The sequence below is a fragment of the Amblyomma mixtum genome, chromosome 4, assembly GCF_055824585.1.
Source record: "Amblyomma mixtum isolate Tamu chromosome 4, ASM5582458v1, whole genome shotgun sequence".
Lineage (NCBI taxonomy): Eukaryota > Metazoa > Arthropoda > Arachnida > Ixodida > Ixodidae > Amblyomma > Amblyomma mixtum.
In genome coordinates, this window is record NC_143015.1 from 135,684,648 (window position 1) to 135,828,525 (window position 143,878).

Below are 143,878 nucleotides of genomic sequence, written 5' to 3' on the forward strand. Positions count from 1 at the left end.
ATCTCTCATGTGAAATTTCGCACCTGAAAGCGGCGTAGTTTTTCCGCAAAGGAATTTTGAAGACAAGCGCTCCTCGACGTGAGCTGATGCGAGCGGCAACCATCGATCAAGCAACTTCTACAGACCACCCTGTACTGTGACGTCACTGGCGTGTCGGGGTGTCCATCTGGTCGGGCGCGCGCTGGCGCTGGCAGCGCAGGGGAAAACTGAAAATTAGTTTTAGGAAAGTAAATTACGCAGTCACGGACACCTGAACTGCGACGTAAGAGAGGAGTGATAGAAGGAAGGAGTGAAAGAAGAAAGGAACAAAGAGGTGCCGTAGTGGAGGTCTCCGGGATTATTCGACCACCTGTGCAATTTCGCGCCATCTCAACGTGCCTGATGTGATGTGTACGCCAGAGTGATGGGTCACGGCAACTTCTGTTGTGCTCTGGGGTGCACAAATTCTTCATCTGTGACAAAGGGCGTGATCTACCATAGGTTTCCTAGCGATAAGAACCTTCGCGACAAGTTGGTGAGAGCTGTCCGCCGTGTCAACTGGTCTCCGAGGATGCATTCCCGCTTGTGTTCGGAACATTTCGCGCCAGTCCTCAGAGAGAGCTTTGGACTCGCTAAGGCTTCGTTCAACCAGCGCTTGAAGGCAGATTCTGTGCCGTCGTTATTCGAGTAGAGCCGCCCATCGCAGCGGCCAGCTCAACGAAGCACGGCCGTCAAGATGAAGCGCACCACGGCAAGCGTGCGCAAAGTATGTTGGATTGTATAAGTGTGGCTGGCGTGAATTCATTTCCAAAAGCTCGCCATCGAGACAAAGCTTCGCAAAGAGGGGACTGTTGGTGATGCATGCCCCTGTAAGGGCGTTGTGCACCGCGGCAACGTTCCGGCAGCAGATTCTTTCATCAGGCTGGGTCGGCCGGCAGTCGTCACACGAACAACTGTCAGCGGGTGCATCATATTAACTTTTGTTCTGACGATTGTGTCATAAATTCATGCACGAGAATTGACTCAAGCAGTTACTTCTCCGAGTTCAGACCGTCTCCATGCTGCAGGTGACGCGCGGCCTGTGGTGTCACTCGGCTGGCTCGCACGGCGGTAAATAATACCTGAAAGGCGTCTCGTCCAGTCCAAAATCGTCGAATGTGTCGTCTTCTAAAGACTCGCTGGTCTCGGAAAATCTGTTCTTCGCGCTTTCAGTCATGTCTACAGCGCGGCTCATTGTAGTTGCGATATCTTCGGGGACTTCACAGCGCGGTGAACACGGCAGTGACGTCACAGTCAATACCGCACGAAGGCACCTCCCTCGTTTCGGTTTTGCGGTTTCAAGTTTTGCGTTTTTTGCTGTTTAAAAATCATTTGAGGGTTGCTTTTGAAAACCTTGTATCGTACACATTACAGGAGGTTCTTAGGAACACAAAACAGCCATTAACTTTAAAGGGCTGAAAAATCGCCGGAGTTGGATACTGAAGCAAAATCTTAAAATTGAGCAAAAACTCTGAAAATAGATTATCGGAATGTGATTACACCGAAATCTAGTCGTCACTGCGCATATTTTTCAGCGGATGGTTTTATTTTCGATGTTTCACGAGCGCGTACCAAGCCCTCCCGGCCGGCGCGAGGCGAAGAGCGTGATGTCATGGCATCCCCATTGCATTCCCGCTGCGACGAATATGGCGCCGCCCTTCGTTTCATGAAGCCTCGCTTCGGACTGGATTCTTCGTTCTAACTGCCTTCTTCAGCGTTTTTAGGGGCCATAAATGGGCCATTGGTCTTTCGCTTCGTCTCCTGTCGCTGATAAGAAAACGTACGAGTAATAAATTTGCTTTATTTTTTATTTAGATTGACGATTCTGCCCCCTTTAGGCTTGAGGGGCGTCGGTTTGTTGACAACAATGGTTCTCCTCCTTACCACCAGATGGCAACACCAGTCTAAACATCGTCGCGCCTCTGTTTTAAAAGTGAGAATGTTAGAAATGGCGTAAGGCCCGGAAAAAATAGCTGCATTTAGCGTACGTAAGCATGCATACGGTTATGGCATGTAGACAGCTTCGATTAACGTCTTGACATCTGTGTACGCCGTGAGCAGACGACAGAGAGACGACGAGCGGCCGACGCGATGGCAGTCGTGCTTCTTCGGGAACGGTCAGCGCGCGGGTGTAATGACGTCTAGTCGCAGCGTCCACAGGCGGCCGCCAGGTGCAACGATACAGCAATAAATCGCGAAAAAAAACGTGTTATCTGCCTTTTTCGCCAAAATGCTTGGCGGATTTATCAATTTTAGCAGTCAAGCTCTTGTTTACATATAAAAAAGCAGGTCCAAAAGTTTGGTTCAGTATCCCTTTAAAGTCGTTCGCGGTGCACGCCGCATCCGCGTGCTTTAGAAGCAGATAGAATTTGATGATGCTAAAGCCGAAGCTCTCTCATATTTTAACTGCACTCTCTAGAACCTTTAATACAAAAAACTGCCAGTTCATTATGCGCTAATTTTTTGGGGTCACTTTAACAAAAAAAAACATAACACAGCTAGGTCTTATTACAAATAGTAAGAGGGCTGCAGTGTAGTTATAAAAAGTTTTCTGCGTGTTTATATGTGCGCTTTAAGCGGACACAGCCAGTATGTACCATGCAGTGTCCTTGACGCATCACTGACATTCTCGTTAAGACATAAGAATGTGACGTTCAAAAAAGAAGAGGTAAGTGACAGGCACCAGTCGGCCACTGGTCCACTGGCAAGAGCAGGGCGAGCAAGCAAACCAAACGAAATTGTTGTTTTTGTTAGGACAGGTGGTTCCATCTAGCGGCGATGGAGAAAACTACCTGCGAGGGTACCTTGGGTGCGCAGGAGCTGTCTTGGTTACACGACACGGAGGAACGTATCCATGAATTAACGCATGCTGCCTTTTGTGAGATGTTCAGCGCGAAACGAGCCCGCAGCTGTCGCACAACGCCTCATTAGCAATAACCCAGCTTCATTGCGGCTAAATAACCATGGGAAGTGCCTGGGCCATTCACCGCAGTCGTGGCCTAGTGGTCTGGGCGTCCGCTTCGGCTGCGGGAGGTGGTTGGTTCGAAACCCACCGCCGGACACCCACCGGTAAAAAATGGGTACAAGCCACCCCCGGCCCGGCGCCCGGTTTCTTCAGGGGTGTGCATTGGAGGAGGTTCCGCTAACCCCGCTGCGCCCTTTCGGGGGCAAAACAAGTTTCGAACACAAAGGGGAGAGTTGACGGGGTCAACGGAGTGTCGAGAGCTCGACGAAGTGAGTTCGCTCTAACGTGAGTTCAGTGGCACAGCAAAAGCAGCGCACGCAACATTGAAAAAAAAAAAACCTGGGTGTGGCCGCGACAGTGGCGGGGGTTGCGGTCAATGTCGCCCGCGGGCTTCTTTTTGTTTGTCTTATTTTTTTTTAAATTTTGTTTTGTTGGAGCACTTTCTTTTATTATGTGATTCTTTGGCACTGCAACCCGCATTGTTGATCGCTGAAAATAGCTTATAGCTGCCATTCACTACTACAGAGAGAGAATTAATATGTGTTTCGGGAGGGAAAGGATACTTTCTTGGCGAATGCTGTTTACTCTGTGTGTTTACTGTGGGATTAAAAGCAGAGAAGCGAACGAAATCACTTGAATGGATTTCAACACCTTCTCAGGGAAGAGGCTCGTAGCATGCAGCATGATGCAGTGACTTTGGACCTACAGCGACGTCCGCCGTACCGTTAATGAGGACCACCTGGGTATGTTGGACGACACTTCGATTTAAAAACAAAACGAGGAGGAGGTAAACTTTCTTAAAGAACAGGTCTTATGCGCGGATGGGGGTGACGTTCCCTCCCCGCGGTGGGCTCCTCTTCTAGGCCGGGCGCCAGGTGGCCGACCGACGATGTCGTTCGGCGACCTTTTCGGCTCGCTCTGTGACTCGAAGTTGAACCTCCGGGTCCGAGCTGAGCAGCGCGGCCTCCCACTGAGATTGGGTAGAGAGCTGCAGACTGTGCGATGGCTTGTCTTGAGTACATGAGTATAAGGTGTGCGGTGTGTCTGCCTTTTGGTGCCCACAGAGAGAACAGATGGGGCTGTACTGCTCCGGGAACCGTGTGGAGTACATTTACGGATTGAAGAAAGTGTCTGTTTGGAGCTGCCTCCAACTGACTTGTTCTGTTTTACTCAGAGATTTATGTGGTTCTGGGAAGATATCTGACTTTCTTTCTTGAAGTGGGTAGTAATTTCTTTGTAGGTTGTCACTCGCTCCTTGGCCGATCTGAGCTCGGGGTAGCGCACCTCCCGGTTAACCACGAATCCTCGGGCAAATTGGTGCGCCGCCTCCGGAAACAGGGCGGAACTGGATTTTGAATGAAGCCGCGGCGAATAGACCGAGCGCTGCTTGAAATTTCGATCTCCACTGTGCTCTATACAGCATATAGTACTTCTAGTAGCGTGGCCGTAGTAGAGCGAAACATTCCCTAACTTTTTGTGGGTGTAGAATCAATGTTGAGTTTTCTGTAACAGCATGCCAGAAAGTCCAAAATTCACGCAGCGTGTGTGCATGTTTTAGTGTCCATCTTTACCTGGAAAACCTAAAAATTTTCCCGTCTCAACTGCTGTCTCGTTTGCAGTAAAACTGCTCGCAGAGCTTCGGAATTGTAACTTCTGTCTCCTAGTAAAGTTTGACAACGGTACTTCTTTGGTTGAGCTGCGCATGATGCAACCCGAGACCGGATGCGCCGAGATTCAGAAACCAGAAGCCGACGGAATTTTGCCAAGGGGACTAGTGGCGCCATCTGTTGCCTGCAGCGTTAAGCGCCACGACACCAAGGAGAGCGTTGCAAGGTGCGCGCGTCCTTCGAAGGCGCTACCGCTGCCCATCGGCGGCAACCTGGCGCCGGTGGCTTTCAGTTCGCTTATCCCGGCGCAGACGATTATGGGTTTCCATAATGCGCAGCTAAATCATGAAAGTACCGTTGTTAGACTTAAAAAAAAAAAAACGTTACCCAATGCCTGAACTCTAGGCTCATTCTTATTGCAAATTAGCCAGCGGTCGAGGCAGCAAAAAAAATTTAAGTCTTCATGAAAGATATGCAGAATAGTGCACTGCACGGACTCGGGCCGGGACATGATTTGTTTTGCCGGGCCTGGGCCGGGCCCGGGCCTGAAGTTGCGGGTCCGGGCTCGGGCTTAAAGCTGCGGACCCCAGCCGCGCTTGGGTCCATACAGAAACGGCTGGTGTCTGACTATTCATTCACTATTGCAGAGTGAAGTACACAACTGCGGCATTGGAGCAGCGACACGGATGAGCTATGGGTTATAGTACGCGCTGAGAAAAAAACTAAGCTTTATTCATTGACTAATATATTTCCTTATTTCCATGCCGCGGTGGCTTAGTGGTCAAGGCGCTTGATTACTGAGCCGGGGAACCAAGGTTTGCTCTTAGCCTCGGCGGCCGCATTTCTCTTAGGCGGCAAGCATGGCAGCCATGTAGTACTTTGTAGTATAATTGCTCGGTGAAGAAGCCCAGGTGGTAGAAATGATCCGGTGCCCTCTGCTTCGGTGTCTCTCAGAGCCTGACTCCCATTGGGCTCTTAAACCCCCAAAACATAGCTTTTATTTTATAGCTTTATTTTTCTCGTGGAAAAATTCACAAACTAAAGCGCGTTTGGTTTTCTTTTTGAACAGCTGACCGGAACGTCTCGTAAATGAAATAGCCACAATAGCTCGCGAGTGTTTGTAAATCTCATCTCATAACCACATCTATCTCTCCTCGCTTCTTCAGCCTGGTTGTCATGACAAGTGTTTTGCCATGTAGTAGCAAAGTATGTTACTGCAACGTTAACAACATTGCCAATGTTCTACTATGTTGCGCTAACATTCTTCAACATTATATAATGTTGCTGCAATGTTACCAAGCAACATGCTGATAACGTTGCTCTGAAGTGGTATTTTCACATTGCAGCAATATTGTCAAATGATGAATAAATGTTGAACCACATACGATGGCACTGCCGTAACATTCATGCTATAGGCTAATTGTCTGCCCTCTCAGGCTATTTCTGAAGCCCAAATAGAAAAGCCGGTACCAGATCACTTCTCCTCACCATGACAGTATTTATTTATTTATTTATTAATTACTTCCAGTGCAAGTTTGCATGTGGTGTGTATGCAAATGGTGAGCAGTGCAAGTTTGCTTGCGCTCTGTAACACTAAGGTAGAAAGATATATTTGTATCTAAAACATTTTAAAACAGTTGGAATTATTTTGTTTTTCAATAAAACACGCAGACAAAACTAAAACTGCCGAAGAAATTTAGTTCTGGTTTCATTGACGCCCCGCAGTCTAATGGCCATGGAGATCACTACCACAAATCCAAATCCAAACTATAGTGCCTAGAATACTGGCTAGTGTCTCGAGCGGAGGGGTCTCCGCATGGGAGGAGGTGGCAGCGCCAGCGCTGCCTTCCAATTTTCGCCGCCAGAGGGCGCTTCCTGTCGTAAAGGTGCTGGATTGCTGCAGTTGCCCAGCCAAGCCTTGTGTTGTGCACTGTGTTTAGCTTGCGTCTGCGCGTTTCTTTGGTTTTGTTTGCGCTGTGATTTGAGCAAATGAAGTGAAAGTTGCAGCGACTAATCGTGCTTGAGTTGCTTCAGTTCAGTGGCCTTGCAAAAACTTGGTTGCCCCGAACACGAGGCAGCAACCAGGCTGTGGATTGTTGTTTTATGTTTTGCTAAGAATAACGTTTTATGTTAAAGGGCTAAACAAAGACAGAGAGGCACAAAGGCAACGAAAAAAATTGTTGAAGTTCAGACACTGCAACTAGTTTGCTAATATCAATACAGTGTTTTCCTTTCTGTATATGTAAAGTGCCTTGCTTAAATGGTATGGCTGTGTGCTGTTTCTAGGCACTTCTCTTTATAACTATTGATGAACGGTCTCTCCAGCGACCAACTTCAGATATTTTGTTCAGTTAATAAATAATTCAGTGCCTTGCTTACTTTGTACAAACTTTTAGCAGTGACCAGTTATTTTTACCTGTTTATTATGGCTGTAGCTTTACAGTTTGCAGTATATTGTAGCCCTTTGTAGAAGAGAATCACTGATAGGATCACTTTTTTGTTTTCGTTCTTGCCTTTTCTTCCCTTAAAAGATGGAACGAAAATTCGCAGACACCTGCATAAAAACTACTTCTGCATAAAGCGAGTTCTAACTTCCAAATGAAATGCAACGAGCCCTCTTCAGGCTGCATGTGTTCATTACATACGATCATCGCAAACAGATGCAATGTTGGGAAAGAGCCCCAGTGATTTTTTTTTGCACATACACGACGCTATTAAATATTGTCTGACTGATATATCAAAATTCCAGTACGCGCGGTTGAACTGCAAAAAAACATCGGCATAACATGTCCAGAAGTGTAGCACTGGACTGTAGAACTGAAACCCCTTGGGTCATAACCTTTGCAAAAGCTATGGATGCTATTTCCTAATACCAGTGTCACACGGGCGCTTCCGATCGCTATCGATCCGTTTGGGGTGAAAATTTTTTTATCGCGATTTAAGCATGGTCGCCGCTGCGAGGTCCAGCCACCTGGATACTGCTGGTTGAGCATGACAGCATGACAGTACGCGCAACAGCCTACGGTCGCGGTTGAGATGCGCGGATCGCAGTCAACTGAATTCGGATCGAGTAAAATCGTGATCGAAAGTTCCCATGTATCAGCAACGAATCCGGATTGGAGAGTTTTCGGGGATACTTTCGGGTCAGCCTTCGGTGTTTGTTTCAAGTTGGTAAGCGGGGCCTCTCGCTCGATATTCGGCATTTAATTTACCTTTCTTTTTCACTTCAGGGACCGGGTTCTGTACAGTGACGCTGTACAGTGTACAGCGTGTTCAGTGTACGGTGAAAAGAATAAAACTTTTACGGATTGGATCTGGTAGTAAATCGGTACAACCACAGTACTTGTACAACGCATCGTCGGTCTCGCGGCGCTATCTCGGTTGATGATTTTCTACGGACAGTGTTAGGCCGTTGAGTTTATCTTCCGTCGAGAAAGGTTTTGAACAAAAGTGCTCTCAAAGCACGGAGAAAGATGGGCTGCGTAGCGAAAAGCGCACCGCATGGTTAGTTTCCAACGCCGGGCCAATGCCGCGAACGCTGCGCGGTGGCACCTTAGCGACTGGCAGCGCCACCCTACGGTGGCTTCGGGAAGGCATCACCGCGGCGGCCACGCGAGCGCGCGCCCTCGGCACACTAGCCAGTATATTCTAGGCACTATATCCAAACTATCCAAAAGAGGCTACTCGCAGCCGCGCCGAGAGCCAATCCTGCGACGCGCGCTCATCCGAGCACCCGCGTTCAGCGTGTCAGCGGCAGTTGCGGCAAGTTTTTTTGCGGTTGCCGTGCCCGCGCTGCTGTGTTTCGTTGTGGTTTCACTGGAATTCAGCTGAAACAACAAAGGCTTGCCCAGAGGATGACCTCAATGGTGAGTGATTTCGAGACTTCAATGTTCCATTGTTGTGCTGCTTGTTGGCACAAAGCCAGTAGTGTACCCATGCCCTTCGTGATAGTTTGATAAAGTGCTACATTCGTTGTATCATGAAGAGAATGAAGTGCTAAGCGAAGTGTCCTTTCGGCAACGACGCCGAAGAACAGCTGAGGCTGTTCACGACGAACTAGAAAACTGTTTGGCAGTTGTCAGTCTTGATAATGGTCATGGTAGCAGATTATGCACAACAGGAGAAGAACAGTATCAAGATGCCTTTTCATCGCATAATGTTGTTTTATCCTCTTTATCAGCGCCAACCGAGGACGCAGTTGAAAGCCGCAGTTCTCACTTGTCGGATTTTAGCTCCGCTAACAGCATCTCTGACATAGAAAGTGCAACGTAAGAGGTGTCGCGGAATTCTGACATAGAGGAGTTGGTGATTTATGGGCAATTTCCTCGCTGGCGTCCCAGAACCCTCCTCGCAGCGCCGCCCCTCTTCCTCCTGTTTTTCTCCCTTCTCCTCTTTCTTTCTTTCACTGCTGTTGCGCTCTTCGGTCTATCCGCCTCGTGCGCTGGTGTTTCAAGCGTACACGTAGCGCCCTCTGTGGGGAGCAGCCGAAAAAGGCGTCTGTTCCCGTCTTCTGCCCGCCGCGTCGTCAGCCGGTCTCCGCCATGGCGCAGCGTGGTACTGCTCTGAGTGCAAATCGAAAAAAGGTCACTTCGATATACTGTTGCGTGTACGGATGCCACAACAGTTACGCCAATACTGCCAGGAAGATTCCAAGTGTGGAGTTTTATCGATTCCCGTGGAGATCATATGAGGACGAGCGGAGAGAACGCTGGATCAGAGCGGTGCGGCGTGCAAGGTAAACAACGCCTTCGTTTGTTTCTGAGGGTTGCGATTCTTCGCGTTTGCGGTAAAAATTGCCAAGTAGTCTCATTTTTTTTTGTTATTGACAGCCCCGATGGAGAATTGTGGCAACCGGTGCGGGGCCGAACACGCATCTGCAGCGCCCATTTCGTGGGAAATCGCAAAAGCACCATCGCCAATCACCCTGCTTACGTGCCAAGCATATTTCCGTCGTGCTACGGAAGGGGTGACGGCGCCTTACCAGAATCGAAACTGGAGAGATTCGACAGGTGAGCACTGCAGAAGGGCTAGTAATGAGCCGTCAGAGTTTTCATGCGGGACAAAGAGCTCTGTTATCTTCTCCGTTCTTGCACAACACTCGAGCGCATGTGTCGTTCTTGCTCCCACTCTTGATTGTTTCTTTATATTCCTTCGCAATCGCTCTGAATAAACAGTTGGTAGTTGCGCCTGTCCCGTGTCGCTTTCTGTGTGTTGTCCTTTTTGGCGCTACAACTTTTTTTATTGAGCTCTGTGTTTGTTGCCTTACGCTGCTAACTTTGTTCAGCCTACGTTGCAAAGTTTTTCTTTTTTGGCTGGGTTGCGCACGGCTCACGAAGTTTAGGTTGTGTTGAGCACTAACGTGCTTGCTCACTCGAATTTTCTAGAGCTCAGCGACGAAGCCAGTCACTTCCAGCGGCGGCTGCCCAAGCTGCAGGAGGCAGTGGAAAGCAATTTTCACCCGCGGGCTCTCCGCGCAGTTGTGGAGATGAACCTCAGGCACCAATGGCATCCTCTAGTGCATCTGCGGTGAGCCAAATTTTATTACAACTCATTGTAGTGTTTTTATCACTGTAACTAGTTTTACATGTTATTCATTAGGAATGCAAGGGAATGGTGTATTTTACTGTATCCAGAGACAGAGCAAAAATAAACTTTTATATTGCTCTGTAATTTTGGTCGCACATTGCTTCAGACTTGCTGGGCAGCGCTGCCTCCCATTGCTCTGATTTAGCACCGTGTATTTTGGAAGGTAGCGTTATGTTTTAGTATGATATAAGGTTGGTTTGTCCCCGCACCAGGGCATTCTCTGTCATAATGCGTGGGATGAATTTTGTTTTAAATGTGGACGGCTTGTTTTGCTTACCTCTGGTGTGTTTTCATTGGTGCCTATTAGTCAAAACCCATTCTTAATTTATCATGCCACTAACGGTGGCCTTCTACATCTTTCTTTCCAGGCGACTCAGACTGATGAAGACTTTTTTGGAGGCCCCTGCACTCTGTGTCTGTCTGTGACGTCACAGGGGTCAGCTTCAACACAGGTCGCCCATAGTGACACCGTCGACTGTGGTATACAAGTTGACTCCTGCAAAAAGTCTTCCTCCACTGGGCCAGACGAGCGAACATGCACATTTCTTGGCTACCACTCCCTTGTCGAAAGGCAGGATGCCTTCAGAGAATTGTGCGGAGTGAACACCAGTGTATTTGCTCTTTTAATGTCGGTGCTCTCGCCTATTGTTGTGAGAGAAGTTGATGTGCCAGTTTCGCAGAAGCTGGCAATTTTCTTAATGAAAATGAAACTTGGAGTGTCTTTTGCCAGTATTGCAGTGCTTTTTGGGCTTCATCGTACTACAGTAAGCCGGATATTTTTTTTTGAAATTATCTGGAGCCCTGCACTGCGGCACCCCTTATAGCCCTAGTCGCTTTGGGATGCTAAACCCAATAGACCAAGCCAAACCTTCGAAAACCAGCGGTTGGTAATAATGGGCCATGATCCATATCTGGTCCTGCATTACTACACTGACCAACCGCAGCAGCAAACTAATTCAACCAAGCAGAAGGGATAAAATTTCTTGAACTTAAAAGTTTGACTTGAGGTATGGTTGTTGTTTAAATGACAAAAGCTTCTTCAGCTGTCTACATTTTTGTCGGGGAGGAATTCTCTGCGGCAGTTGTGATTGTAAGTTGAGCTTCACTATGGATTTATGTTGTATCCAGCCACAGAAACGACGGATAAAATTTCTTGAACTTAAAAGTTTGACTTGAGGTATGGTTGTTGTTTAAATGACAAAAGCTTCTTCAGCTGTCTACATTTTTGTCGGGGAGGAATTCTCTGCGGCAGTTGTGATTGTAAGTTGAGCTTCACTATGGATTTATGTTGTATCCAGCCACAGAAACGACAGTTATTCATACTAACACTATGTACAGTACACCACTAATGATGTGAAAATTGGCATACAAAAACTTATCCTTGTTTGGCTAGCCGTTTGAGCAAGTAAGAGAAATAAAAGTTTTCAAGCTTTGGAATGAACTCAGCCAAGAAGGCATCATCCCTTTCAACCATTATGGTGACACTGCGTGTGCTGGAATATACAAAGAGAAGGGCGTCTTTCACCCCCAAAATGTATAACATGACCATTATTTGGGTGTAATATTGGTGTGTTTTCTTTACAGCCAGCTTGCCGTTAACATATTGCACATATGGAATGTAGCTGATCTCGTTCTCATGATCAATAAATACATCATTCCTCAAAGAAAACGGACACTTGATTTCTACAAGGTGAATGGCATCGTCGAATGCAATCACGCCATCCGGGCTGCAGCAGAGCCATTGCTGCTCAGGATGAATGACGAGTCCCACCTGCCAGAAAAAAAAAATATGAGCACCTGAACCGACAATGCGGATGGAACCGGTGATAAATGTACCAAATTCTTAAGTACCTCATGAATAGTAGCTTGCAGCAATTCTGACAAGTGCTCCCGTGCCTTGGGTTCCATCTGTTTGCCTGCGCAGAGTAAAAATTAATGGCACTTGTTTGATCCAGGTATACATTGTAGCATGAAAGTATGTGACACAATTTCTGGCTGAACTTTGGGTAACTGTGTCTCGATTGCATAAGGCAATGCCTACTTTTCACATATATTCTGAAAGGAAGCATCCATTTTATGCATACACAGCATATTTCCTCTTTTGTACAACTAATGGCTACACTAGCACAAGTAGGGTGCCACGTAAGTTGCCGCGATCCCTTGCGCACTGCTGTTTACCATATGAGGTAGCTGCAGATGAAAACTTCCTCCTCCCTACAAGGCTGTCCGCAAGGGCTTCGAATGCGCTTGTCCTCGTTTTAATGCGATTTGCTGTGGAGCTTGTTATTCGTAGGTGCCTTTCTAGATGCCACCTGTAATAAATCACACATAATATTAGCACAGGGACACTAAGAAGTCGCATGTAAAGTGTAAAACGTTAACAAACCTGTTCACAGCTGCTTGACCTTTGGTAATTAAAGCAATCTCGACTATTTCATCAAGATTTTTGCGCACACACTTCTCATAAAGCGTTTTTTCTCTGGTGGATACTGCTGACAGCATGTCACACCTTTTCAACTTTAGAGGTGACACAGATATTACCTCAAACGCACTGAACCGCTGTCGCTCGTTTTTTAAGATCCTCCTGATCAGGTGAGCGTTTGAGGGGTCTGTTGTGTCAACAGTATCTGAAGGTGGCGTTCCTTGCTCATTGATCTGGACAGTTTCATGATCAAGAACATGCCTTATTGTGCAGCTGAGGTCTGGAAACTGCGCGTGAACGATGGCCGGGTCGAGTGGCTGCAGTACCGGCGTTGGCAGAGGCCGTTCTAGGTGACAGTTATAGAAAACGCGTTAATTTGATTACTGTGGTGGGAAAAATCAATCACTCTTACTTGAAAAGAGGTCCTTGACCAGTTTCTTCTCGTCGAGTGTCGGGCGGGCTGCCGGCTTGTTCCACGCACATGGCAGGTCCGTGCACGACGTATGGTGGTGGTTGTTCACGTAAACAGCCACCGCCGCAGCGTGCTTGCACCAGCCCTCACGACCCGCCTTGCAGGTGCAGGTGGCTTTCACGATGCTCCGATCGCCTCCCGAAAGCTAAGAAACCATATTAAGAGCTCAGGCACGTGCGCACATGTTAGCTAAAAGCTAGGTGCTTACCTCAAGCCGCACGTCGTAATCGACGCTCTTCATTTCCGCCACGCATTTTCCTAGGATGTCTGACGGCCCCGTGACGCTTGACAGCTCTTCTCGGACGCCGTAAACATGCTGCGCGTTAAACAATTGTTGGCCAAGCGTCACGCTGCTGCCTTTAAAAAACTCATCCACATCTGCAATACGCCTGAAGCCGCAAAAGAGCACGCAGCTACGGCTTGGCGCTGCCATTCTTGAAACGGCGGAACAGACGGCTACCGACCGGTTCGGCCGCAGGTGGCGCTTCATGTTTCGGAGCGGTGGCGCCCTCATACCAGCGCACGAGGCGGATAGGGAACCCAAGCTCAAGTTTGGGAGCGCGACGCCAGCGCCGCAGCGGCGAGCAGCGGAAACTCGGGGCGGCGCCGTAGCAGACGCCCTGCTAGCTTTGTATGCACGTGCGACGGGAGAGTCGCGCGAGGCGCAATCTTCGCGCTGACAGACGCGGTCTCGGCGAAGCAAAAAGGAGGTAGTACGAAGGCCGTAATGTAAAAACCAAAGCGTATGTACACGGTGATCCACTCTTACCGCGAACACGCGAGTATGCGGCCGCGCTCTTCGGAGAGCCAGTGAGTCTGTCCCTACCATGCACGAAAAAAGTGACAGACGACGCGCAGGCAAGTCGCTCGCTGCTCGATTTTCCAGCCTTGCGACTGGGAGTCACAAGCCGCTGTACTTATCGGCGAGACAGTAGAGCTTTCGGCAACGACGTCGCCCGCGGCCACGCCGGGCGACGAGCTGCGCTGCTCCCTCGCTGCCGTAGTCGTCGCTAAGCCTAATCATTTCGCACCGATGCTGTAGCTGAGGGCACTTCGGAACTGGCCAGCGCTGTAATAAAGGTGCTACTCGCGTCACCGTTTTACTATGTTCACCGTCACATAATAAAACAAAGACGTGACCGATTTCCGTGATGCCTTTAACTGCGGAGCCAGGTGACAACAGGCGAGCAGCACTGGGCATCAGCAAAGCGGCTTTGGAAAAGAAATATGCTTGTATCGCAGTTATCGCTTCTACCAGCAGCTCGGTATTGGCCAACGATCCTCAAAAATGATTCATTTTTGACGTTACTCTACTCCAGGGTTTGGTATGAACGCGAACAAACAATATTAGCGTATTTTTCTGACAGCGGCGGCAGGCAAACAGGTCGGCAGGCCGGCCCTAAAAAGCGCGCCGCTGTCGCTGTCATCATGACGCTTATACGACTGCGGTGCACATCAATACCGTCACGACATCCTCCTGGTCACCGTAGTGCATTGAGAATCGCACCGAGCGCGAGTGCAGGAGACGCAGTCAAAGCAGACGAAGTTCTCGAAAGCGCGCAAGCAATGTTATTCCGGAGAGTTTTCGCTTCAAGCAAGAAGGCGACCCGCAGGTCACACTTGCAAGTGTGAACAATGGTGGTCAAATGTTTAGGGGGTTCCCACAAGGTGGAGTAGAATGTTGACGAACTGTTGCCTGGTCGCATGTCGTTTCGACTCGCACGTAAGTGGATCGCCCTGCGCATCGCATGCAACAACTGACAACTACGATCAACAAGTGTCTCGCTTTATTTCTCACAGCTGATAGTACTTCGCATATTTCGAGCATATAATTATACCGTGAACTTACCTCTAGTTACATGTCATACAGTACGACGTTAATACTCACTCGAGAAACGCATTTTACAGTCAAATGGGCCTCCTCATCGTCGACCGTCTGCTCCACACAGTAGAGGCGACTAATCAGTTTCCCCCCTTTAATTAAGTTTGCATTGCAGTACTGCGCGTCAGTCTGAACGATCTTATTGTGGCTCATGCAGGCGACACATCGCGACAGCGCGGGCGCGCGCACGTGCAAGGAAGCGCGCGTGCAAAGAAGCGTGGTGAAAGCAGCGCGAGTAGCGAGCAGCGCCCCAGTTTTTACTTTTCTCCCATAGATGGCGCTGCACATCAGGCGCAGCAGCGCCACCCGGCGATGCTTTGGGAGCCTATAGGGAAGCGCACCTGAAGTTTGCTCCCACTGCACCAGCGCCACTTCTCCCCTGCCGGTCATTTTGGCGTTTCCGTCCGGGCACGTCGCGGGCGGAGCGCATTGAGCCAGCAGCCTGTCGACTGGTACGTGCGTGCTGCTCGCGCAGCTGCCACTCTCTCTTTCATTGTGAGCACGTGCCGTCCTGCTCGCGGGCGCTCAAAAGTGTTGTTGCCGCTCGCTGTGAATTCCGCGACGTTCTAAGAGTGGAGAAACTTGTTGTGTCTAGGGCTGTCACAATAGTTCTTTGAACATCGACGGCCAAGGACTGCCCGTGGAATTCTACAGATTTCCTGGAGATGTCCTACATTCTTGGGGGGAAAAAAAATTTAATATTGGAAAATTGTAACATACAGTAACGGAAATATTGAAGGTAATAGTCCACCTTTCTATATGCAGCAAAATCTTAAATATTTTCATCGCTCGTATCGAGCAGTTGACGATAGGAAAAACGTTAATACGAAAAAAAAATGCAAGCCTATCGATGGGAGATTGCTATAGTGAAATCTTCCAGTATATGAAAAAAATGCGTTCATACACTTTTTCTTATTAAAAAATGTTTTTGTCCGGAATTGTTGGGTATGAAATGGATGAGAACGAGAAACGGCAGGCCTCGATAACTGCTATGGGCAAGGTGAAGTAAGCTTTTTCCTGTTGCTAAACACGTTTGGCATGTTGCACGCGTAATATTATTTCTGAGCAGTTTTTGCTGTAATTCACTAAGCATGCAGTGTTTAGTAAAGCTCGCGCTAACGAAACTCATTTCTGTTGCCATTTTTTATTTTGGGGACTGACAACAGCTAGCGGCATTATGCAGACGCGTGTGAGGCGAGGTCAGTGATCGCCTCAATGTTCTGACTTGTGACGCCTGGCTCAATTTTCGAAGTTCCTTTACATGTAAAAAATTTCTAAAAACAAAAATAATCACAATGTTTGCTTGCACATGAATGAGCGTTTGCATATGAGCGATGGCTCTGCAAATAAATTGTTTTGGGGATGCGCGTGCGCTGTAATCGGCATTAAAATAAATATACCAACCGCTTATCTCCGTTGTAGCGGTTGACCAAACTAGAGCATTTTTTCTCTTTGCCGTATATAGCAAGAAGCTGGTAGGCGCATTTCGTGAGAGTTTTCGTTTTTCTCCTCAGCCTCGCGTGTCGCCTTAAGGCCACTTTATTTTAAGTTAAAATAAAAATTACTTCCATTATTTTTCAGCGAAACACGTAACAAAATCCTTATTATTTGGCCAACAAACCTGCATGCACCTAACTGCTCAGCCACCCAACGAAATTAAGCATCTTGCGAAGATGGCCGCGCCAGAAAAAATGGTATTTACCTCGAATTCCACGTCTTAAATGACCTCGTCATTTACTTGCGATACACATTTCGCCGTTACGGTACCGGCTTTTTCGTCAACAATCTGCTTCACGTAGTGGGCCTGATCCACTAGCAGTTCATTTTTCAAGTTTGCGCAGCGGAAAAAAAAAAATTCACTGTCCACTATTTCTTTTAACCGACATCTCAGAGCGTACTGCCACGACAGAAAGAAATGCGAACAGCGCAGTGCCTAGGCGCTCTGCTGTTGGAATTTATTTTCGTCACGCTTATACTTGGCTCGCAACACAAATACGCTAAAGACATCCGTGATACAATAATGATATATCTAGCGGCCGTGGTACCACTCTAGCGTCTTTTTGTTACTACCGAGATGAAAACGCATTGAAGATAAATTCCGACTGCGCAGCGCGTGGGCGCCGTGCTGTCCGCATTTTTTTCTAGCGCCCCTGTACATTTTGCTAATCCTCTGAAGCTCGTCAGCGTTCAAGCACGAGGGAGAAAGCTCGCGACTGCACAAAGAGATTTGCAGGCCAGCCAACACGTGCAAAGTACGTGCAGAACTGGCTTTTTTTCAAGAGAAAGCGCGCTGCTCGCGCAGCTACTCAATGGGAGGGAGACCGGTTTGCCCGGACAAAAGTGCGGAGTTGGCCGGAGAGGGCGCTTTTCAGTGGCGTCCGCAGCGCCCCCCTGCGAAGCTGCGGTCCCCTATTCCTCCGGCGAGTCTGCCTCCGCGAATCTGCGCGTCTTCTGGACCGCGCCCTGGTCAGCGCGCCTCTCAATGTGCTGACGCATGAGCACGTAGGTGGTGGTGGAAACGTTTATTGCCAATGATGTAAATCGTAGGGGCGCCTGGTTTGCCGCAAAAGTTTGCATGATGACGAGAATTGGTCTGGGTATCGGGCATGCAGCAGTATTGGGTATTGAGCAGTCCGGGCTTGTAGTTGTCGCCAATGTGCAGCCTGCGCTATGGTGAGGGACGGAGCAGGGGGCGCGTATTCCCTTCGTTTGTCTCGGTAATACGAGAGAATATCACGGAAGGAGACCAGGTAGTGCGCGGGCCGCGGGCGAACGGACCGTCGTGTGAATCGCCCTTTAACGCCATTTTAAGTACGTGCGCAGTCGCCTTCTTTGCGCGAGGAACGTGCCGGCCACACAAATAGCTCGAAGGGCAACGCGAAAATCGCGAGCCGGCCGTCCTAGAAGCTCGCCAGGAGCAGAACAGCTGTGAAAGAAAACACGAGCAGAATCGCTTTATTAAGGCGAGATCCTTTAATGCCTCATACTGTCGTGAGCAGGGAATGCTAGCAAGTGTGTTCGAGTTCCGGCAAAGAAAAAAAAAACTTTATTGAGACTGGGAATCCAACCAGGGCGTTTGGCACTTCAAGGGTAGTCGCTGCCATTCCGTCACGAACACGGTTTGAGCAAGAATAAAGGCAGATCTAGTGAACGCACGGGTTTCGTGAGTGAAATAAAACAAATAAAAAAATGCAAATATGAAAAGAAACAAAATAATAAAGAAATTAAACTATAAAGCATGAAAAATATTAAAAAACACAGACAGCGCGGTCCAGAAGACGCGCAGATTCGCGGTGTGCGGAGGCAGACTCGCCGGAGGAATAGACCGTAGAGCGCAACAGCTGTGAAAAAAAAAAAGAGGACGAGGAGGATAGAGGAGGAGGAGGGGCGGCGCTGCGAGGAGGGTTCTGGGACGCCAGCGAGGAAATTGCCGATTTATGAAGATAGGATGACACTTGAGTCTGGTGCCGCTACTCAATGTCTAGAGCACGACTTGCGCGTGTGAGCAATTAATAGCCTGCTTCTCACCTGCATTCCCTGCTTAAAGTTCAGAAGCCATACCATCCAGAGTTACCCACGGATGCTAGAAAATTACTAAAGACGCAGAGGCATGCTAACCCAGCAGTGATGACCGATGGTCATTACCACTACTTTGGAATTTTGCGTTCTCTGGAAGAACGTGTGCATGTTCCTTAACGTCTGCACTTTGTGCGAGGGCATTACACCAGTTCTCATGCATTCTACTGGAAGATAGCATGAATCCAGCGGCATTTTAAGCAAGGAGCCAGAATTTATTCTTTCACACGAAACTGACACTGCTGCATCATGCCAGTAGTTTAGTTTTTGCCCTCTCATTCCCAATCAGATGTATACTCTTATAACCAACATTTATGGGACTGTGCAGCGATTTGCGCCAAGGGTACGAAAAGTGAAATATTCATTGGTATTCAATCACCCTTCATCACCATGAGCCAGACTATGCCCACTGCAGGGCGACAGCCTCTCCCATATTCCCCAAATTAGCCCTTTCCTGTGCTAGCTGCATCCACTTGACCCCTGCACCCATCATCAGTTTGTGATCTAGCTTATGCAGCCCCGCAAGAATCGGCCGTTAGCAACTTTGCCTTTCAAATTGTGCACAGCAGTGAGGCTGAAAAAGACTATAGGCTGGGCCTGCCCTCTTCGCTCGGTTTACTTTGTCGGCCACCTGCCATGGCACAATTGAGGGAAGACAAAGGGAGTGATGTGCAACCACCTCCAGCCGCGCCTTCTTCTACAAACGCCCTTGTGGTTTTAAGCAATTGAATGGCCGTCCCCATGGCTGGCACCAGTAGGTCCGCTTGTAAGGCAGGATTCAAGCGAGACAGCAGCACTGGCCATTGCTGTGAGGTGCGGGAATGGGAATTTTTGTTTGTATATTATTTGCTTGCTTTTGAGGAATTTTAGGTGGCATGAATAGTCGATGTCTTTTTTGTAATGAATGCATTTTTTAGCCACTTTCAGAACAATTTGTTGCTCAGGCTGTTAAAATATGCTCACGGTGCCAGGGAGGGGCAGTTTTTTTTCTTCACTATTTTGGTTTGAGCCAAGTGACTGGACATAAGTTCTTTGTACAGAGCTGTCCAATGTCTGTGTTCTTTGAGGAGTGTAAAAGATTTGTTATTAGACGTGTGCCCACCAAGATGCTTATATTAGGAAATTTTTGGTTCCTTTTTGTTTTTGCAGGGATGTAGCTTCGCTTGTGACATCATGAATTTGAAGAGACCATCATCGTGAGCAGCTGGAGGCTACCAGAAGACAAGCATATTTTAGACGTGCTAAATTGGTCAGGCAAACTTTTACAGTACTTTAAATTTGTAGTTTTCCAGTGCAACGGTGCATGACCAAATAACGATACTTGAAGAAAACAGCGCAGCAACAGGGACAAGAGAGAAGATGAGACAGGTGCTGACTAGCAACTGAAGGTTTATTGAAAAGGAACGCATAAAATATACTCTCTTCGCAACCAAGAGTGCACATGAGCTGCGTGAACAACACTGATAACCTGTCAACTTCAGTCATGGTGGTCAGGATACAATAGTTCACAATCATGAACAAGGACAGACGGTTGTTCAGGACTGTGAACTGTTGAATCTTGACCACCATGACTGAAGTTGATAGCTTATCAGTGCTGTTCGTGCAGCTAATGTGAGCTCTTGGTTGTAAAGTGAGTATATTTTGTGTGTTCCTTTTCAATAAACCTTCAGTTGCTAGTCAGGACCTGTCCAATCTTCTCTCTTGTGCCTGTTGCTGCACTGTTTTCTTTAAGTATGTACCAACTTGCCACTTTACTGAAGTTGGGAAGAAGGATAAAATGCAGCACTCACTGACAACTGGTTATTTAACGGTGCAGACACTGCTTAAATGCCCTCAGACCAGGGCAGCAGGAAAAAAACAAACTTATTACACTTTTATCATAAAAACTATGAAAGAAACATCATTTGTGCATTATATGATACAATTGAAGTATTGCTCGCACATTGTGAACCAGCTTTTTTAATGTGATGCGTCTCTGTCGCTTCACATGTGGTTTGTGGTCTGCTTCTCCTATCGATCTTCACACTTAAAAATCTCTGTACAACCACTGCAGTGCTCGACAAGTTTGGAACCTGTCCTCATTCTTTAGATCTCTATCGTGCAGATTGCATTTATGGGCCTCTAGCATTTTGCCTGCATCGAAATGCAACCACCGCGGCCAGGATAGAACCCACATCTTAACAGGCCAGCAGCCGAGCACCATAACCACTTAACCACAGCGGCGGCTCATGTATCTGTGTGTGCGTTCCGTAGGGCTGGAAAACTATGAACTTAAATCAGTAATGTTAACCAGCCCAACAACTAACTCTGCTGTTCATAATACCTCTGCTCCTTGTTTCTGAATGACCAACTAGGTTGCACTGCTACTTTTTTTATTTGTTGCAATTTTGTGCACAAAATGAATGTCTTATATTTGGGAAATACAAAGTCCAGGTGGTGCATGTTTTCAAGGTGTGCTATTGTTGTGTAAGTAGTTTACTTGAAGTGTTTTGTATTTATAACATGGCAGTTGAGTGGTGTGAGCGCATTTTCATGCTATGGTAATGTACCTAGTAACTGTTTAAAACATTAGCTCTGGTTCTTGTTCCTGAGTAGCTCACATGTGTGCTGTTTTTCTAGATTTGTTGCTAGTTTCTTTATGAAGTAATTAAATAAATCATATCTGTGAAAGTGTAAGCCCACGTGGTGCATTTTCCAAGCTATGCCAATATGTTTGTGTAAATGTTGAGTGCATTATAAGTCTGCTTCCTTTTTCTAAATTATATTTCTGTCTATTTAAAAAAAATCAGACTAATTGTCAGAATAACCATGTTATGGAATCTTGTTGCATCTAAACGATAGGAGCACTGGTAGAGAGCTGATGAATGTTACATTTAAGGATTTATTTAGAGTAAGTGGTCTGAAAAGTATGGAAAAACAATGTGTTGTGCAGTGCAGTCTTGTAAGTATTTGTATGCTATAGCAAGCACCGCAGCAAGGAGTAATGCTCAAATGCTCATTCTTGTGACCTTAAGCTGCTGTAACCATTCTGGTATGACGATGCCATTGTACACAGTTTAGCCTTTCAAGAGATCGCCTTATTGAGCAGCAGCCATTGGTAGCTGAAATATTTCAGTAATTTAGAATGCTGTCTGAAAGTTTCTGAAACATTATGACAGCATTGCACCAATATTGCAGAAACATTGTCGTGGGAATGTTGCATGTGTGCAAATAAAAAGTTGTGTCAACATTAAGAAAATGTTGTAGCAATGTTGCATTAATATTGTCTCCAGAAGTTGCTTTAACATTGACTGAAAGTTGATTTAACATTGTCTCAACATTGTCTTATGTACGTTGCGTTAACGTGGCAAAAAGAGGACGCTAGCCACGTTAAGGCAATGTTAGAAGCTAACGTTGTGGCCACACTGAGGCAACAAAGCGTTCGCGCATTATCTTCTGCTCCACAAGTAAGAGTAAAATTCAACCGGTCTTAATTGGCCATTGATCGTTCGTCATCCCAAAACATACCTAAACACTATTAGAAATGCATTTGGGAAGAGCATATTAGTTTAGGACGCTCATAGTCTTCAAACACACACCGTGAAATACTCAAGCCTTTTAGCTTTTAGTTTCTGCAAAAAGGCGACCAGTTCGGCTATGGGGTTCAACCTGTGAGATCACGTTCACTAAAAAATGTCATCTCACTGCTTACTAGGCAGCTTTAATGTTCATATTTCGCAGGCGGCAAAATATAACTGATTAAAATGATGGGGGAATGCAAAGTAGCCTATTACACGCTTATGCAGCCCTTTTTATTTGGCTCTCGGAACTTCCGAGTTCATCTTTGCGTACCTACACGAGATCACTGTCCAAAAGACAGTAAAGTCCCTGCCCCTGGCTTTAGGAGACAGTAGAGACAGGATTTTTTTTTTCCTCCATGCAGTAAGGCTTAAAGGAATTGTGAGAGAACCGGCTCGAGCTCTGGTTCTTCTAGCGGACGCTCGCCGATTAAATGAGAAGGGAAATAATTTTCTTTCAGCAGTGCTTGTTTCAGCGCAGTCACACATTTAACGAGAGCAGTGAATTCGGCAGAGCCATAAACGAAACGTTTAATGAACGTTATCTAAAGGGGTCCTGCGTCAGAATTTCACTGCTCCGTGTTTCAGTGAAAGATAGCGCCCTAAAATCTGCTGCAACAACATGGATTTCGCTCAGTTTTTTTTTTCGTCGAAACAGTGCACCTGGCGGTGGCGCCTGCAGTGACTGCGCGTCTGCCCTGACTGCCCCGTTGACAGCCGTGACGTCAAACGTCTCGTCGCCGCCGCAGCTCACATGTCTCGGGCCCTCGACCGACCGCGGAGTGGACGAGTCGATGGTATCGTCGCTTCGGCGCATTGAGTTTCTTGCGTTCGAGTTCTTTGCTCGATCAACGAAGCAAGATGCCGAGGCACTGCTGGGCTCAAGGCTGCATGAAAGGCGGGTTCGGCGGAGACACACCATGCCACTCCTTTCCAAAGGATGCCAAACTACGACGGATATGGATACGTGCGGCTCAGCCATCACAACCAACGTGGGTACCTGCCAAGCGCGATTTTCTTTGCTCGGACCATTTCGTCGATAGCGACTATGAAACAAGTCTCGCTCTGCTGCGGACCCTCGGCATGTCTCTCAAACGGCGGTGCCTGAAGCCTGACGCTGTGCCATCCGTGTTCCCTAGAAACCGCAAGGGAGAAAGGATCACCGCTGCTTTTGAAAAGAGGAGACGGAAAGAGGCGCGTACGTGTTTAGCTTCATAGTAATTGAAAAGCGAAAGAACTGTGCCGTGTAAAAAGACAGACCGATCACACTTCTCTTGAGCGCTTGAACAGTGCTTCGGAGCAAATCAAGTGAAAGCTCATTGCAGCTGCTTTGCTATGGGCTGTGCATGAGCGCAAATATTGGCCTTGAAAGTCAGTACCTGCCCTAGAAACGATTTATTTCCTCCACACAGCACCACTCGAATGCTCTAGACAAGTGTTATCGGGTCTGCACAGCTACTATTAGAGAGTTTTAGCACCTACGTACCTCTGGTATGGCCGACGGCGTCACGCTTTGCCGTAGCCACCATTGCTGTGCATGCTTTGCCGAGCTCAATTTGCCGCACGGTTGTATTTACTGTAGTTAGCATACATATTTACCGTACGCCAGTGCTAAAACTTTGGTCAGTGTAGGTAGAGCTCAAAGGGGCCAAATCGTAACTGCTGTCACTTGTGATGTACTATCGCGTACGGTAGGACTTGCATCAAGCATCAGGTGTTGTGAGCTCACATTGTGAAACCATGCGAGTCGGGCACTGCTGCCAAGTCTGTACATAGCTGCCCAGCAGTGCGCCCGCATACTTGATGCTGTGCAGCATCATTTGCTGTTAAGCGGAAACCAGGATAAGGTGGCCGCCAGAATGTTGCTAGTCATACAGAGTGTGACTGTGCATTTATTTTACTGTCTGTATACCTTTTCAACACGGGAAGCGCCATCTTCCAGTCAAAAGCCTCAGACCAAGCGGCAAGAGGCCAAGAGTAACTTGCTGGCGGCGAGAGTAACGCACCGCTCAATGATGCCCATTCTGTCTGAACTGCATGGGAAGCTGGCATGTCGCTACAAGCCATGGCTATGAGTGCATGTATGGCGAGTGTGTGTGACTATTTTCCGCTTGACTGTCAATTTAAGTGTTGCTTCTGTCGCAGATAAAAACTGAAAGAGGAGTCCTTTCCTATTCTGCATTTGTGAGGCCACAGTGGTTAGGATGGTCGACTACTGTGTTTCAACAAGGTAGATGACTGGGCAAGTTGGTACTGATTCATTCATTTTCATCATCATCGTCATCATCATCAGCCTGACTACACCCACTGCAGGGCAAAGGCCTCTCCCATGTCTCTCCAATTAACCCTGTCCTTTGTCAGTTGCCGCCACTGTATCCCCGCAAACTTCTTAATCTCATCTGCCCACCTAACTTTCTGCCACCCCCTGCTACGTTTGGTTTCTCTTGGAATCCACTCCGTTACTGTAAGGAGATAGCGCCACCCAGCGTCGCTTGTGAGGAGAAGAAGAAAAAGCACGAGGAGCGCGTGCGGAGGGGAACGCCGGGACAGGTAGAAGAGGATTACGTTGCAGAGAAGAGAAGAGCGCGGTGGGCGATGGACGTGGAAGAGTTCTGCTGGCTCCCCGAGTTCCGGGCTTGGGCCTCAGCCGCAGACGTCCGGGCCACCAGACCTGGACATCCATCGTCGAGAGCCTCAACCACCAGGCCCAGGCGCCACTCTTCTCCGTCCATCCGTCAGCTGCTCCAAACAGGCCGCCTCTGGCGCCTACGTGGCCTTTCCGGGATACCAGACCTGGGAACCGTGCTGGGAGCCCACAGACGCTGACGCTGCGGTAGCGCTGAAGGCCAACGGAGAAACGCCGGCAACAGTTGCATCGACACTGGAACGCCCAGAGACTCCCTGACTGCCCGACATCCAGCCAGTCCTCCCCGCTCGATGCTCGTATGAGAGACAAGTAGTGTGACTTTCCTTTTTGACTTTCCCTGTATTTTTCGCAAGGATTCTGTTCTGTTCCCCCCGTGTGTTTTTTCCGTGTGTTGTTGCGTTGCTCTCTTGTTTCTTTCCTTTTTTCCAAGCCCATACTGAAATTGGTTTCCTTTCCTATAAAAGCCGCCTCGTTTATTGTTTGTACCTTTGTGTTTGTGTAAATTACAACCTGCAATCTCCCACAATCCTCACAGTTACCCTTAAGGACCAGCGGTTATCTTGCCTTCGCATTACATGCCCTGCCCAAGCCCATTTTTTTCCTCTTGATTTCAACTAAGATGTCATTAACCCGCATTTGTTCCCTCACCCATTCCGCCCTCTTCCGATCTCTTAATGTTACACCTATCACTTTCCTTTCCATAGCTCGCTGCGCTGTTCTTAACTTAAGCTGAACCCTCTTTGTTAGCCTCCACGTTTCTGCCCCATAGGTGAGTACCGGTAGGGTACAGCTGTTGTATACTTTTCTCTTCAGGGATATTGGTAAGCTACCATTCATGATCTGAGAGAACCTGCCATATGCGCTCCACCCCATTCTTATTCTTCTAGTTATTTCTCTCTCATGATCAGGATCTGCGGTCACTACCTGCCCTAAGTAGACATATTCTCTTACTACTTCCAGCACCTCGCTACCAATTGCGAACTGCTGTTCCCTTGCTAGGCTGTTGAACATTACTTTGGTTTTCTGCATGTTAATTCTTAGCCCCACCGTTCTGCTCTGCCTGTCTAACTGATTGATCATGCTTTGCAGTTCTTGTCCTGAGTGGCTTAGCAAGGCAATGTCATCAGCGAATCGCAAATTACTCAGGTATTCTCCATTAACTCTTATCCCCAACTGTTCCCATTCCAGTCCCCGGAATACCTCCTATAAGCAGGCAGTGAAGAGCATTGGCGAGATTGTGTCTCCCTGCCTGACACCTTTCTGTATTGGAATTTTATTGCTGACTTTATGGAGAACTATAGTAGCTGTGCAATCGTTATAAATATTTTCCAATATTTTCACATAACACTCTTCTACACCCTGATTCCGTAATGCCTGCATGACAGCTGAGGTTTCCACTGAGTCAAATGCTTTCTCGTAATCAATGAAGGCTATATACACCATTTTACGAGGAGCGGGCAGGAGAGGGAGAAAAACTCTCAAACACGTGCGCTGCGCGGCACCCCACTGATGCCGTCCTCCCATGGGCTGATAATCCGGCGCGCGGAGCAACGTCCGCGGCTGCTTAGCTACCGGTCAAGCGCGTATTTGTGTCTGTACAACAAAAACAGCAATGTTGTACGAAACACCAACGTCTCCTAGACATCATTGTTTTATTGTCGGTTGCGGAAATAGTCGACGAAAGTAGAAAAAACAAACGCCGCCAGTATGTACGCGCACCATGTTATGTGAAGGTCTCAGCACGTCTGCGGTGTCCATTTCTTCACCGCTTTTCCGCCGGTCCCGAGTTACATTGGCAGTGGGCGTAGTTGTGGAACAAAAAATACAAGGTGTACAGGCATACTGTTTTTAAATGCCGCGGGCTTCCTCACCAGTCACATTGTGCTCTGACGTCCACTGAAACATCTGACGAGGAAGTTGGTGGGAGACAGAGGAGTGACGCTACCTACAGGCAGAAGGACCGAAGTTCAGTCTTGAGCCAACTACAGTGGCTCATGAGCTCCTGGCTCTGAACAGGCGAGTGGCTGGGAAGGCACCGCCGGAGGATCGTGAGCGATGCCTGCTGGAAGGAGTGGACGCGCTGGCTAGGACGGCTCCCAGGAGAGCCGGCGGATATAGGTCTACGGTCAACAAAGTAGTGAATTACTTAAAAGAGAACGACATTCGTTTGGTGCAAGCCGACAAGGAAGGTGGTTTTGTGGTGGTGCAAAAGGGGGTTTATAATGAAAAAGCCTGTTGTGCCGTTGAGAAGAACTTTAAACCGTCAAAACTCAAGCCCGTGAAGGCCAAGTCAAGAGCCGTCGCCCTCTGCAGTGAATTGGAACTGCAAAGGTTAGCAAAGTCTGTAAGTGACTGCGAGGGCAAAAGTTTTCGCATGTTTTTTACAGCTAAGACCCACAAAGAGGATGTACCATTCCGTTCCATTGTAAGCGAACGAGGATCTTGGCAACGCCTTGTGAGTCAGTTCCTCTTGAAGCATCTTAACCAGATTGGGGTCACTGATCCTTTCGCAACAAAAAACTCTTTGGATATCATTGAACTTCTTAAAGAGAAGCAACAAATAGGGTATTTCTTTTCTGTTGATGCGAAAGATCTTTTCTGTTCCATTCCTCATAAGGAATTGTTTAAAGCCGTACAATCATGCATTGAGGAAAGTGGGGTTACGTCCTTTCAAAACACAGCTGCTGTGTCACTAGATAGTTTTATGACTTGTTAGAATTTTACCTTAATGCTCCAGTGGTAGAGTTCGAGAGTGGTTTGTTTATACAGAAGAAAGGGATTTGTATTGGTTCCTGTGTTGCGCCGGTTCTGAGCAATATTTTCCTTTCAATGATTGATCAAAGTGTGAATCAGCAGTTAGATAAAGATAAGGTATTGAAGGTTTTCAGGTACGTTGGCTGATTTTTAATCCTTGTAAGTAAACAGGACACACAGCCCTACTTAGGCACAGTTAACGGGATTTTAAGAATTTTTAGTAAGAACGGAGAAGGATTGGAATTTACACACTAGCAACCGAAAAGTGATAAATTACAGTTTTTAGACCTGGAACTTTCCATAACCAATGAGAGGATGTGCTGGATGTACCACCCTCGTGCCCAGAAGGGATTCTTGTCTTATAAATCGGCGCACTGTAAGACTGTGAAGCGAGCCATTGCCATGTCAGGTTTGAAGGCTGCCATTGCGAAGTCCTGTTGCCATACCATGGAAACGAGCTTCCAGTTTCGGATGGTAAGGCTTCAGGATGCAGGCTTCCCACAGTCTGTCCTGACAAGTGTGGTGGAGTCCCTTCTTCATAGCATAAAAGGCGTGGAACGAAAGCAGCCTAAGCTTGTTGAGGAAAGAATTAAGCCAGAAGTGGTTCCCTACTCTCACCGCGTTGCCCATAATCTAAAAAAAGTTGCATCTAAATTTAAGGTTCCAGTCATATTCTCCGCTCCCTGTAAGCTAGCCTCGTTGTGTCCTCGTGTCAATTCGGAAAAATGAGGAGAAAAATCCTGTGGAACCAGACATGCCCGTAGGTACGTGGAATGCAGTGAAAGGGTTGTATATCAGATCCCACTCACACGCGGAAAAGTGTATGTTGGACAAACGGGGCGTTGCCTAAAAGAAAGGTTGAGGGAGCATGAACGTTCGATGGGGACAGGAACAGGTTTGAATCTGCCTCTTCATTGCAAGGACTGTGAACAAAACTGCTGCCGGCCCATTCTGAAAAAAACGTTGTTTTTGGTAGAAGCCATGATCGAGTGTCCCGTGAATTAAAGGAAGCTTTTTTGATCAGAGAAAAGGGCACAAATGCTGTTAGCGATGCATCTATTTTCTTGTACAAAACTGAAGAATAGTTTTTAGAAAGGTTTTCCTGAGTACGAGCATGTGTACAGGTGTTTTTTCCCCTCAATGTAATCTGAAGTGTTCAGCACAGGCCTTTTTCTCAGGGTTTTCTTGCGTCACGTGGTTTTTTTACTGCATTTGTTATGTTTTTTATCCAGTATCGTATTCTTATCATCCTATTGGATTCCTTTCAGTAATGCTTCTTTGGCCCTATACACCACGTGTCATGCTTTTAATGTTCTTTCGCCACTTTTTATTGTTTTTAACTACGTCGTGTTTTTAGTCTCTGTGTCTTTTATCGCTTTTATGACCCTTTACATCATTCTGACGTTTGCTGCATCTGATAGGTGGTGTGACGGTGTGCCTATATATTACGTGTTTCTTTCCAATAAAGAATCAGTTGTCAGTAGCGCGTTGTCCTGTCCACCTTTCTTGTGAGTGTCCTGTGTTTTGCGCTAACTTTTGTACGAAGAATAATGCACTGACTAGCCCAGCAACAAGTGTTACTTGAGTCTTTACAGTCTTTCGAATTACAGCAGCCTAAGGTATAGCCAAATAGAGATAATGTCGTACAGCACTGACATAACTTACTGTTTCAGAGATGTCTGTATTGACGAACCTCTGCCCCTTCAGGAAGAAAGAAAGTTCATGTTTGCATCTGCTCCAGGCGAGCTTTTCTTGAAGTGCCCATGCTGAAAATGCACTTATGTCGACAAAGGCGTAAGTGGCACTTACTTCACGTCGAACGCATTTGTCGCAACAGCCATGCTTATAGTCGGGCAAATCAGTTTATGAACCAAAGAAAAGCAGCTGGAAACTTACTGCTGCCAGCAGCAGCACTTTTTTCTGGCTGCAACATTGCTCTGTTCCTTAGAGCATTGAAAAACATCAGTATAATATGTGGCAGCTACCCCCCATACTTTCCTGTTTATAAACGCTGTCTCATGCCAGAAATCACGAAGGTACGTGGAATGATACTCAGCTTTTTTATGCTAGTTGAAGTCTGAGTTGTATTGGGCAGTATGTTATTTTTCGGATGCAGGTGTGGACGAAGCATCGAAGTGACTTGCAGCCGCAGGTTCTGCATAAAACTGAAAGCCATCATTCTGAACAAGGTCCTCCTAAAAGAGATCTTGAAGCTGTCTGCCTCTGAGCAGACCTTGGCTGCCAAGTGCTTTCACAGCACTATTATTTGGTTCGCCCCAATACATATTTTCCACTACTCAAGCATGGCTGCTGGGTAATGAAGTGTACATTATACAATTTTCTGTCACTTTTTGGGCATTTACTTGCTAAATGATTTTCTTTTTTTTTAACTGCTCTGCACTGCAATGAGAATGGCTCACTAAGCCAAGCAGCTACCAAGGATGGGCCCAAAAGATGGATCGTTGGTCAGATACCCAAAAGCGAAAAAAGCAGCCATTGTTGCAGCATTCAAGACAAAGTGCACATATGGTACTTGTCATCTTGCATAAATATGCAGCGTCGCTTAGTTATAGTAGTTAATTCTCCATCCTTGGCAGGCTACATTGATGAACCCCTGGAAAATGCTGCCAACCTTTCTGAAAACAGCAGCTCTTACAAGCGAGCGATGCAAACAAGCCGGTGTGGAAGTGTCACCTCATCTGAGTGCCATGTTCGAGTATGTTGACAAAGTCTCCTGTGTGGTTGCACACACAAGCCGTTTCAGTGTTTACACAAACTATGTCGATCTGCTGGGGTGATTTATCGCGCGCTTGCTAAATGTATCATGTACAGTGCATACATATCTTTAGTTTGAGGTTGATTTATGAAATAATGTTCAAGGACTCTGATTAAGGACTGGTTTTATTAACAATGCAATATGACCACGTCCCAAAGTAAGAAACTCTTGCAGACCTCCTATTACTAAGCAATGAAAAAACATGAGACAACAAATGTCTGGCAATAATAAAAAGAAATATGCATAAATAAATACACTACAAAAGGAAGACAATTAACGGTAAACAACAAGTTAAAATGGCTACACAAAGCCTAAAACAATGTAAACAAATTTGCTATGTCACGGAATAAACAACTAATGTGGTCTCAATTTACATCAGGTAATGAGTAGCTCAAGTGCACCAAATGGAAAAAACATAAGTGCTGCAAACAAATGTTGTTTTACTGTAGTTTTAAATGATGGTGGGTAGTGCTGAAACAACAAATTTCAAGTTTATATTTTTGAGAATAATACCATCTGCTTGCTGTAGTTAGTTGTCACTTCAGGTAAAAATATATAATTCTCTGAAATGTGCATTTTTAATAAGCTATGCAGGCCACAGCGGGGTCTGCCTCATTTGTTTACACAAGAGACTATATTCCTAAGGGAGAAAGTTAATTTGTTTGCCTTTTTATCGGTGTTTTGTTTGTTTTTCAAAATAGCCTCTGCGATTCTCTGTTGCTGGTGGAAAGCATGTCTAAAGCAGTGCACAACGCAGCTTAGAAGCATGACCCTGTTGACCCTGTTCCCTCTTCCAAGCCTGCAGTGTATCCACCGTGTGAACTTGACTGCCTGTGGAGAGTTTACCTTTATTGCCTGGAAAATAAAGCTGCAATTTGTGTAATCATCTATTCCTGGTGGCATGGCCTATAATAAATAGCAGTGTTTGCAGCATTCGTGGTTCCCTTGGCTGCATCATTGGTACTTACTCATGCAGTTCCCACTGACCAAGGCTGAATGGGCAATAGCATTCCTATTTCAGGTACTCGAGGTGGAGTACGCCGTGACTGAGACAGTACAGCTGTAACAATGGATGTTTCTTGATGCATGCAGAGTTCTCAGCGATGGTTTGTACGTGTGGCTGCTCTTTAGAGAATTTTTCTTTTTTTGTTTGCTCTTTCTTTATTTTATTCGTTATTTGCGAGTAAAGAATGTGCACATATGTATGCAAAAGGTCAGAATGAATTGTGTGGAACCTATCAATTTGCAAATTTTAATGCTCAAATAAACATTATGGTGCCTGCAGTGAATTAGAAATTTATTTATTAATCCGGTGAGCAACGCAGTTCTGTTCAGTGCAGACCCGCCGTGGTGGCTCAGTGGTTACGGTGCTCGGCTGCTGGCCCAAAGGACATGGGTTTGATCCTGGCTGCGGCGGCTGAATTTCGATGGAGGCGAAATTCTAGATGCCCATGTACTGCGCGATGTCAGTGCATGTTAAAGAACCCCAGGTGGTCAAAATTTCCGAAGCCCTTCACTATGGCGTCCCTCATAGCCTGAATCACTTTGGGACGTTAAACCTTAATAAGCCAATAAGCCAAGCCTTTTCAGTCCAGTAGGGCATCAAATAGTAGAGGGCAGGCCAGGTTTCAAATTGAATGAGCTTTGAGTATGTGCGAGCGCAGGAATGGGTGGATATCTGGTGGAGTTTGGGCTGGGGAGTCTTCTTTGGCGTGGATCACACAGTCGCCATTCACTCTAACCGATCTTGTTCAGCACTGAAAAATTGCTTACACCTGCTGTTCACTACAGAGAGAGAATGTGGTTCTGGAGGGAACGGAAATATGCTTGGCGCATGCTGTTTGCAGTGCGAAGTGGCATCATCACAACTACGCGAGGCATTGGCCAAGCTGGGAGGTAGGAGAGGGGGATTAAAAGAAGATTAGGGTAAACACATGGATGCCTTTGAGAGGAAGATGCGGGAGAGTGCAGAGCATGCAGCATATTTTGGACGTGACTTCAGCCATGCGCCTATAGACCTAGCCATGGACCATGGACGTTGTACTGGGTAGGTCGGGCATTCCTTTGGACTCTGATTTAAAAAAGACACAAACTATGTGGAGCTGATTTCTGGATGCAGCCGCGGGTGATTTATTTTGGACGAAGTCTGAATTGTTCGAAATTTCCCCGCTCTAACGGCATACGAGTACTTTTAGCACTGCGGCCATGGCCATTGTCACGAAAAACATGGAAAGATCTTCTGTATAAGTGTGTTTTCACGAATAAATTCAGTTGTTAGTTAGCACTTGTCCCGTTTTCTTTCTAGTCTGCTGTGTTTCGCGCTGCTTCTGCATAATAGTAGCGAAAAACTTTCCTCAATTTTTTGTTGGTGATCAATAACTACATTTTGTGTTGCAGCATGCCAGAATTCAGCGCATACAGTGCATATGCTATATGTGGAAAACTTCGCAGCGTCAATGCAACAGCATCATCTTTGCAGCATCAATGCAACATTAATACTGTACACAAACGCACATGGCAGGTTACTTATCATCATTGTGTTCGTTAGACGAGGTATTCAGTGAAAAGTGAGACGTGAGCATGGTATTAGGCAGTTCATCCTCACAAGAACTTGGCAGAGAAGCTGAAAATTGAGGTAATTGATTCAGATATCGAAGCAGCTCATTGTCTTCCGCAGAAAAAAGGAAAAAAAACAATTTTGCTGGTGAGATTCACTTCTGTCGCTGCAAAAGAAAAATGGATGAGTCATCGAAGCCAGATCACGCCCCTAGTGCAAAAGGGAGAGCTATCTGAAATGTACTTTAACGACAACCTCGCCACATCAAACAGGAAACTGCTCTGGGAGGCTAAGCAGAAAGGCAAGGCAAGTAATTTTAAATTTGTTTGGGTCAAACATGGAAAAATCTTTGCTAGGAAGACCGAAGTCTCTTCTATTTTTCGAATCCGTGATTCTACTGATTTAGATAAACTAGTTTGAATCATGAACTGTACCTTTTCACTTTGCGCCAATATTGGTGAATTTTGTAACTTAGTCTCGCCAAAGGTGGACGCATTCAGTGTAGTTCATGTAAACATACGCAGCTTACGAAAACATTGGAATGAATTTTTGGCTGTTGTTGACAACACTAAGAATACCATAGATGCATTCATACTTACAGAAATTAACATCCCTTCCACACTTCTCTCCTCTTTTTCGTTACCCAATTATTCTAGTTTCTCTTTCACACGCTCAAATCGGATAGGCGGCGGAATTCTTGTTTTCGTTCACAGCAAATGGAATGCTTACCCTTTAGAGTCAACATTTTGCTTTGCTGAGTGTGTTGCATTGCAGATATCACTTTTAAGTTCGGAGGTTACACTTCTAGGAGTTTACAGGCGTCCTTCCCAAAATGTGAAAGAATTTCTTTCTGAGCTCGACAATTTTTTGGGCTCCCTATTGCCAAATCATGCTATATGCCTCATTGGAGACTTCAATATTGACACCTTGTCACCAGCACGTTCATCTGTTTGCGAGTACCTCAACACTTTGGCAAAACATGGTATTGAACCAACGATAAAAGACTATACAAGAGAAGAGTACCTGGGAAAACATTTCGTAGCTTCTTGTATCGATCACATCAATATAAGAGCTCCGTTTGCCCAGAATTTCTCTTCTGTGATTAGATACAAACTTTCAGATCATTACTTTGTAGGTTCTCATATCCTTTTTCCTTCTTCAAATAAATCATGCCTTAATAAGGAGCAAATTTCATATACAGACACTGCCACATTCGATAAACTTATAGCCGACTTTAACTGGGCCTCTTTCCTCGAGGAAGCGAATTCTTTTAACGTATATGATAGATTTGTGCAGGTTGTCAGTTCCATAACAGCCTCATCACAAAAGGTCAAAGTGATCAAAAAACGTAACCCAAACCTTCCTTGGTTAACAAGGGACATTCTAAAGGCCATTGCAGAAAAAGACGCCCTTTGGACACGTTGCAAGCGTTCTCCCAACAACACATGCCTCAAAGATAATTTCAGGTTATTTAGAAACAAAGTTACTGCCATGATTCGAGCCTCGAAACGTAACTACTTCAATTCGGCTTTCCGTAACAACCAACACTCTTCGCGTAAAACTTGGTCAACTATCAATTGCCTTTTTGGACGAAACCCTAAACAATCCATTAGCGATGCATTTGCCAAATCCTTCAAAGACCTTCCCTCTGCTGCCTCTGAGTTTAATGCATTTTTCTCTCAGGTTTCCAGGAAGTTTCCATTATCCCACTATGAGGTTCCTCGGTCTTTATATTGCACAGCTTCTTCAGCTTTTCTCCCCTCTATTACACCCCAGGACCTTCACAGCATAATCTTTAGCTTCAATTCGAAGAAAGCCGCAGGTATTGACAATATCAGGATGAGTGACCTCCAACGGAACTTCACGAAACTGCAGTCGGTACTTCTTTTTATGTTGAATGGTTTTATCACTGAATGCTTCATTCCACACAATTTAAAAGTTGCCATAGTTAAACCGTTACATAAAAGTGGCTCTTTAAAAGCTATTGAAAATTACAGGCCTATTTCAATTCTACCTGCGATTGCACAGATTCTTGAAAAGCACCTATTCCGAGTTATGTACAGTTTTGTTTTCACGAATAATATCTTATCAGAGGCACAGTTTGGTTTTATTGAAGGTAAAGGAACTGTTCTGTTATTAGAAACCTTTACTGATATCATTTACTCATGCTTTGATAATAACAAATTCGCATGTGGTCTGTTTTTGGACGCTAGCAAAGCTTTTGATTGTGTCCGGCATGACCTACTGCTAGAAAAACTTGATGTCATGGGCTTTAGGGGTCCTTTTAAAGATTTGCTGAAAGAATATTTTTCTAATCGGGCTCAGGTTGTTGAAATAAGCGGGCATCGAAGTTCTGAATCATTTTTGTCGGCAGGTGTTCCACAGGGCTCTGTTTTATCGCCTTTGCTTTTCAATTTATTTGTAAATGATTTATCGAATGCTGTCGCAAAATGTTACATCTTTCAATACGCCGATGACACGTTATTGTTGTCAACAAATACTTCGTTGCCTCTGGCCATGGATGCTCTTAGAACAGATGTGGTGCATGTTATGAACTGGTTCTTAAATAATTCTATTGCAATTAATCAACAGAAAACTACTCATTTGTTTTTGTAATCCTCATAAAAAGCTTTCTTTTGTTGAACCATTGTTTTTACATTCTTCGCATTGTCTTAATTGTTCTTGCATTCCAATTAATTTTTCAAATAGTGTCAAGTACCTTGGTATACTTTTTGACAGTGATATGTCTCGGAATAGTCATCTCACCCTAGTATGCAACAAGCTTCGTGGTTTATCATGTGTACTATACAATGTTCGTTATTTATTACCTTTTCAGACTCGCAAGCTTATTGCACATGCTCTCATTTATGGGATTCTCAGATATGGAGTCACTGTTTATTATCATTGCTCAAAGACTTGGCGAATGAAATTAAATGCGATACTAAAGAACATCCTTCGATCCGTGGCATACAACACAAATGCTTCACCTGATTGCAATTTGTTTTCTCTTTTACAGCTGCCCTCTTTTGATGCCCTCTTCCATCATGTAGTCATTCGTGCTCACTTTTGGGAGAGTACATTTTTGGTGCCTTTCATTCCTGTTCGTCCTTTTCGACATCATCCCCGTTTTACGGTACCTCGCTGCTACACTCACTATGGCCACTTCACTCGTAATTATTACATACCAAAAATGTTTAATTCTCTGCCTGATTCAATCTTTTCAGTTTCTTCGTTGTCTCTATTAAAGAACTTCTTAAAAACATATATGTCGGTAACCTAAACTGTTTTTTTGTTCTTGTTTGCCTTAGGTATTGCGGTTTATCATTGTTTGCTTGCTTTGTAACACCTATTGTTTAATATATCTGTCTTTCATCGATTGCCGAGTACTGCCCTACAAGCCTTTATGGCTTGGGCAGACTTGTCTTAAAGATTGTATTCTGTTCTCTGAAAATAAAGGTGTTTATTATTATTATTATATAAGTACCACAACGCAAGAAGCACACGCGAGGCCTCTGGACTTCCGCTGCTTGGACTCATCCTCTAACAGAATTCAAGATTCTAGGGCCTTGGACAAAACCATCACAAGGGAAGTGATGAGAGCGGTCCTGAGGTTCTTAAAGGACTCGGGGTTGTGTTCCAATCTATAGACTTTAAGCTTTAAGTGTGTGCCCTCTGTCCCCTTGTCATATTGGTCGATGGACACTTGAAAAACTCATTTCATTGCCGGTCTTTTTCCTTTTTTTCCCCTTTTGTTCCCCTCCCCACATGTAGGGTAGTTACTGGCATCGCCTGGTTATCCTCCATGCCTTTCCGTCCTTGTTTCTCTCTTATGTCTGTGCCTGCAGATGAATATATATAGTCTTCTATACCTGAGGGACAGGTTTTTGTCACTTGATTTCACCTCCGCACTGCTCTCTGCGCATGCGCAACGTTGCTACAGCGACGGATACGCGGTTATAGGTGCGTCGCCTGCTTCGCATACGTCTCGGCCCCGGAGCCGTTCGCGGCGCTAGCATGCGTCGCTGCACGTTTAAGTCACCTTCTGGAGCATTCTACTTGAGCAGCGCTGGTGAGAACGCTAAGAAAGTGGAGTCATCTGCTTCCACGACGGCGTTAAATGAATACGCACGTGAGGGTTGCCGGATCGCATGACATACGACTTTGCAACATAACAGTGACGAACGTCTACTCAAATTCATATTCCCCGCTTCTCGCGCACGCATTTTGCTTTTCATTTGCATTTCTTTACGGAGGGCAAGCACTCCCTTCTAGCACGGCGCGATGCATAGCAGAAGCTTTGGAAAATAAATAATCGGTACTGTCTGTGGACTTGGCGCTTTTATAAGAGTAGTGCGAATGGCTCTGTCGCACACGTTTATCTGTAGCGGCCACGTTTTGACCCTGGCGAAAAGTAAAATGCACCCGTGTGTTAGCTGCTGATTCGCATTGGATTTCGATATGCCTTGGTTGTCGCTAAGCTGATCGGCTAAGCGACGCGCTAACATTCGGACTGGCGGTTCGAGGCTGACTGTGCTGCAAGCCACGCGCTCCGTGCTGGAATTTGATACCTTCAAAGACGTTTGCGATGCATGCCCTATCGACTGACTCGACGACGCAACTACTATACGTCATGAGAAATGCAGCCGCGGAAATTCGCATGCACAACTATTTTAACTATTAGTGCTCCTGTCTAGAACAGTGTAGCCATATGAGGCCGCATCGAAGCAGACGACGCGCCTCTCTCCGAACGATGCGCATGCGCAGAGAGCAGTGGGAGGGAGAGGGTGATCAAAATGCCGCCACCCCAACATGTAGATTCCCAGTACAACTGGTTTCAGTCCGTTTGAAACTGCGAAATAATAGTAGAAGAATCTCGCACAGTGTTTTGGTTTTACGCAACGCAATCAGTGCCACGTGTTCTGTCGGGCGGAAACGTAGCTACAAAAGGAACATGGAGGCGAATTGGTCTTTACCGCAGCCGTGGCCATCCGTTTGAGCGCTCGCCTCGGCTTCGGGAGGTCGGGGGTTCGATTCCCGCGCCCGCCGGTCTACCCAGCCGGTCAAACCAATGGGAACAGGCGGTCCCCCGGCCATAGCGCTCGGCCTTCCAGGGGTGCACCGCTTGGGAAAGGTGTAGCCTGTGCCTCAAAATCCCGTCGAACGTGTGGGCAAGGAACGACTGAAGTGGTGGAACCCCACAGTCGGAGCACAACTCAACTTGCAGACAGCCTCAGCTGCAGGAAGACTCCAGGACTCGAGTAATAATGCGATGTGTTCGCAGACAAACCTGGGAGAGGTTGTACAGATGTGCCGTAGCACGTACACTCCTGGAGGCCCCTTCCGAGGAGGAAGTAGACAGTTTTAGCAGAGCGTAATTGCGCCTCCGCTCCGCTCACGGTTCCCGCTCACCCTAACCGGAGCGTTGGCCATAAAATTTCTTTTTAGCTGAGCGGGAACGAGGCGAACTGCACAAAGAGCCTCTGGTGTTGAAATGTGAAACTAGGCAACAGGAAAAAATGAATAGCTTCATTTTCCGTCGCAGTATAAAGACATATTTTTGCACGTAAACATTTTATAAGATGTAGATAAGATGTAAGGTGAAATGCATATGTTGTTTTTGAGCAGTCGTTTTTTATTTCTGTTATCGAGCACAGTTGCGAGCCAACGCCAGGTCAGAAAGTAGTCGTGATGAGGCGAGCCTCTTGTTCGTTCCTCTGTCTTGTGCGTACTTGTGCGCGATACGTGCAGCGTTTGTCTTGTGCTGCTAGCTAGTGCATTGCTTACGAGCCGGCGTCATGACACAAATGAGGAGTGTGCTGCAAGACCCACTCTTGTTGAGTCAGCTCACCTGGCACGATATTGAAGACCTTTTGGTAATGGAATTGTTTTCTGTTACTCGGCGAGATCCGCTTTCGGCGTCCGGATATCTGAATATCGACGCTATGGAAAATGGACTTTTCCGATCGTACTTTCGCTTCGAAAAAGCTGACATTAGAAGATTGAAAAGTGCTCTGCTTGTCCCTGACGTCATCGCGACGCCGCAAAGAGTGATCGTCCCCGGAGATGAAGCCCTGTGCATCACTTTGCGTCGCCTGTCGTACCCGAACAGGCTCTGCGAATTAGAGCAACTTTTCGGCCGGCACTATTCAGTGATTTCGTCGGTGACCAGCACTGTGCTCTCGCACATAGAGGACAACTTCGTTCACCTCCTAAAAGACGTGAACAATCACAGCTGGCTTGATTTGCCTACAATTGAAGCGTTCTCCCAGGTAAGGAATTCATTCGAATTTCTTAAACCACCATTACAGACATTTACTTTGCAGGCTGTGCATTTCAAAGGGGCTCCCCTCCACAACTGTTGGGGGTTCATAGACGGAACCGCCCGAGCTATCAGCAGGCCATCAACTAGCCAAAAGCTTTTCTTCTCTGGGCACAAACGCATACACGCTGTGAAGTATCAGTCGATCATGTGTCCGAACGGCATCATATGCCAGCTCAGCGGGCCATTCTTCGGTAGCCGGCACGACGCTGGTGAGTTCCTTGTTCAGCTTTTTCTGGCGTGGCTTGAGCACAACTAACTTTTGTAGAGGAAGGAAACAGCGAGTTAACCCGTTTACTTATTTACATGTCTTTCAGGTATCCTGCGGAAAAGCAAGACATACGAAAAACTGGAAAAGCTTGTCCAAGGGCACAGCTACTGCTTGTATGGGGACCCGGCTTACCCATTGAGGCCACTGTTGTTAAAGCCCTATGGTGGAGGCAGAATAACAGCACGGCAGGAATCATTTAATAGGGAAATGAGCAAAGTAAGGCAAGCTGTTGAGTGGGGCTTTGGGAAGATCGCAGGGTTGTTTGCATTTCTTGATTTCAGGAAAAATCAGAAGCTCCAGCGGCAGAACTTGCCTCGCATGTACAGGGTCAGTGCACTTCTTGCAAATTGCCACACATGTGTCTATGGCTCTCAAGTATCCCAGTACTTTGGCCTCGAGCCACCAAGCTTAGAAGCATATCTCACTCAACAGCGCCATTAATGGCTGCATGGAGAGCACATAAGGTCATAGCACGAAGACCTCAAACATTCAGAACAATGCATGTAGAAAACCGTTTATTTTCAATCCAAGATTCTGGCCCCAACTCCGTCCCTTCCTCAGGAGTGACTGGAATTTTCAGCAGCAGCAGAAGCAGGGAGCTGGCCCGACGCGATGGACCGTTATATTCAAGTCGATGGAAAGATTCGTTGAGAATTACGCCAGAGTTCAAGAGACCCTCAAGAAGCTCTTGCAGACACCAGGTTCAGTGACCGAAAGCAGCAAGGCTATTTTTAGAGGTTACGATCAGCTTTTGCAGACGAACACTTCTAAATGGCGCTTATTCTACCACAACTCCGGGCATTTTAGAGATTCTACAAAAGCAATCGCAAAACATGTGCGAGTTGATGGTTCAGGTCGTGAAGTATGTTCAGCTTCTGTTTTGCATACCAGCGTCTGTTGCTTCCGGGGAACGCGCAAATAAAAACGTATTTGCGCAACCGAACGACTCAGGAGACTAAAGATCTGATTAAGAAACGCCAAAGCATGAGGGCGTCTAACTCCACAGACAGGATAGAACGAGCAGAGCTATCGAAGTTAATAAATAAGCACAAGGTAGCCCACATAAGAAAGCTTAACATGGAGAAAATCGAGCATGCTCTAAGGAACGGAGGTAGCCTAAAATCAGTGACGAGAAAACTGGGCATGGGTAGAATTAGCCGAAGAGTTCTACACAAATCTATACAGTAGCGAATCTAATCACCAAGTTACTGAGGAAGGCAGTCGAGCACAGCAATGGGACATCCCGCCAGTAACGAAGGAGGAAGTAAAGAAAGCCTTACGAGCAATGCAAAGAGGGAAAGCAGCTGGTGAGCATCAGGTAACAGCAGATTTGTTGAAGGACGGAGGCAAGATTGTGCTACAAAAACTAGCCACCCTGTATACGCAATGCCTTATGACCTCGAGAGTACCAGAAGCTTGGAAGAACGCTAACATTATCTTAATTATAAGAAAGGAGACGTCACGGACTTGAAGAATTACAGACCGATCAGCTTATTGTCCGTTGCCTACAAGGCATTTACTAAGGCAATCGCTAACAGAGTCGGGACAACCTTGCACTTCAGTCAACCAAATGATCAAGCAGGCTTTCGTAAAGGATACTCGATAATAGACCACATTCACACTATCAATCAGGTGATAGAGAAATGCGAAGAATATAACCAACCCCTATACATAGCCTTCATCGATTACGAGAAAGCATTTGACTCAGTGGAAACCTCAGCTGTCATGCAGGCATTGCGGAATCAGGGTGTGGAAGAGTGTTATGTGAAAATATTGGAAGATATGTATAACGATTGCACAGCTACTATAGTTCTCCATAAAGTCAGCAATAAAATTCCAATACGGAAAGGTGTCAGGCAGGGAGACACGATCTCGCCAATGCTGCTCACTGCCTGCTTACAGGAGGTATTCCGGGGGCTGGAATGGGAACAGTTGGGGATAGGAGTTAATGGAGAATACCTGAGTAATTTGCGATTCGCTGCTGACATTGCCTTGCTAAGCCACTCAGGACAAGAACTGCAAAGCATGATCAATCAGTTAGACAGGCAGAGCAGAACGGTGGGGCTAAGAATTAACATGCAGAAAACCTAAGTAATGTTCAACAGCCTAGCAAGGGAACAGCAGTTCGCAATTGGTAGCGAGGTGCTGGAAGTAGTAAGAGAATATGTCTACTTAGGGCAGGTAGTGACCGCAGATCCGGATCATGAGAGGGAAATAACTAGAATAAGAATGGGGTGGAGCGCATATGGCAGGTCCTCTCAGATCATGAATGGTAGCTTACCAATATCCCTGAAGAGAAAAGTATACAACAGCTGCATCCTACCGGTACTCGCCTATGGGGCAGAAACGTGGAGGCTAACAAAGAGGGTTCAGCTTAAGTTAAGAACAACGCAGCGAGCTATGGAAAGGAAAATGATAGGTGTAACGTTAAGAGATCGGAAGAGGGCGGAGTGGGTGAGGGAACAAACGCGGGTTAATGACATCCTAGTTGAAATCAAGAGGAAGAAGTGGGCTTGGGCAGGGCATGTAATGCGAAGGCAAGATAACCGCTGGTCCTTAAGGGTAACGGAGTGGATTCCAAGAGAAAGCAAACGTAGCAGGGGACGGCAGAAAGTTAGGTGGGCGGGTGAGATTAAGAAGTTTGCGGGGATACAGTGGCGGCAACTAGCAAAGGACAGGGTTAATTGGAGAGACATGGGAGAGGCCTTTGCCCTGCAGTAGGTGTAGTCAGGCTGATGATGATGATGAAGGTAAAATGCATTCTTTACCCTTCTGGATACCAAAGCCCCAGATTTTAGGTACGCATGACAACACAGCCATTATTTCTGGCAGCACAATACATTATGCACCAACTACAATATTTCATCCTTCGTTGTCCCTGCCTGTTCTACTCCGCTCTTGCAATAAACTCTCAATGCGCTGCATCCGCTCCAACAGCTGATCATGCTGATCTTTGTAAGAATTAATTTGTAGTAGATGCTTCTCCTCCTCGATGCGTACTTTTCTTTCTTCGAGTGCTAGTTTTTTTTCGTCTAGTCGCAGCTGGCGATTTGCTAGGGCAAGGTTTTCTTTTTTTAGAAGAAATTCGTATTCTTCCCTTCGGGCCAGGAGCTCTAGGCCCATGCTCTGCAGTCCTTGTATCCCTATGAGAAAAACAAAGAAACATTTTTAGTGTCCCTTGGAGTGAAAATGGTACTAAACTATTGCACCAGTCAGTTATGTTTTAAATATACTCATGGAGCAGATGTTGCATTCAGAGCACACTACATTTGTTACGCTTCAAACTGCTGCATACGAACAGGGTAAAAATGGCTTGATTCTGTGTAAAGAAGTAAGCATGCAGCATTTGTCAATCCGGCCGACAGAGTTCACCCTAGAGCAGTATACATTTTCAGTGGTGCCTTTTGAGCAGTGAAGAAACATTTCAGAAGAACTAGAGCGTTAGGAGCAAGGGTGAGAAGCGTGCTAACCCTGCCTGGCAATAGCAGGAGCCTTGCACAGCTCAAAAGCTACCCCCTTTGATCTGGACACAGCTGACATAGGCTGTCCCCTGCATTCCCAAAGGTTTTTATTTCCGTTTGGAAGCAAGCACACATGAAACAAAGTGAAAATATATGTGGAGCTGAGTGATGGCATGTGATAACTATTGCAATGTTGTGCAAATGGCTTGTGGACCAGGTTGTCAGGTCCAGTTGTGTGAAATTGTTTGCTAGAGTAAGGTCAGAGATACGAAGCCTCATGTTGCAAGTTGTGAAGCTGTATTTGTATCGTGAAGTTGGTGCTGTTAACTGGAGTGCATCTGTGTACCATTACATGTTCAACAGTGTACAGAACTTGTTTCATGTTATTGTAACCTTGTGTATGCCATGTTCCCAGTGGGTGCAAAGGGTCCAAGGTGCAAATGACAGCTTTTTTTTAATCTCCTCTTGTACAGTGTATGCTGCGAGATAAAAATAAACCAATTTCAAGTTTGGCATTCGCCTGTCAAGGTGTGGATGTCGTACCTGAAAAAAGACCCTGTATTCCAATTACAAACCTGCTGGTCATGTAAAAGGTGTAGAGAGTTTTACATAATGGATAACACTGCTATGATGTCAGTTGAGCATTTTCTGCAAAAGCTTCCAATTTAAAAAGAAAATTGGTGCACACATGATCCATCAACTCCTTCTCCCTCACTTAAATATACCTTTAGAAAGTGCCCTAGAGTCCAAAGTTACAATTCCCCATAAGAGTGCACTTGCCACTCTCAAAACACACAAGCCACCCCGTCGTGGCAGCATAGAGACCCAAGCACTCCACTAAACGATAGTGCAAACACTGCAGTGCTTCAAAGTAAATTTTACAGAAGCATGAGTAAATTATGGATACGCAGTTAAAAATGCACCAACCAGAGAAAAGGTATGATGAACAAAGCAGTGACCTTTACTAACTGCATGCTTTTATCTACACCTCAAAATACCTACGCATTCAATAACTACATACGAGTTCATGTTGCTTTGCCGTTGTCATAATTTTCCTCTTTGTTTTATTGTGTTTGTGTAATTCACATTTCAGCAGGGAACGGTGCTATGTTCACAGGTGGGCAGCTACCTCATGAGTGCACGCATACCACTTTAATTGCACATGTGAGGAACATGAGAGAGAGAGCCCTTTTGAGTGTCATCCCTCGTCAGTACAAGTGGACGTTATATTTGGTGGTTGACGAGAAGCTGCATGCATCCTATTAGAGACTCGAGTGGAGGGCTCTAGGTTATTTAGGCCACTCAGGGTACTTTAACATCCACCGTCACATTTATTTTTACCTCCAAAATGCACTGGTCATGACCAGAACTCAGTCTGACATCCTTGAATGAATGACAAATATTCCTGACTTGAGCTAACTATCGCCATGTTTCTGTCAACATAGCCCTCTGTGCCCTGTTACTCAGACTCTGCCTACTTAAAACAAATTTAACACCAACTTGCCCAAGCCTAAAAAATTTTCAGCATGCACGCAGGCACAACGTCCGCAATCTGCCTGCAAGCCCGTCTGCTGTGATGCACAACAAAGTAACTGAATGCAATAATGTGCTCAAGCTCTACTCAGTGTTCCATGCAAAAGCACCACCCAATAAATGCTTTAGGTTGCGTGCAGTACTGTGTTAGTTTCACCTTTGGGCATATTTTGAGCTCGCTGCCTCTTTCGCCTTTGCCGAGGCTGTGCTTCTGGCTGGTGCGCCATTGCAGCAGCATCATCACTCGCCGAGTCATGGATGACTTGTTCTGTGCGGACAGAGGAGCGTGGGCTCTGTGGGGACAGCGGGGCCTCCTCCTCCTCAGGGTGGCATAGCGACATCAGTATCCGGGAGGCTGCTGACCCGCCACAGTCTGCAAAGGAAGCAGCAGTAGAGAAGTGCCACTGCTATGATTAACTTTTTCCCACACCACTTCTGAATACAAGTAAATGATGCCAATCCTCCTAGTGTGCATTTTGTTGCTGGCATGACCACATCAGTGTGGAAAAAGAAAAACAACAGTGGACTGACACAATACAAAACATCAGTTTTCTTTAACATCAGTTTTCTTTTCTACTGCATCTTGCTGTGCTCTGTGGGGCTGACAGGCCGTGTTAACTGCACTACTTGGACATCAATGTATGGTGTGGAAGAATGACATATTACTGCAAATGGCAGAAAATAGAGCAAGATTAGCAGTGTTTACAAACCCACAGACTTATCGTGCGGCGCTATTGTATAACGGAGAGCCATGGAAGTCTATGCATTTACACACCCCGCGGTAAACACTGGGCGGCTTGTTTGTGAATATTTTTTTCTCTCAGTACCCGCGGCAGAAGTATTTTTATACCTAGTTTTAGAAACGTCAACCCCGTGCTATTCGACACAGGGCAATTGCTGAGTTCAACATACACTCTGCCTTCGCGACTTGAAGGGATCTGTACTGGATTATTAGAAAGCATGATTAGAAAACTTGCCGCTCATGTCTCCATCGTCGGCCTGGTCTCCGCCCGTGTCCATCGGCAGCACAGCAACGTCCCTCATGTTCTGCGCGGCACGCACTTGAGCAGCAGCCGAAAACGGCGCCGCCAGCGTCCTTTTGCACGGTGCCGTCGCGTTCCCTTTCCTCGGCACTGTCCTCGGCGTATACCCGAATTCGTGAGCCATATCAGATACTTCTTGCAGAAGCTGATCCAGCTCGCTATATTGTTCCTCTGTTCCGGATCTGAGGAGAGCGCAGGTTCGATTGTGTGATAAGGCATGCAACGTATATGTCACAGACACAGCGCAAAACAAAATAGGTACATAAGCACTTACTTGCGTAGGTTCGCTTTGTCCTGCTGGCGAAAATACCCGAGCAACAGGTCCAGCCTGTCGCGCACCGCGCGGAGGGTGAGATCGCGCCCCGCTGCATCGGCCACGTTTCGGCGCACTTCGTCCCAAACGCGGGGGTTGTTAAAAGGATTTGCTGCGGCTACCTCGCGCAAAAGGCATAGGTCCTCGTCTATGCGAAACCTTTTTCTAGGTTTGCGGTTGCATGCGCCAATGCTTTTCGCGGAGGCCGAGGCACATTCGCTGTCAGCTGCAGAACAGGCGGCTGCCATGTTGAACGCTGCCGACTCCGCGCGCGCGAGACCAGAATGCCTTGCGTGAGCCTCGCTCGTCGCGCCGTTCCGCGCTCCGCTGGGACTGCGCGCGAGCGGAACGGAAGTGCCGGTCCGCTCACGCGCTCCCGTCTGACGGTTCGGCGCATGCGCAGTAGCGCTCCCGCTAGCCGGCTTACCGGAGCGGAGGCGCAAATACGCTCTGCTAAAACTGTCTAGTATTAAGCATTGAGCATTACGTAGCGGTATTCGCTCACTACCGCGTGCAGCTCCCGCGGCTCATAGGCGGGTGTGCATGACGGGTGGCACACCAAAAGGCACCTTTTTTTTTTCTTTTTGCGGCGCTCAAGTAGATCAGACTATGCCGAACTGTACCGCAGAAAAGAAAAAAAAATAAAAACCTCCGTAACTTCCAAGTGTATCAACGATACACGAAGGTATGAGCGTGCAGCTTAGACCCCTTTTTTGCAATGTCTTCCCACATTAAAGTGTGTGGCGTTTTATTCAAGGCAAATGGCTTCGTTGGTTTCTCTGGAAAGTAGAAGACTGACAGATAACTGCACACACACGACGTTCGCCGTTCTCCCTGACGCTGTTTTAAAGCCATGCAAAATAACTACATCACCCTCATCTAGTCTACCCTTGTGGAGAAAAAAAAACGAGTACGGTGTTGTGAATTGTTTTCCAGTCAGCTGCCGTTCAAAAGTGGACCCTGTGTGTGATTATGTGACATGTGAGAGTCGATGCGGTAGGTTTCCTCGGATGAGAAGTCTTGCTCTCAGCTGGGTACTGCTTGATGGCCACCGAGCCCCGCAGAAGCGACTTGAGGTGCTTGGCGTGGATGATGTACGCGTCCCCCTCGCAGTGCGTGGGCCAGAAATCGTCCCGGAACTGGCTCTCCGGCAAGAACAGCGAGCTGTTCATGTCCCGGTTCACCTGCACCAGCTGCACCGGCACGCAGTGGAAGTACCTGTCGTTGGTCTCGTTCAGCGCCCCGATGTACTCGTGCGCGGCCAGCAGGTCCACCAGCGTGGTGTCGTTGGTGTGGATGAAGTAGCGCAGGTTCGGCCTGCACTGCTCGTGCACCCAGCGTATGGCGTCGACGAAGATCTTCACGCTGTTCTGGACGGTGGCCTCGTACGGGGCGATGATCACGTCGCCCTTGAGGACCTCGCGCCGAAGAGCGCGGGACCTGCGCGGTGGGGGTCCCTGAGGGGGCATCGCGGTGCTTGCACGACATCGAACCTTGTACGCCCTCTGGGGCACACACACATTTGTCCCCAAGACTGCTCAGTGCGGCTGGAGGTATAGACTACTACTGCCTGCATAGAAGCGTTGGCAATGACCCTGGAAGACTAAAGAGTTTACTCAATGGATCATATCGCGGGAAGTCTAGCAAAGTGGGCAATAACTTCTGACGTTAAGCACGACGAGGCGACGGCATCGCCCAAACAAGCAGATTACAAGTAGGTCTGAGGGAGGAGGGCGCAAAGGCGGGAGTGCGGCATAGATCGAGCTGCCGAGACTACATGGTCGTTCTTGCTAGCTGTGCTCACTTGTACTTGTGCGGTAAAAATAATTGTACTGCTAAGAATAATTGGATGGAGCTGTCCCCAATGCTCCTTTGATATTCACCGCGCTTTACCGTCTACTTCTTCCTAGTCCCGTGGTCTGCGCAGTGTTTTGTATTCATGAACTTTATAAAACCGAAGTTTTGTTGTCGTACGGGCACCTTCCAAAAGCGTAGAGTTTTGTGCCCTACTGTTTCTGTAATGACAGTCTTTACTACGGCATGGGCGTGTAGCCATAAGGTGCTTTGTTGTCCACGGAAAGGGGGCGGGGTGATATGGTTTCGTTGGAATTTAATTTCACTCGGTTTTCTTTTTGCAGAGCGTTATTACCCAAATGCCCATTATGTGACTGGAATCAGTCATTGAGACGGGCGGATGGTAAGAATGTAGTAAAATCGAACGGAAATAATTGTGTGATAGCGGCTTCACATTCATTACATACCTCCCGTCCACTGTTTACAAAACAATCGGCGGAAAGTGGGACATAATTGTTTTCACTTTTCATCTCTACACACGATTAGAAATCTGCATTATTTTTCAAAGCAGCACGTGGGTAATAGAATTTATGAGCACGAAGAAACGCAACACGCTATATCAGTTAAAACAGATGAAGTTAAAAGTGCGTTTCTAGTTCTGTCATTCAGTGGTTCGTTGGACAAGAGCCTTCATCGGCGGTGTCATTGACCTCCTTTCTCCTTATGACCCTTTTTGTCTCATCAGCAGTGCTTCCTATGCCAGTACCGAGCACTGTCCTTTCCCTCTCTGACCCCCTCTGTCCCAACTGCTCTGCTTCCTGTGCCAATCACGGGTACTGTCTTTCCACTCTCTGACCCCCTCTGTCCCAACTGCTCTACTTGCTGCACCAATCACGAGTAATGTACTTTCTCCTCCTGACCCTTTCTGCTTCATCTACAGTGCTTCCTATGCCATTAGCGAGCACTGTCTTTTCTCCTGTCCCGTCGCCCTTCTTTCACCTTCATCCTGGAGTAACTGGTGCTCTCTGAACAGCTGAAAAATCAACTTGCCCTTGTAAACCAGACATAAGATATACCGAGCAACTTGATCTGCGCTCTTTAACAAACTGACACACTCTGCCTGTCTCGTTCTTACCCCTTCTAGCCAGCAGAACAGTCCTACCTGACGAGGTCTATGGAGTGTCCCATGTAGATGACGAGCTGCCAGGGCAGCACGGCGCGCACGCTCGGGTGGAACATTGTCTTGCGGATGGCCTCTCGGAGGCCGTGCTTGCTAGGCGACGACCGCACGGCCACCAACACCTCGGTGGCGCCGAGCCGGTCGCCGGCGTACCCCTTATTACACAGCGGCGTGGGGAAGTGCTGCCTGAGCAGGGTGGCCGTGAAGCGGTGAAGCAGCAGACCCAGCACCACCATGGACGCGAAGCTCACCAGCACCAGGGTGGTGGGGGAGCGGCCTTGCCGTGACACCAGCACCATCAGACTGTGGAGAGAGGGCGCCCGTGGGCATGGGTACCAGTACCTTCAGGTTTACAGACACTGATGCAGGATTGACATTGAAATCTGCCGCCTTGCCAAAATTACGGGTGGAGGAACTGTCGAGAGAAAGCTGTCGGTGGACAGCTTGACGGGTCTACAATGTAGCGCTTCGAAAAAGAGGCAACATAACGCATTCATGTATGTTTATGTATCACTATACGTATACATCAATCAGGCATACCTGGCAGCATCATTAAATCAAATGGCCGCCGTGGTGGCTCAGTGGTTAGGGCGCTCGGCTGCTGACCCGAAAGACGCGGGTTCGATCCCGGCCGCGTCGGTCGAATTTCGATGAAGGCGCAATTCTAAAGGCCCGTGTACTGTGCGATGTCAGTGCACGTTAAAGAACCCCAGGTGGTCGAAATTTCCGGAGCCCTTCACTACGGCGTCCCTCTTTACCTCAGTCGCTTTGGGACGTTAAAACCTCCATAAATCATAAACAATCATTGAATGAAATGTAGATACAATGCACATACACTGCCAAGATTTTCCATAGCAACCGCGTACATAAGCCGGAGTCTATATAGGATGACTTGAAGAGACTGGAGTGGACCGAAGTATAATAATTTACAAGTAGTGGTTGAGTGTATGGAGGCGCTGTTTCCTATAGTTGATCGTGGCGTCGATGTTAGTGCAGAGGCTTAGAAAGTTAAGGGACCGATATAAAATAGCCTGCATCAGAGAACGAACTCGCGCCATTATTAACACAATGTTATCCCACTGGAGGTCAAGCGTTGATGTTAGTGCCGAAACTTGGAAAGTTAAGGGACTGAAATAGAATAGCATGGATCAGAGAACGAACTCGCGTCACTATTAATGTTGTCCCACTGGAGATCAAGAGGAGGAAACGGGCAAAGGCGATGCTTGTCATACGGAGAGCTTAGAGCTGACGATCTGAAAGCATAACAGAGCGGATTCTAAGGAAAGCGACACCCAGTGGAGGCTACAGAAAGCCATTTGGGAATTAGAGTTCATAAAGTCTGCAGAAACGGAGTAATAATCGAAGGGTGCACAACGCCAGAGAAACGGGGCGCACACGAGAGCTACGGACACGTGACAAGCACTGTCCTGTGTCTTGTCCAAGTGGTTGTCCCAGCTGTGCTCCTCGTTATGGTGCATCATGCAACCATCGTTATGTCTCGCCATATCTAGCTCAAGCTTCTAGCTTAGTGGGATTAGTTTGGTTTGGTTTACGGGGGTTTAACATCCCAAAGCGACTCAGGTAATGAGGGATGCCGTAGTGAAGGGCTCCGGAAATTTCGACCATGTGGGATTCCTTAACGTGCACTGACAGTATACAGTAAAAGGCCTAGTGGGATTGGGTTGCCACGACCAGCGTAGGAGGAGTCTTATTGGGGGCTCACTAGAAGAGGTCATTGTCCAGCACTGGATGTAACCGGTGGGATGATTTTGATCCCGGCCGCGGCGGCTAGAATTTCTTTGGAGGAGAAATTCTAGAGGCCCGTGTACTGTTCGATGTCAGTGCACTTTAAAGAACCCCAGGTGGTCGAAATTTCCGGAGCCCTCCACTACGGCGTCTCTCATAGCCTTAGTCGCTTTGGGACGTTAAACCCCATAAACCAAACCAAACGATTTTGATGATGATGATAAAGCAAGTTCACGGCTGGACAATTACCACTTCCTAACCTCACCACCCAACGCGAGCCTCTGTCGCCCTCAAGAACGTTTCCATCCCGTCGGTGTCCACTCTTTTAGTCTATAAAAGGACTAACAGTTATCTGTCCTGCACATCACATGCCCTGCCGTGGTCCGTTTTCTTTTAAACTGAGCTAGGATATTGTATACAGTCGCCTTTGTTGTGCAATTAACGGAGCTTGCTAACTGCAATCTAGCTGCCTTTTAGCGTTATCAGTGCTTTCTTCCTGTGTACGGGTCGCTTCAGTGTGCATATTCTAATTTTTAAGTTGACCGCTAGCTTATAAATAAAACAGTTCGTAAATTGTCTTTATTTCCATAAATATACAATTTATTTGATATTTAAAGAAAAAATTGAAGGCCAGATTACACTCTTGTGTAAAACTGATGACACAGCGATGCTGTTTGAGTTTGGTTCGACTAAGTTTTCGCCTCCTGTCGGAGCGGACAAGTAATGCAATAGTTGTCGTACGCTCCGACAAGGGCGGACGACAACTGTCCTGTTAAAAACTGCTCATATCAACTATTCGAGCTTTAAACCTTGTCTGAGCAGCAGGCACAGCGCTATTAGATAAAAAAAAAACGTCTAGTTGGCTCAAACTTAGGCCACAAGACAGAAATGCAATAGAAGAAAACAAGGCAGCAAAGCTAGGAAATACAGTTTACACACGGGCAACGGAAAGCAGTAATAGAAAAATACGAAATAAACCCTCATGAAGAAAGAGGCGTGGTTATACAATTTACAGAGGCTAATATACAACGGAAAAATAATAGTGGCAGCCTGCCTCGAAAGCAGCCACAATAATACAAAGGAAAACAGATGAAGCCGCAACTTTGTCATGCTGAAATATCGCAGAAATCTTTATACATTCGCGAAACGGGACAAGAAGACATATCGATGTCATTACGCATGATGTTGTTTTGTAGGCATGATGGTCACAAATTTGAAAAGCGTAGTTAGTGCGAGTATGTGGCACATGCCAGTGTTCAAGCGATCGTGTATTGTATTCAGCTGCCGCGATGAAGTACCGCGTTTCTGCCACAACGTTGTTAGTGCCATTAGCAGAGCTAACCATCTGCATTACTGCTATTGGCACTGACAACGTTGTGGCAGAAACGCGGCACTTCATGAAGCCATACGCGTTCATTGCGTTCATTGGCGTTGGCGTTGTCAATGTTTACGCTCCGATGATTTGAAGGAAAGGAAGCGCGCATAACCGTCTCCCTGGGTCAGTGGATGCCTGAATCGCGCTTTGAGGCACGCGGGGTGGTGAGAGGGTGGTGTGGGCTGCTTGCGTTAGCGCTGACACCGTTGTGGCAGACACGCGGCATTGCAGGTATAGGCCGGAGCTTTCACTGGATGAGCAAACTCTCGCTATCAACCATTAACTGCCACTTGCAGGGTGGCAGTGTGGGTGCGCTGCCTATCCAGTGTCCGGAACGCACTCAACGTTACAAACGCCAAGCCGTGTATAGTTGCCCGATACGACATAGCTTTCGCTCTCGAACCTGGTTCAGTAGTAATTAAACCAGAGCTAATTTTTTTATAGTCTACTTATTTCCCCTGCAGTAATCCACGCACGGGGTTTATACTTTGTACACTGTTGCCTCGTATGGTGTACGACCTCTGCTACCAACGTAAATTTATTTATTTATTTATTTCATAAATACTGCCGACTGCCCTTTGGCGGTCAAGGCAGGAGTGCACAAAGAAAATAAATTACAAAGTGGTAACAACAAAATAACAGCAACAAAGGGCGATTACAGTACGAGGGAAAAAATTCAATAAGACCAACGGGAAGCAAAAAAAAAGTACAGGCAAATCAACCGACGTCAGACTAAGTGAACAGAATAAAAACAAGGAAACCGAAATACACTGTGTACTAGACACGCTACTGCGATACATGAGCCGAAACAGCAGACAAGAAAGATTCTGAAGATACCAGGTTGGTGATATCGCTTGGCAGTCGGTTACATTCGGAAATGGTGCGTGGAAAGAAGGAACAAGAATATGCTTTTGTTCGGCATCGTGGCGTCAAGATAGTCCTTTCGTGTTTGTTACGGGTGGGTCGTGTTGTGTTGTATTGCATGTAACTATGAAAATTCGCGTTATTTGTAATGAGTCATTAGATTCGCATACGCAACCCACACCTCGAATTTTGATGGAGGCAAAATTCTCGATGTCCGTGTACTGTGCGACGTCAGCGCACGTTAAAGAGCCCTAGAAACCATCTTCAGCGACTCTAAATCTGCGATTCGTAATTTCGCCAAAGGCCGGGTCTCCCCTGTCACCATCTCTCTCCTCCACTCCACCAACCTCCAACTCCGCCCGATCCAATTGATCTGGGTCCCTGCGCACTCATGCCATCCAAGGAACGAGGCGGCCCACACTTATGCCCGAGGATTCGTCGACCGGAATGTGATGTCGCCCGTCCTGCGGACGGCGAGATATCTTATGGTTGCATTTCATTACACAACCATGCACTACCGCTCAGGTCGACTTCTATATCCCCCCGCACATAGCTCTCCCACCAAACCCCAAGAGGTTGCGTGGAGGCTCCAAACGACCGGGGTCTACCCCCCTTCCTGTCAACTGTGTGGTCAACATGCCACTCTATCCCACATACTCTGGGCTTGCCCTCGGGACTTCCCCCTAGAGGCTTGCAGCTCTCGAATCCAGACCAGTGGGAGGCCGCATTGCACACTTCCCACTCGGACGGCTGCGTCTGCTCTCACCGGGCTGTTTTCTCCTCCCCGTCCGATCAGGAACCGGATTTTAATCCGGTCTATACATTCAAAGATATTACAACATATTATCAAAATTGTCATCGCCTTTACCCTAGCCCATGCAAAGGCCTTAAGAAGGCGGATGAGCGGCTCCTTCGCCTTCTCACCAATACATTGCTGTGCCCGGCAGCGCTAAAACATTTTGACCCCTCCTTTAGCGGCAGCTGCCCACACTGTAGTGCAGTGTCTTCTGACACTTATCACATGGTGTGGGCCTGCCCCTCCAACCCCGCTATTCCCCCCATCCCCAACCCAACCCGGGAGGACTGGGAGGCGACCCTGCTCGGCTGCCACGACTTACAGGCCCAACAAGCCTTAGTCGGGCGCGCCCGGGCGGCGGCAACCGCCACTGGGGTCCCATACTAGGGACCTCCACCTAGTGTTTGTAAGGATCGGTCCCTTACGGGCTGATCCAAACATACCTCCTGCTCATTCGTAATAAATGTTTTCACCACCACCACCACCACCACCCACTCGGACGGTTGTGACAAGAGCCCTAAAGTCGCCGAACGCCACGGGCTCACGGCCATTTGGTGGGGCTATAACCCCAAACCGTTTGCTACATTTGTCGGCGGAAATAAAGTTTATCCTCCCCCTCCTGTCAGTGACAACTCATGCAGCGCACAGCTGTCACTACCACCGCGTAGCTTAGTACCACTGAGGTGTCCCCTGTCCAGGGGGCAGTTACATGCCTTTCCTGTGCTTTCGAAGCCCCCGCTCTTCATAGGTTTCGTCGCTTAAAGCGTGACTGAGGTGTCCATTGCCCCAGGGGGGCCGGTAGCTACCGCTCTTCATCGGTTTCGTGGCTTAGAGTGCGGCTAAGGTGTCCACTGTACCAGGGGGCCAGTTATGCTCCTTTCCTTTGCTTTATCTGAAGGTCAAATGAATGAGAAATCCGCATGCACGGTGACCTTGGCTTTACATAGCGTAGTGAAGCTTTCGCTTCAAAATGGACAGGGTCACATTATGTTTGGCATTGCGATAGCATCACAAGCCGTGGATGCCTTTACGGGAAGTGACGTTGTTTCCTCCCAGCCGATGGCAATTATCCGCACTGGTGACGTCCCTTGCCGCTGAAATCAGTTTCCTGCCAGGGATATCGGTAATCTGCTACTCATAATAGGCTACTCATAAATTTACAGAGCCGGAGTACCTGGGTTCGAACCCGACCGCGGCGGCCGCGTTTGGGTAGGGGTGGTGGTGGTCAGAACATTTATTTGGAAGGAACATGAGGTATGTTTGGATCAGCCCGTAAGGGACCGATCCTTACAAGCACTAGGCGGACGTCCCTATAGTTTGGCACCCCAGTGGCGGTGGCCGCCGCCCGTGCGCGCCAGACTAAGGCTTGTTGGGCCTGTAAGTCGTGGCAGCCGAGCAGGGTCGCCTCCCAGTCCTCCCGGGTTGGGTTGGGGATGGGGAGAATAGCCGGATTGGAGGGGCAGGCCCACACCATGTCATAGGTGTCAGAGGACACCGCACTACAGTGCGAGCAGCTGCCGCTAAAGGAGGGGTCAAAACATGACATGTTTACGCAAAAGGCGTACTGGCGCTAAAAAAACGAAGACAACACACACAACAGGACAGGACTGGCGCCACAGGACTGGTGTTGTGTGTGTTGTCTTCGTTTTTTAGCGCCAGTACGCCTTTTGCGTAAACATGTCATGCTACAACCAACTAGCTCAAATCAAAGTATTGCAGGGGTCAAAAGGTTTTAGTGCTGCCGGGCACAGCAATGTATTGGTGAGAAGGCAGAGAAGGAGCAGCTCATCCGCCTTCTTCAGGCCTTTACATGGGCGAGGGTAAATGCGATGACTATCTTTATTGTAGGTTATAATATCTTTGAAGGTATAGATCGGATTAGGATCGGGTTCCTGATCGGGTGGGGAGGAGAAAACAGCCCGGTGAGAGAACGCGCGGGCGGCTGCGTCTGCTGCCACGTTTATTGCCAGCCCCTGATGAGCAGGGGCCCATATAAGGCAACGGTGTGTGGGGTCCGTATCCCGTATGCAATTTTGGTAGATTCGATAGGCTAGGAAGGGAATGCAGCCTTGTTCGACGTTCGGAAAGGCCCCTCGCGAGTCGGTGATTATGTATTTTGAATCGGAAAGTGAGGCCGCGAGAGCAATCGCGACAGAAACTTCGGGACCAATATCTGTGTGCAGCCCAAGACCCCCGTGGATCTGCGTACTCTTATGCAGGCAGAGAGAGCATGGAGCTGGATCAACCTTTCCAGCTCCACTATCTGCGGGCGGCTCTCGCCAAAATGAAACGGGGCACTGCGCCAGGAAGGGATAACGTCACCGTCAAGCTTTTGACGAACCGGCCCGACTTAGCATACCAGTCCCTCCTAGACTACATCAATGCAATTTGGCGTAGGGACACCCCCTTGCCAATCGACTGGAAAACGGCTCTGGTCACTTTTATTCCTAAAGCAGGAAAACCAATTGCCACAGATAACCTCCGCCCCATCTCTCTCACCTCTTGTATGGGCAAACTAAATGAGACGATGGTGCGGGATCGGTTATCTGCATATCTTGAAAACAAACATGTTTTTGCGAGCACCATGTTCGGATTCCGCCCTCACAGATCCGCACAGGATGTCCTCCGCAACTTAATCGGGAAGTCCTAGATCCGGTCGAATGCCCCCATAATGGCCCGGTAGTACTCGCCTTGGATCTTAAAGGGGCATTTGACAATGTAACACAGGAGATCATACTCACTAATTTAAGCCAGACCGACTGTGGCCTCAACACATTCCGGTACATAAGCCAATTTTTAATGGATCTTCAATCGTACATCCGAATCCAAGATAGAGAGCATGTTCCTTATCTACTCGGCACGCGGGGAACCCCCCAAGGCGCGGTACTTTCCCCGCTGCTCTTCAATCTGGCCATGATGCACCTGGCTGCCCAGCTGAGTGGTGTCGCCGGCGTGCAGCACGCCCTGTACGCTGATGACATCACTCTGTGGGCCACGCAGGGTAGCACAGGGGACATTGAAACCAGCCTGCAAACAGCGGCTACGATAGTGGACAGCTACGCCCGCCGCTGCGGTCTTCAATATTCCCCTAAAAAATCTGAATTTGTGCACCTCCGCCACTCACAAAAGTGCACAACTAAAATATCGCTTTCTCTTGAGAGCTGTCCCATACGCGAAAGTGATGAGATACGGACTCTACTCTGGGACTCTACTCGGACTCTACATCCACAAACACAGACGGCCAGACACTACATTGGCCAAACTCCGTAAGGTGGAGGACCAGGTGGGCCGCATGGTCCGCCGGGTTTCCAACAAATGCGGGGGGTTACGAAGTAAGGATGCCTCGCGGCTGGCAAACACCTTTGTAACCAGTCCAATTCTCTACTCGACTCCTTATCTCCACCTACGGAAACAAGAGGAGGATGCGCTTGAGGTCATCCGTCACAAAATTATTAAGCGTGCCCTTGCATTATTAAGCATTATTAATTATTAAGCGTGCCCGGAACCGAGGTTAAAACTGAAGTGCTAGCGCACCTAATTTGCATTTGGCTTAACTCCGCGAATCAACCGCAATTCTTTTTTTATATAAACTGGCGTTTACGTAGCTTTCCCTGAATTTCGCGATTTGCGCAAAAAATAGGAAGAGGCTCCTCGGACAGTGCACATTGCTGGTGGGAGATACGACTGGCCCCTCACTCCTCTAAAAGGCGGGAAGGAGGATGGGAGAGGGGGAACGTTTATTCCCTTTTCCACTTTTTCCCGCCAGGGCCAAAAACTGGTCCCAGCTGAGAGGATGTTGTCCCACCCTCCCGGTCCATCGCCCGGCTTCCTCAGGGCACGGCCGGTCGTGCACAGGGGTGCGCGCTTGGGGCAGGCTCTCCGAAACCTTGGGAAGCAAAACCCGTTTCGAACGACTGTGCGATGCTGCAGTTGCAGAAAAAAGCATTGCCCCTGTGGTGGTGCACCAAATGCTACCGGGATAACAAAAGGAATCCTTGGTGTGCATTTAACAGTGGTGGGGATTTACACATTTAAAGGGCAACTCTGGCGACTTTTCGATGTTCATCGATAGAAATGAAATTTTAAGTCTGTATTCTTAATGGTAGTCTGATCTCTCATGTAAAATTTCGCACCTGAAAGCGGCGTAGATTTTCCCAAAGGAATTTTGAAGACAAGCGCTCCTCTACGCGATCTGACGCGAGCGGCACCCATCGATCAAGCAACTTCTACAGGCCACCCTCTACTGTGACGTCACTGGCGTGTCGGCGTGTCAAGCTGGTCGGGCGTGCGCTGGTGCAGGCAGTGCAGGCGAAAACTGAAAATTAGTTTAGAGGAAAATAAATTACGCGTCACGGACACCTGGACCGCGACATAAGGGAGGAGTGATGGAAGGAGTGAAAGAAGAAAGGAACAAAGAGGGGCCGTAGTGGAGGTCTCCGGAATTATTTCGACCACCTGCGCAATTTCGCGCCATCTCAACGTGCCTGATGTGATGTGTACTCCAGAGTGATGGGTCACGACAACTTCTGTTGTGCTCTGGGGTGCACAAATTCTTCATCTGTGACAAAGGGCGTGATCTACCATAGGTTTCATAGCGATAAGAACCTTCGCGACAAGTTGGTGACAGCTGTCTGCCGTGTCAACTGGTCTCTGAGGATGCATTCCCGCTTGTGTTCGGAACATTTCGCTCCAGATTGCTAAGACAGCGTGTACCTCAGAGAGAGCTTTGGACTCGCTAAGGCTTTGTTTAACCGGCGCTTGAAGGCAGATTCTGTGCCATCGTTATTCGAGTAGAGCCGCCCGTCGCAGCGGCCAGCTCAACGAAGCGCGGCCGTCAAGATGAAGCGGATCACGGTAAGCGTGCTCAAAGTATGTTGGATTGTATAAGTGTGGCTGGCGTGAATTCACTTCCAAAAGCTCGCCGTCGAGACAAAGCTTCGCAAAGAGAGGACTGTTGGTGATGCATGCCCCTGTAAGAGCGTTGTGCACCGCGGCAACGTTCCGGCAGCGGATTCTTTCATCAGGCTGGGTCGGCCGGCAGTCGCCACACGAACAGCTGTCAGCGGGAGCATCACATTAACTTTTGTTCTGACGGTCGTGTCATAAATCCATGCACGAGAATTGACTCAAGCAGTTACTTCTCCGAGTTCAGACCGTCTCCATGCTGCAGGTGACGCGCGGCCTGTGGTGTGACTCGGTTGGCTGGCACGGCGGTAAATAATACCTGAAAGGCGACTCGTCCAGTCCAAAATCGTCGAATGAGTCCTCTTCTAGAGACTCGCTGGTCTCGGAAAAGCTGTTCACCGCGTTTTCAGTCATGTCGACAGCGCGGCTCATTGTAGTTGCGATATCTTCGGGGACTTCACTTCGCGGCGAACACGGGAGTGACGTCACAGTCAATACCGCACGAAGGCACCTCCCTCATTTCGGTTTGGCGTTTTTTGATGTTTAAAAATCATTTGAGGGTTGCTTTTGACAACCTTGTATCGTACACATTACAGGAGGTTCTTAGGAACACAAAACAGCCATTAACTCAAAGGGACTGTGAGGAGAGCTATATTAATATTTTTTTTTACGGCAAAATCCGATAGTTCGGCATTTCATGGTTTTGTTGCCACTTGGCCGGCAGCGAAAGATGCATTTATTTCTAAGAAATTTGGATTCGAAGTTGAAAAAAGTTTTTCCCACCGCTCTGATTCGAACTTGGGATTCTCTTATGGCGACACAGGACTAAGTGACGTGAAACATGACGTGCAGATGACGTAATGCAGACTCCGTGATTTCTGACGGCCAACAGTGCGGCCTGGCAGCAGCCGAAAAGAAAGCTACCGCCGGCCGCACGTTGAAGGCATCTATCGGCTATTGCAGCAGTCGCTAACGTCGCTTCGTTTACGTTTGCACCGGCGTTTTGATAGCGTTACGATGGATCCCGTTCTCGAAGTCGTCAGCTAAGTTCTAGCAAATAGACACTTTTAGCATACCGTGTACCTTGTTACCGTTAGCGGAATACCGGGAGCCAGCCTACCGCCGGTGATCAGGCGATGATTGGTCCCGATGCTGCAGGAGCGCGCGTAGCTGTTGGGATCGTGGCGCCATCTGGCGACGTTATGGAGATTTGCGCATGGATTGGCTGCGCCTCAGTGTTTGGTGATTTCTCGTGTTATAGTGTTGCTAGAACCATTGGTTCTAACAACACTGTTCTGTCCTACGACGTCAGCACGCTTGTAATTGCGAGTTTGGCCTGTGGCGGCGATATCTGTATTTTGGTTCTTGCTCTTTTCTACGTTACAAGACCTATGTTGTCAGTATGAGTGGCGTTTTTGTAATCAGGAGCTGGTATTCTGTCGATACAAGTTAACTTCAATTTCTCCTCAATCTCACTTTAAAATGGCTGAAAAATCGCCGGAGTTGCCCTTTAAAGTCGTTCGCGGTGCACGCCGCATCTTTATATTACGCCGCGTGCTTTAGAAGCAGATTCGACTTCGCAACCAAAGTGTCAAGAGACATGCAGACGAGATAATTCGCATGCACGAACCTTTTATACACTGTATTCGGAATGTTCATGCGGCGAGGTCCTGTTGAAGGCCCTAAAACCCCTTGCGAGATGGCGCATATCCTGTTCACACGATTCCTTGCTTCTTTGTGTACAGCGAATGTCTACTAAGAATTTCTTCTTCCGATGCCGTTGACACGACGCCTGCCACTGCGAGGCGCAGTCCGGTATACCGCACGAAACTTGCATAGCCGTACCACCGGCCGCAAATTTGGCGCGAATGGTGAAGCAAGTGAGTTGCACCTTACAGTCACGTTTAGAGCTGACGCTAGCACCGCGGTGGCTGTGGGGCCGCGGCGTCGTGGGAAGCAGACAACGAGACTATAATGACGTCTCCATCGCTGTAGCTTATGTCAATCCCGCGCATGCGCAGACAGCAGTGGGAGTGAGATCACGCAAGTACAGTGAACTGGTTCACTGTAACGCAATTGACTTTCCTTCCTCCATGTGCAGGTGACAACATCCTCTCCCTATAAAAAAAGTGGTATACAACTTAAAAAAACAGCAGTTGCTAACATTGGGCCGCGGTCCGCGGCGGCTTGTATTACTCCGCTGTCCAACCGCAACTGTAAACGAAATCAGCTTTTTAATGATTGACTATATCAAACAATCCACGTGTCAAAATCCTAGAGCTTATAATTTTTTTCTTGTGATAAGCTTCTTGTTTACTTAACAAGAAACGTTTAAGCAGCGGACTACTTTTTTGTCGCGGATTAATTCTGTGCGCGGAGGCTGCATGTGGGCGGAGCTTCACTGCAGACTTAAAGGGGCCATGCACCATAATCTGAGTGGCTTGTTTTTCTTCCTTGTTGTAATTGTTGAGTTAAGGCGACGCTATTACCACCGGTCATAACACGCATATTTCTGTATTTAATATTTTAAGTTGCTCGAGAATCAAAATCATGGCACTAACGGCGTCGGCACGCAGCGGTGGTCTTTTGCATTTTTGCAGCGGATATGACTTCAGCTGGCGGACGATTATGATTGGATGAACAACTAATAACAAGCTAATTGTGTTCGTGAGCAAAAATATGTTATGTTTTGTTGTGTCCTTTTATATTAAATTGAAAAAACTAGCATCTTTTCTGAAGCAAAATCATTTCAAAGCTTGTTAGAAAAAAAGCCCCAGCAGAGGCGCTGGCTATCACTTTGCATCAAAGAAGTTCGTGGCCTCCTGCTGCGCCGCTCTGCCGAAGCTCCGCCCACAACCGGTGTCGCACTTCGCCGCCGTGCAGCAGTGCCTATGAGCGCTGCTTGGCTTGGTATACAAATATTGCAAGGAAAGACAAGATCGCCTTGTTATCAGAAAGACTGCCAGCTATACTCGAGCAGCGACAAAGCATGCCTGCTTATGTTGCGAGCTTACGGCAACGGCACCGCTCGCGGGCGCTCCGGGCGACGAGCTCTGCTGCTGCCTGGCTGCCGTGGTCGTCGCTAGGCCTATAGCTCGTTTCGCGTCGAAGCCGCAGCGGCCGGCGCTTCGGAAGGCGCCTGCGCTATAATAAAATGCCTACTCTTCACACCGCTTTTCTGTCAACAGCATTCTCTCGCAATAAAATAATAGCGTGGTCAATATCCGCTACGCCCTCAGCAGCGGAGGTAGAGGGCGCCAGTCGAGCCGGACCGGGACGATAACAGATGGGCAGCTAAGGTATTTAAATATTTATACAGAAAGAACGTTGACTCACAGTGGCGGAAAAGAACTAGAAAACTAACCAGTAAGTATGGCGGTCATGAGGACGGAGAAAGAAAGAGCATTAAACGACAGGTTAAAAACGCGGAAGTTAAAAATTGGATGAATTCAATGGAAAAGAAACATAGTGTAGAACTATATCGATTCTGGAAAAGGCAGATCAGGAAAGAATTTTTCTATGATAACTCAAGAGGCAGTGCCCTACTTTTTGAAGCTAGATCAGGGTGTCTTAGAACGCGCAGCTACAAAAAGAAATTTAACGAAGAAGATGACACATGTGCAGTGTGTGGTAGATCTGTGGAAACAATTGAACACCTCATAATCAAATGTGATGGTATCCATCCGGATGTCGATGCAGGCACAGTCGCTCTTTCTGAGGCCCTAGGGTTTAAAGATAACAATGGTCATGTAAATAAATCTGCAGTGGAAGTCAGCAAAAAGCGATTGGAGGATTGGTGGCTGAAAAGCAGAGATGTGGCATAAGGTTAGAATAGTAGGAAACCGTAGGCAAAGGTTATGGAGAATCTTAATGAGAATTGCCAACACAGTAAACAAAAAAAATAATAAATAAAGAAAAGCTGAGCATGGTGCAATTGCCACCACCCCGTTTCAAAGGGGGCGCTCCTATCCATCCATCCAGCATTCTCTCGCAATAAAATAATAGCGTGGTCAATATCCGCTGCGCCCTCAGCAGCGGAGCTAGAGGGGGCCAGTCGAGCCGGACCCCGTCGGGTCAGAGGCAGCTGCGAGGCGGTTCTCGCAACAAATTCGCTCGTGCCACAGTTGTCCCTTTTACCAGCAACTCGGCATTGGCCAGTGACCCAGAAAAATGATATATTTCTCATTTTCCTATCCCAGGCTTTATTACTTACGTCAAGAGTACTCTTTAGCTCGTTTTTATGACGCCGGCAGACGGCATCCCGTCTGCCGGCGTCCAGGCTGGCCGGCCGGCAGGCTCAGCTTACTTCACGTTCGCACAAGAAAATACAAAAACAGCCAGGCTACCTGAAAGGATTCTTTCTAGATTCGAGCAGTGCTTGTAACTATGGAAACGACGCCGTCAGCGGAAACGTGTTACAGCGACCAGGAAACCATGAGAAGCTATCTTCCGGACGTTTTGGTGACGTGCCCGTGAACGCTGTTTCGATTGGTCTCGCCGCGTGTCGTCATTGCGTGATTGAAACGGCAAAGAGAAGACCGGGAAAATTTGAGTCGAGGGCAATCTTTTGTTTGCTTGTAGTTTGAAAATTCATTCCTTAATAACTCCTGTTCTAGTGCACCGATTCCAGTGATTCTTTTTGATTCGGTATCTGCGTGTCATGAAGAAATCATCTAAAGCATATGAAAAAACCGTTGGTGGGCCCCTTTAAGTTGTATAGCTGGTTGCGCTGGCGTGCAAAGTTAACATAAGCAGGAACAAAAAGGGCCATTTTCAATTTTATGATGCTAAAGCCGAAGCTCTCTCATATTTGATATGATTGAAACAGCGCAAGGCCGAAGGCCAAAGAAAGCGGAAGAAAGGAGGAAATGGACAACACAGCTCTGAACTAGCAACTGACATTTGTTTGGCATGCTGCGCGTATAAATACATTCAGACACCAAAATAGAAAACAACGCATAGAGCTCATTCATGCACCCGGATCCCTGCAAGCAAACACAAACTAAGATGTGCAATTCAGGAAGCGAAGTTCTTTTTGCGATAAAGACACTGATGCAGCACTTACTGCATCATATTTGAACTGTACTCTTTATAACCTTTAATACAAAACTGCCAGATCATTATGCGCTAATTTTTTGCTGTCACTTTAACAAAAAAAAAACACAGCTATAGTTCTTATTACAAATAGTAAGAGGGCTGCAGTGCAGTTATAAAAAGTTTCCTGCGTGTTTATATGTGCGCTTTTAGCGGACACAGCCAGTATGTACGGTGCAGTGTCCTTGACGCATCACTGACATTCTCGTTAAGCGATAAGAATGTGACGTTCAAAAAGAAGAGGTAAGTGACAGGCACCAGTCGGCCACTGGCAAGAGCACGGCGAGCAAGCAAACCAAACGAAATTGTAGTTTTTGTTGGGACAGGTGCTTCCATCTATCGGCGATGGGGAAAACTACCTGCGCGGGTACCTTGGGTGCGCAGGAGCTGTCTTGGTTACACGACACGAAGGAACGTATGCATGAATGAACGTATGCGGCCTTTTGTAAGATGTTCAGCGCGAAACGAGTCCGCAGCTGCCTCAGAACGCCTCATTAGCAATAACCCAGCTTCATTGCGGCTAAATAACCATGGGAAGTGCCTGGGACATTCACCGCAGTCGTGGCCTAGTGGTCTGGGCGTCCGCTTCGGCTGCGGGAGGTGGTTGGTTCGAAACCCACCGCCGGACACCCACCGGTAAAATGGGTACAAGCCACCCCCGGCCCGGCGCCCGGCTTCTTCAGGGGTGTGCATTGGAGGAGGCTCCGCTAACCCCGCTGCGCCCTTTCGGGGGCAAAACAAGTTTCGAACACACAGTGGATGGTTGACAGGTTCAACGGAGTGTCGAGAGCTCGACGAAGTGAGTTCGATCTAACGTGAGCTCAGTGGCACTGCTCCACACCAAAAGCTGCGCACTGATGATTGAAAAAAAAAAAGCCCTGGGTGTGGCCGCGACAGTGGCGGGGGTTGCGGTCAATGGCGCCCGCAGAGCTTCCTTTTGTTTGTTTTTATTTGTTAAATTTTGTTTTGTTGGAGCACTTTCTTTTATTATGTGATTCTTTGGTTGTTGATCGCTGAAAATTGCTCTAACCTGCCATTCACTACTACCGATAGAGAATTAATATGTGTTTCGGGAGGGAAAGGAAATTTTCTTGGCGAATGCTGTTTACTCTGTGTGTTTACTGTGGGATTAAAAGCAGAGCAGCGAACGAAATCACTTGAATGGATTTCAACCCCTTCTCAGGGAAGAGGCGCGTAGCATGCAGCATGATGCAGTGACTCTGGACCTACAGCGACGTCCGCCGTACCGTTAATGAGGACCACCTGGGTATGTCAGACGACACTTCGATTTAAAAACAAAACGAGGAGGAGGTAAACTTTCTTAAAGTGCAGGTCTTATGCGCGGATTGGGGTGACGTTCCCTCCCTGCGGTGGGCTCCTCTTCTAGGCCGGGCGCCAGGTGGCCGACCGACGATGTCGTTCGGCGACCTTTTCGGCTCGCTCTGTGACTCGAATTTGAACCTCCGGGTCCGAGCTGAGCAGCGCGGCCTCCCCATGGAGGAAGGAAAAAGAGAGGGGAGGCCCTTTCCACACAACACCATGGGAGAAAAATGTGGAGGAAATCACGTGGTTTTTTTCGCGATCGAGAGGCCACCTAGTCCGGGCAGCTTAGCAACGGCGTCGTAGTTGCTGCTTGCAAGCCGGGCGTTAGCAGACGACCGCGGCGTAGCAGTTGCGGTGCGGCGTACTTTTCTCAACTGCTCGAGTTTGTTTTTGATCGTGCTCACAAGCTTACGTTGGCGCCGTTCACTCATATCTCAGGCGGAATTCGCTGCAAAACTCTCGTTGTTGCGTGCATTGATTTCAACGTGCTCGACCACGATCGCACGGGCATTTCGTCAACTGCGTCACTGCTCGGAGCCGTCGGGAGACCGCCGCTGCTTACTGAGGAGCACTCGCGCTGTTCGTTTACCAGTGATTCAATACGCCGTGCGCTAGAGAGGTCGTCGGCGTATTGCGCGGACGTTTCGCGTCCTGTGCGTGCAGTGTGCGTGTGCCATTCGCGCTCCCGTTTCCATCGGCAGTGAAACCTCGTTGCTATTAGGCGTGCTCTTGCAACGCTCTAGTGATCGTCACTGGTGTTAGTGTAACTATTTTCGTTTTTCGCGATTGCGCTTGTGTGAGCAGCGGGGGCCATGACATCGGTGGAGGGCGATATTTTAAAGGAAGCCGCTGCGCTCGCTTTGCATATGCTTGCACGCCCCTGTTATACGCCGCCGGTAAAAATGAAAAGAAAGAGACCCTGCGCTTAAACAACACCTTAGAGATTTTTTTTCTTTAATAAAGGCGAAGGGTTAGTTTTGTTCACTGCAATATCTACATAAAGATACGAATGCATACAGGATGCCGAGAACTTCATTTGTAAAAAACATTTATTTTCTCACAAAAAACAACTCGCACGAAAAAACGTGGCTATTTAAAATATCTTCACATCACATACAACAACACAAAAGCTTCTGCTCTATAATAACAAAGTCATCAACTGCAAACAAATGACATTTGTCAAAACTTCAACCCCATACGCAAACCTGCGCTCGGCTGCAGGTCCTTTAAAAAAAAGCACTTTTTATTTTCGCGATACCTTCATTTGAGGAGAATAATGCAAAGGATTAAAAAGTAAACACGTAAAAAGGTCTGTTAATAACCCAACAAACACAAAACCTCCTCAAAATCTCCCAAAAATAACCCATCGGGACATTTGGAATCTCCCCAGGAGGTGCTCATTTTTCCCGAACACATCCAAAAAACGTCCCCACAACTAGCGATGTCCAAAAAGTTGTGCGTCCCATGAAAAGCCCCAAAAGGTTAATCCTCGATTTCTCGGCTCTGGTTCAATAAAATTATTCCTCCTTTTTCATGCAGCCTGCAGGCATCCAAGCGCACATATCTGCCAAATTTCAGGTGCATACTTACTTTACAGGTGATGTAATTCACCTGTCCACTTGTGTGAATGCGTGCTGGCTCGGCCGTTTCGCACTGTGAAATGTCCTAGCATTTTACACACAAACGAAATATGATTTCAAAAAGTCACCCCATCTTGCCCATATATAAGAACAAATAGCAGCACCACACAGAAGTCATTTCAGTTTACTAGCCGTACTCTTAGCACGGACTTGTAGCCTATTGTCCATACCGGCGACAGCACTATACACCACCACAATCAAAATGCAAGTCAAAGAAAAACAATACAGACGAATTGAAAGTCCGTGCTGAACAAAACTTCCGGTCAACGGCGCAAATTTGAATGAATACAAACAGCAGACGCAAACGTAGGCACCTTTTAATACACAATTTGTACATAGCACTACGGCGCCACGTAGTGCTATGATGGCCACTTTTTCTCTAGCTCTGAGAAATCTGCAAACTGAAGAAAGTAAAACAGAACATGGGCTGGAAGTTGATGCACCTTAAACAAGTATTCTAAGGGCTACAAAAGCAGATATGCACACGCAAAAGCAAACGTACGTAAAGAGCAACTTGGATGACAAAACAAAAGGCGAGATGAGCGTACGCTGCAGACACGCAGTTTCAGGTCATGAATTTTCTTCAAGTTGAAACCCCCCTCTCTCGGAACAAGCTTCAGCGACATGTTATCAAAACAGAAAAAAAAATAGTTCTACCAGGCGAAAATAAAAAAAAAGTGCGAAAAGGCCCTGCAGTATATTTAAATAAATAAATAAAATAAACCAACATACCTTGACAACTTTGCCTACGGAAACCCAGGGATGAAATAGGAGGCTGCAACAGCTGAAACCATGAATTAAACGCAGCCTTCTGTCCTGCGCCTTCTCATAGCACAGCGAACGCTCAAACATACGCGTTACACCCTCGTAACGATCCTGGGAGTTTTATTTTCTTGTGACTAAGTGTGGGGATAAGACTGCTTGAAGCTAGGCGGGAGGGGGGACGTCTCGTGGCTGGTGCAGTGGCGCGCTGCATCCATGGTGCGGCAGACCACGCATGCGGCACAGTCCGGCGTGAGAGTCGAGATCAAGGCACGATTAATCCGGTGCGGGAGAGTCAGTATAGCCACGCGAACACTGCACAAACTACACCGCTGCGACAGGATGGCTGGGCGGTGGCGAAGTAGGTAGAGCAGGCTAATCCATGGGCACTCGCAGAAAGAGAGTGGTGGGTCTCCGAAGGTCCTTCCCGCCTATGACCGTAGTTGAGGGCCACGCTTCCACCACCAACGCGCTGCAGTCGTCGGAGGCGCTGAGGAATGCAGGTGCGTATGAGGAGTCGCCTATTGCCACGAACTCCGCCCCCTCGAACAGCGGCATCAGTAGGGCCGTGAAGCTGCGCAAAGGACTTGCGATGCGCCGCCGCTGCATCAGTTCCAAAAGGAATGGTATGGGCACGCCGAGATGCGCAGGAAAACTGCCGTGAATCCGTAGCTACGAAGTCCACGACAGCCCAGTTGCCGTAGTGATAAGAGCAAGAACTGCCGCGCGCTGGGGCTTGTGCTCGAACGGCTGAGGCAGCGCGAATAACAGCGCGCAAAATGGCTTCCGTCCAGCGAGGAAGCCGAGCGAGCGACGGGAGGCCATTACTGCACTTCTGCTAGACAGCGGCGCAGGCGCCGATAGCCGGAGATGCCTGGAGGGGCCACCACACAATGTTGCAGTTGGACGGCAGCAGGGGAAACGCTAGAAGACAGGAAAGTTGGTGACCGCCGCTTACGGCGGCGCGATGAAAATGGAGACCGCGGCCACCTGCCTGCAGCGTGGAGCCGACGGCCCACGTGCAAGAAACGCATGCGCCGAGAGAGACGCGGGGCTAACTGCTTCCTTCGGCTGTTCGAATGAAGCTGCGGTTTCATCTCTCAAAACGACGCGTGCAAGAGCAAAACCTCCTCTCGCCGCAGCTTGTGGCTCAAGGGAGAGAGAAAAGAACGCGAGCAGTCGATTTTTGTTTCTTGTTGAAAATCATTGGTCCCAAAACGTTATGCCCAGTTACCTTTCTGGGACCAAAATCCATTAACTCGCTTTTGTTGCTGCTTAAAACTGCAGAAAAAACGTTTCTAGACCTTTAGTGGGAGCACTGCATTTTTGCTTGTGTTTCTATGTCTTGCCTCTATGGTCTGGAAACGTTTGAGAAACGTCGTACTGGGACTGGGACATTCCATCCTTTCTAGGCGCACATGGGGAGGTCTTGTGCTTGTTGGGAAGGAGCGGTCCGCGGCGGTTTGTATTACTCCGCTGGCCAACCGCAACTGTAAACGAAATCAGCTTTTTAATGATTGACTATATCAAACAATCCACGTGTCAAAATCCTAGAGCTTATAATTTTTTTCTTGTGATAAGCTTCTTGTTTACATAACAAGAAACGTTTAAGCAGCGGGCTACTTTTTGTCGCGGAGGAATTCTGTGCGCGGAGCTGCATGTGGGCGGAGCTTCACTGCAGACTTAAAGAGGCCATGCACCATAATCTGAGTGCATTGTTTTGCTTCCTTGTTGTAATTTTTGAGTTATGGCGACGCTATTACAACCGGTCATAACACGCATATTTCTGTATTTAATATTTTAAGTTGCTCGAGGATCAAAATCATGGCACTGACGGCGTCGGCACACAGCGGTGGTCTTTTGCATTTTTGCAGCGGATATGACTTCAGCTGGCGGACGAGTACGATTGGATGAACAACTAATAACAAGCTAATTGTGTTCGTGAGCAAAAATATGTTGTTTTGTTGTGTCCTTTTATATTAAATTGAAAAAACTAGCATCTTTCTGACGCAAAATCATTTCAAAGCTTGTTAGAAAAAAAGCCCCAGCAGGGGCGCTGGCTATCACTTTGCATCAAAGAACTTCGTGGCCTCCTGCTGCGCCGCTCTGCCCAAGCTCCGCCCACAACCGGTGTCGCACTTCGCCGCCATGCAGTAGTGCCTAGTGCCTGAGCGCTGCTTGGCTTGGCATAAATATCGCAAGGAAACACAGGATCGCCTTGTTATCAGAAAGACTGCCAGCTATACTCGAGCAGCGACAAAGCATGCCTGCTTATGTTGCGAGCTTACGGCAACGGCACCGCTCGCGGGCGCTCCGGGCGACGAGCTCTGCTGCTGCTTGGCTGCCGTGGTCGTCGCTAGGCCTATAGCTCGTTTCGCGTCGAAGCCAAAGCGGCCGGCGCTTCGGAAGGCGCCTGCGCTATAATAAAAGGCCTACTCTTCACACCGCTTTTCTGTCAACAGCATTATCTCGCAATAAAATAATAGCGTGGTCAATATCCGCTACGCCCTCAGCAGCGGAGCTAGAGGGCGCCAGTCGAGCCGGACCCCGTCGGGTCAGAGACAGCTGCGAGGCGGTTCTCGCAACAAATTCGCTCGTGCCACAGTTGTCCCTTTTACCAGCAACTCGGCATTGGCCAGTGACCCAGAAAAATTATATATTTCTCATTTTCCTATCCCAGGCTTTATTACTTACGTCAAGAACACTGTTTAGCTCGTTTTTATGACGCCGGCAGACGGCATCCCGTCTGCCGGCGTCCAGGCTGGCCGGCCGGCAGGCTCGGCTTACTTCACGTTCTCACAAGCAAATACAAAAACAGCCATGCTACCTGAAAGGATTCTTTCTAGATTCGAGCAGTGCTTTTAACTATGGAAACGACGCCGTCAGCGTCAGCGGAAACGTGTTACAGCGACCAGGAAACCATTAAGCTATCTTCCGGACGTTGTGGTGACGTGCCCGTGCGTTTCGATTGGTCTCGCCGCGTGCCGTCATTGCGTGAGTGAAACGGCAAAGAGAAGACCGGGAAAATTTGAGTCGAGGGCAATGTTTTGTTTGCTTGTATTTTGAAAATTCATTACTTAATAACTCCCGTTCTAGTGCACCGATTCCAGTGATTCTTTTTGATACGGTATCTGCGTGTCATGAAGAAATCATCTAAAGCATATGAAAAAAGCGTTGCTGGGCCCCTTTAAGTTGTATAAGCAGGAAAGTTAACATAAGCAGGAACAAAATGGGCCATTTTTAATTTTATGATGCTAAAGCCGAAGCTCTCTCATATTTGATATGATTGAAACAGCGCAAGGCCGAAGGCCAAAGAAAAGAGCGGAAGAAAGGAGGAAATGTACAACGCAGCGCTGAACTAGCGACTGACATTTATTTGGCACGCTGCGCGTATAAATACATTCAGGCACCAAAATAGAAAACAACGCATACAGCTCATTCATGCACCCGGATCCCTGCAAGCAAACACAAACTAAGATGTGCAATTCAGGAAGCGAAGTTCTTTTTGCGATAAAGACACTGATGCAGCACTTACTGCATCATATTTGAACTGTACTCTCTATAACCTTTAATACAAAAAACTGCCAGTTCATTATGCGCTAATTTTTTGCTGTCACTTTAACAAAAAAAACACAGCTATAGTTCTTATCACAAATAGTAAGAGGGTGCAGTGCAGTTATAAAAAGTATTCTGCGTGTTTATATGTGCGCTTTAAGCGGACACAGCCAGTGTGTACGGTGCAGTGTCCTTGACGCATCACTGACATTCTCGTTAAGCCATAAGAATGTGACGTTCAAAACAGAAGAGGTAAGTGACAGGCACTAGTCGGCCACTGGCAAGAGCACGGTGAGCAAGCAAACCAAACGAAATTGTTGTTTTTGTTGGAACAGGTGGTTCCATCTAGCGGCGATGGGGAAAACTACCTGCGCGGGCACCTTGGGTGCGCAGGAGCTGTCTTGGTTACACGACAGGAAGGAACGTATGCATGAATGAACGCATGCTGCCTTTTGTGAGATGTTCAGCGCGAAACGAGTCCGCAGCTGCCGCAGAACGCCTCATTAGCAATAACCCAGCTTCATTGCGACTAAATAACTATGGGAAGTGCCGGTGGCATTCACCGCAGTCGTGGCCTAGTGGTCTGGGCGTCCGCTTCGGCTGCGGGAGGTGGTTGGTTCGAAACCCACCGCCGGACACCCACCGGTAAAATGGGTACAAGCCACCCCTGGCCCGGCGCCCGGTTTCTTGAGGGGTGTGCATTGGAGGAGGTTCTGCTAACCCCGCTGCGCCCTTTCGGGGGCAAAACAAGTTTCGAACACACGGTGGAGAGTTGACAGGTTCAACCGAGGGTCGAGAGCTCGACGAAGTGAGTCCGCTCTAACGTGAGCTCAGTGGCACTGCTCCACAGCAAAAGCTGCGCTCTCAAAACCTTGAAAAAAAAAACCCTGGGTGTGGCCGCGACAGTGGCGGGGGTTGCGGTCAATGTCGCCCGCAGAGCTTCCTTTTGTTTGTTTTTATTTGTTAAATTTTGTTTTGTTGGAGCACTTTCTTTTATTATGTGATTCTTTGGCATTGCAACCGGTATTGTTGATCGCTGAAAATTGCTCTAACCTGCCATTCACTACTACCGAGAGAGAATTAATATGTGTTTCGGGAGGGAAAGGAAATTTTCTTGGCGAATGCTGTTTACTCTGTGTGTTTACTGTGGGATTAAAAGCAGAGAAGCGAACGAAATCACTTGAATGGATTTCAACCCCTTCTCAGGGAAGAGGCGCGTAGCATGCAGCATGATGCAGTGACTCTGGACCTACAGCGACGTCCGCCGTACCGTTAATGAGGACCACCTGGGTATGTCGGACGACACTTCGATTTAAAAACAAAACGAAAAGAGGAGGTAAACTTTCTTAAAGAACAGGTCTTATGCGCGGATTGGGGTGACGTTCCCTCCCTGCGGTGGGCTCCTCTTCTAGGCAGGACGCCAGGTGGCCGACCGACGGTGTCGTTCGGCGACCTTTTCGGCTCGCTCTGTGACTCGAAGTTGAACCTCCGGGTCAGAGCTGAGCAGCGCGGCCTCCCACTGAGATTGGGTAGAGAGCTGCAGACTGTGCGATGGCTTGTCTTGAGTATATGGGTATAGGATGTGCGGCGTGTCTGCCTTTTGGTGCCCACATTGAATAGGTTGGGGCACCAAAAAGGAAATAAAAATAATAGGCCCCTGCCTGCACCGCTTACACACAACAGGCTTAACCCAATTGAAAAATAAAAGAGGAGGCCCGTAGGCAAGTTGTAATTTGACCACCCGTGGACGGAAAAGTAAAATAAAAGGGAAAAGCTACTGTAGCGACCCACAGCCGAGACAGCGGGCCCGGGCAGGCTCCCCTGACCTCCCCTGGGAAGTAGCGGAAAGGGAAATGGGACGTGGGAAGGGAATGGGGACAGCGAGTTTTTTTGCTCTGATCCTTCAATTATCTCGACTCCATTACTGGCCTGCCTGGCCAGGGCAGGGAGAGCATCGAGATTGCCAAATGGTGCGGCCCCACTGACCGGATGCCCGACCACCCACCATACGCAACGGGCTCCGACCGTCGGAGACAGGAAAACCTAACACGGGGTCAGTAGCTACCTGGGGCTCCTCTTCGCTCACTAGAGGGCTTTTCCCACCTGCCGGCTACTAGCCGTCGAAGGTTTTTCGCGGTTTTTCAGACTCCGGAAGTATGTGTGATAGTCCCGGCCAGTGGAGGTCCAGAACGTCGACGGCCTCGCGGCCTCAGAACTGGTCGCTCCGGGGGGACACATCTGTGCTTCCTCCAACCATCCATGCACTTATTTCCTCTCCTAGCTTGCTCTTCTCCACTGAGGAGAGAGTGTTCAAGGCTGGGCGACCGGACCACTAACCAGGAACGTGGCTTAGGATGAGATGGCCCGGGCCTACTCCACCGGTACTCCACACATCTTCGGTTTTCGCCAGACTCTTACGAGGCAGTACTAGGCCCTCATCCCCCGGCATCCCGCAGGCGGTTAAGCCTGCGGCCGGCCGTAAGGCCGCTTCCCCGAGGCGGCGGTCCTCAGAGCCTGGCCACTATATGAACCCCCGCGCGGACCTGGTTTCTCCGAAACCAGAAACCGACGCGTCGGTAGCCAGACTTGCACGCCCCCGCGCGCAGAGGAAGGTAGCATGTATTTGAAAACCTTTTGGCGTTTTGACATGCCTTCCGGGCCGGATTTCGTGGGTCCAACCTGAGTATAAACCCAGGCCTGCCTTCGCTCAGGCATCGGACCTCACGTGCACGACAGGCCCTCACAGTCGTCTGGGAGTCGCTGCCACTCCCATTGGGGGTTTGCATCCCCAGAGGATGGGTCCCGGCCATCCCATCCCCACTGCTGGCATTGCACCGAAACAAAGCCTAGTAGCGGGGGGGGGGCACGAGCAGGCTGCACAGTCAGATTTCCCCCCCTTTTTGGTGCCCACAGAGAGAACAGATGGGGCTGTACTGCTCCGGGAACCGTATGGAGTACATGTACGGATTGAAGAAAATGTCTGTTTGGAGCTGCCGCCAAGTGACTTGTTCTGTTTTACTCAGAGATTTATGTGGTTCTGGGAAGATCTGACTTTCTTTCTTGAAGTGGGTAGTAAATTCTTTGTAGGTTGTCACTCGCTCCTTGGCCGATCTGAGCTCGGGGTAGCGCACCTCCCGGTTAACCACGAATCCTCGGGCAAATTGGTGCGCCGCCTCCGGAAACAGGGCGGAACTGGATTTTGAATGAAGCCGCGGCGAATAGACCGAGCGCTGCTTGAAATTTCGATCTCCACTGTGCTCTATACAGCATATAGTACTTCTAGTAGCGTGGCCGTAGTAGGGCGAAACATTCCCCAACTTTTTGTGGGTGTAGAATCAATGTTGAGTTTTTTGTAACAGCATGCCAGAAAGTCCAAAATTCACGCAGCGTGTGTGCATGTTGTAGTGTCCACCTTTACCTGGAAAACCTATAAATGTTCCCGTCTCAACCGCTGTCTCGTTTGCAGTGAAACTGCTCGCAGAGCTTTGGAATTGTAACTTTTGTCTTTTAGGAAGTTTGACAACGGTACTTCCTTGGTTGAGCTGCGCATGACGCAACCCGAGACCGGATGCGCCGAGATTCAGAAACCAGAAGCCGACGGAATTTTGCCAAGGGGACTAGTGGCGCCATCTGTTGCCTGCAGCGTTAAGCGCCACGACACCAAGGAGAGCGTTGCAAGCTGCGCGCGTCCTTCGAAGGCGCTACCGCTGCCCATCGGCGGCAACCTGGCGCCGGTGGCTTTCAGTTCGCTGATCCCGGCGCAGACGATTATGGGTTTTCATAATGCGCAGCTAAATCATGAAAGTACCGTTGTTAGACTTAAAAAAAACGTTACCCAATGCCTGAGCTCTAGGCTTATTTTCATTGCGAATGAGCCAGCGATCGAAGCAGCAAAAAAATTTTAAGTCTTCATGAAAGATATGCAGAATAGTGCACTGCACGGGCTCGGGCCAGTTCGAAAGCCCGGGCCGGGACATGATTTGTTTTGCCGGGCCTGGGCCGGGCCGGGGCCTGAAGTTGTGGGTCCGGGCCGGGCTCGGGCTTAAAGCTGCGGACCCGAGCCGGGCTTGGGTCCGTACAGAAACGGCTGGTGTCCGACTATTCATTCACTATTGCAGAGTGAAGTACACAACTGCGGCATTGGAGCAGCGACACGGATGAGCTATGGGTTTTATTACGCGCTGAGAAGAAAATAAGCTTTATTCATTGACTAATATATTTCCTTTTTTCCATGCCGCGGTGGTGGCGGTCCCACTCTGACGGTGAGCGGGAACCATTTTTGGTGATATTTGTGCGTGGACTGTACCTCGCTCGTTCGCTTCAAAAATATGGTTCAGATATCTGCGAAAAGCTAGTTTTCTCTGCTTTCAAAAGATGCGTTTGGTTTAACGGTAGCTGCAAATTTGTTTCAACTGTAAAAGAAAACGCAAGGATGAAAACTGGCAGTTGAGCTCAACTTGTCTCAGGAAATGCAAAATTGTGAAAAATCTCTTGCACCTAGAGAAATATCTTTCGAGATACTTTGAGATCGGATGCTAATGAGCATATTTAAGCAATTAGAAGTACCTGTATAGATTAGTTTATTAGCCACGCATGTTTGAAAAGTAAAGAAAACAGAACAATGTAATCTGCAATAACTTTTGGGATATGTATTGCACTGCGGCGACGTTTTGTACAGTTTGAGATCGTGTAATCGCTCTTCCATTCTGAAAATTTCATTCGTCTGCCTTGTTTAGTTTCAAAGTTATTCCTGATCAAATTTAGCGTTTTTTCGAAATAGTTAGAAACGGAATGCAATACTGTTCAGGTAACCAGCACGTGGCAGTTCTTAGATTTTGCGTGAAGAAAATTAATACTTCGCTCTACGCGGCTAAGCAATGCCTTTAATCTAGGGCTTTTGGGGAATGCGCAATGTCTACTTCATTTTAGCTACCTTTTTTGTTCTCCTTATGAAGGACACAAGCTCTTGAAACGTTCCGCGGCTTCTTTTTTTCTGGCAAATATACTCTTAAAATGTCGGTCTCTCATTCTTTTAATCAACTTGTAACAATTGCTAGCAACAAAGTCCACAGAATACAAACAATAATAGTAATAACGAAGCGACGTGCGATAAATGTGGATAAATGTAGTAAGTAGCGCCATCTACGCACATGCACGTGTACTAAATAGTCACAGTTCAAAAAAATAACGAGTGTGGCGCTGCTAAACATATACAATCAGGAGGTGTTCACGAGAGGGACCGATATCTCTACAATATTTGCACGTTTCCCTCGATTTTGCCTAGGGTGCCTCTATGCCAGCGCCGCCGTCCAGGGTGGTGACACGCTTTGGCATGCGCCGCGCCGCCGTCTTCCCCGCGCTCGCCATCTTGGGGCAAGTCGCTTTGCGTGCCGCTGCTGTGGAGGGTTCGAAGCTGTGTTTTGCGCTGGATTCTGAGCTGATGAACTGCTTTAATTCACGAAAAATAGCATGCCAGGGTGTTGTATTCCATTGTGTGCCGGCTCGGCGAAGAAAGGAGCGCGATGTTTTCGTTTTCCACGGGATGAGGGACGGAGAAAAATATGGGAGGCGAAAGTGAAGCGTGAGAACTGGAAGGCGAATGACAACGCGAAGATCTGCGAAGTAAGCCACAATGTCTTTTCTGTTTTTATGCATCATTAAAACTTCTTTTTTTGGCTAGTTTGTTTATATAGATAATGTAAAAAAATTTAGCGCGAACAGACACAGACCACGAGGAAGATGAGAGACACACACACACGCAAGCGCTTGTGTTTGTGTGCCGTCTTTCTCGTGGTCGTTGTCTGCGCTAAAGCTTTTAGATCTTTTTCTAAATGTCGCTCACAGTTATGTGCTTTCAGTAGGAATAACATTATACCACACGGCTTCGCCTATCCGCTTGTAAGCACTGACTTTGTGCGGTTTGAATATATGTTTTTGCCTTGTTCACCAATCTCGCACTGTGCGCAACAGGAATTTTTGTGTGCCTTCAAAGCTGCAGCTCGAAGCCTAGTTAAAAACGTGAGTACAGCACGTGTTGCATCGCATTGCCTGGCATTGGAAGTAGCGCGCTTTGTTTTTGAGGCGGAACATTTTGAATTACCAGTTATGTGAAGGCTTACAAGCTAAATATATGAATTATCGCGTCTTTTCACTTTCAGTGAGCTACACTCAACTTCCGTATCATACACGGAGTGTCTCACGATGATCTTTACTCTCTCGCGATCGCACATTGTTTTTGTTCAGAGCAGCGGTGAAAACACGTGAAGCAGGTGGAGCCCGGTATTTGTCGAAGGAATGCGCCATTGTACTCTTTCAACAGTTGCCCTTTACACTCGATCTTGAAAGCTGGTAGCAGCCGTCGAGGCTTCCGGTTCACGCAGATTAAGGAGCATTCCCCTCTCTCCTTTTCAAAAAAGAATATAATAGAGGCTGACGGTTGAACCTCCCACGTGCTACCTACCCATTTTTGTGGCCAGAGTAAGAAGTGAAAATGCAGTCTTGAACAGGGAGTTTTGGTTGCAAAAACCTGCCTACGAGTCAGCCGTCCTGGAATTTTGCAAGTGGTCTTTTCGCAAGTGCTAAATTCTGCGCAGCACAAATAATAGGCCCCTTCACCTTCCTTTTCTCAAATTATTCACGGGAATAATTAGTGCAGTTAAAAGAATATAATGATGGAGCCCGTAACCTTGTATATGTGAGCGAGCAAGTTCTTGACTTTGTTTCTTCGTGCGAAAGTCTCTTTAAAAAACTATCGGAACAAAAAGACATCTGTCGTTTGAAGAGTCCAATGAAGACCATTAAATGCCTTATCGGACAAACCGTTCCCATTCCAGCGGTTGATTGCGCGGAACACCCAAATCTTATGAACAGACTGTTAGAGCGGTTTGTGACGATGCGCCTGCGCATTTACTTGAGTTGGCTGAGCCAGCCAGAAGAATCGGATGATGGGTACGGCAGCAAAACTGTCGCTGGCATAAACCTTGAATAAACTGTTCAAGAGATGTCTCCTCCTAGGCATGCAGCCAGAGGCAGCTTCAAGCGGTTGATGATTGTTTTGAAATAAAATGATGTGTACATCATCGTGTGGCAGGAGTCAAAGTTTGGTCTACTCATCACGGATAATCTTTTTCTGCTGTGAGATCTATTTTACTGTCTACAATAGACGACTGCGATGCAAAATATTTTTGACATGCGCGGCTGACTAAAACGTCAACTAGTTGTTCATCTGCATCAACAGACGCAGTTAAAGCCTTATGCATGTCATGCACCTTATAAACTCCGTCATGTTCTGGCAGTACAAAAGGCATTGCTCTATAAAGCAGTCATTCCAGTTAAAATAACCACTTTGAGCATCTGAGACGGCCAAAAAGTGCTGTCCTAGCTGCACAGTGGTCATTTGCTCTAAAAGCTGCGCTTGTAAGCAAACGCTAACTCTTTTCTCATTTATATCACTAAGCAAAAAGTGCTCAGAACTGTGAGCATATATGCAGAAACCTTATACAGCTCAGGCTGCTAGCGAAAGCGCGTTCTAAAGAAGGATACCGGCCGACGCTCCGTAGCCCCGCATTTCAGCGCTTGCCCCAAGATGGCGCCCACGAAGGTCGTGTCTCCACCCTGTACGGCGCAGTGCTGGCATCGAGGCACCCTAATTTTGCCCATACTCGAGCGCCGCCTACCGCCGACGCCATCGTGGGCTGATAACTTGCAGCCCTTGGGCTGCAGCCGAAGCAGCGTGCGATCTCTGAAAGTGTCATTCGCCCGTTTTATTCCTGCCAAGCCTAGACATTTTGGGTGGGCGTTCGCCTCGGGTCCATCCTCGTGTGTGCTATGCCATTAGCTCCTGCAATAACCAACTGGGAGCAAGCGACCATTGCTCGATACCTGGGCGCCGCCATGTTTTTTTACTCGAGCGCCGCCTACCGCCGACGCCATCGTGGGCTGATAACTTGCAGCCCGTGGGCTGCAGATAGGCTGCAGCCGAAGTACAGATAGCCTCTGTAGCCGAAGCAGCGTGCGATCTCCGAAAGTGTCATTTGCCCGTTTTATTCCTGCCAAGCCTAGACATTTTGGGTGAGCGTTCGCCTCGGGTCCATCCTCGTGTGTGCTATGCCATTAGCTCCTGCAATAACCAACTGGGAGCAAGCGACCATTGCTCGACGCAGCGAACGATCAGCATCGGTGAGTGCCATGCTCGCAGTCCACGCGTGTAGTTTTTGTCGCCGGTTGCCTGTAAGGCAAATGCGGCACGGTGTTGCATGTTAGAAAAACGGAAGCAAAATGTGTTGAAACAAGATCGCGGAGAGCAATGAATGTCAAGTTTTTCGTGGAGCGCAGTTTTTCATGAACGTTTTCGCTGCCTGCTTGGACATGGCAAGTGTGACAGTTTAGATGCTGAGCTTGCGACAGAGTACCCCGTTTACAAACTGAACATTTTGGAAACAGCGAGTACATGACTGAAACGAATCCACTTCTGATGATTAGAATGTCTGTTTGCGGAGATACGCGCGATGAAATCAAAATTCGGCCCCTCTTGCCGCTTGCGTAGGGCTGTTCGTACTACGAGCAATACAAGCCAGTTGACTCAAAGCAATTCGCATTCTCGCCTTCTCCGCTCCCGCCAGTACTCACTGGTGCACAAATACCAGAAAATGTGCAATTATCTAATAGGTTGGTACGCTAATGGAATGCTATTACCACTTACTGATAGGCAGAATCGCCGCACCTGTGTTGAGAATTCCAATCTCAATCGGGTCGGGGCACAGCTCAAGTCGCTGCGTTTGTTGTATCTCTGGCACGGTTATGCATTGTGTGGCTTTCTTTTTACAGTGCATTCGATGCCATTTCAGTCGAATTATTTATGCCAATGCATGGCAGAGTTTACCGTCCTGTGCATGCCGTGTATTTTTTCGTCTTACGTTCCATGACTGCATTTTTCCTCACTTTGCAGTTGGGTAAAAGTTCATGTCGCCGCTTCTATATTCATGCCATGATGTGCAAATAAATTAGTATTTTTGCACTAACGACATGTTTATTTTTTCAGGTGGCGATCCCCACACCCTCCCGATATTGACGATCATGTGGGGCGGCGAAACGAAGTTGTGGCCAAATTTGTGAAGTCCTCACGTAGTGTACTGCTGACGTAGTGTACTGTAAGTATTTCGACGGCCAAGGCCGTCGAAATACTTGATCTCCTAAAATTATGCACAGAGTATAGTTTGGTAACCCACGCGCTTCGCTTCGTTCCGCGCCCGATATAGGCACAGGCAGTGGGTTTGTTTCTGTCTGCATTTCGTTCACAAAGTGCGCTAACGTTTAATCTTTTTTTTGGCGCAAGTATCTTTTGTTCACCAACTACGTCCACTGCCAATGCAACTCAGGACCGGCGGAAAAGCGGTGAAGAAATGAACACCGCAGACGTGCTGAGACCTTCGCACAACATGGTCCGCGCACAAACTGGCGGCGTTTGTTTTTTTTTTCTACTTTCGTCGACTATTTCCGCAACCCACAATAAAACAATGACGTCTATAAAATGTTGGTGTTCCGCACAACATTGCTGCTTATGTTGTACAGACGCAAACACGCGCCTGACCGGTAGCTAAGCAGACGCGGACGTTGCTCCGCGCTCAGGATTATCAGCCCAGGGGAGGACGGCAACAGTGGGGTGTCGCGCAGCGCACGTGTTTGAGAGTATTTCTCCCTCTCCTGCCCGCTCCTCGTAAAATGGTGTATATGGGCATTAGCCCATTAACGCTATACGAACAACTTACATTCGTGAACAATGTATACTCGAACACCGGAACCGAGGTTAAAGCTGAAGTGCTAGCGCACCTAATTTGCATTTGGCTTAACTGCGCGAATCGACCGCAATTCTTTTTTTATATAAACTGACGTTTACGTAGCTTTCCCTGAATTTCGCGATTTGCGCAAAAAATAGGAAGAGGCTCCTCGAAACCGACAGTGCACATTGCTGGTGGGAGATACGACTGGCCCCTCCCTCCTCTAGAAGGCGGGAAGGAAGATGGGAGAGGGGGAACGTTTGTTGCCTTTTCCACCTTTTCCCCCCGGGGACAAAAACTGGTGTTGTCCCAGCGCTCCTCCCACCCCTCTTCGGTCCATCGCCCGGCTTCCTCAGGGCACGGCCGGTCGTGCACAGGGGTGCGCGCTTGGGAGAGGCTCTCCTAAACCTTGGGAAGCAAAACCCGTTTCGAAGGACTGCGCGATGCTGCAGTTGCAGAAAAAAGCATTGCTCCTGTGCTGGTGCACCAAATGCTACCGGGATAACAAAAGGAATCCTTGGTGTGCACTTAACAGTGGTGGGGATTGGCACATTTAAAGGGCAGCTCTGCCGACTTTTCGATGTTCATCGATAGAAATGAAATTTTAAGTCTGTATTCTTTATGGTAGTGTGATCTCTCATGTAAAATTTCGCACCTGAAAGCGGCGTAGTTTTTCCGCAAAGGAATTTGGAAGACAAGCGCTCCTCAACGCGAGCTGACGCGAGCGGCACCCATCGATCAAGCAACATCTACAGGCCACACTGTACTGTGACGTCACTGGCGTGTCGGCGTGTCAAGCTGGTCGGGCGTGCGCTGGCGTTGGCAGTGCAGGCGAAAACTGAAAATTAGTTTAGAGGAAACTAAATTACGCGTCACGGACACCTGGCCCGCGTCGTAAGAGGAGTGATGGAAGGAAGTAGTGAAAGAAGAAAGGAACAAAGAGGTGCCGTAGTGGAGGTCTCCGGAATTATTTCGACCACCTGTGCAATTTCGCGCCTTCTCAACGTGCCTGATGTGATGTGTACGCCAGAGTGATGGGTCACGGCAACTTCTGTTGTGCTCTGGGGTGCACAAATTCTTCATCTGTGACAAAGGGCGTGATCTACCTTAGGTTTCCTAGCGATAAGAACCTTCGCGACAAGTTGGTGAGAGCTGTCCGCCGTGTCAACTGGTCTCCGAGGATGCATTCCCGCTTGTGTTCGGAACATTTCGCGCCAGTCCTCAGAGAGAGCTTTGGACTCGCTAAGGCTTCGTTCAACCGGCGCTTGAAGGCAGATTCTGTGCCATCGTTATTCGAGTAGAGCCGCCCATCGCAGCGGCCAGCTCAACGAAGCGCGGCCGTCAAGATGAAGCGCACCACGGTAAGCGTGCGCAAAGTATGTTGGATTGTATAAGTGTGGCTGGTGTGAATTCATTTCCAAAAGCTCGCCATAGAGACAAAGCTTCGCAAAGAGAGGACTGTTGGTGATGCATGCCCCTGTATGGGCGTTGTGCACCGCGGCAACGTTCCGGCAGCAGATTCTTTCATCAGGCTGGGTCGGCCGGCAGTCGCCACACGAACAGCTGTCAGCGGGAGCATCACATCAACTTTTGTTCTGACGATCGTGTCATAAATTCATGCACGAGAATTGACTCAAGCAGTTACTTCTCCGAGCTCAGACCGTCTCCAGGCTGCAGGTGACGCGCGGCCTGTGCTGTGACTCGGCTGGCTCGCACGGCGGTAAATAATACCTGAAAGGCGTCTCGTCCAGTCCAAAATCGTCGAATGAGTCGTCTTCTAAAGACTCGCTGGTCTCGGAAAAGGTGTTCACTGCGCTTTCTGTCATGTCGACAACGCGGCTCATTGTTGTTGCGATATCTTCGGGGACTTCACAGCGCGGCGAACACGGCAGTGACGTCACAGTCAATACCGCACGAAGGCGCCTCCCTCGTTTCGGTTTTGCGGTTTCAAGTTTTGCGTTTTTTGCTGTTTAAAAATCATTTGAGAGTTGCTTTTGAAAACCTTGTATCGTACACATTACAGGAGGTTCTTAGGAACACGAAACAGCCATTAACTTTAAATGGCTGAAAAATCGCCGGAGTTGGATACTGAAGCAGAATCTTCAAATTGAGCAAAAACTCTGAAAATAGATTCTCGGAATGTGGTTACACCGAAATCTAGTCGTCACTGGGCATATTTTTCAGCGGATGGTTTTATTTTCGATGTTTCACGAGCGCGCACCAAGCCCTCCCGCCCGGCGCGAGGTGAAGAGCGTGATGTCATGGCACCCCCATTGCATTCCCGCTGCGACGAATATGGCGGCGCCCTTCGTTGCATGAAGCCTCGCTTCGGACTGGATTCTTCGTTCTAACTGCCTTCTTCGACGCTTTCAGGGGCCATAAATGGGCCATTGGTCTTTCGCTTCGTCTCCTGTCGCTGATAAGAAAACGTACGAGTAATAAATTTGCTTTATTTTTTATTTAGATTGACGATTCTGCCCCCTTTAGGCTCGAGGGGCGTCGGTTTGTTGACAACAATGGTTCTCCTCCTTACCACCAGATGGCACCACTAGTCTAAACATCGTCGCGCCTCTATTTTAAAAGTGAGAATGTTAGAAATGGCGTAAGGTCCGGAAAAAATAGCTGCATTTAACGTACGTAAGCGTGCATACGGTTATGGCATGTAGACAGCTTCGATTAACGTCTTGACATCTGTGTACGCCGTGAGCAGACGACAGACAGACGACGAGCGGCCGACGCGATGGCAGTCGTGCTTCTGCGGGAACGGTCAGCGCGCGGGTGTAATGACGTCTAGTCGCAGCGTCCACAGGCGGCCGCCAGGTGCAACGATACGGCAATAAATAGCGAAAAAAAACGTGTTATCTGCCTTTTTCGCCAAAATGCTTGGCGGATTTATCAATTTTAGCAGTCAAGCTCTTGTTTACATATAAAGTTTGCACGCCTCATCCGCGTGCTTTAGAAGCAGATAGAATTTTATGATGCTAAAGCCGAAGCTCTCATATTTTAACTGTACTCTCTAGAACCTTTAATACAAAAAACTGCCAGTTCATTATGCGCTAATTTTTTGGGGTCACTTTAACAAAAAAAACATAACACAGCTAGGTCTTATTACAAATAGTAAGAGGGCTGCAGTGTAGTTATAAAAAGTTTTCTGCGTGTTTATATGTGCGCTTTAAGCGGACACAGCCAGTATGTACGATGCAGTGTCCTTGACGCATCACTGACATTCTCGTTAAGACATAAGAATGTGACGTTCAAAAAAGAAGAGGTAAGTGACAGGCACCAGTCTGCCACTGGTCCACTGGCAAGAGCAGGGCGAGCAAGCAAACCAAACGAAATTGTTGTTTTTGTTAGGACAGGTGCTTCCATCTAGCGGCGATGGAGAAAACTACCTGCGAGGACCTTGGGTGCGCGGGAGCTGTCTTGGTTACACGACACGGAGGAAAGTATCCATGAATTAACGCATGCTGCCTTTTGTGAGATGTTCAGCGCGAAACGAGCCCGCAGCTGCCGCACAACGCCTCATTAGCAAAAACCCAGCTTCATTGCGGATAAATAACCATGGGAAGTGCCTGGGCCATTCACCGCAGTCGTGGCCTAGTGGTTTGGGCCAACGTTTATAGATACTTTTTTAGTTCCATAACTCCTCCTCTGAAAGCGGGCGCCGCTTGTACCCGGGCGGTGAGAGGGCGCTGCAGTCGAGGCTTGCGCGTCGCCGACGCGCGCGCGGCTCCTGTCCTGCAGTTACTACTTAACGGGCTCGTGTTTTTCGTTGCCTTTTTTTGTCCATTTGTGTTCCTGTGCGCTCTGCGAACACGTGGTCCCCATCGTACACTCAGAACAACAGACGCTGCTGGCCGTGAAGCAGCTTTCGATCGAAGCGCGACGATGCCAACTTGCTTCGTGCCCGGCTGTACCTGTCAACGCGGCCCCTGCTGTTGCACATTTGCGAAGTCCCACCCAGAAATTCCTTAAGCATTGTCTGATCCCGTGCAAGGGATTGATTTCGCAAAATTGTGGAAAAGAGCTCGTCGATACAGCTTCCGAGAAACTGGAGAATGGCGGCCCTCGAGGAGGAGGCGGGAAAATACAAAGAGGTTGTCCTTTACGACGCCGGGATGAAGGAAGGCGTTTACACCATTCTGAAAAGTGTCGCATTTCGTGAGGACCTGACCTATGCTGTCCAAGCAAATGGAAGGCTGTTGGACAAGTGGGATACTGACATTCAAGTTTTTTCTGTGAAAGATGTAGAGGCAATTTTGCAGATCGTGCACACAAAGCAACTTTGCCGCGGTTGCTCTGACTTCGATGTCGCCAGCTGCAGTAGCGTGGCCTAAAATGCTAGAAGTACGCTCTATCACAAAGACTGCGCTGCTTTGACAAGTGCAGACAAAGAAATATGTGCTATGTGCACCAGCTTGGCAAAATGTTTGAAGCGGAGGGCATCATCGACACGACCGAAGTAAAAGGTGCCTGTGGCAGTAAGTGTGCTGAGAAAGCGGCTGATCCGTGCCACTGCATCACAAGGACGGAAAGATGTACCGTTCCGAAAAGATGCTTGCCTGTGTAAGCGCAGTAGAGGGCACTATAAAACAGGCTAGAAAGGACGAGTTGTTCGGCGACCTGTTTTGGAACGTGCTTAGTTCTCTTGTAAAAAAAAAAAAAAGGCACGAATGGTGTTGGTTGACCACAGCATGCTGAGGTGTTCACAGCTCAATTAATTTGCTTTTATTTAGTGACGCGCATGCACTTCTTTGTGCGAGCAAAGTGCTTGGAAAATAGCAGCGTCGTTAGAGCTCAAAGAGAGCGAAAGAAGGCGAAGCTTGTCTGACAAATTAGTTGACAGCAAATTTGTCAACAACGATGTTTAGTTGGTTTGCGAATAACATTTTTCTATTTAAATGCCAAGGGCCTTGAGTTACTCTTGAGTTTCGCCGACACCGGTACCGAACTCGCGGCTTTCGGGAAAGCAGCCGTAGCCACTGAGACAGTGGCCGGTTTTATTTGCGCCAGTATTGCTGTAATAAAACGTAAAAGGAACTTTGCGCTAAATGCGTAACACAACAGCCAGTCGCGAAAAACTGGTTCGGCGCATAATCCGAATGTATCGAAGTACCAAGGTTCATCTCACGAGAAGCAGAATCGAAGCATGCATTTCGTCATTGCCCGTACAAAACGGCCGCTCGTGACACAGCTCAGAATACCACTCTTAAGTTCAAAAACGCGCTAAGCACACATATGTTATGAAATACCTCCGGGCAAGAGCCGGAAACAAAAAAACAGCAGTCGCGCCGCGATGATTCGAATGCGAGTGCTCGTGCAAAACGCTGCACGCTAGCAGACGACTCTCGCTCTCCCCGCTCAACCCGCGATTGCAGCGCCGCGGTGGCGGGGACGGCGACAGGCCGCCTGCTCCCTACGGGCGCTGCGAGGAGTTATGGAACTAGAAAAGTATCTATAAACGTTGGTTTGGGCGTCCGCTTCGGCTGCGGGAGGTGGTTGGTTCGAAACCCACCGCTGGACACCCACCGGTAAAAAATGGGTACAAGCCACCCCCGGCCCGGCGCCCGGTTTCTTCAGGGGTGTGCATTGGAGGAGGTTCCGCTAACCCCGCTGCGCCCTTTCGGGGGCAAAACAAGTTTCGAACACAAAGTGGAGAGTTGACGGGGTCAACGGAGTGTCGAGAGCTCGACGAAGTGAGTTCGCTCTAACGTGAGTTCAGTGGCACAGCAAGAGCAGCGCACGCAGCATTGAAAAAAAAAAAACCTGGGTGTGGCCGCGACAGTGGCGGGGGTTGCGGTCAATGTCGCCCGCGGGCTTCTTTTTGTTTGTCTTATTTTTTTAAATTTTGTTTTGTTGGATTACTTCCTTCTATTATGTGATTTTTGGCATTGCAACCCGTATTGTTGAGCGCTGAGAATTGCTTATACCTGCCATTCACTACTACAGAGAGAGAATTAATATGTGTTTCGGGAGGGAAAGGAAATTTTCTTGGCGAATGCTGTTCACTCTGTGTGTTTACTGTGTGATTAAAAGCAGAGAAGCGAACGAAATCACTTGAATGGATTTCAACTCCTTCTCAGGGAAAAGGCGCGTAGCAAGCAGCATACTATTCTTTCTTATGCAGTCCTGATGGAACTGTTTGGTTGCCTAAGGAGCGCACACGAATTTGCAGCAGACATTTTGTAGGCAACATTAGCCAACATCCAGCCTACATCCCTACCGTTTTCCCTCCGATCTACAGAAAAAAAGCACCTGACAAGGAAAGGGCGCAAAGGTATGAAACGAAAAAGTGAAACTGCCAATGTAAAATGCAGCTTTGTGTTTTAATAAGTTCTGCTTTTTTATTTGATACTTTCAATCCCGTCATGGATTGTTACTGGGAGGGCATTCAAAATGGCAATGAGATGCAAATATAAAAATTAATTGCACGATGAGTTTGGCTGCACCCTGTTTAAGGTTGGTAGTAATGTTACGTTTACCGGTTCAGTGCAGGTGGCAAAGGCGTCTCAACCAGGCAATATCATCTAGAGAGTTCGGTGCAGGAAGTGAAAATCCATCACGAAGTACTGACGATGAAGCGACAATGCATAAACCAGGAACCTCCATTACAGAGGACATTCACATGATGGATCTCAGCCATGCACCTCTGGAGATGAGCGCAGCTGCGGCTTCGACGATCAGCACAAGTGACTCGCATACTTCAATGAGTGTGTGTGGCGCAGGAGAAAGTCATTTCATTGCAAAGACAGATGCTGTGAGGACACCTTTTAATTATGGGATCATATTTCTGTGTATACAAAAAACGACACAAATTGAACATTAATTTTCTATTAATACTGCGCTTTCAACACTGTTCACATGTAGCACTGAAAACATGTCAGTGCAATACAACATAGTCATTTATACATAATTTTTTTTCAGGCATGCCAAACCATGAGAGTGTGTGGCTCAAGGAAAGCTTACTATACTTCTTTCTGCGACAAATGGAACTGATGCATCTACTCAAGTTGTGCATGCAGAAATGAGTCACAAGGTTGGACTATGCTGCGGTTTTCCCTTATCAGTTGCTTAATTGTAGCTAAAAATTTATTAGGGCTAACAGAGGAGTTCTGGATTCAGTGCGATTACATTTGTTGTTAATTTTTATTCCTGTATAACATTCTCTTATTTTATAGTGGTGGTGCTTATTTTCTTTTTGGAATGAATGAGCATAGTTGCAGGGAGATGTAAATACCAATTTTCATTGGTTAGTCCTCTTGCTAAAGTATATTTGCCTGTGAATTTCACCGTGTTCTCTGTTTATTCTGCTGAAGGTTGCAAGTACGGATGGCAACTGGAAGAAAAACTGTGGGTTTCAAGGCTTTCAGTCTCTAAAGCAAAAAGAAAAAGCGCTGCAAGATTTGTGTGGAGTGACGCTACAAGTCTTCTGCCTTCTCTTGAACCTGCTGCCTCCTCCGAAGTACAGGTGCAATACTATGTCAAAGGAAGATAGGCTGTGCTCGTTTCTCGCCAAGCTACGTCTTGGGATAACATATAATGCACTAGGGGTAATTTTCAGTGTTGCACCCTCAACAGCATCCACTGTTTTTAGGAAAACACTTGGTATTTTAAGCATCGCTCTGTAAGATTGGGTCTTCATGCCTTCCCGGAGAGCGATCAAACTTTCTTTGCCTGCCCCATTTTAGGAAAACTACCCCCGAACTGCACCTTAATAATAGATTGTACCGAGATCCGCACTGAAGCACCCTCAAACCCTGACTGTCCACATATTTTGTATTCACATTACAAGGGAGGATACACGCTGAAATTCTTAATTGGCATAATTCCTAATGGTATGATAAGCTTCGTATCCAAAGTTTATGGAGGGCGACACACTGACTCGTTCATTACCCGAGACTCTGGCTTTCTGGAGCTTGTTAGACCAGGCGATTTAATTTTAAGTGATAAAGGATTTCCAAGCATCCGCACAACGGTAGAAGGGAAAGGTGCGGTGCTACTTATGCCTCCTTTTAATTCAACGGGTGGTCAAATGTCTGATGATGACATAGACATGACTTACAAGATTGCCTCTGTACGTATCCATGCTGAGAGAGTAATCCAAAGGTTGAAAATGTTTCATGTTCTAAGGAACAGAGTACCGCTTAGCCTGATCCCACACATGAAGAAAGTATTTTCAGTGTGTGCTGCCCTAGTAAATTTGCAACCTCCAATAATTAAGCAGTAGGCCTGCTTTGCTTGATGTAGTCCATACATTACTTTCTATGAATTACATTCATAACAGTTCATGTTAGCATTCAAATGAGTTCATAACTCTTTAATTGTATGCATCCTAGCCAATAAATGGGCATGCTAATCACAGCACTGAGGACTTCTGTTTGACTTTCATTTGTTGTAAAAGGTTCTGTGTTGGTCACCATGTGTTTTGCACAGCAGATCTGTGCTTTTCACTTTTTATTCTCCCATAGATGGCAGCAAAAGAGTGAAAGCAGTGGACGCAAGCCACTATACGGCACTGAAATGATATCACAGAAATATGGTTTATTGAACATCGCTTCATATCACCTCATCGTAGGTGTAATGTTAAGAGATAGGAAGCGTGCAGAGTGGGTAACAGGACAAACTTCAGTTAATGACATTCTAGTTGAAATCAAGAACAGGCATGGGCAGGACATGTAATGTGAAGAAAGGGTAACCGGTGGTCACTGATGGTAACAACATGAATTCCAAGGGAAGTAAACCGTAGTGGGGGGTGGCAGATAATTAGATGACATTAAGAAGTTTGCAGTCAAAGGGTGGATGCAGCTGGCAAAGGACAGGGTTAACTGGAGAGACATGGGAGAGGCCTTTGCCCTGCAGTGGGTGTAGTAAGGCTGATGATGATGATGACTTCATATTACAGAACTCTGATTTATTGAACATGAGCTACACCCGACTAAACTTAAATGAGACATCTTAAACGTAGACATCTGGCTAGCCTGAACAGTGCGACACATCTGGGCTGTCAGCCTGATGTACAATGAAAATGCAAAACAATGCACTGAAATTTAGTGTAGTTAAAGCTTGTGACTGTTGTTCTTTGGACATAAAACTCTTGCAAACCAACGCTTGACACTTCCCCTAATTGGTCATGTGGTCTTTGCATGCTACTTTCAGTGGTATATTATTGATAACTTACATTTTTCAGTTTTACTAGTGCTTTGTTAAAAATTTATTTCAAGCATTACTCTGCTTTTTTATTGAAATGCAATTTTATTATGGATGAATTATGTTAGAGCTTTATCTGGCGAATTTTTCTATGCTATGACTAGGGGACACTAGGGCTAACAAATGAAAAAGCTACCATTACAACAAAAATTCATGCTCAAACACTTAAAATCTCCAGGTGTTCTAAATTAACATGGCACGTCCTTTCAAAAGGCACCTGTTATAGCCAGACTTGCTTCATGGCAATAAATATCACATAATGTAACACATTTTAAATACATAACTCCTGAACACAAAATTCTTAAATATGGTTAATTACTGGACATTCCTGGAATAAAAAATGCATAGGTGTTCAAATTAATACAGAATTCGGCATGTACATGATAAAAATGGTGGTTATATAATCTAAAATAACTTGAACAAAGCGTCTTGAATCAGCTAAAGAAATAAAGTATTGAGGCCTAGAACAACCACTGAATTAAGAACTTAAAATAAAAATACTCCATCTTTGGAATCAGATTCCACAGAAAGGCCTCATCCCGGTTTACTTTTACTATCACTGAGTGTTTAGGACTGTAAACATACAGAATGGCCTTGTGAAGGTTCATTATATACATCTGGACTTGGATTTGAGTGTAGTAGCTATGTGTGGTTTTCAATACAATCTCATCCCCACTGAAAACTAAGTAAGGCAGTAGGCTGCGCCTTTCTTCATACAGGATGAAAGGTTCATCTCTGAACTTATATGTGCACTTAATCTCAATGACCACAGTTTCGTCATCAATTTTGGCTATACTGTCTGGGCTGCAGCAAAGCCATGGTTGCTCTGGAAGCACGATGAGTCCTGTCTGAAAATAACGAATGGGATTAATTATTGATTTATTTGAAAGAGCCAAGGAAGAGAAGACTTGACGTACAAAGAGAGACTCATGGAAGGCAAAACAGCAAGCAAACTTACTTGTACAATGCAAATACTAAGCTTTTGTTGGAGCTCATCTCGTGCAATTGCTTCTGTCTTGATACCTGAAAAAACAATTTTGCGTCTTAGACTTTATTATTATGAAAATAGGACAGAATTCAATCTTGCTGTGGCACAGGAAGCACAGTGATGTGATTTGATGACAAAGCACAGCATGGTTTTCTTTTAAATGAAGTGGTATGCTGCTGGAAAGCATACCGTAATGCATTGCAGCACTTGTGTAAGATGATTTCTTGCATAATTGTTCAGCTGCTTTCTGCAATCCGTCATCATTCTTTTTTGTCCAGATGACCTGATGACATGTGCTTTAGTGCTGCTTATGCGGACGTGACGCTCTTCATGCCATCTGCAAATTATAAGTATTATGAGCATGATTTCATTCATTCTGTGTTGTGCTTGCTACCATTTGCTGAATTTTCATTACATACCGTGAGCAGTTTGCCTGGCCCATTGTGTGAAGGCATAGGTCACATGGGTTCTCTTTAAGTACCACTTTTTCTGCACAAATCAGAGCCCTCTTGTCATCCATTTCGCTGGCGAAATTTCTCATTTGGGTTCTTTCGTTTTCAAGAACCTCTAGGTATCTGTACACTGGTCTGTGCTTCATTGGCTGAAGTAAATCCTCTAGGGTTTCTTTCTCCAATTTCGTCGTCACTTGTTGAACAATATCATTGAGTACTTCCTCACAAATCATATCCTCGGCACTTGTTTTCCCTATTTCCAATATTTGTTTTAGTGGGCACACTATATCCGGATAGGTAAATATAATATTTGGGTCATGAGGCTTTCCTTCTTGAGTGCTAGTGTCCTGGCCTGTTATGAAGGACGAAAAAAAAAATAAACAAGTTAATGGTATACTCAACAAATATAAACAGCAGCTATTAAGGGCAGCGTGTTGAATGCACAGAAATAAAAAAGATAAGCTAAAGTAAATGGCCAGAAAGCATATTTTCAGGCTGCAGTGTTCAAGCATATAATAAAGCAGCGAATTCTACTCACAGGAGAAGAGGTCCGAAACGTCTTGTTCTAAGCGCCTCTTTCGTTTGTCGCTCGGCCTTCCCCATTTTTGGGGCTGGCTGGTGCACGATTTCTCTTCATTGTAGTTTGCATAGAGGCACATAGCAGCTGCATGCTTGCAATGAGCTGTGATGCCAGCTTTACATGTGCATCTCCCTCCTTGAACGACGAGGTTCCGCCTCTCCTGGCTTGACCACGCCAACTATGAGAGAAATAAATTGCCTGGGTATTCCTCAAACCAGCCAGGCATGCTAGACCATAAAACTAATTTTATATGAAAGGCAACGTCAGATTTTGGGTGACCTGGCTTATAGTTGGATGCGCCAAGAACATTGCTCAATTTTGCTAGGGCCACGTCTCTATCACGTCATGCATGTTTCGTTGCATTACTGTTCGCAAATGCTCTGCTACTGCCTGCACTGTCTCATTATCTTATATCACTCTCTATCACCATCTGATCAGCCGTCCTATCACACGCATTGCTTTCCGTTAAAAATCATTGGGTTAGAATCGAGCCAGATTTTTCAAAGGCGCGCGCGCACTCACGCACACAGACTGAGTTTTATTTTTGCTTAACGGTTTCGTCGTGAATAAAACTAAGGCCACTGTACATTTCCGCGCTTGCGTCGCGCGCACGACACCCGTGGCTGGGTATCACTCGCAGCTAACTACGCGTTCACGCCGCAGGTTTAACGCCGCAGGTTTCATGAAGATTAATCCACAAAACTCGTAGGCAGGTATGAGAACTGAATAAAAAAAAATGAGGCGGCAGTAAGCCGAGTTTCGCAGTGCTTTAATTCAGCCAACCTCGCAAGCGTCAGTGAATTTCCCAACCAGCGACTAAAGCCTCTGCCTCGTATTCGCCAGCACGTCGATAAATGACTCGCCACGAATAGGGCAATGAATGACTCGCACTCGATCCATCTGTCAGATGGATCGAGTGCGAGTCATTCATTGCCCTATTTGTTGCGAGTCATTTATCGGTAGTTCGAGCATATAACAAAATGACAGACTTACCTCGACGTACACGTCGTACACGATGTGGTCGCTCACTTGCGATGTGAATTTCCCACTTAGCCGGGCTTCATCGTGGTCAATACTCTGGTCCACAGAGTATACATGCGAAATTAGCTTTTCACCTTTGTTCAAGTTTGCTTTTCTGATGATGATGATGATGAAAACTTTATTTATAACAAGGGAGTTTTGGACACGTCGGTCCTTGGGCCCCCGCACGGCCCCACTGCACTCAAACGTTCATGTCCCGGAGGCTCATGACGCTGGCAGCCCGGCCGGTGGCGATGGCTTGCTTGGCCGGGTCCTCGGAGCGCAGTAGGGTCTCCCAAGCCTCCCATGAGGTAAGGTGCTCCAGGCCCCGCGGGGGAGGATCCGCCGGGCAGAGGAAAAGAATATGGTCGAGGGTGGCTTTGGGGTGGTGGCAGAAGGTACAGGAAGGGTTCGTGTGGACTGGATGATATCGCGAGCGTATATAAGGGGAGGGCAAAGTGCGTGTTTGGAGCCGCCTCCAAAGTGTCTGATGGTGATTGTCGAGGGAAGGATGAGGTGGGGGGTAGAGCCGACGTTCGGCTTTGTAGGCCTGCGTCATTTCACTGAATGAGTGCATGCGCTCCCGCGAGAACCCCAGGTCGGAGGCCGCCGGTGCCCGGTTGAGAGAAGCTCGGGCTAAAGCGTTGGCGGCCTCGTTTCCGGGATTCCCGGAGTGGGCAGGCACCCATATCAGCTCCACATGGCGGGGCGGGTGCGCGGCGAGGGAGTCCAGTATGCGAAATGCAGGGACGTGAACTCTCCCGCGAGCAAAATTTAGTATGGCAGTTTTGGAATCTGACAGTATATATCGCGCCTCCGTGCGGGTGATGGCCAGGGCAATGGCGGCCTCTTCGGCCTCCTCCGAAGTGGCAGTAGGGGTTATGTGAAGTGTGGCAATGGGTTGGAGGGAGGGGTTCGTAATGGCGACAACCGCGTCCTCGCCCGTGCATGCGGCATCCACCCAAACGGCATACGGTTCCGTGCCATAGTATTTGTGGAGTGCCCGTGCGCGAGCTCTGCGGCGGGGTTCGTGGTAGGTGGGATGCATGTTTTTGGGGGGAGGTTTAATAAATAAATCGCGGTGAATGAGGCGGGGTACCTGGAGCTGTGTGGGATCGGTAACTGGTAGGCGTATACCGAGGGTGTGTAGGATGTGTCTCCCGGTGGTGGTTCTCGCGAGACGTATGTATTGTGTCTGTCGGTGGGCCTCAATAAGCTGAGCCACCGATACATACTGACGCGGCGAGAGCTCGGCACGTGCACGGAAGCGAGCGCGGCTGAAAGGGCGCGCGCCAACGCGGATACCCCCAGTGTTTGTTTTTCTGTCGGGAGATGGCGCTTTTGTCAAAAGCAGTAGCGCCACTCTGCGACGCTGCGGTTCCCACGAGTAAACTTCCGCCCTCCGCTCGTTCGCTAGCCTGCTGCACGCCACTCCACGGTAGTCTCCGCTTTCTTTAGCACGGTTTTCTTGGTCCACCAAAAGCAACAAAAGCCTCGCAGCCTCGCCTACACCGACAGCCCACACTTCAGACGTGGCAAAGGACCGGTGCTGCCCTCTGGCGAAAATACTACAAAATAGATTTCTCTCAGTTCTTTCCTTCACCTGCAGATGGCGATAGCAGCCCGGAGCCCGTCCTCCTCCTATGCCAGCGCTCGTTCTCTTGGCTTCTCCCGGGCGCCGACGGTGGCAGCACCTAGGCCGGGACCAGCTAGCTCTATGTGGCGGCACCTAGGCCGGTGGCAGCTAGCAGACGTTCTCAACCATCGCCTTTTGGCGCCCGGCAGACCGCGCGCCCAAATGAACTTTGTGTTGCGTATTGTGACTTGGCTTCGGTCAAAATGGCATGATGAAATGAGAGATTGAAAAATCAGTTACTGTAATAACTGCCCAGACCAACGTTGGATTGCTTTATAGAAACTTCTTGTTCTTCGATCGCTCTGACTGCGAAGCACACGTTGGAAGTGGCGCGCGCGAGCGAGTTCGCGGCCCATCAATCGACGAGTGGCTTTCTCGTCGCTCGCGCTTTGGTGCGCAGCGGACCGGGCGCCCGCATGATTTTTGTTGCATTTTCTGCCTCCGATTCGGCCGCATTGAGATTGTGGCGTGGGAGATACAATTAGGCACGAAAAAAAATATACAGCGTGACCTTTCATAACTAAAAAAAAAATACACAAGTGTTAACACGTCACCACTGAGCATTAAAAGCCATGAGAAGCTTTTCCAGTGTCCAACTTTGGAAATGGTGTGGATCATTGCGCACGCCCCTGCGTTAGTGATTCATTTGACACCACCTATCCACGTTACATAGCTCCACGCAGCGCGATTTTCGCAGGAATTCGCGGCAGCGACGACAGCCTCAACCAAAAATGTCTGAAACTATGTTTTACAGAGGCCCTTGCCAGCATTCTCAAGTATTATCCACGCAGATATCGAGTATTCAAGCGACAGGTGCGTTAATGTGCCTAGGCACAGCAACGCCCGATTTCGGTTTAGAACCCTGCTTGAAAAATACGTTCAGCAATGCGCTCAACATGAAAGCTAGACCTTAATCGCAAGCAGCAGGAGCTTCAACAGCAAGTACCACACCTTTGGTGTCGAGTTCGTGAGCGAAGGAATGCAAAACAAATACGTCTAGCGATGCGTTCAACATGAAAACTGGACTTGCACCGCGAGCAGCATGAGCAGCGTAGGCTCAAACCGCGAGTACCGCCCCTTTAGTATCGAGTTCGTGAGCCCAGGAGTCCAGCTGCAGCAACACAAATACGGCAAGCAATGCCCGCAACATCAAGCCTGAACCTGCATAGCGAGCAACGTTAGCGGCGGGGCTCAAACAACATGCGAACGAGTCCGACTGAAACCAAGCCGACACGCCGCACAATGCGAGCAACATTAAACCTGCACTTCAGCACGGCTTTCGTAACCGCTAGCGAACGAATCTATTTAAATTCATGCCAAACGGTATTTAGTGCGAATAAAGACTGCAGCCGCTGGCGCTTCACACCAAATCATCCGAAAAAACACGACTGACAACTGAAAAACGACCACTTATCTCACAAAGACGCGGATCCACAACATTATCGAAGTTTGCCTGGCCGATCCTGTGCTGCCAAACCATTCGGCGAGCCGCGTTGCTTTTTCTGGAAATAATTACAAAAAATCTTTTGCCACTGCCACTTCGGCTGTTGCATCTATACGCGCAACAGAAGCTCGGCATCGCCGCAACACGTAGACGCCGTCAAAGATGAAAAAAAACGCTTCCCGCCAAAACTGTTGCACAGAACGAAAATGAAGCGCGACTCCTGCGGAGCCAAAAAGCGCGCGCTAACACGTGACTCCGGCCCCTCGACCAATGGGAGGCCCGATTCTCCGGCGGCGCGCCATTAGAGGAGGAGTGTCGGAAAGTCCAAAGCTTTTCGCTACTTTTGTTTCATTGAGGGGCTTTAGGAGCCCAACCGCCATACATGCCCTGAACAACAAAACAAAGCTGACTTTGAAAGCATTGACCAACAGAACGACGAGGGCAGCGCAGGATATACCGTGCGACAACAGAACTTGTCAGGCTAGTCGGTTCATTACAGATGCGAAGACGGCAGAGAGGCAAATCCGCACACAAATGCGTCTGTGTGCCCCTTCGCCTCTTCGCTGTCCGTGTATCCATATCGGAATTCTTCACGGTGCGACAAAACCAGCGAGTCGTACTATGCGTTAGTGAATTAATGCTCAACTAAAAAAAAAAGAGAGAAAGCCGGAGTGAAAACGAAATCTACGCTTTCTCTATCTGCTCCACCTCGAAGAAGCAACAGCTGAGAGCACGACTTCTCATCCGAGGAAACCTACCGCATCGACTCTCACATGTCACATAATCACACACAGGGTCCACTTTTGAACGGCAGCTGGCTGGAAAACAATTCACAACACCAAACTCGCTTTTTTTTTTTTGTCTCCACAAGGGTAGACTAGATGAGGGTGATGTAGCTCTTTTGCATGGCTTTAAAACAGCGTCAGGGAGAACGGCGAACGTCGTGTGTGTGCAGTTATCTGTCAGTCTTCTACTTTCCCGAGAAGCCGACGAAGCCATTTGCCTTGAATAAAACGCCACACACTTTAATGTGGCAAGACATTGCAAAAAAGGGGCCTAAGCTGCACGCTCGTACCTTCGTGTATCCTTGATATACTTGGAAGCTACGGAGGTTTTTTTTTTCTTCTTCTTTTCTGCGGCACAGTTCGGCATAGTCTGATCTACTACGACACAGAGCACCGCAAAAAGAAAAAAAAAAGGTGCCTTTACCAATGGTGTGCCACCCGTCATGCACACCCGCCTATGAGCCGCGGGAGCTGCACGCGGTAGTGAGCGAATACCGCTGCGTAATGCTCAAGTTCAATCCTTCCTCCTCGGAAGGGGCCTCCAGGGGTGTACGTGCTACGGCACATCTGTACAACCTCTCCCAGGTTTGTCAGCGAACACATCGCATTCCTCGAGTCCTGGAGTCTTTCTGCAGCTGAGGTGTCTGCAAGCTGAGTTGTGCTCCGACTGTGGGGTTCCACCACTTCAGTCGTTCCTTGCCCACACGTTCGACGGGATTTTGAGGCACAGGCTACCTTTCCCAAGCGGTGCACCCCTGGAAGGCCGAGCGCTATGGCCGGGGGACTGCCTGTTCCCATTGGTTCGACCGGCTGGGTGGACCGGCGGCCGCGGGGATCGAACCCCCGACCTCCCGAAGCCGAGGCGAGCGCTCAAACACACGGCCACGGCTGGGGTAGCGCCTTTTGTAGCTATACGTTTCCGCCCGACAGGAGAGGTGGCACTGATCGCAATACGTAAAATCAAAACACCCTGTGCGAGTTTTGTAGTATTATTTCGCAGTTTCAAACGGACTAAAACCAGTTGTACTAGCCTCTGTAGTTGTACTGGGAGTCTACATGTTGGGGTGGCGGCATTTTCATCACCCTCTCCCTCCCACTGCTCTCTGCGCATCGTTCGGAGAGAGCCGCGTCGTCTGCTTCTCGCGGCGATGCGGCCTCAAATGGCTACGCTGTTCTAGACAGGAGCACAGTAAAGTTTCACAGGTTCTTTCGTCTTCCTTATTGCACCAGCGGTGCCCCGCCAGAGACGGTTGGTTTCAACTTGGACTGAAGCTCTTCGCACCAGGGGTGCCACGTCAGAGACGCTCTTGTGATCAGTTGACACGCAGGGATAAAAAAGGCAATAACTGAGGTTTATGTACAGATATTTACAGCGTACAGAAGTTTAGACACTCGAGACAAATTAAACGGCAAAAGACAAACAACAAAAAGGTGGATCTGGCTAATACTAGGGGAAGCCCCTGCTCGGCGTTGCCGAAGATGCGTTGCATCTGACCTTAGCGCAGAACCCCGCTTCCAGCTCCGGGGCCCGGTTTTAAAGCCCTAAAGGCCCGGCCCACATTCGGTAACTTCCAATCATGTTGCGCTCTTAACATGGTTGGTTCATCCAGGGCATGGCCAGCCCTCCAGCTTCCGTAAGGTAGAGCGCTCTCTCCACCACAAAATAAAACAAAAACACAAATATACATTCGTGCCAGAACGTGCTCTAATCGGTTCCGCGGGGCGGGTGGACACCCGTACTTCCCGGCGCGTTCGCGAGCGGCCGCGTTCCAAGAAATTAAGGAGACGCTTCGCTTTGAGCACCCCCGGCCGCGTTCCGATGACCCCCGCGAACGCTACCGAACCCTTACAAGCACTAATAGTTCTAATAGTTTAAAATAGTCGTGCATGTGAATTGTCACGGCTGCATGTCTCATCACATAGTGGTTGCGTCGTCGAGTCAGTTGATACGGCATGCATCGCAAACATCTTTGAAGGTATCAAATGCCAGCACGGAGTGCGTGGCTTGCAGCACAGTCAGCGCAGCATCGAACCGCTAGGCCGAATGTTAGCGTGTCGCTTTGCCGATCAGCTTAGCGACAGCCAAGGCATATCGAAATCCAATGCGAATCGGCAGCTAACACACGGGTGCATTTTACGTTTCGCCAGGGTTAAAACGTGGCCGCTACGGATAAACGTCTGCGACACCGCCATTCGCATTACTCTTATAACAGCGCCAAGTCCACAGGCAGTACCTATCATTTATTTTGCAAAGCTTCTGCTCTGTACCGTGCCGTGCTAGAAGGGAGTGCTTGCCCTCCGCAAAGAAATGCAAATGAAAAGAAAAATGCGTGCACCGAGAAGCGGGGATGACTTTGAGTAGACGTCCGTCACTGTTGTTATGTTTGCAAAGTCGTATGTCAAGCGATCCGGCAACCCTCACGTGCGTATTCATTTAACGCCGTCGTGGAAGCAGATGACTCCACTTGTCACCAGCGCTGCTCAAGCAGAATGCTCCAGCAGGTGACTTAAACATGCAGCGACGCATGCCAGCCCCGCGAACGGCTTCGGGGCCGAGACGCATGCGAAGTAGGCGACGCACCTATAACCGCGTATCCGTCGCTGTAGCAACGCTGCGCATGCGCGGAGAGCAGTGCGGAGGTGAAATCAAGTGACAAAAACCTGTCCCTCAGGTATAGAAGACTATATATATTCATCTGCAGGCACAGACACAAGAGAGAATTAAACAATAAGGACGGAAAGGAATGGAGGATAACCAGGCGATGCCAGCAGGCTACCCTACATGTGGGGAGGGCAACAAAAGGGAAAAAAAAGGAAAAATACCGGCAACGAAATGAGTTTTTCAGGTGTCCATCGACCAATATGACAAGGGGACCGAGGGCACACACTTAAAGCCAACAGACGGGAACACAATTAACCCCGAGTCCTTTAAGAACCTCAGGACCGCCGCTCTCATCACTTTCCTTGTGATGGTTTTGTCCAAGGACCCAGAATCTTGAATTCTGTTAGAGGATGAGACCAAGCGGCGAGAGTACAGAGGCCTCGCGTGTGCTTCTTGCGTTGTGGTACTTGTGAGGAGGAACTGCCTAATACCATGCTCACTTTTCAGTGAATACCTCGTCTAACGAATACGATGATAAGTAACCTGCCATGTGCGTTTGTGTGCAGTATTAATGTTGCATTTAGCGCTGAGATCAAGTTTTCCACATACAGCACATGCACTGTATGCGCTGAATTCTGGCATGCTGCGACACAAAATGCAATGTTATTTATCAACAACAAAAAATTGAGGACAGTCTTTCGCTACTGTTATGCACAAGCAGTGCGAAACACAGCAGACTAGAAAGAAAACTGGACAAGTGCTGACTAACAACTGAATTTATTCGTGAAAACACACTTATACAGAAGATCTTTCCCTGTTTTTCGTGACAATGGCCATGGCCGCAGTGCTAAAAGTACTAGTATGCCGTTACAGCGGGGAAATTTCGAACAATTCAGACTTCGTCCAAAATAAATCATCCGTGGCTGCATCCAGAAATCAGCTCCACATAGTTTGCGTCTTTTTTAAATCAAAGAGTCCAAAGAAATGCATGACCTACCCAGTACAAGGTCCATGGTCCATGGCTAGGTCCATAGGCACATGGCTGAAGTCACGTCCAAAATATGCTACATGCTCTGCACTCTCCCGCATCTTCCTTTCAAAGGCATCCATGTGTTTACTCTAATCTTCTTTTAATCCCCCTGTCTTACCTCCCAGCTTGGCCAATGCCTCGCGTAGTTGTGATGATGCCACTTCGCACTGCAAACAGCATGCGCCAAGCATATTTCCGTTCCCTCCAGAACCACATTCTCTCTCTGTAGTGAATAGCTGGTGTAAGCAATTTTTCAGTGCTGAACAAGATCGGTTAGAGTGAATGGCGACTGTGTGATCCACGCCAAAGAAGACTCCCTAGCCCAAACTCCACCAGCTATGCACCCATTCCTGCGCTCGCGCATATTCAAAGCTCATTCAATTTCAAACCTGGTCTGCCCTCTACTATTTGATGCCCAACTACACTGAAAAGGCTTGGCTTATTGGCTTATTAAGGTTTAACGTCCCAAAGCGATTCAGGCTATGAGGGACGCCATAGTGAAGGGCTTCGGAAATTTCGACCACCTGGGGTCCTTTAACACGCACTGACATCGCGCAGTACACGGGCATCTAGAATTTCGCCTCCATCGAAATTCAGCCGCCGCAGCCAGGATCAAACCCATGTCCTTTGGGCCAGCAGCCGAGCACCGTAACCACTGAGCCACCACGGCGGGGCTGCACTGAACAGAACCGCGTTGCTCGCCGGATTAATAAATAAAGTTCTAATTCACTGCAGGCTCCATATTGTTTATTTGAGCATTAAAATTTGCAAATTGATAGGTTCCACACAATTCATTCTGACCTTTTGCATACATATGTGCACATTTTTTACTGGCAAATAACGAATAAAATAAAGAAAGAGCAAATAAAAAGGAAAAATTCTGTACAGAGCAGCCACACGTACAAACCATCGCTGAGAACTCTCCATGCATCAAGAAACATCCATTGTTACAGCTGTACTGTCTCAGTCACGGCGTACTGCACATCGAGTACCTGAAATAGGAATGCTATTGCCCATTCAGCCTTGGTCAGTGGGAACTGCATGAGTAAGTACCAATGATACAGCCAAGGGAACCACGAATGCTGCAAACACTGCTATTTATTATAGGCCATGCCACCAGGAATAGATGATTACACAAATTGTAGCTTTATTTTCCAGGCAGTAAAGGTATACACTCTCCACAGGCAGTTCAGTTCACACGGTGGATACACTGCAGGCTTGGAAGAGGGAACAGGGTTAACAGGGTCATGCTTCTAAGCTGCGTTGTGCACTGCTTTAGACATGCTTTCCACCAGCAACAGAGAATCGCAGAGGCTATTTTGACAAACAAACAAAACACCCATAAAAAGGCAAATTAACTTTTTCTCTTAGGAATGTAGTCTCTTGTGTAAACAAATGAGGCAGACCCCACTGTAGGCTGCGTAGCTCATTAAAAATGCACATTTCAGAGAATTATATATTTTTACCTGAAGTGGCAACTAACTACAGCACGCAGATGGTATTATTCACAAGCATATAAACTTGACATTTGTTGTTTCAGCACTACCCACCATCATTTAAAAGTACAGTGAAACAACATTTGTTTGCAGCACTTATGTTTTTTCCATTTGGTGCACTTGAGCTACTCATTACCTGATGTAAATTGAGACCACATTAGTTGTTCATTCCTTGACACAGCAAATTTGTTTACATTGTGTTTTAGGCTTTGTGTAACCATTTTAACTTGTTGTTTACCGTTGTCTTCCTTTTGTAGTGTATTTATTCATGCATATTTCTTTTTATTATTGCCAGACATTTCTTGTCTCGTTTTTTCGTTACTTAGCAATAGGAGGTCTGCAAGAGTTTCTTTACTTTGGGACGTGATCATATTGCATTGCCAATAAAACCAGTCCTTATTCAGAGTCCTTGAACATTATTTCATAAATCAACCTCAAACTAAAAATATGTATGTATTGTACATGATACATTTAGCAAGCGCATGATGAATCACCCCGGCAGATCGACATAGTTTGTCTAAACACTGAAACGGCTTGTGTGTGACACCACACGGGAGACTTTGTCAACATACTCGAACATGGCGCTCAGATGTGGTGACACTTCCACACCGGCTTGTTTGCATCGCTCGCTTGTAAGAGCTGCTGTTTTCACAAAGGTTGGCAGCATTTTCCAGGGGTTCATCAATGTAGCCTGCCAAGGATGGAGGAATAACTACTATAACTAAGCGATGCTGCATATTTATGCAAGATGACAAGTACCATATGAGCAGTTTGTCTTCACCGGGGCAACAATGGCAGCTTTTATGGCTTTTGGGTATCTGACCACCCATCTTTCGGACCCATCCTTGGTAGTTGCTTGGCTTAGTGAGCCATTCTCATTGTAGTGCAGCGCAGTTAAAAAGAAAACCATTTAGCAAGTAAATGCCCAAAAAGTGACAGAAAATTACATAGTGTACACTTCATTACCCAGCAGCCATGCTCGAGTAGTGGAAAATATGTACATATTGGGGCGAACCAAATAATAGTGCTCTGAAAGCACTTGGCAGCAAAGGTCTGCACAGAGGCAGACAGCTTCAGGATCTCTTTTAGGAGGACCTTGTTCAGAATGATGGCTTTCAGTTTTATGCAGAACCTGCGGCTGCAAGTCACTTCGATGCTTCGTCCACACCTGCATCCGAAAAACAACATACTGCCCAATACAACTCAGATTTCAACTAGCATAAAAAAGCTGAGTATGATTCCACGTACCTTCGTGATTTCTGGCACGAGACAGCGTTTCTAAACAGGAAAGTATGGGAGGTAGCTGCCACATACTATACTGATGCTTTTCAATGCTCTAAGGAATAGAGCAATGTTGCAGCCGGAAAAGAGTGCTGCTGTTGGCAGCAGTAAGTTTCCAGCTACTTTTCTTTGGTTCATCAACTGATTTGCCCGACTACAAGCATGGCTGTTGCGACAAATGCGTTTCGACGTGAAGTAAGCGCCACTTACGGCTTTGTCGACATAAGTGCATTTTTCAGCACAGGCACTTCAAGAAAAGCTCGCCTGGAGCAGATGCAAACATGAACTTTCTTTCTTCCTGAAGGGGAGAGGCTCTTCAATACAGCCATCTCTGAAACAGTAAGCTATGTCAGTGATGTACGACACTATCTCTATTTGGCTATACCTTAGGCTGTTGCAATTTGAAAGACTTTAAAGTCTCAAATAACACTTGTTGCTGGGCTAGTCGGAGCATTATTCTTCGTACAAAAGTTAGCGCAAAACACAAGTCACTCACAAGAAAGGTGGACAGGACAACGCGCTACTGACAACTGATCCTTTATTGGAAAGAAACACGCAATATATAGGCACACCGTCACACCACCTATCAGCTGCAGCAAACGTCAGAATGATGTAAAGGTCATAAAAGCGATAAAAGACACAAAGACTAAAAACACGACGGAGCTAAAAATGATAAAAAGCGGCGAAAGAACATTAAAAGCATGACACGTGGTGTATAGTTCCAAAGAAACACGACTGAATGGACTCCAACAGGATGATAACAAAACGATATTGTATAAAAAACGTAACAAATGCAGTAAAAAAACCACGTGAAGCAAGAAAACCCTGATAAAAAAGCATGTACACTGAACACTTCAGATTACATTGAGGGGAAAAAACACCTGTACACATGCTCGTACTCAGGAGAACCTTTCTAAAAAGTATTCTTCAAATTCTTACAAGAAGATAGATGCATCGCTAACAGCATTTGCGCCCTTTTTTCTGATCAAAAAAGCTTCTTTTAATTCACGGGGCACTCGATCATGGCCTCTACCTAAAACAACGGTTTTTTCCAGAATGGGCCGGCAGCAGTTTTGTTCACAGTCCTTGCAATGGAGAGGCAGATCCGAACCTGTTCCTGTCCCCATCGAACGTTCATGCTCCCTCAACCTTTTATTTAGGCAACGCCCCGTTTGTCCAACATACACTTTTCCACATGTGAGTGGGATCTGATATACAACCCTTTCACTGCATTCCACGTACCTACGGGTATGTCTGGTTCCACAGGATTTTTCTCCTCTTTTTTCCGAGTTGAGACGAGGACACAACAAGGCTAGCTTACAGGGAGCGGAGAATACTACTGGAACCTTAAATTTAGATGCAACTTTTTTTAGATTATGGGCAACGCGGTGAGAGTAGGGAACCACTTCTGGCTTAATTCTTTCCTCAACAAGCTTAGGCTGCTTTCGTTCTACGCCTTTTATGCTATGATGAAGGGACTCCACCACACTTGTCAGGACAGACTGTGGGAAGCCTGCATCCTGAAGCCTTACCATCTGAAACTGGAAGCTCGTTTCCATGGTATGGCAACAGGACTTCGCAATGGCGGCCTTCAAACCTGACATGGCAATGGCTCGCTTCACAGTCTTACAGTGCGCCGATTTATAAGACAAGAATCCCTTCTGGGCATGAGGGTGGTACATCCAGCACATCCTCTCACTGGTTATGGAAAGTTCCAGGTCTAAAAACTGTAATTTATCACTTTCCGGTTGCTCCTGTGTAAATTCCAATCCTTCCCCGGTCTTACTACAAATTCTTAAAATATCGTTAACTGTGCCTAAGTAGGGCTGTGTGTCCTGTTTACTTACAAGGATTAAAAATCATCCGACGTACCTGAAAACCTTCAATACCTTATCTTTGTCTAACTGCTGATTCACACTTTGATCAATCATTGAAAGGGAAATATTGCTTAGAACCGGCACAACACAGGAACCAATACAAATCCCTTTCTTCTGTATAAACAAACCACTCTCGTACTCTACCACTGTAGCATTAAGGTAAAATTCTAACAAAGTCATAAAATTATCTAGTGACACACCAGCTGCATTTTGAAAGGACGTAACCCCACTTTCCTCAATGCATGCTTGTACGGCTTTGAACAATTCCTTATGGGGAATGGAATAGAAAAGATTTTTCGCATCAAGAGAAAAGAAATACCCTATCTGCTGTTTATCTTTAAGAAATTCAATGATATACAAGGAGTTTTTTCTTGCGAAAAGATCAGTGACCCCAATCTGGTTAAGATGCTTCAAGAGGAACTGACTCACAAGGCGTTGCCAAGATCCTCGTTCGCTTACAATGCAACGGAATGGTACATCCTCTTTGTGGGTCTTAGCTGTAAAAAACATGCGAAGACTTTTGCCCTTGCAGTCATTTACAGACTTTGCTAACCTTTGCAGTTCCTGGTCGGCTTGCAGCAAACGAATGTCGTTCTCTTTGAAGTAATTCACCACTTTGTTGACCGTAGACCCATATCCGCCGGCTCTCCTGGGAGCCGTCCTAGCCAGCGCGTGCAACCTGCTGCTCCTGCGGCACACAAAGCTTGTTGTCATATTTATGGAATGTTGATTCAGAGCCCACTTTTCGAATGAAGTCATGAAACAACAGCAACAGGCACTGTATTAACAGGCACTGTGTTGATGGTGTTTGCATGAGTCGCATGCGTCTGCTCCAGTGCAAGCAAGAAGACGACATATGGTGTTCCAAAGATTAATGAAGGACATAGGTTACAACATGACACGCACAAATACATGGTAGCAAAGAAATGCACACTCTGGCACTGGTATCTGACTGACACTTAGGACATACCTGCTGAAGCGTCTTGCGGGCATACAGGTGGCTTAGAATAATTTTTTCCTTCTCTCAAATCTCCTTGAATTCGTTTCACGTGCTCAACTTGTTCATATTTCCCTTCCTCTCCAGCTCCACAATCTCCTGTTGGCTCAGGCACAACATCACTGAGGCAGGCAGCATGCTCTGTTGCTTCTTGCGCTCTTTGTCGCATGTCCTCATTCAAGAGCTGCCCAACGACCTGCATTAAAAAAAGAATGATCAGTCAGAGAGTTTCTGTGACAGGAGAAAACACATGCATGCCTTTACCACCCTATTTGCATATAGCGTAAATGTTGGAAGCATATTACAGCAAAAATAGGACTGGATAAAGCCTAATCATTTCGAATATGTGTGCAAAACAATTGAACTGGGATGGCAGTAATTTGCGCAAAATGGTGCTTCATATATTTGAGACCATAAACCCTTATAGACCTCTTCAACAAGCCTCCAGGGGCGCTGCCATTTTTAAATTCCTGGTAGGAAAAGCAAGGACGAGGGCGACGCCCAGCGGTGACGCCATATTGGACTGCAAGAAGTTCGTCACATTCATGTGTCTGCGATTGTTTACGTGTGGTTTGTTACTTCTCGCCTTGTTTTGGGAGAAAAAAATCTGCACATCGATGCTTACACGAGCATTTTTTGTGCCCCAAGACTTTGAAGAAGACTTGCGCTTGTGAATATATGAATAACGGGCCGTTTTGTTCACCGTGAACGATTGGTCGATAGCATCAGCGCATTCAGCTGTTGACACTCCATCGTCGTGCGCGACGGGGAGCCAGCCAACCAGGCTTATTATTATCGGCGGTAAGATGACTGCTTATACAGTTTAGTTGCAATAAATATTCACTCCATACCATTTTCTGCATCTTGTTTGGCTGATACAGCTGCCGCGGATGCTCAGTTGCTGACCCTAAAGACGCAGGTTTGATTCCAGCTGCGGCGGTTACATTTCGATGGCGTCTCCAATACGGCGTGTTTCTCACTTTGAGTCGCTTTGAGACGTTAAACCTCAAACCATCATTCTGGGCTGACACGATACTGCGCATCGTTTTTTACTTCTACAGAAGCCGAGAAAGAGAATTTGAGATCTTAAAGTTGCCATGCCCGTGACGCTGAGTACTTCAGATGATTGTTCCATGCACGTCATCTTTCGGAGAAATGTAAGCGAGTGCAGTGAGTGGATGAGCTCCGTGCAGCGTATAATATTCGGCATGCATGTCACTGTCAATAAGAAAATAACGCTCTTGCCATTCTGAAGCCTAGCAGAGAGCATCAGCTAGCGGTAATCAACTTGTGTCGTCGCTTTCAGCTGTAATTAGAAGGGTGTACCGAATCACTATGTTGGAGTTGAATAAAGCTATGGCATGGATAACGTGGCCTGTATCGCAGTCCGTCTAGAGAAGAAAGCCTCGCTTTTGAGCAATTTTTATTCCTACCATCAGGCCACGGGAATGTTAATGGTGCGGTGAGATACAAATGTTTGGTTAGGTTTATGGGGTTTAACTTCCCAAAGCGACTCGGGCTGTGAGACGCTGTAGCTGAGGGCTACAGAAATTTCGACAACCTGGGGTTCTCTAATGTGCACTGACATCGCATAGAACATGGGAGCCTTGGTTTTCACCCCCATTCAAAAGCGGCAGCCGCGGTAGGGATTCGATACCATATCCTTGAGCACAGTATCAGATTCATTTTAAAACAAGTGAAAAGATGGAACACCGAGAAGAGCAAAGCCTCTTCCTGCGCTCTTCTGTATGTTCTGTCCTTTGACTGGTTTTAAAATGAATGAATCAGTACTAACTTGCCCAGTCATCTACCTTGTTGAAACACAGCAGTTGACCATCCTAACCACTGTGGCCTCACAAATGCAGAATAGGAAAGGACTCCTCTTTCAGCTTTTATCTACGACGGAAGCAACACTTAAATTGACAGTCAAGCGGAAAATAGTCGCACACACTCGCCATACATGCACTCGTAGCCATGGTTGGTAGCGACATGCCAGCTTCCCATGCAGTCCAGACAGAATGGGCAACATTGAGTGGTGCGTTACTCTCGCCGCCAGCAAGTTACTCTTGGCCTCTTGCCGCTTGGTCTGAGGCTTTTGACTGGAAGATGGCGCTCCCCGTGTTGAAAAGGTGTACAGACAGTAAAATAAATGCACAGTCACACTCTGTATGACTAGCAACATTCTGGTGGCCACCTTATCCTGGTTTCCGCTTAATAGCAAATGGTGCTGCACAGCATCAAGTATGCGGGCGCACTGCTGGGCAGCTATGTACAGACTTGGCAGCAGTGCCCGACTCGCATGGTTTCATAATGTGAGCTCACAACACCTGATGCTTGTTGCAAGTCCTACCATACGCGATAGTACATCACAAGTGACAGCAGTTACGATTTGGGCCCTTTGAGCTCTACCTACACTTTCCCACTAAGTTGACGAAAGTTTTAGCACTGGCGTACGGTAAATATGCATGCTAACTACAGTAAATACAACCGTGCCGCAAATTGAGCTTGGCAAGCATGCAATGGTAGCTACGGCAAACTGTGACACCCTTGGCCATACTAGATGTACGAAGGTGCTAAAACTCTCTAAGAGTTGGTTGGCTGGTTTATGGGGTTTAACGTCCCAAAGCGACTGAGGCGATGAGAGACGCCGTAGTGGAGGGCTCCGGAAATTTCGACCACCTGGGGTTCTTTAACGTGCACTGACATCGCACAGCACACGGGCCTCGAATTTTTCCTCCAAAGAAATTGAACCTCCGCGGCCGGGATCGAACCCGCGTCTTTCGGGCCAGCAGCCGAGCACCATAGCCACTGAGCCACCGCGGCGGCACTCTAATAGTAGCTGTGCAGAACCAATAACAGTTATCTAGTGCACTCTATGGTGCTGTGAGGAGGAAATAAATCGTTTCTAGGGCAGATACTGACTTTCAAGGCCAATATTTACGCTCATGCACAGCCCATAGCAAAGCAGCTGCAATAAGCTTTCACTTGATTTGCTCCGAAGCACTGTTCAAGCGCTCAAGAGAAGTGTGATCGGTCTGTCTTTTTACAGGGCGCAGTTCTTTCGCTTTTCAATTACTACGAAGCTAAACACGTACGCACCTCTTTCCGTCTCCTCTTTGCAAAAGCAGCGGTGATCGTTTCGCCCTTGCGGTTTCTAGAGAACACGGATGGGACAGCGTCATGCTTCAGGCGCCGCCGTTTGAGAGACATGCCGAGGCTCCGCAGCAGAGCGAGACTTGTTCCATAGTCGCTATCGACGAAATGGTCCGAGCAAAGAAAATCGCGCTTGGCAGGTACCCACGTTGGTTGTGATGGCTGAGCCGCACGTATCCATATGCGTCGTAGTTTGGCATCCTTTGGAAAGGAGTGGCATGGTGTGTCTCCGCCGAACCCGCCGTTCATACAAGGCTATGTGCTCTAGGATCTTACACGAATGTGCAGTTAAAGAGATCGGCCTATAGTTAGAAAGCAGTTGCTTGTTGCCGGATTTATAGAGAGGGAGTACATTGGCAAGTTTGCATGAGGAAGGGACAATGCCAGTAGAAAGAGATTTTTGAAATATAATTGAGAGATATCGAGATGACCAGAGGGAATAACATGCTAGGAAGGTGTTTGGGATACAGTCTGGTCCAGCGCATTTTTTTGTGTCAAGGCACAAGATAAGATTTAAAATCCCCGGAGTGCTAACCATGATATCTGAGATAGAATGATCATGATTAGGAAGACTGAAAGATGGAATCATGTTATTATCACGTGCAAAGACTGAATGAAAGTAGGCATTAAATGCATCAGATATTTGAACAGGGTCAGTCACAATTTCTTCATTAATAACAAATGAGATGGAGGAAGTGTTTGAGGGTAGAACCGAGCGCCAAAATTTACGAGGGTTATCTCTTAGCAGCCCTTGGAGCTCAACGCGGAAATAGAAATCTTTAGCAGAGTGCATTTTAATTCGAAGTTCATTTTTCGCAGCTTGAAATCGAGCAACAACATCAGGGTTATTGTTACGTGCCATGCGTCTCAGCCGGGCCACACGGCGTGACATCTGCAAAACATCACAAATAATCCAAGGAAGAGTGGGATTTCTTTTCTTTGTTTTGACGGGAACAAACATTTTAATGCACAGTCTAACAATTTTTTCGAAATATTCAGCAAGGTCATTAACGTCGCCGTCACGGCTGAGCGCGCAAAAGGTGTCGAAGCACTCGGCTAGTTTGTCGATTACGGAGTTGTCGTCTGCGTGTTGGAAATCCGGAAATGACGTGAAGGTGTACTGTGGGTTACTAGAGAAGCGGGATAGGGTAAGGAGAACTGCTTCATGGTCAGAAATACCATCGATAACCGTACACTGAAACTCGGTGTCTATTAGGTTAGGGCTTAGAAAGATTAAGTCTAGCAGTGAATTCAGCCTGGTGGGAAGCGTAACTATTTGAGTGAGTTCAAGAGAGAGCGATAGATACATCAACTCTTTTGCTAAAGAAGCGTCACGGCCAGAATAACACATCGATGGCCAGTGAATACCAGGCACGTTGAAATCACCCATGAAGATGATGTTTGATACTGAAAGACTATGTATGAACTGACCAACGGAGTGCAAAACATCAGCAGAGGTTCCGGGGGGTCGGTAAAAAATGCCAATAATAACAGTCTGTTTTTCTAAATAAAGCTTGCACCAAATTGACTCGGTGTTGCAAGGAGCAGGAAGTATAGAAAATCTAAGATAAGAACGCAAAAGTAAAGCTACACCACCGCCTTTGCCCTCATGCCCGTCAGCACGGATAGCAAGGTAACCAGGTGGGGTAAATTCAGAGTCATATATGTCAGGGTGTAGCCAGGTTTCAGTGATGCCAATAATGTGAGGGTCATGGGAGGACACAAGCGCGAGAAGATCAGGGAGTTTGTTTGAGATGCTTCCAGCATTAAGATTTAAGACAACGAGACTTGGTGGCGAGCTAGGTGAACGTCAACGGGGTAACGGAGGAAGCTCACTAGATTCGGTAGCTTCATGACAGGGTAACGAATGAAGCTCAGAAGATTCGGTCGCATCGTGATGGGGGTCCCGTTTCAAGCTACTCGAAGCTTCATCCCATGTGTACCTGACGCCATCAATGAAAGCATGATTGTACCGAAGCTTCACTTTTGACCCACCGTCACGAAGCGAGGAAGATGCATTCCATATTTTCTTACGAAGGGCACGGACGTTCGCAGAGAAATCCTCAGTGCTGTAAAAATCTTCCCCTTTGAGTTTCGATAGGTTCTTCATGACAACAATCTTCTCACTGAAGTCAAGGATCCTTAGAATGACAGGACGTGTACGTCCATCACCGGGTCTGCCGATGCGATGACAACGCTCAATGCGCGGACATTCTATGCGAAGATCTTCAGTAAACATTTTGCAGATTTTGGACAATAAACTGGCGCCATATTCATCAGGACTCTCTTGCAGACCGTGCACAACAAGATTGTTCCGCCTTGACCGGTTTTCTAAGTCTTCATTCTTTACAACCAAGTTGGATATTGTTTTTTTTAATGAGGTAATGTCCGAATGGAGTTTAGCGCTCAATGACTCCGAGGCTGAAGGAGTTGCAGATGATTCCAGTGATGAGACACGAGCTTCGAGAACATCAAGATGAGCGGAAAAAGTTTTCTTAATATCTGTAATGTCACTAGCGATTCGTTCTTGACCAGCAATCACTTGCGAGAGCTGAGAAAGCACGTCTGCGACCCCTGGAGTGGAGGACAAGTCAGTATTGGAACGCGTTGCCCGCTTCCCACTAAGATGTTTAGACGAGTTAGCTGAGACTGATCGTTTAGGGGGGCCTGGGTTTTGTTCAACGTCCCCGCTTTGTAGAAGGTGAGAAAAGCATAATACAGCATTTGAACAGAAGCTAACAAAACTCTGTGGGCAGGAAAACAGGAGCAAACAACGATCATTAGATCAAACGCAGTGAGCGTTCTTTAGGTAACATACCTTCACGAAGAACATGCAACGATTAGGCATCTTGTAAAGGCTGCTGCCGTCCTGCCCACTGAAGCGGTACGCCGGTGCGGTCCGATTTATAGTCCGAGGAAGAGCTGACGTAGACCAAGGGCCGATGGTGTTTGGACGGTGTAGACAGGCACGTGGGAAGCCGTCAGGTGCCCAGGGGAGCACGCCAGGTATATCACCAACAAGGGTGACATGGCAGTCCGTAGCAAAGCTGATGGTCCCATCCACGTGCCGCAAGCTTGATGATTGCGCAGGCGCTCTTGAGTCGAAGTCGCAAAAAAGCGAAACAGCAACAGCCGCGAGGATCTGCACGAAGAACATGCAACGATTATGCATCTTGTAAAGGCTGCTGCCGTCCTGCCCACTCGGATGCGGATGCTCAGTTGCTGACCCTAAAGACGCAGGTTTGATTCCAGCTGCGGCGGTTACATTTCGATGGCGTCTCCAATACGGCGTGTTTCTCACCTTGAGTCGCTTTGAGACGTTAAACCTTAAACCATCATTCTGGGCTGACACGATACTGCGCATCGTTTTTTACTTCTACAGAAGCCGAGAAAGAGAATTTGTGATCTTAAACTTGCCATGCCCGTGACGCTGAGTACTTCACATGATTGTTACATGCGCGTCATCTTTCGGAGAAATGTAAGCGAGTGCAGTGAGTGGATGAGCTTCGTGCAGCGCATAATATTAGGCATGCATGTCGCTGTCAATAAGAAAATAACGCTCTTGCCATTCTGAAGCCTAGCAGAGAGCATCAGCTAGCGGTAATCAACTTGTGTCGTCGCTTTCAGCTGTAATTAGAAGGGTGTACCGAATCACTATGTTGGAGTTGAATAAAGCTACGGCATGGATAACGTGGCCTGTATCGCAGTCCGTCTAGAGAAGAAAGCCTCGCTTTTGAGCAGTTTTTATTCCTACCGTCAGGCCATGGGAAGGTTAATGGTGTGGTGGGATACAAATGTTTAGTTAGGTTTATGGGGTTTAACTTCCCAAAGTGACTCGGGCTGTGAGACGCTGTAGCTGAGGGCTACAGAAATTTCGACAACCTGGGGTTCTCTAACGTGCACTGACATCGCACAGAACATGGGAGCCTTGCTTGTTGCCCCCACTCAAAAGCGGCAGCCGCGGTAGGGATTCGATACCACATCCTTGAGCACAGTATCAGATTCATTTTAAAACAAGTGAAAAGATGGAACACCGAGAAGAGCAAAGCCTCTTCCTGCGCTCTTCTGTATGTTCTGTCCTTTGACTGGTTTTAAAATGAATGAATCAGTACTAACTTGCCCAGTCATCTACCTTGTTGAAACACAGCAGTTGACCATCCTAACCACTGTGGCCTCACATATGCAGAATACGAAAGGACTCCTCTTTCAGTTTTTATCTGCGACGGAAGCAACACTTAAATTGACAGTCAAGCGGAAAATAGTCACACACACTCGCCATGCATGCACTCGTAGCCATGGCTTGTAGCGACATGCCAGCTTCCCATGCAGTCCAGACAGAATGGGCAACATTGAGCGGTGCGTTACTCTCGCAGCCAGCAAGTTACTCTTGGCCTCTTGCCGCTTGGTCTGAGGCTTTTGACTGGAAGATGGCGCTCCCCGTGTTGAAAAGGTGTACAGACAGTAAAATAAATGCGCAGTCACACACTGTATGACTAGCAACACTCTGGTGGCCACCTAATCCTGGTTTCCGCTTAATAGCAAATGATGCTGCACAGCATCAAGTATGCGGGCGCACTGCTGGGCAGCTATGTACAGACTTGGCAGCAGTGCCCGACTCGCATGGTTTCATAATGTGAGCTCACAACACCTGATGTTTGTTGCAAGTCCTACCATACGTGATAGTACATCACAAGTGACAGCAGTTACGATTTGGTCCCTTTGAGCTCTACCTACACTGACCAAAGTTTTAGCACTGGCGTACGGTAAATATGCATGCTAACTACAGTAAATACAACCGTGCGGCAAATTGAGCTTGGCAAGCATGCACAGCAATGTTAGCTATGGCAAAGCGTGACGCCGTTGGCCATACTAGAGGTACGAAGGTGCTAAAACTCTCTAATAGTAGCAGACTCGATAACACTTGTCTAGAGCACTCGAGAGGTGCTGTGTGGAGGAAATAAATCGTTTCTAGGGCAGCTACTGACTTTCAAGGCCAATATTTGCGCTCAAGCACAGCCCATAGCAAAGCACTGCAATAAGCTTTCACTTGATTTGCTCCGAAGCACTGTCCAAGCGCTCAAGAGAAGTGTGATCGGTCTGTCTTTTTACATGGCACAGTTCTTTCGCTTTTCAATTACTACGAAGCTAAACACGTACGCACCTCTTTCCGTTTCCTCTTTTCAAAAGGAGCGGTGAACCTTTCTCCCTTGCGGTTTCTAGGGAACACGGATAGCACAGCGTCAGGCTTCAGGCGCCGCCGTTTGAGAGACATGCCGAGGCTCCGCAGCAGAGCGAGACTTGTTTCATAGTCGCTATCGACGAAATGGTCCAAGCAAAGAAAATCGCGCTTGGCAGGTACCCACGTTGGTTGTGATGGCTGATCCGCACGTATCCACATCCGTCGTAGTTTGGCATCCTTTGGAAAGGAGTGGCATGGTGTGTCTCCGCCGAACACGCCGTTCATGCAGCCTTGAGCCCGGCAGTGCCTCGGCATCTTGCTTCGTTGATTGGGCAAAGAACTCGGAACACAAGAAACTCAATGCTCCGAAGCGCCGATACCATCGACTTGTCCACTCCGCGATCAGTCGAGGGCCCGAGACATGCGAGCTGCGCCGGCGGCGAGACGTTTGACGTCACGCTGTCAACGGGGCAGTCAGGGCAGACGCGCAGTCACTTCAGGCGCCACCGCCAGGTGCACTGCTTCAACGAAAAAAAAAAAAATGAGCGAAATCGATGTTGTTGCGGCAGCGCTAGCTTTCACTGAAACACGGAGCAGTGAAATTCTGACGCAGGATCCCTTTAGATGACAACATTAGATGTTTCGTTTATGGCTCTGGCCAATTCACTGCTCTCGTTAAATGTGTGACTGCGCTGAAACTGAAACAAGCACTGCTGAAAGAAAACTACGTATTTCCCTTCTCATTTAATCGGCGAGCGTCCGCTTGAAGAGCCTGAGCTCGAGCCGATTCTCTCACAATTCCTTCAAGCCTTACTGCATGGAGGAAAAAAAAAATCTTTGTCTGTACTGTCTCCTAAGGCCAGGGGCTTTACTGTCTCCTGGCTGCTGTCGCCTTCTGCAGGTCAAGAAAGGAACTCAGAGAAGCCTGTTTTATAGTCCTACCGCTAGAGGGGAACACCAATCCACTGACCGATAAAGACCCTCAATGCTTTAACTGACGAGTCTCGACGGGCTCCGTCGGTGCCATGGAGATTCAACCCTCGGAAACCAGAAATGAGGGCGAGCGCATGCATCTCGTATACTCACCTTCTAAGTGTTACAATGGCCTTTTCGACTGCTTCCTACCATGCGCATACGTGCGCTATGGTGGCTAGAGGGGAGAGGAGTGCGCATCGGAGTGCCAGAGAGGCCGGAGAGGTAACACAAATTCAGGACGATGCGGCGTGGCATTGCTGTCGACAGTGAGATGCTTTGCGCTGGTTCACCTGTCCTAAAGGACTTCTCAAGTTTCAGTGAATTTTGCACACGTAAAGGACCAATCATGCAGTTAAGTCCTCTTATTGCAATGTTGACTGCTACATACCTTGAACTATAGGAACCGACTGAACCATGAAAGCACTGAGCAACATATCGCACCAAAACGACGAGGGAAACGCAGGACAACATCAACATTGCAATAATTAATGCTCAACTAAAGTAGTTTGGTTTTGGATTTATGGGGTGTAACGTCGCTAAGCGACTCAGGCTTGAGAGACGCTGTAGTGAAGGGCTCCGGAAATTTCTACCACCTGGGGTTCTTTAACGTGCACTGACATCGCACAATAGAATTTCGGCTGTCCTTCCCACGCGGTGCACCCCTGAAGAGCCGAGCGCTAGGCCGGGGGACCGCCTGTTCCCATTGGATTGACCGGCTGGGGGGACCGGCGGCTGGGGGAATCGAACCCCCGACCTCCCGTAGCCGAGGCGAGCACTCAAGCACGAGGCCACGGCTGCGGTGACGTAGCACGGCTTCTATGCGCCTTTTATAGCTACGTTTTCGGCCCGACAAGACAGATGGCGCTGCTTTTGTTGTGTAGAATCACCATAAAAACAAGCGAAGTAGTACTAAACGCTTGCAAAACCCACTGCGCGAGATTTAATTACTATAATTTTGCATTTCAAGTCCAATGACATTGCAAGATCTTTGCGCCATCTGCAGGCACAAGCACAAACTGTTTCAAAAGTTGCGCGTGTGTTTACATGTGTTGTCGTTACTTGCAAGAAGGAACTGAAGAAATGCCTTAAACACCATGCTCACTGTCTCACTTTTCAGTGAACACTCGTCTAACGACCACAACGTCGATAAGTTATCAGCTGTGTGCGTTTGTGTGCCGTATTAATAATGTATTGCCGCAATGATCAAGTTTTCCACATACCGCGTGTTCCTTATTTATCCGTCCGGGTTATAAAAAATTATCCTGCGCAAACTACAGGATATTTGGACTCAGACACCGGCGACATGATATCTTATAATAATCTTCGTTTTTTTTATATATATAAGTTAACATCAGAACGTGTCTGGATTGTCCGGAATCGGCGAAAAACTGCAGTCGGCTGTCGCGACGAGCGGAGCAGCCGATTTGAGAGGCTGCGCCATCTGGCAAATTGCGATGCAACCAACGTCTCTGTTTGCAGTTCCCCAGATGGCGCAGCCTCTGCTCCACTCGCAGGTTGTCCTTTATCACCGCTGCTCTTCATGCTTTATGTGATAAATATGGAAAGAAGGCTACAAGTAGGTAATCGAGGTTCTAATCCGGAGCACAGATTAGGTGGAAATGTCGTTAAGCAACGGCTCCCTAGTCTAAACGATATTGTACAGCTAGCAGATAACTAGATTTGCAAGCTGTGTCAGTTTTAGCGCAACGAAGTCAGGTGTAATGATTTTCAACAACACAACTAATGAGGTGCTTACCATACAAGGCCATGAAATGCAAATATCTTGGAATATGATTACACGAAGTGCAGTTATGCACGGAAAAGCACTTAAGGCAAAAGGGCGCAGAGATGCCGGTATAATGAAACATAAAGGGCATACCGGGGTACAACAAGGAATAACGGTGCCGGGGCTTAATTTCGGGAATGTGGTTCTGTGCTTAAGAAGCTAAGAACACCTGAGGAAATTGGACGACAACAAGTTAACAGCTAAGGTATTTAAATGCATATATGCAGAAAGAGCGTCCACTCACAATAATATCGGAAAAGAACTAGGAAACTAACCATTGAGTATGCCGGACACGAGTACGAGGAAAGAAACGACAGGTTAAAAACGCGGAAGGTAAAAATTCGGTTAATTCACTGGAAAAGAAGCATAGTGTAGAACTATATCGATACTGGAAAAGGAAAATGATAACTCAAGAGGAAGTGCGCCCCATCAAGCTAAGTCAGGGTGTCTTAATTAGAACACGCAGCTACAAAAAGAAATTTAACGAAGATGATACATGTGCTGTGTGTGGTAGATTTGTAGAAACAATTGAACACCTCATACTACTATGTGATCGTATCCATCCGGATGTCGATGCAGACACTCTCTGAGGCGCTAGGGCTTAGATAATAATGGCCATGTAATAAAAACGGGGGTGGATGTTATCAAAAAGCGATTGGAAAATTAATGGCTGAAAAGCAGAGAGGTGACATAAGGTTAGAAGTGTAGGAAACAACCGTCTGCCCTTGTTCATGATTGTGAACTACTGTATCCTGACCACCATGACTGAAGTTGACAGGTTATCAGTGTTGTTCACGCAGCTCATGTGCACTCTTGGTTGTGAAGAGAGTATATTTTATGCGTTCCTTTTGAATAAACCTTCAGTTGCTAGTCAGCACCTGTCTCATCTGCTCTCTTGTCCCTGTTGCTGCGCTGTTTTCTTCAAGTATCCTTATTTGGTCATGCACCGTTGCACTGGAAAGCTACAAATTTAAAGTACTGCCAATGTTTGCCTGAACAATTTGGCACGTCTAAAATATGCTTGTCTTCTGATAGCCCCCAGCTGCTCACGATGATGGTCTCTTCTAATTCATGATGTCACAAGCGAAGCTGCATCCCTGCAAAAACAAAAAAGAACCAAAAATTTCCTAATGTAAGCATCTTGGTGGGCACACGTCTAATAACAAATCTTTTACACTCCTCAAAGAACACAGACATTGGACAGCTCTGTAAAAAGAACTTATGTCCAGTCACTTGGCTCAAACCAAAATAGTGAAAAAAACCGCCCTTCCCTGGCACCGTGACCATATTTTAACAGCCTGAGCAACAAATTGTTCTGAAAGTGGCTAAAAAATGTATTCATTACAAAAAAAGACATCGACTATTCATGCCACCTAAAATTCCTCAAAAGCAAGCAAATTATATACAAACAAAAATTCCCATTCCCACACCTCACAGCAATGGCCAGTGCTGCTGTCTCGCTTGAATCCTGCCTTACAAGCGGACCTACTGGTGCCAGCCATGGGGACGGCCATTCAATTGCTTAAAACCACAAGGGCGTTTGTAGATGAAGGCGCGGCTGGAGGTGGTCGCACATCCCTCCCTTTGTCTTCCCTCAATTGTGCCATGGCAGGTGGCCGACAAAGTAAACCGAGCGAAGAGGGCAGGCCCAGCCTATAGTCTCTTTCAGCCTCACTGCTGTGCACAATTTGAAAGGCAAAGTTGCTAACGGCCGATTCTTCCGGGGCTACATAAGCTAGATCACAAATTGATGATGGGTGCAGGGGTCAAGTGGATGCAGCTAGCACAGGAAAGGGCTAATTTGGGGGATATGGGAGAGGCTGTCGCCCTGCAGTGGGTATAGTTAGTTAGTTATATGGGGTTTTATGGCGCATAAGCAACTATGGCTATCATGCGCCAAACACAAGGTTTGATGATGTTATGTCAAGTGTACAGAGGTTACATTATAATAGATTTAAAACATTGGCTTTCTTTAGAAACTTACAAAAAAGTGAAAACTCGACAAGTGTTTGCTCACCTAAAAGCAATGCGGGATGAAATGGAATGTGTTCATTGTAAAATACCGTAAAAAATTTTTTTCTAAGTTCTTCAAGATGCGAACAAGAAATTAAAATGTGATTTACTGTGAGCTCCTCACCACACATTTCACACACAGGTTTGTCTTTTTTTGTTGTTGTCGTTGTGTTGAATTTATTGGCGCATAAGCAGCTAAGGCTATCATGCGCCAAGAACAAGGTATGGAAAAATTGGCTTGGTCAGAGTTTGAAAACAAAGTGGATAAAAACGGTGGTGTAAAGGGCCTAAAAGTTATTTTTACTAACTAGCTGATGAAAGACAAGAATTTTAAAAATGTCTGAGAGCAGAAACTTTTAAAGGTTGGGTCGCCTCTGCAGACATCCTTGGCTCGGCAAGGATTTCGAGGCTCCCAACAGCTCAGATAAAGACCTCAGCCTCCCTCTCATGATTGAGAAAGTGGCTGAGGTGTATAACTGTATGTAGTGAAGCACAGGGTGAGTAAATTAGAGTTTGTGAAGAATACTGGCTTCCCTTAAAAAGCTAAAAACACAGGGTATACTGACAAGTGCATCTTTGCCTAAAATCAATGCTGGATGAAAAGGAATCTGTTCTTTGTAAAAGGTAGTAAAATGTTTTTTCCTTATAGATTCAAGTTCCGTACATGAGAATAATATGTGGGTTACTGTTAGTTCATCTCCGCACTTTTCACAAACAGGTTTGTCTTCTTTTGTAAGTAGGAAGTTGTGTGTGAGATGTGTGTGTCCAATACGGAGACGGCATAAAATAACTTCGATGAATCGTTTTTGGTATGAGCATGATTTCCATTCGCCTAGGATGGGTTTTACTAAATGTAGCTTATTATTTCTTTCAATATTCCATTGCGACTGCCATTTATTTCTTAGCTTGCACTGTACCAACTTCATACAATCATTGTAGGGGATGTTCACTTTCTTGATTTCTTTGTTCCGAGCTTTTCCAGCACATTCATCTGCTTTCTCATTGCCAGCGATTCCAATGTGGCTGGGAACCCAGCAAAATTTTATGTCTTGTCCCTGTATTATCGCGCTTGTTATGTTGTGTATGATATCCCCGATTAGTGGTGTCACTGCATTGCTATGGTGAAGTGAGGTTAGTATGCTCAGAGAATCAGTGTAAATGATACTGTTCTGAATGTTCTCATTTATTATTTTTTCTACAGCCACCAAGACTGCGTAACACTCGGCGGTGAAAATGGATGTGCACTCAGGTAGCCGTACTATTTTTTCCCAATTATTCTGAACCACAGCACTTCCCACGTAGTGCGCCGATTTTGATCCATCGGTATAAAATGCTTCGTATTCTCCGTATCTTTCGTTGAGTGCTAAATATTCCTGTAATATCAGTTCATGTGGAGTATGTTTTTTCTGAAATTGTGTTAATGTGAAGTCGCACACAGATGGTAGGCAGTACCAAGGCGGGAGTGGATCACGTTTGCGGGCAATATTAGGCAATGTGTCCATTATATCTAGTTCTTGGCATTTCTCTTCAAAGCGGAGAAGGAGTGGTCTGATTGCTAGAGGTTTGTTGGTAAATAGTGTTCGAGATGGACACTTTGTAACGAGTGGGTAACAGATGTGTTTAGGCTGGGAACGGATCTTTAAAATGTATGAGCATGTGAGCGTTGTTCTTCTGTCTGCAAGTGGTGGTTCATTGGTTTCTACGTACAGGCTTTTTATTGGTGACGTCCTGTATGCACCAGTTGAAAGGCGCAATCCAGAATTGTGCACAGGATCCAGTCGCTTCAAGTACGATGGCCTTGCTGATCCATACACTATGCAACCATAATCTAAAACGGAACGTACTACAGAGCGATAAATGTGTAGAAGACATACCCGATCAGAACCCCAGTGTTTGCGTGATAGGACTTTCAGTATGTTCAGTGCTAGCGACGCCTTCTTTTTCAGTGCGTTTATGTGAGGCAGGAAAGTTAGTTTTTTGTCGAAGGTGATGCCTAGAAATTTGTGTTCGTTTTTGAAAGGCAGCTCGGTTTGGTTGAGGTGTAATGTTGGATTTGTGTGCAAGCCTCGTTTGAGTGAAAAAAGTAAGGCCACCGTTTTCTGTGTTGAGAACTGGAAACCATTCTTGTCTGCCCATGTTGCCATTTTGTTGATTGTAAGTTGTACTTGTCGTTCGCATGTGGATATATTGGAAGATGTACATGCTATCTGAAGATCATCAACATACATTGAATACATAATGGACCTTGGGATTATTTTTCTAATAGAATTCATTTTTACAACGAAGAGAGTTGTGCTTAAAATGCACCCTTGAGGAACTCCATTTTCCTGAATAAAATCCCTCGAAAGGGTCGAGCCTAGGCGGACATTAAATGAGCGGTTAGACAAAAAGTCTTTAATGGAGTTGAGCATTCTGCCACGGATGCCGAGCTCAGCTAAGTCCTGGAGAATCCCGAACCTCCAGGTTGTATCATATGCTTTTTCTAAATCAAAAAAGACGCTAAGACAGTGTTGTTTGTGTATAAAAGCTTCTCTGACAGTATTTTCAAGGCGGACTAAGTGATCTGTAGTGGAGCATCCTTTTTTAAATCCACACTGATGGATATCAAGCAGTTCACAGGATTGAAGAACAAAGGTTAGTCTTATATTTAGGACACTTTCGAAGGATTTGGCGAGGCAACTGGTTAAGGCTATGGGTCTATAACTGCTAGGAGAGGTTGGGGGTTTACCAGGTTTGAGAAACGGTACAATAATAGCTTTCTTCCAGGCTACAGGTATTTTCCCTGACATCCAAACTGTGTTGAAGAATCTTAAAAGTGCTGCTATGGCAGGCTCAGAAAGATGTGCAAGCATTTCATAATGTATATGGTCGGGTCCTGGAGCAGTTTTTTTTCCGGCAGACAGTACTCTGTTGATTTCTTGGCGGGTAATTAGACTATTGTATTTTTCATTTGCACCTCCAGCTGTTGGCAGCCGCTGTTTTTCAGCTGTATTTTTGTATTTTAAAAAGGACTGCGTGTAGTGTGATGAACTTGAAACTGCAGTGAAATGTTCCCCCAATATGTCTGCCTGTTCCTGTATGCTTGTTTGTGTGCCAGGTGTTGTTAAAAGCGGAATTGTGAATGGTGAAAAGCTACCGTTTAATTTGCGAACCTGCTCCCACATTTTTTTAGATGTCATCTGACTGTTAATGGATGAAACATAACTCTGCCATGATGCTTTCTCGGCACCCCGACGGACGTACCGAGCTTTGGCTCTTGCCTTCTTAAAATTAACGAGATTTTCATGTGTCGGGTACCGGCGAAATTTACCCCAAGCTCTGTTTTGTAGTTTTTTTGCTTCCTTGCACTCTTTTGTCCACCATATTTTATGACTTTGTTGCACCACTCCTGACGACTGTGGAATAGCTGTGAGTGCGGCAGTTATGATACAATTAGTGAACTTTTCATTTATCTGGTCGATGGAGAGATTATCTAAAAGTATATTTTCTAAATTTGCCTTTGCTCTAAAAAGTGACCAGTCGGCGAGGTGAAGCTTCCAGCGCCGTGGCCTTGTGGGGATTATTTCCGGTGGGGATGTTAAAGTGATTAGTATAGGGAGGTGGTCACTGCCATATGGGTTGTCAATGACATCCCATTTAAAATCATTAAAAACAGAAGGTGAGCTAAAAGACAAATCTAAAAAGGTCATTTTCCCCGAGGCAGGGGAGCAGTAGGTGGCTTTTCCTGTATTTAAAAGACATACATTGTTTGTGAGGATAAAATCTTCGATTATTTGACCCCTAGAGTCACAGTGCTCGCTTCCCCAAAAAGGGGAGTGAGCGTTAAAGTCCCCAACTACTAGATACGGTTCTGGAAGTTCATTGATAAGTTCTTGTAAATCGTGGACTGTTAATGTAGAATGTGGAGGAATATATACAGAACAAAGAGAAATTGTTTTATGGCTGACGACACTGACCGCAACGGCTTCAAGTTTTGTTTTGAGTTTTATTTCTCGAGCAGGAACGCCGCTTTGTACGATAATCGCGACGCCTCCAGAGAGTCTATTTGCCTGCTCACGATCGCGTCTAAAAGTTTTATAATGCTTCAGGATGTTCATATGTTGTGGACCTAGATTGGTTTCCTGGAGACATAAGGCTACGGGTGACATTGACCCTAAAATGTTTTTTATGTCATCGTAATTTCTCAATATTCCTCTACAGTTCCACTGAACTAGAAAAGCCATGTTTTATGTTTTGGGGTAGGAGCAACGAGAGGTTTACTTATGTTCTGGGGCCGTTATGGTAGCCCTGCCTTTTTTTCGCTCAAGAGAGCTGTTCCGCCGCTGTAAAGCAGACGGGCTGGGAGTTTGGTCCATCACCTCGGAAGAGGTGCTGGACGACCGCGAAGAAGCCGCGGGTGTGTGGGTGTCAGGCCTCCCCCGACGGGGGGAAGTCCTGCGGGATGCTGACCTGTGGGCCGGCACTCCCTGGCTTGTAGTTGGCAGAGCAGCTTTCGCTGTCTCGGCCTGGGGCGTGGATGGCACTGCCACAGGCGCGGTGGAAGTGGCCGCGGCAGGTGCCGGAGCGCTGTGTGGTGCTACGCCCCCGCGCACCACATCAGCGAAGTTTGGTTTTGCTGTGAAGGAGAATGAATTGGTAAGCGCAAAACGCCTCCTCGCTTCTTTGAATGAAATGTTTTCTTTAGTCTTAATGGTGATGATTTCTTTTTCCTTTTTCCAGGACGGACACGCCCTGGAGTATGCAGCGTGATCTCCTTCACAATTCGCGCAGCGTAGAGCTGCGTCGCATTCCTGAGACTGGTGGTCCTTTGATGCGCATTTCGCGCAGGTTTTGCGGCCGCGGCAGCTCTGCGAGCCATGGCCAAACTTCTGGCAATTGAAACAGCGACGGGGATTAGGTATGTAATGCCTTACGGTGATTTTCAGGTATCCAACATCGATCGTTTCGGGCAAACTGCTGGTGTTAAACGTGAGGACCATGTGTTTGGTGTCTATTTCTTTGTTGTCTTTACGGATTTTGATTCTGTACACTTCAATTACATTTTGATCGGAAAGTCCTTCAAGCATTTCGGTTTCTGTTAGATGGATGAAGTCAGCCTCTGAGATTACGCCTTTGACTGTGTTGAGGGATCGGTGGGGAGTTACGGAGACAGAGATGTCCCCTATGGAATCGATGTTTGAGAGTTTTGAGCATTGGATGCTCTCACGGAGTTCGAGGAGTAGGTCGCCACTGGACATTTTGGATACCTTGTAGCCAGGCCCTAAGGTATCTGTTAAACATTTGGTTACAAGGAATGGGGATATTATTCGAGCTTGCTTTTCGTCACTGTTGCTATGTATCACATGAAACTTTGTGAATGTAGGTTTCTTTTTCGAAAAAAAGTCTGCTGCCTCGTTCCGCACTCTTTTAAGAGAGCGATCAGGTTTTGAAAGGGGGGGAGCCATAAAAAATTGATGTTTTTCGGTCATGGTGCCAGCCACCCACCATGGAGTCCAACAAGGGGACGCGACAGGAACTTGAAAGAAAGTCCTGCCCACGCCAGCTGTACACCTTAACTATAACCTAATATGACTCAACACAGGGTAGTTGGTCACACACGGTTAACCCTCGCCGCCAGGAAAAAGAGGAAAAAACCAAGAAGGGAGGAGGATACAGGAGAGTTTTAAGAAAGGAGATAGGAAAGTGAAAGATGGAGAGGAGAACAGGAAAAGGCGACTGCCGATTTCCCCCGGTCGGGTCAGGCCGGAGGTGCTGTCTACAGGAAGCTGGGGCCAAAGTGGTGTGTTGCCTCCGCCGAGGGGCCTTAAAGGTCCAAACGCTCGGCATCGACTCAACCACCAGGATCCCCTTTTCCCCGGACACGGCGATGCCACGCACGGCTAAGCGCGGATACTCGGGTCCGTGGTGACGCATTGTTCGGTTTGTCTTTTTTTGTTAATAAGAAGTTATGGGTGATGTGTGTGTGACCTATGCGTACACAACATAAAATTACTTCAATAAAACGCTCTTTATGGCGGCATGATTTCCATTCTTTTAAAATGGGCTTTATGGTATGCAGCTTGTTGTGTCCTTCATTTTCCCAAGAAGCTTGTCACTTGGCTCTTAGTCTGCTATGCACTAACTCCATGTAATCCCTAGGAGGCAAATTCACATGTTTTATTTCCATGGTTCTGGTTTGCGCAGCACACATGTCGGCTCTCTCATTGTCCCTAATGCCAATGTGACTGGGAACCCAGCAGAATTTTATAACATGTTTTTGTGTTGTGACCTTTACTATATTGTGTATGATGCTTCCAATCATTGGCTCCGTAGCATTTTTGGAGTTTAATGCTGTAAGGACGCTCAGTGAATCTGTATAAATGATGCTGTTTTTGATGTTTTCATTTGTTATTTTCTGTACCGCAACACTAATAGCATAACACCCCGCGGTGAAAACTGCAGCACATGAGGGCAGTCGTACTGCATTTTCATTTTTTCCTTGTATTACTGCGCTTCCTACATGAGCATGAGTTTTTGACCCATCAGTATAAAAGGCAGTATAATTTCTGTATTTTTGTTGTAGTGCTAGATATTCTTGTATTATATGGTCGTGTGGTGTACAGGTTTTCCTGAGGCGTGTTAGTGTGACGTCACACACTGTGGGGAGAGTGTACCACGGTGGCAGCGCTTCGTGTCTTGGGGCAATATTTTTGATTTCGTTTAGTATGTTCAGAGTTTGACATTTTTCTTCGAAGCGCAAGAGCAACGGCTTAATCGCGTGAGGCTTGTTGCTGAAGAGTATTCGGGATGGGCATTTCGTGACAATTGGGTAACAGAGATGTTTGGGCTGAGAAAGGATTTTGAGGATGTATGTACAAGTTAGTGTAGTTCTTCGATCTTCTAAGGAAGGTTCATTAGTTTCCACATACAGACTTGCTAATGGTGAAGTTCTGTAAGCACCGGAAGACAACCTTAAACCAAGATTGTGGACAGAATCCAGTCGTTTTATGTAGGACGGCCTTGCTGAGCCATATACTATGGACCCATAGTCTAACTTAGAGCGAACCAGAGAACGATATATATGTAACAGGGAAGCTCTACCAGACCCCCAGCGTTTTCTTGATAGTATTTTCAGCACATTGAGGGCCAGGGAAGCTTTTTTCTTTAAGCTGTTAATATGTGGCAAGAAAGTGAGCTTTTTATCGAAAGTTATCCCTAGGAATTTATGCTCTTGTTTGACAGGTAGTGGGGTTTGGTTTAAGTATAGTGTGGGGTCGGCCTGTAGACCTCGTCTCAAAGAGAACAGAACCGCTACTGTTTTCTGAGGGGAAAATCTAAATCCGTTTCCATCTGCCCAGGTAGCCAGTTTATTTATTGTTATGTGTATTTGCCGCTCATAGGTAGGTATGCTGGAAGACGTGCATGCTATTTGGAGGTCGTCTACGTAAACTGAGTACATTATGGATTTTGGGATTACTTTTCCTATGCAGTTCATTTTGATGATGAATAAGGTCGTGCTGAGGATGCACCCTTGGGGCACACAAGTTTCTTGGATAAAAGTCTTGGAGAAGGTTACGCCTAGGCGGACTCTGAACGTTCGATTGGTCAGGAAGTCGCTCAAACAGCTCAGCATCCTGCCGCGGATACCTAGGTCCGCTAGGTCACGGAGGATACCGAACCTCCACGTGGTATCGTAAGCCTTCTCCAGATCAAAGAAGACTCCGATACAGTGTTGGCTGTGGATGAACGCTTCCCGGACTGTGTTCTCAAAGCGTACAAGGTGATCGGTTGTGGAACATGTCTTTTTAAAACCGCACTGTTGTATATCTAAAAGTTGCTGGGACTGAAGTATGAAGGTTAGTCTGATGTTTAGTATGCTTTCGAATGATTTTGCTATACAGCTAGTGAGTGCTATTGGCCTGTAACTGGTGGGACTAGTTTGTGGTTTGCCAGGTTTTAGAAAGGGTACTATGATTGCTTCTTTCCATGCTTGGGGGATTTCTCCACTCATCCATATTTTATTGAAAAATTTTAGGAGAGCCTCTATGGCAGCCTCAGAGAGGTGAGCAAGCATGGCATAATGTATATTGTCTGGGCCTGGTGCTGTCATTTTACCGGATGTTAGTACTGTGTTTAGTTCCTGCATGGTAATAAGCTGATTGTAGTCTTCATGTATGAATGTTCCAAAGGGCAGGCTTTGTTTTTCTACTATTGTTTTGTGCTTTTGAAATGTGTGTGTGTAGTTGGAAGAGCTTGAAACTGTGGAAAAACAACCACCCAATATGTTGGCCTGCTCTTCTAATGTTGTTTGAGTACCGGGTGTTGTTAGCATTGGAAATGTGAATGGAGTAAAATTTCCTGTGAATTTCCGCACCTGCTCCCACATTTTCTTTGATGATATTGAGCTGTTTATGGAGGATATGTACTGTTGCCATGATGTCCTTTCTGCGCTGCGTCTAATGTATCGTGCTTTGGCTCTAGCCCTTTTGAAGATGAGCAAGTTTCCTGCAGTGGGATATCTGCGAAGGTTGCCCCAAGCCATGTTTTGCTGCTTTTTAGCCATTGAGCATTCATTTGACCACCAAACTTTACGTGTTTTTCGTGCAATTTCAGACGTTTGTGGGATGGCTTCTATTGCTGCAGATATTAAGCATGTGACAAATTTTTCATTTAGTTCTTCTATAGTAAGGGTTTCGGCATATTCTTTTTCTAGTGCGGCCTTCGTTGTGAAAAGTGCCCAATCGGCGAGGTGAATTTTCCATCGCCGTGGCTTCGTAGGGAGGATGAATGTAGCTGATGTTAGTTTTAAAACCGTAGGTAAGTGATCACTTCCCCGGGGGTCATCTAAAACATTCCAAATAAAATCATTAAAAACAGATGGTGATGCAGATGCTAAATCGAGGCAGGTCATTTTTCCAGAGCTGGGGCAGCAGTACGTAGCTTTTCCCGTATTCATTAAACAAATGTTATTCGAAAGAATAAAATCCTCGATGAGCTGACCCCTGGAATCAGTATGTTCACTTCCCCAAAATGAGGAGTGTGCGTTAAAATCCCCTATTATTACATATGGCTCTGGCAACTGTTTCGGAAGTTCTTCTAGGTCATGCATGGCTATTGTGTTGTGTGGTGGTATGTACACAGAGCATATTGTTATTGTTTTATGGCTAATGATGTTTACTGCGACCGCTTCTAAGTTCGTCTTTAATGATACCTCTCTTGCAGGGACATCGCTTTGCGTAATGATAGCGACGCCTCCTGAGAGTCGGCTAGCTTGTACTTGGTCTTTCCGGAAAATATTATATTTTTTAAGATGTTTGTGTGCTGTGGCCCAAGGTTCGTTTCTTGCAGGCACACAGCTGTAGGTGCCATTGTTTTGAGCATATCGGTTATGTCTGTGTAGTTTCTGTGTAGACCTCTACAGTTCCATTGTATTAGATACGCCATTGTGATAAGTTGGGGATTGGGGAAAGTTACTTATTCTCAGGAGCAGTGATTCGTGGTTTCCCTTTTTTCTCAAGGGAGTCTCGCCGCCGCTGCAGCGGCGGCAAACCAGGGGTTGTATCCATCGCCACTTTCGTGGCGCCGGATTTCCGCGGAGAATCCGCGGATGCGTGTGTTTTAGATGTCAGCGGACTTTCGCTGACATCCATCTCCTCCACGGTGGACGTGGAGGATATTTCTTGTTTGCGATGGCCCGTGGCCTTCGCATTCGTCTTTTTTGTTGGCACCACTGAACCATGCTCTGCTCCAGGGGCAGAGTCTCTTGGGCCAGCAGTTGCCTTCTTAGAGGGGTGGGGCGACAGGTCCAGTTCAGCAGAGCTGTTCTGGGTGTCTGTCGCCGAGGATGCCGCTGCTGAAAGTGGGACCTGAGGGCCTCTGGCGAGGATCGCGTGGTCTTCCCGCGAAATTTTCAGCCCTGTGGACTGTGTCACCGACTTCAGTGGTGGGGACTTGGTTGTCGACCCCAGGTCCTTCGGATCGACCTGTGTGCCGACAGAAACTGAAGGGGGCGGCGGTCCCCGCGTCACCGCTTCAGAGTATGTCCCTTTCTGTTGGAAAGAGACGCGTTTTCTTGCTTCAAGGTAGGACAGGTTTTCTGTGGTCTTCAAAGTTATGATTTGTTTTTCTGTTTTCCAGACTGGGCACGACCTGGAGTACGCGCCATGTGCGCCATTGCAGTTGATGCATTTTGGTGTGCGTTCGCATCTTTCTTCTGTATGTGCGTCTTCTGCGCATGTGACGCAAGTGAGTTTGCCCCGGCACGCCAACATGCTGTGTCCAAAGCGCTGGCACTTGAAACATCGTCTCGGATTCGGTATGTATGGGCGGACTTTACAATGGAGGTACGCGGCGTGGATGGAGTCAGGCAGCGTTGTGCTATTGAAAGTTAGTACAATATGTTTGGTCTTGATTTCAGCATTGTTTCTCCGGATGGTTATTCGTCGGGCTGCTATTACTCCCTGTTCGGCTAGTTCTTCTTCCATTTCCGCATCGGTACTCTGTAGGAGTTCATATTCAGATATGACGCCCTTTGAGTGGTTCAGGGTGCGGTGTGGGGTTACCGTTACCTGTATGCTCATTTCTCCAAGATTTTTTAAGGACATCAGTTTGGTGCTCTGTTCTTTTGTGTTTATTTCTACAAGGAGGTCTCCGGTTCGTTGCTTTTTTCCTTTGTAGTCTTTGCCTACACAACTTTTTAGGGTGTTGGCGATGACAAATGCAGATAGGTTGGATACCGGTACATTAGTGTTTGAGTGAAGCATAAAAAACTTCGCAAACGTTTCTGGCTTCTGTGGACTCAGTTTCTCCACATCGGTGCGACCCCTTTTCGGGGGCCGATCAGATTTTTTTGCAGATTTTTCCATACGGCATGTACTGGCTAAGGGTTGCTCATACTCTGTCGCCTCTGATTCACCCTTATACACAGAGGAAGGTCCCGGGACTCCCCTCCTGGTAGACAAACGAGGAGCCCATCGGCCGAGGATTGACCACTTCCTCGACCGCCACCATTCAAGGTTTCTTCCCTCCACCTTTCAACCTATCGCCACGGTACGGATGACAGCTTCGGTATGGGGGCTAAGGGTCTGTGGTGGCGCCAAGCACCAACACCTCGTTACACAATGCAGTGGGTATAGTCTGGCTGATGATGATGAAGGATGATTGAATACCAATGAATATTTCACTTTTCTTACCCTTGGCGCAAATCGCTGCACAGTCCCATAAATGTTGGTTATAAGAGTATACATCTGATTGGGAATGAGAGGGCAAAGACTAAATTACTGGCATGATGCAGCAGCGTCAGTTTCGAGTGAAAGAATAAATTCTGGTTCCTTGCTTAAAATGCCGCTGGATTTATGGTATCTTCCAGTAGAATAATACCCTCGCACAAAGTGCAGACGTTAAGGAACATGCACATGTTCTTCCAGAGAACGAAAAATTCCAAAGTAGTGGTAATGACTATCGGTCATCACTGCTGGGTCAGTATGCCTCTGCGTCTTTAGTAATTTTCTAGCATCCGTGGGTAACTCTGGATAGTATGGCTTCTGCACTTTAAGCAGGGAATGCAGGTGAGAAGCAGGCTATTAATTGCCCACACGCGCAAGTCGTGCTCTAGACATTGAGTAGCGGCACCAGACTCAAGTGTCATCCTATCTTCATAAACCACCAACTCCTCTATGTCAGAATTCCGCGACAACTCTTACGTTGCACTTTCTATGTCAGAGATGCTGTTAGCGGAGCTAAAATCCGACAAGTGAGAACTGCGGCTTTCAACTGCGTCCTCGGCTGGCACTGATAAAGAGGATAAAATAACATTATGCGATGAAAAGGCATCTTGGTACTGTTCTGCTCCTGTTGCGCATAATTTGCTACCATGACCATTATCAAGACTGACAACTGCCAAACAGTTTTCTAGTTCGTCGTGGACAGCCTCAGCTGTTCTTCGGCGTCGTTGCCGAAAGGACACTTCGCTTAGCACTTTATTCTCTTCATGATACAACGAATGTAGCACTTTATCAAACTATCACGAAGGGCATGGGTACACCACTACTGGCTTTGTGCCAACCAAGAGCACAACAATGGAACATTGAAGTCCAGAAATCACTCACCATTGAGGTCATCCTCTGGGCAAGCCTTTGTTGTTTCAGCTGAATTCCAGTGAAATCACAACGAAACACAGCAACGCGGGCACGGCGACCGCAAAAAAACTTGCAACGACTGCCGCTCGGAACGCGGGTACAGTGTACTAGAAGTTTTACAGTGGCTCGAGCGGAGGCGCCTCCTGTTGTGCGCCGCGTACCCTGCTTTGGAAGAAAGTAGCGGCGGCGCTGTCGTCGCCCGCACTTGAAGCGACTGCGCGCGCCTTCTGCTCCCGCAGTTGCGTGTCGTTGTTTGCGTCGTGGTGTGTTGCTCCGTGCGTGCGTTTTCTGCATCAGTGTTTACGATGCCTCCCAAGCGGCGGCTAAACCACTGTTATGCGCCAGGTTGCACAACTGGCTACGCGAGAACAGCACAGGAGCGTGCTGCTACTACCTGCCTCGGAAGGAAAGATGCTGAACGCAGCAGTATTCACAAGAGCCTGTGACTTCGGTGGCTTGCTCTATCCCTCTATAAAACTTTTCAAGTTTATTACCAACCTTGAAGATATATTTACAGGCTGCTTCAGCTCGAACAAGCTCCATCACGACAGCATCATGGATGTGCTGGCTGTCATACACAACAAGCACATTGCAGCTATTGGATGTGAGGAGCACAACCAAATACTTACAGCCAACATGATTGGATTTTATGTGGTGACCCGCATGCACTTTTATGTTAAAGGCTTGAATAAGTCTCGTGATGCAGCACGCAGAAAGTCGCACCAGCATTTAAAGCTTAGTCGCATATGATGATCACATATCAACCAAGCTGTTGTGCAGTGGTCGGCTTAAAAGTGGACATATTGTGCAGTAAAACTCATTGTTGTGGTCTGTGAAAACTTTGTTTGTTGTTCATGACTGTGCCAAGCACCTGTGCGTACCAAGTAGTAGTAGTAAGTGCAGTGCAAATTCCTTGTGATACAGAAGCATAGATGAAGATATTAAATGCTTTGAAAAATAATGGAATCTCCCTAATAAACCAAGAACATGTATCCAGTACCACACAGGGTATTCAGGTGCGTCACGTCCCCTGCCCCGCGCGTGCGCACGCACGCACGCAGCACAAATAGAATAGCGCCACGACTCGGCGTAATTAAATGCCGCAGCTAGTTCCGAGGCTGGTTACAGAGGGAGGAGGTCGTATGAGTCACGGAGAGCAATTTTAACATTTTGACAAAGCGTATTTCTTTCAAAATGCTAGTAAGGAGACAATATTAATCGCCGTTTCATTTCACTTACGGCGAACTACCTTCTTTATGTGCTCTTGTCTCATGGTCGGTGGTATCTTGATCATAGACAGGGAATCCTTTTTATTTCGTATTTATTGGCGCTTGAAAGCGAGGACGCAAGCACATATTTTGTGTGAAGCGCACCATCAGTGAGATGAAATTTACCATACAAAGAGTATGAGCGAAGTGAGGAATGTATATTGCATTCAGCTATACAGCTGAGCCGCCCGCGAGAATCGCAGTGAGCGTTTGCAAAATCACTTTTTTTTTCATTTTGCTCGTTCATGGATAAAACAGGGTCAATACTAATCAAGGCAAACTGCAACGAATACCACCGCGAAATGTGAAGCGGCTGTCCCCGGCCAGACAATTACGGAACTCTTCGGTCCGCCAGCGACAGCATCGGAATATTTCCACATGCACAACGAAGCTACACGGGACAGAAAGCGGAAAGCAAACATTTTTGTCCCTTAGTAGTTTTGCATCCCTTCGTGGTGGTAAACTTGAATCGCCTAAAACATCGGCGGAAGCGGTGTCCTGCAAGCGCGACGGCCGCCTGAAAGGTGCCGCGGCTGACGCGCTTTCAAGTGCGGGCGACTACAGCGCCGCCGCAACTTTCTTCCGCTCGAGGCCCTCTGCAGCGGAGGCGGTCGCGCCACTAGAAATATTCTAGTTCACTATAACGCGGGTTCTCGGATGAGCGCGCGTCGCAGGATTGGCTCTCGGCGCGGCTGCGAGTAGCCGCGGTTTGGATAGTTTGGATTTGGATTTGTGATAGTGATCTCCATGGCCATTAGACTGCGGGGCGTCAGTGAAACCAGAACTAAATTTCTTCGGCAGTTTCAATTTTGTCTGCGTGTTTTATTGAAAAACAAAGTAATTCCAGCTGTTTAAAAATATTTTAGATAGAAATAAATCTTTCTACCTTAGTGTTACATAGTGGGAGCACACTTGCACTGCTCACCATTTGCATACACACCACATGCAAATTTGCACTCGAAGTAAAAATTAATAAATAAATAAATTATTACTGTCACGGTGAGGAGAAGTGATCTGGTACCGGCTTTTCTATTTGGGCTTCAGAAATAGCCTGAGAGGGCAGACAATTAGCCTATAGCATGAATGTTATAGCAATGCCATCGTATCTGGTTCAACATTTATTCATCATTTGACAATAGGTGGTGTCCAACTTACGGCGGACATTGCGTCACGGCGCAGCTTTGTCACGTGAATTTGAACTTCCGGGTCCTTTCTGTCGTCTGGTTTGTGTGGGCATTGCTTGCATGCGTGCGGTTTCGGTCTTTCTTTCCTTAATACTTTCACTCACATTGCTGGAAAAAGGATGTTGTGCGCTGCCTCAACCTTCAGAAACTTCATTGCAACGGGATGCAACATGTTCCGAGTGCCATCAAGTATAGGGAACGGCAAAAACAGTGCGCCGTTGCGATCCGCTGGCAGACTGCCTGCGACAGTCAACCCTATGCTATGCTTCGAGCATTTTGTTGGCGGCAGAGTTTGAGAGCGTTGTGGAAGTTGAAGAATTCGGTTAAGTAGGTTGTTTATCTCCTCGAGGAGCACCAATTTCTCGCTGGGAAGACTTCGGCTATGTGCCACAACCGTTCTCGCATGACGGCGGCAGCACCGCGCGGGCTATGTTTGCAAACATATGCTGTTCGGCCTCCGTCAGTACAGCGTGACAACTTAAGGTGTTAAAGGACAGGACGATTATTCCTCCGACATTTGCGCTAAATGCGAGTATCTCGAATCCATAGCTAATGCGTGTGTGGTCACTGCCGTCAGTTGTCGAAACGGCGACACCGCGGCCACGTACGGCGGTCTCGTTCGCTGGCACTGCTCTGGTCGCAGTATGTTTACGAGCACTTGTAAGAGTATAAATTGTTCTATGAGGCCATTTTCGCTAATTTCATGCTCAAACTGAAACACGTCTTCACCAGAACACTAGTCGACATGAGCACGCAGCAAGTGTCGAAAATTATAATTAAGCAACCTGTTACACATAAGTTCCCTGTTTGTGTGGACCCGCATGTTGCAGTAATGTTTCTTCGTTTCCTGTGTGCGAAGAGCGAGGCTGACAGACAAGGTGCTCACATTAGAAAGTGATAAGAATTATTTACCGCTCTTTTCATACTCTGGGTCAGTAAGTTGGGAAAAGCACTTCAGGATAACATAATTAAAAAAAATAGCAGCCAACATAGCCTAGCTGTTTTTCACCTTTCATTGTACAGAACTTGGGGTAATTGACATCTGAGACAAATTTTACAATACTGAACTGTCACTGTGCAGCAAAGCATCATTTGCAAACTGTCTAAGTGCTGAACATGCATGTGAAGTAAATAAATGTCTACGTCTATAGCTTGCATGTGTGATGCATTGCATGCTTGCATGTAGCAATATTGCACTTAATGATTGACTGATTGAGAGGGACCTTGGTGATATCAAGAAGTGCAAGATCAGAGGCTGGTCTAGTGGTCGTTGGGTCCGTAACGATCAAGAGTAATAACCTAGTTTTTTGTTAAAAAGCCAAGGAATACATTGTGTTCACAGACATTCCAGACTTTTTGGTATCACTAGTGTCTTAGGGATGCTTTATCAAAGTGCAAGCTGTGCCACATTGTTTATGCCAAAGCTAAAACTGGATGTGAATGCCTTGTGTTCAACATTGCACAAGACTTTGTAACAGGAACTTGTAGAAGATGCTGAAAACAACTCGTATCAAGCTTCTGTGTGTGCTGTAAAAGCCGAAGCATGATATTTTTTTTACGCTTGACCATACTATAATTTACTATTTGTCACAAAGACCTCCTGCATTAAACTCATTTATTACATGCTGTAAAAAATGCGGTGCAAAAGGTTTTGCAAGAGAAAGATATGATGCTATTACCCACAGGACAAGAAGAGTTTCCCATTAATAGCTGAGAAACTTGCTTCTCTTGCAGTTCAACAGTAAAGCTGCCCATGTCAAGAGCTTGTTCTGCTTTTGGCTGGTGTTTGCGTACTGTTTTGTCTTTTTGCCTGACTTTGTTTACGTTGTGGTGCCTGTAGCGAAGCTCTGCAGCAGGCTTTGATGCCTTGCTTTGGCTTTAGGTTTTCATTAGGAAAAACACAAGGCAAGCTCATCTTTTGCCTAGCTGCTGGTGTTGTTACTTACCTGCCTTACCTTGAATACTGTGCATACAGTGCGTATGTTATACATCTCCACATTTCTATACATAGCTGGGCATCAACAGCTGAGGTGCCAACCATTGGCGACATCTGTCAGTACACAGGCTGGTGGTTCTCCTTCAACTAGGCTCAGGGCACAAAGTATACGACTACAAAATGGCTACAGGCTCTCCTCTGCCTTGATGGGAAGCAACATTGATTATGCATCCTGAAGCTAAGAGAACGTTAAAGAGATGACACAAAACAAAGCATTTTTTTTGTGCATTTTGTTTCATCTACATAATGCAGCAACCAGCATCGGGAAATCGAGTACAGAAATTCTTAACATTCAGAGCTGCAAGTTATATGCAAATTGCATGTAATGTCCCACACCACCGTGCAGGATGTGAAATGCATTGCAGTACAGTTGCAGTGCATAACTATGCATAGTTAATTTTGTTTGTGTGCAAAGTTCTTACGCATATCCACCAAAGCCGCAGTAAGTGGACACCTCTCACTGATGGAATAGCTGCCATGTAACTTGCCCATCCAGGTTCTTGACGCACATAAATAGAGGTTTTCAGCCACAAAGTCTCGCTGCATGCTTGTCGGGGCATAATTCGTACATGCAGAAAGACTACAGTAGTGCTGAAAATTCAACACATTTGTAATGCAGTTTCATTTTTGCATTACAGCTCAACTAAAATTATATCACTTGACAGAGTTATTAAGCATGCCAGCTTCTGAAGTAATTATTCCACAAAGCATAGCAAATATCCAACGGAAGCAATTAAGCTGGCAAGTACAGGAACCGACAATAAAACAGATTGTGCCCCTAAGGTTGTAAAACATTGATAAGTCCACAGACGTTTGAGAAGAGGAGCGACACATGGGCAATGAGGGACACCGTAGTAGAGGCCTCCATATTAATTGAGACCACTGGGAGTTCTTTAACGTGCGCTGACATCGGGCAGCATACGGGTGCCTTTCGCGCTTCACCTCCATCGAAACGCGGCGGCCGCGTCCCGGATCGGGTCCTCCGACTCAGTAGCCGAGCGCCCTGACCGCTAGGCCACCGCGGCGTGTATAGAAAATGCACCGAAAGTCCTCCGAGCATTTGCACGGTTCAAGCTCTTTGTCGTCGTAGCCACCCTGCTACAATGTGCGCACCCTGCAGTGCGCTCGAACGTAATGCTAGGCTGCGGTTGCCGTTAGTCCATATATTCAGCGCCTGGAAGCGCGAAACCTCTAGGAAATATGTACTCTAGTATATATTAGAGAACTATGTAGCAGCCTTACGATAACCGTAACAAGAGGCGGACTTTTTAGCGAGTGAATGAAGCGTCCTAAACTTCAGCGCGAACAGACGACGCATGCCGAAACGTTCGCACTTACAACAATTTTCCGCCCTTAATTCCAATATGGAACGTCGAGCGTGGGCATGATAATGCACGTAGAGCATGCTGACCTTTTTTACGACTTCATTCGCGCGTATTAACGTATTACGAGCGAATTTAAGCTTGGCAATTCCACATTTCAAGCAGAGCGCCGTACACACGCATCTCGCCGAAAGACCCGGAAGTCGGAGTACCCAGCATGCCTTGCGGCTCGTTCAGATTGGACACCACCTATATTGCTCCAATGTGAAAAGACCACTTCAGAGCAACGTTATCAGCATGTTGCTTGGTAACATTGCAGCAACATTAAGTAATGTTGAAGAATGTTAGCCCAACATAGTACAACATCGGCAATGTTGTTGCAACGTTGCAGTAACATACTGTGCTACTACATGGCAAAACATTTGTCATGACAACCAGGCTGAAGAAGCGAGGAGGGATAGATGTGGTTATGAGATGAGATTTACAAACTCTCGCGAGCTGGCTATTTCATTTACGAGACGTTCCGGTCGGCTGATCAAAAAGAAAACCAAACGCACTTTAGTTTGTGAATTTTTTCACATGAGAAAAATAAAGCTATAAAATAAAAGCTATGTTTTTGGGGCTTAAGGGCCCAATGGGAGTCAGGCTGTGAGAGACACCGAAGCAGAGGGCTCCGGATCATTTCTACCACCTGGGTTTGTTCACCGAGCAATGATACTATAAAGTACTACATGGCTGCCATGCTTGCCGGCTAAAGAGAAATGCGGCCGCCGAGGCTAAGAGCAAACCTTGGTTCCCCGGCTCAGTAATCAAGCGCCTTGACCACTCAGCCACCGCGGCATGGAAATAAGGAAATATATTAGTCAATAAATACAGCTTAGTTTTTTTCTCAGCGCGCACTATAACCCATAGCTCATCCGTGTCGCTGCTCCAATGCCGCAGTTGTGTACTTCACTCTGCAACAGTGAATGAATAGTCGGACACCAGCCGTTTCTGTACGGACCCAAGCCCGGCTCGGGTCCGCAGCTTTAAGCCCGAGCCCGGACCCGCAACTTCAGGCCCGGGCCCGGCAAAGGCCCAGAAAAACAAATCATGTCACGGCCCGAGCCCGTGCAGTGCACTATTCTGCATATCTTCCATGAAGTCTTAAATTTTTTTTGTGCCTCGACCGCTGGCTCATTTGCAATGAAAATGAGCTTAGAGCTCAGGCTTTGGGTAACGTTTTTTTTTAAGTCTAACAACGGTACTTTCATGATTTAGCTGCGCATTATGAAAACCCATAATCGTCTGCGCCGGGATCAGCGAACTGAAAGCCACCGGCGCCAGGTTGCCGCCGATGGGCAGTGGTAGCGCCTTCGAAGGACGCGCGCACCTTGCAACGCTCTCCTTGGTGTCGTGGCGCTTAACGCTGCAGGCAACAGATGGCGCCACTAGTCCCCTTGGCAAAATTCCGTCGGCTTCTGGTTTCTGAATCTCGGCGCATCCGGTCTCGGGTTGCATCATGCGCAGCTCAACCAAGGAAGTACCGTTGTCAAACTTCCTAAAAGACAAAAGTTACAATTCCAAAGCTCTGCGAGCAGTTTTACTGCAAACGAGAGGTTGAGACGGGAAAATTTATAGGTTTTCCAGGTAAAGATGGACACTAAAACATGCACACACGTTGCGTGAATTTTGGACTTTCTGGCATGCTGTTACAGAAAACTATTGATTCTACACCCACAAAATGTTGGGGAATGTTTCGCTCTACTACGGCCACGCTACTAGAAGTACTATATGCTGTATAGAGCACAGTGGAGATCGAAATTTAAAGCAGCGCTCGGTCTATTCGCCGCGGCTTCATTCAAAATCCAGTTCCGCCCTGTTTCCGGAGGCGGCGCACCAATTTGCCCGAGGATTCGTGGTTAACCGGGAGGTGCGCTACCCCGAGCTCAGATCGGCCAAGGAGCGAGTGACAACCTACAAAGAAATTACTAACCACTTCAAGAAAGAAAGTCAGATCTTCCCAGAACCATATAAATCTCTGAGTAAAACAGAACAAGTCAGTTGGCGGCAGCTCCAAACAGACATGCACTTTCTTCAATCGGTACATGTACTCCATACGGTTCCCGGAGCAGTACAGCCCCATCTGTTCTCTCTGTGGGCACCAAAAGGCAGACACACCGCACACCCTATACTCATGTACTCAAGACAAGCCATCGCACAGTCTGCAGCTCTCTACCGAATCTCAGTGGGAGGCCGCGCTGCTCAGCTCGGACTCGGAGGTTCAACTTCGAGTCACAGAGCGAGCCGAAAAGGTCGCCGAACGATATCGTCGGTCGGCCACCTGGCGTCCGGCCTAGAAGAGGAGCCCACCGCGGGGAGGGAACGTCACCCCAATCCGCGCATAAGACCTGTTCTTTAATGAAGTTTACCTCCTCCTCGTTTTGTTTTTAAATCGAAGTGTCGTCCGACATACCAAGGTGGTCCTCATTAACGGTACGGCGGACATCGCTGTAGGTCCAGAGTCACTGCATCATGCTGCATGCTACGCGCCTCTTCCCTGAGAAGGTGTTGAAATCCATTCAAGTGATTTCGTTCGCTTCTCTGCTTTTAATCCCACAGTAAACACACAGAGTATAAGCAGCATTCGCCAAGAAAATTTCCTTTCCCTCCCGAAACACATATTAATTCTCTCTCTGTAGTAGTGAATGGCAGGTAAGAGCAATTTTCAGTGATCAACAATACCGGTTGCAATGCCAAAGAATCACATAATAAAAGAAAGTGCTCCAACAAAAGAAAATTTAACAAATAAAAACAAACAAAAAGAAGCTCCGCGGGCGACATTGACCGCAACCCCCGCCACTGTCGCGGCCACACCCAGGGTTTTTTTTTTTTTCAATGATGAGTGCCCAGCCTTTGCTGTGGAGCAGTGCCACTGAGCTCACGTTAGAGCGAACTCACTTCGTCGAGCTCTCGACACTCCGTTGAACCTGTCAACTCTCCACTGTGTGTTCGAAACTTGTTTTGCCCCCGAAAGGGCGCAGCGGGGTTAGCGGAGCCTCCTCCAATGCACACCCCTGAAGAAGCCGGGCGCCGGGCCAGGGGTGGCTTGTACCCATTTTACCGGTGGGTGTCCGGCGGTGGGTTTCGAACCAACCACCTCCCGCAGCCGAAGCGGACGCCCAGACCACTAGGCCACGACTGCGGTGAATGCCCCAGGCACTTCCCATAGTTATTTAGCCGCAATGAAGCTTGGTTATTGCTAATGAGGCGTTCTGCGGCGGCTGCGGACTCGTTTCGCGCTGAACATCTCACAAAAGGCCGCATACGTTCATTCATGCATACGTTCCTTCGTGTCGTGTAACCAAGACAGCTCCTGCGCACCCAAGGTACCCGCGCAGGTAGTTTTCCCAATCGCCGCTAGATGGGAGCACCTGTCCCAACAAAAACAACAATTTCGTTTGGTTTGCTTGCTCGCCGTGCTCTTGCCAGTGGCCGACTGGTGCCTGTCACTTGAACGTCACATTCTTATCGCTTAACGAGAATGTCGGTGATGCGTCAAGGACACTGCACCGTACATACTGGCTGTGTCCGCTAAAAGCGCACATATAAACACGCAGAATACTTTTTATAACTGCACTGCAGCCCTGTTACTATTTGTAATAAGAACTATAGCTGTGTTTTTTTTTTGTTAAAGTGACAGCAAAAAATTAGCGCATAATGAACTGGCAGTTTTTGTATTAAAGGTTATAAAGAGTACAGTTCAAATATGATGCAGTAAGTGCTGCATCAGTGTCTTTATCGCAAAAAGAACTTCGCTTCCTGAATTGCACATCTTAGTTTGTGTTTGCTTGCAGGGATCCGGGTGCATGAATTAGCTCTATGCGCGTTGTTTTCTATTTTGGTGTCTGAATGTATTTATACGCGCAGCGTGCCAAATAAATGTCAGTTGCTAGTTCAGAGCTGTGTTGTCCATTTCCTCCTTTCTTCCGCTCTTTTCTTTGGCCTTCGGCCTTGCGCTGTTTCAATCATATCAAATATGAGAGAGCTTCGGCTTTAGCATCATAAAATTGAAAATGGCCCTTTTTGTTCCTGCTTATGTTAACTTTGCACGCCAATGCAACCAGCTATACAACTTAAAGGGGCCCAGCAGCGCTTTTTTCATATTCTTCAGATGATGTCTTCATGACACGCAGATACCGAATCAAAAAGAATCACTGGAATCGGTGCACTAGAACGGGAGTTATTAAGGAATGAATTTTCAAAATACAAGCAAACAAAACATTGCCCTGGACTCAAATTTTCCCGGTCTTCTGCCGCCTAGTGGAGGCCTTTGCGCTAAGCAGGATACTCTATGCCACCCCTTATCTCAAATTTTCGAAAGCAGAAAAGGACAAATTGGATAGCATGATACGGCAGGCCTATAAGGCTGCGTTAGGACTCCCACTAAATGCCTCAACCGAAAGGCTTATGAGGTTAGGAATACATAACACCTACAATGAACTGAAAGAAGCCCATTTAATGGCTCAAACAGCGCGATTAGCCAATTCCAGAACTGGCAGGAGTATTCTTACCAGGCTCGGAATTAACTTTCAACCTACGAATAACGATGCTAAAGTAGACTTACCCCGCTACTATAGGACGGCCCTACTAATCAAACCACTCCCCAAAAACATGCACCCCTTACACCATGAGGATAGAAGACAAGCACGAGCCAAAGCCTTACATAAGAAATACAGACAGTGCGCTGCAACACTTTATGTAGATGCGGCAGAATACAAAATTACCAATGCCTTTGCAATTGTGGTTGTGAACGAGAATGGTGACCACATCGTCTCGGCGTCAATCAAAACGAAATCCTCTGAAACGGCAGAAGAGGCGGCTATAGCCCTCGCCCTAGCACATACCCAAGGGAGCATCATCCTCAGCGATTCCAAAATGGGTATCAATAATTTCGCTAAAGGGCGAATTACAAATACCTCCCTTAGAATCCTTAACGCAACCAAATTCTCACCAAATTATTCCGAATTGATATGGGTCCCAGCCCATTCGGGGAATCCGGGGAACGAGGCAGCCCACAATAAAGCCCGAGGTTTCGTCGACCGGGCAGTGGATGAGTCTGGCTCCCTGAATTTCACGAAGGACTCAATGATCACATATCATGATCTCACCAATCATTTTAAATTAGAGAGGAGAATTTTCCCCCCTCCAGACAAAAGACTTACTAAAGAACAAGAGGTTACGTGGCGTCGTCTACAGACGAGATCGATACGTACCCCATCATTCCTCGCGCACATTTATCCAGATCTTTACAACCCAAACTGCAAACACTGTGGCCAACGTGCTACCTACGATCACATCCTGTGGGACTGCAAAATAGGGCCACCTCCGGGTGATCTAGTTACAGCTCCTTCTCTCGAGCGGTGGGAGACAGTGCTGGCTAGCTCTGACCCCAGAACGCAAGTTTTGGCGGTGGAGTGGGCTGACAAAGTCGTCGAGGGCTATGTACTCTCGACCACTTAACGTGACCTCTTGCCAAGCTCTTCCCGGCGAATAAAATGTTTTACAATCTAGTAACCATGCAACCAATTGAAGGGACCATGTAGTGATGCTCCAAGTAAGTGGGACTGAGCTTAGTTAATTGCTTAATTACCCAATTAGCCCAATTAACTTCTCTAGTCAGGCCATATAAATAAATAAAACCTAGTATGAAATTGGTCGAGCTCGGGAATCGAACCCCGGTCTTCGGAGTGCGAGACGAGCATGCTATCTACTCCGCCATGCCAGCTCGATGGTTTGGAATGAACAAAGGCACGTCTAGTGAATACGGTGTCTTCGCTCACTGCCATCCTCCTCCCTTCCCTTCCGGCGAGGTTTAGGTGTCCACCGAGATATGAGAGAGAAATACATTTCCTTTCCTCAAAAACCAATTTACCGACGAGCGAGGCGTAGAACCGAATGGGCGATGGCGTTCTATGGACTCCCTGGCAGCGTTGTAAGACGCTCTCGCGTTCCACTCTTAGAGGCGAAGCTTAACATCTTAACCACGCATCAGTGACCCCACTTTAGGTCAAAAAAGTGCACCCCCCCCCCCCTGAATTTCGACGGGTGTCCACCGAGATATGTGAGAGAGTTAATGCGTAATTTTCTTTCCTCAAATACAATTTTCATTTTCTTCAATCTTCGTCTTCTTTCACTCCCACTTCCTCCGTTCCTCTACGGTGCGGTTCAGGTGTCCACCGAGATGACAGAGATTTACTGCGCCATTTCCTTTCCTCAAAAACCGTTGCGTTGAAACTGCAAGGCATCGCGCCGAACGGGTGGTGGCGTTCCGTGGACTCCCTGGCAGCGCTACAACACGCTGTCGCGTTCCACTCCTAAAAGCGAAGCTTAAGCTTAATTAGCAGTTAATTAGTATTCGGGTATTAATTAGTAATTAACCATTAATTAGTGATTTGTCATCACTTAGTAATTAGTACTCAATTACATGTGACGCCACCAGTGCCACAGAAGCACTGAAAGTGGTGCGGAAAACGCTTTCGCCTCTACGCACATAAGACAGTCAAAGTGCCCCCTGAATTTTTTTACGTCTACCCCAACAACCACTCGGAGCTGTGCGCTTGCTAGGGTATGCGAGAACGTCGTTATAAAGCCTTCTGAGAATGTCTTGGGCACAGAGCCCTCGACGAAAACCTACTTGCATAGGAGACAGGACGTTGTACTTGTCCAAGTACCATTCAAGTCTTCTTAGAGCCATATGTTCCATGACCTTACAAAGGTTGGACGTCAGCGATATCGACCTGAGGTCTTGTAATGTTCGACTTGGCTTGCCAGGTTTTGGAATTGGTATTACCACAGACTTCTTCCAGGCAAGAGGAAGATCACCGTTGGCCCAGTACTTGTTCATCTCTTTCAAGAGGGCAACTTTATGTGACTTGGGAAG

The 143,878-nt window shown here is 47.2% G+C and overlaps 4 protein-coding genes and 1 pseudogene across 4 annotated transcripts; 2 read left to right on the top strand and 3 right to left on the bottom strand.

Annotated features, from left to right (window-relative positions):
- The first annotated feature begins 9,021 nt into the window (after positions 1–9,021).
- On the top strand, positions 9,022–88,904 carry LOC149348329 (uncharacterized; annotated as a pseudogene).
- Positions 11,326–13,604, bottom strand: LOC149348330 (uncharacterized). Its single transcript, XM_089588073.1, has 5 exons — positions 13,279–13,604; positions 13,011–13,215; positions 12,355–12,488; positions 12,028–12,092; positions 11,326–11,947 (listed from the first exon to the last, which is right to left on the bottom strand). The coding sequence occupies exons 2-5, from the start codon at positions 13,079–13,081 to the stop codon at positions 11,552–11,554; spliced, it is 666 nt and encodes a 221-aa protein (XP_089444199.1). The 5' UTR covers positions 13,082–13,215; positions 13,279–13,604; the 3' UTR covers positions 11,326–11,551.
- On the top strand, positions 38,559–39,856 carry LOC149348331 (uncharacterized). Its single transcript, XM_089588072.1, has 3 exons — positions 38,559–39,088; positions 39,143–39,350; positions 39,456–39,856. The coding sequence occupies exons 1-3, from the start codon at positions 38,615–38,617 to the stop codon at positions 39,848–39,850; spliced, it is 1,077 nt and encodes a 358-aa protein (XP_089444198.1). The 5' UTR covers positions 38,559–38,614; the 3' UTR covers positions 39,851–39,856.
- LOC149348332 (uncharacterized) lies at positions 41,379–46,007 on the bottom strand. The gene is made up of 4 exons (XM_089586054.1): positions 45,721–46,007; positions 45,381–45,628; positions 44,561–44,776; positions 41,379–42,552 (listed from the first exon to the last, which is right to left on the bottom strand). Exons 1-4 carry the CDS (start codon positions 46,005–46,007, stop codon positions 42,272–42,274), a joined length of 1,032 nt encoding a protein of 343 aa, XP_089442180.1. The 3' UTR covers positions 41,379–42,271.
- Positions 46,707–47,228, bottom strand: LOC149348333 (beta-1,3-galactosyltransferase 9-like). The gene has a single exon (XM_089586056.1). It carries the CDS (start codon positions 47,226–47,228, stop codon positions 46,707–46,709), a length of 522 nt encoding a protein of 173 aa, XP_089442182.1.
- Positions 88,905–143,878: the final 54,974 nt, after the last annotated feature.

Excerpts from the sequence above, each read along its gene's own strand:
- LOC149348331 (XM_089588072.1), top strand. The coding sequence starts at position 38,615 with ATGACACAAATGAGGAGTGTGCTGCAAGACCCACTCTTGTTGAGTCAG. Across the intron at positions 39,089-39,142 it reads CAATTGAAGCGTTCTCCCAG|GCTGTGCATTTCAAAGGGGC; the intron begins GTAAGGAATTCA and ends TTTACTTTGCAG. Across the intron at positions 39,351-39,455 it reads CGGTAGCCGGCACGACGCTG|GTATCCTGCGGAAAAGCAAG; the intron begins GTGAGTTCCTTG and ends CATGTCTTTCAG.
- LOC149348333 (XM_089586056.1), bottom strand. The coding sequence starts at position 47,228 with ATGCCCCCTCAGGGACCCCCACCGCGCAGGTCCCGCGCTCTTCGGCGC.
- LOC149348330 (XM_089588073.1), bottom strand. The coding sequence starts at position 13,081 with ATGTGCGTGGAACAAGCCGGCAGCCCGCCCGACACTCGACGAGAAGAA. Across the intron at positions 12,489-13,010 it reads GGTCAAGGACCTCTTTTCAA|GTGGCATCTAGAAAGGCACC; the intron begins GTAAGAGTGATT and ends GATTTATTACAG. Across the intron at positions 12,093-12,354 it reads ATCTGCAGCTACCTCATATG|GCAAACAGATGGAACCCAAG; the intron begins GTAAACAGCAGT and ends TACTCTGCGCAG.
- LOC149348332 (XM_089586054.1), bottom strand. The coding sequence starts at position 46,007 with ATGGCAGCCGCCTGTTCTGCAGCTGACAGCGAATGTGCCTCGGCCTCC. Across the intron at positions 45,629-45,720 it reads GACAAAGCGAACCTACGCAA|ATCCGGAACAGAGGAACAAT; the intron begins GTAAGTGCTTAT and ends CGCTCTCCTCAG. Across the intron at positions 44,777-45,380 it reads CGACGATGGAGACATGAGCG|ACTGTGGCGGGTCAGCAGCC; the intron begins GCAAGTTTTCTA and ends CTTCCTTTGCAG.